General features: G+C 52.3%; 4 protein-coding genes, 3 long non-coding RNA genes and 1 pseudogene across 22 annotated transcripts in view; 5 read left to right on the top strand and 3 right to left on the bottom strand.

Annotated features, from left to right (window-relative positions):
- The first annotated feature begins 30,942 nt into the window (after positions 1–30,942).
- Positions 30,943–60,314, top strand: LOC144299277 (uncharacterized). Its single transcript, XR_013365985.1, has 4 exons — positions 30,943–31,123; positions 50,298–54,247; positions 54,414–54,725; positions 59,638–60,314. It is a non-coding gene; the product is annotated as an uncharacterized LOC144299277 (long non-coding RNA).
- Positions 53,610–80,728, bottom strand: LOC144299269 (uncharacterized). Of its 7 annotated transcripts, XM_077874779.1 has the most exons (10): positions 67,796–67,927; positions 65,962–66,092; positions 64,828–64,898; positions 62,598–62,806; positions 62,078–62,156; positions 59,330–59,383; positions 56,330–56,379; positions 56,044–56,136; positions 55,852–55,940; positions 53,610–54,747 (listed from the first exon to the last, which is right to left on the bottom strand). In XM_077874779.1, exons 5-10 carry the CDS (start codon positions 62,127–62,129, stop codon positions 54,615–54,617), a joined length of 471 nt encoding a protein of 156 aa, XP_077730905.1. In that variant the 5' UTR covers positions 62,130–62,156; positions 62,598–62,806; positions 64,828–64,898; positions 65,962–66,092; positions 67,796–67,927; the 3' UTR covers positions 53,610–54,614. The 7 variants fall into 7 exon arrangements, 4 of the variants coding, with proteins under 4 accessions (XP_077730905.1, XP_077730904.1, XP_077730903.1 ...); XM_077874778.1 differs by lacking the exons at positions 62,598–62,806; positions 67,796–67,927 and adding an exon at positions 80,457–80,728; XM_077874777.1 differs by lacking the exon at positions 62,598–62,806.
- On the top strand, positions 69,708–73,146 carry LOC144299266 (1-acyl-sn-glycerol-3-phosphate acyltransferase epsilon-like; annotated as a pseudogene).
- Positions 80,729–80,985: 257 nt separating the features above from the next.
- Positions 80,986–95,920, top strand: LOC144299263 (protein DGCR6). Of its 5 annotated transcripts, none has more exons than XR_013365972.1 (6): positions 80,986–81,175; positions 81,278–81,438; positions 85,300–85,400; positions 85,624–85,733; positions 86,211–86,351; positions 86,773–87,327. XR_013365972.1 is itself a non-coding variant. In XM_077874772.1 (5 exons), the coding sequence occupies exons 1-5, from the start codon at positions 81,066–81,068 to the stop codon at positions 86,854–86,856; spliced, it is 597 nt and encodes a 198-aa protein (XP_077730898.1). In that variant the 5' UTR covers positions 80,988–81,065; the 3' UTR covers positions 86,857–87,327. The 5 variants fall into 5 exon arrangements, 1 of the variants encoding a protein (XP_077730898.1); XR_013365970.1 differs by lacking the exon at positions 85,624–85,733 and adding an exon at positions 91,694–95,920 and having other exon boundaries at positions 80,988–81,175; positions 86,773–87,037; XR_013365969.1 differs by lacking the exon at positions 85,624–85,733 and adding an exon at positions 90,720–91,668 and having other exon boundaries at positions 80,988–81,175; positions 86,773–87,037.
- PRODH (proline dehydrogenase 1) lies at positions 87,780–109,280 on the bottom strand. 5 transcript variants are annotated; one of them, XM_077874769.1, is made up of 15 exons: positions 108,382–108,777; positions 104,215–104,423; positions 101,576–101,721; positions 99,312–99,346; positions 98,818–98,967; positions 97,249–97,313; positions 96,931–97,047; positions 96,452–96,531; positions 95,668–95,761; positions 94,227–94,319; positions 93,994–94,140; positions 93,044–93,219; positions 91,880–91,978; positions 88,449–88,537; positions 87,780–88,370 (listed from the first exon to the last, which is right to left on the bottom strand). In XM_077874769.1, the coding sequence occupies exons 3-15, from the start codon at positions 101,662–101,664 to the stop codon at positions 88,183–88,185; spliced, it is 1,422 nt and encodes a 473-aa protein (XP_077730895.1). In that variant the 5' UTR covers positions 101,665–101,721; positions 104,215–104,423; positions 108,382–108,777; the 3' UTR covers positions 87,780–88,182. The 5 variants fall into 5 exon arrangements, with proteins under 5 accessions (XP_077730895.1, XP_077730896.1, XP_077730897.1 ...); XM_077874770.1 differs by lacking the exons at positions 101,576–101,721; positions 108,382–108,777 and adding an exon at positions 109,125–109,280; XM_077874771.1 differs by lacking the exons at positions 101,576–101,721; positions 108,382–108,777 and adding an exon at positions 109,125–109,280 and having other exon boundaries at positions 95,668–95,749.
- A 5,525-nt stretch (positions 109,281–114,805) lies between these two features.
- Positions 114,806–120,191, top strand: LOC144299264 (uncharacterized). Of its 2 annotated transcripts, XR_013365975.1 has the most exons (4): positions 114,806–114,909; positions 118,552–118,707; positions 119,274–119,387; positions 120,009–120,191. It is a non-coding gene; the product is annotated as an uncharacterized LOC144299264 (long non-coding RNA). The 2 variants fall into 2 exon arrangements; XR_013365973.1 differs by having other exon boundaries at positions 119,274–120,191.
- LOC144299265 (uncharacterized) lies at positions 117,689–126,185 on the bottom strand. Its single transcript, XR_013365976.1, has 6 exons — positions 124,047–126,185; positions 122,281–122,702; positions 120,103–120,172; positions 118,573–118,653; positions 118,201–118,263; positions 117,689–118,040 (listed from the first exon to the last, which is right to left on the bottom strand). It is a non-coding gene; the product is annotated as an uncharacterized LOC144299265 (long non-coding RNA).
- A 12,625-nt stretch (positions 126,186–138,810) lies between these two features.
- RTN4R (reticulon 4 receptor) overlaps positions 138,811–140,171 on the top strand; it is a 25,222-nt gene continuing 23,861 nt past the window's right edge. The window contains exon 1 of the mRNA XM_077874765.1: positions 138,811–139,080. Within this exon, the coding sequence (XP_077730891.1) occupies positions 139,059–139,080 (22 nt within the window). The 5' untranslated portion in view covers positions 138,811–139,058. The remainder of the gene's footprint in view (positions 139,081–140,171) is intronic.

The raw sequence follows: 140,171 nt of genomic DNA, 5'->3' as shown, positions 1-140,171 counted from the left end.
GAGGCTCCTAGAATGGGACAGGGGAGAGCAGGACCCAAGAACACAGTAGGAGGCTTGAATCATGGGCAAGCTACAGAATGTGTCTTCGTTTGACACAAAGGCGAAAAGAAAAAAAAGGATAAAAGAAAGGGAGGGCTAAGGAGGTAAATATATTACTGGTTTTTTGAGCAGCAACCAAGATTGTTGCAGTAGGACAGTAGGACAATCCCCGATTTCTCTATGAAGTAAGCAGTAAAGGCATCTCTCAGCAGAGACCATAACATGCAAATAAAGCAGAAATAATGATAATGACTATTTTATGTCCAGGTATTGTACAGGGCTGCAGGCAAAAAGCAGAAGTCAGTCTTCACCTCAGTTCCTGATACTCCTGATCTTTGAAGAGCCAAGCGAGGGCAGAAGCTTCAGAGTCAGGCGAGATTCATAAGCAGAGCCTCACAAACCTGCAGCGCTGGCGTCACAGTGGGTGGTTATGTATACTTGCCCACTGCAGCCCAGCAACAGATTGTCACACTGGGTTGTCCTTGATGCAGCCTCGTGGCCCTTAACTTCAAGCAGTTCTCTTTGGGGCCATCATAACTGTGGCTGTGTTTTACCTAAGCAAGCAATACCACGTCTGTCTTTCTAAATCGTGTACAACTTTCGTCATTGGGTGGATGAACGGTCTGTGGACCGAACTGCTTGATTCCTTCTGTAGGACCCATCTATTGTTCGTGACCACTTTTATGCATTCAGACAAAATGGGGGGAGAATGTGTTGAGAGCTTTGTTAGAATCCTCTCATTCTTCCATCGGCATTCTTTATCACATGGATTTAGATCAGGCCACACTCAACAGTAAGGGTATTAGGTGACTCGGATGTGTGTGTATGTGTTTCCGAATGTGAAACAGAGGGAAACAAATGAAAAGAAATGCATATCATATGTGAAAACATCAGGACGAAAACAAGTAGACACTCCCATTTAAGGGTTAGAAGTGAATGAAAATGACTGAATACTAAATAACAAATGTTTTGTCTCTATAACATCTGATCCCTATTCTCTGATCATTTAGTATCTTTATGTTGAACTTGCCACCAAAGAGAGACCCCACCATCATGCTGGGAAACAGACCAAAGCCCTGAAACACGCTAAAGACGTAAAGGATATATGGTCAGTGAGGTAAGTTGGGAATTTGGCACCGAGGTACACTGGGTTAAAGAAAAATATCCTGGGGTGCCCGGGTGGCTCAAATGGATCGTGGAAACAACACCACTGAAACAACAAAAGGCACCAACAGTATCAGTCGGGCACGGGAGCCAAGAATGATGCTAAGAGATGCTAAAAGCCTGTTGTTTTTCTCATTGGTCCTCTCAGTTAGCAAAGCTAGGACCCCTTCTTATAATTCCTTGGTAGCATTTGCTAGGGACTCCTGAGAAGTCATTGCTATTTATCCATAAAGTCATGGTCTTGGAGTCAGCCAAACATGGTTTCAAATCCTGTTGTTGTCACCTGCCCACTATGACTCTATATGATTTACTTAATATCTCTGAGCCTCTGTTTTCTTATATGTGGACTATGGTTAAAAATCACGATAATTACTCAGCTATTAGAAATGACAAATACCCACCATTTGCTTCAACGTGGATGGAACTGGAGGGTATTATGCTGAGTGAAGTAAGTCAGTCGGAGAAGGACAAACATTATATGTTCTCATTCATTTGGGGAATATAAATAATAGTGAAAGGGAAAATAAGGGAAGGGAGAAGAAATGTGTGGGAAATATCAGAAAGGGAGACAGAACATAAAGACTGCTAACTCTGGGAAACGAACTAGGGGTGGTGGAAGGGGAGGAGGGCGGGGGGTGGGAGTGAATGGGTGACGGGCACTGGGTGTTATTCTGTATGTTAGTAAATTGAACACCAATAAAAAAAAAAATTAAATTAGGTGGAACAAGGTATCATATATAACATTCCTGGCACAGAGATGGGCTCTTAGTGGACACTCAGAAAAAGTTCGTTCCCTTTCTTCTCTTGACCACCTAAATCGTGAGAATGACACATTGGTTAGAATTAGGAGGGGACGGGCTTTCATCTCCCATACCACATGATCAAGGACGCAGCTGGCTTTTAATGATAATGAGATTACCTGTTGGTAAAGATCTGAAACTAGAGGAGCCTGGGTGGCTCCGGTCATAATATCATGGGTCATCAAGCCCTGAGTCAGGCTTCCTGCTCAGTGGGGAGTCTACTTCTCTCTCCCCCTCTGTGCTCAAGGTCTCTCTCTCTCTCTCTTGTTCTCTGTCTCAAACAAATAGTATCTTTAAAAACATATGAAATGAATCAGTTCAGGGTAGACAGTCCGTTCTTAGCAGCATATTTTTCAGAGCCCACCTACAGATGCACTACACCCATTACCAGAACTGGAATCCCTAGAGGACTGGCTGCACACTGGGACTTAAACTCGGACAAAAGACCAATCAACCTCTCATAACCCCTCAATTTAAGAATATACTGCTCTAGGCTTTCAAGGCATCTTAAAGTCATTAGAGTGATCTCTAAAGAGAAATGTGAATTGAAACAGCAGAATTGAAACAGTATCTCAGTTCCATAATTTTCATTTGGAGCTGAAAGGAGTCTGCTAGTTGGACTAGCACCTTGTCCCCTGACCCTGTGAGACATGTAGATCCCACCCCTGGTGTCTAGTGGCGTGAGATCCAGTGGGCTGAGCACATAGTGCTGGCATCTCCCGAAACATCCAAGGTAGTTAGCATGCTCTTCCCTAAATGTATAATGCGCACGTGTGCTGCTCAAAGCTGCACTGTACCAACACACCAAGGCACTGGTTCTCTATTGTTGGGGGCCAGGGGCAGACCATTTTGCTTCAAATAGAAGCTGAGAGAGTTGTATACTACCCTCAAAGTCCATCCCCTAGGATAATTTTAGTCTTCTTGTGACATCCCCAATCTTTATCACTTCAAGGATAATTTGAACGAGCCTTCTCTACATCACCCCTCTCTGGGGTGGTCACTAAGTGAAATTGGCCCCAGGGCTCCTTACACCCCAATGGACAGCCCGACCCTACTCCTAGTCCTCTCTCCTACCAGTACTGATAACTCTAACCTTCAAAATAGTCCAATGTAACAAGGATGGTATCTGGCATTGAGTTTGGCTTTTCTACGGTGTCTGTCCCCCCAAGTGGAGCTAAGCAACTTTATGGGATTATTCATGTGAAAACTAAAGTTACGATGTCAGAGAAAAGACCGCTTTAATTATGGGTTGGTTCAGCTACCCAAAAGACTTGAGGTTGAAAACCGACTGCTCAGAGAAGTACTCATCTTGTGTAAATGGGATTAATCTTCTGTGACATTCTTAAAGTTAAGAGATGTCATCTCTTGAAATACCACAAAGATCAAGATTATAAAATAAAATTTCAGGACTGCCTCATGGAGAAGGTATTTTGATACTTGGAGTTAGAAACTAAATCTTTGTCCTCTTTCCATGTACATTAATAAGTCTTTGGCTCCACAAGATTGTTTACTTTTTTTCTCCTCCCAATCAGCTTTTCGTTTGCTTGCTTGAGTTTTATCTATCTATTTATTTTAAGGGTTTTATTTTTTTTATTTTTTTCATAATAAATTTATTTTTTATTGGTGTTCAATTTGCCAACATACAGAATAACACGCAGTGCTCATCCCAAGTGCCCACCTCACTGACCGCCACCCAGTCACCCCCACCTGCCGCCTTTTTTTTTTTTTTGCAATTTGGGATATTCTTATTATTTAAAAGGCCTTACAAATAAAAGCAGAAACAATCACATTAATCAAGTGTATTAACTCATAGTTCTATTAATAATCATTAAAATTGTGTGAGGAATACATTAATAAACATTGAAAATGATAGTATTTTCCCTGCTGTGACATTGTCAAAGAAAATAAGGAAAGTAAGGGTGAGGAGTTACCCAAACTGTCAGAGACTCGGGACTTTCCAACGGGGGTGTGGGGTCAGACAAGACTTGTTGTCCAGCAGCTTCCACTGTATTGCACGCTCTTTTCCCAACCGATGAGTTAGCCAGTGATCTTTTTTACTAGTTGCCAAAATACCAGCTTGTATCGGGATAGGTAAGTGATGGTTATGAGAAGGATCCTGGGACAGCCTCTGGAATCAAGGCAGGCAGACATGTGTCCCAGACGGGAGGCGTTTAGTGGCCACCCTGCAAACAGGTTGGCCCTCGACCACGGGAGCCAGGCCGCCGCTCACTGCGAGGACAGGTCCCCCCAGGGGAGGACCGGAGAGCTGGAGGAGGAACAGCCCCTCCAGCAGACAGGCGGAAAGCCAGGAGGGCTGCTTGCTGAACGCAGTTCCAGGTGGCCAGTCTCACCCCAAAAATGCATGCCTGACAGCCTGTATCATTGCTTCCTTTTCAGAGTGTCCATCATCAGCAGTGATGAGGACCCCCCGCTCTGGGTGTGGTGTCCATCTCCGAGGGTCCCTTTGTCATGTCCTCTGGGATCCATTCTGCTTGTGAGAAACACAAAGGTCTTTTGTTGTGGAGGCCTGCCATGTCACGTCCAGGGGAACAGATCCTCCAGGCGTGTTTCTTCTCCTTCTGTCCAGGTGCATCCAGTTCACGCCTTTCCAGCCTCTGAGTCCCCACCGAAGCTGCATACCTAGGCCGAGGCATCTCGTGGCTCGCCGTCTCTGAGGACCTCAGGCGAATCTGGAGCTTCTGGGATGAGGTCAGACTGTCCTGCTGTGCTGCTGCGGGAAACATCAGGGGCAGTTGTAGGAGATGGGGTGCTGTGCTGTTTGGGGCAGCTCTACCTAGGAGTCTAGGGTTTCTTGTTGGACCTGCCTTCTGAGGATTTGGGGGTGGAGGTTGCCTGCAAGACGCATGTGTGGCATGAGCAAAGTGAAGCCTCCAGGCCCCCGGGGCTAAATGAAGGCTATATCCCCAGTGTCCCGGGGGCCCCTTCCCTGACTGTGGCCCACTGTGACTGCCGGGTCCTCCTCCTGCTTAGCTGTGCCTTTCCCACTGTCTCGGGGAGCCCTCAACCTGCCCATTTCGTGGAGGAGACTTTGTGCCCATGAGCATTGCAGGCAGCCTGGCAGGGATGATGTGCTCTGGTCTCGCACAGGAAGTGACTTTGCACGGTGCTCACACTGAGGGATGGACATGGGTGAAATTGGGAGTGGACGGCGGGTCCTTCACCCCGATGGCCGCCTGCAGATTGAGAACAATCGATAGAGCCTCACACTCACATGGTGAAATGGTGCATGAGGTTACCCCCCAACATCCTCCAAGGCTTCGCTGAGGCTCAGGAGACCCCGGGAGATGGGCAGCTCCCAATTGAGTGGCAATCCACATGTCCCTGCTTGATGCCCGGGTCTGCTCTGTGCCCCAGGGATGCACCCCTAGTCGAGTTGAGTTGTGCTGCTCGCATGGCCCTGGGGCTCTGTGTGATGTTCACTCATTCCTCAGACACCTGAAGTGTGGGATCAGGCCACCACCCCAACTAATGATGTTCTGGGGCAACCTGTCTGCTGCCATTAGCAGTAGGAAGGGCAGGGCTGGGTCCTGCACAACAAGGGGGTGCACAACTCTGGGGGCCCTCTGCTACAGGGGCGCAGTGCACAGACATTCTTGAGTCCTGTCCCTCCAGGTTCAGCAGCTTCTGCTGGTCATGGCTCAGCCCCCTCAGGGCCTCTATGGGTTGAGTCCCATTCCCTGTAAGATGTACTCAGGTCATCCTTCAGCGCCTGTAGGGATCATGGCCTTCCTCTTGTCTCCTCTTATTGCTCAGCCCAGAAGGGCAGCACCCAGGCTTTTTGGGTGGTTTTCCTGAGGTGCCAACAAGTAGGTCAGGGAGGTGATAGAGAACATGTGCCTGTGTTGCTTCCTCTATTTCTGCCAAACTCACCTTGTTCCTAGTTCCTCCTTTTCTTCCAACTTAAATATTTCTTCCCTCGCTGCTTCCCTGATGTCCGTGGAAGGGATGCTTCTTGAGAGCTGAAAGGGAGGCAGAATCGGGCATGACCACAGATAACCAAGCAGGGAGTGGGGACACTGAGTGGGGTCACCCAGCAGGTACCCTTCCCTAGGCTTCTCCTACAGGGTGGACTCCATCCTGCTGACCCCAGCCCCACTCCCTGCTGGGCTGTTCAGGTCTGATCCCCAGACTCAGTGGTGAAGGGTCAGTGTGATGCTGAAAGAGGGGTAAAGAGGGCTGTAGCATCATTCCATAGACGGAGCAGGTGCCAAGACCCAATGCCTGCAGCAGACAATGGTCTTCAGGGTGGGCATCATCAAGGTGGGAGCTGGGGAAGAGCTAGGAACAAGTGCTTATGAGCAGCAGAGCGAGGAGGTGAAAGAGAGAGTGGAGGAGAAGAATTAATTACAGGCACAGTGTTGCTCCTTTCACGTGAATCCCCGGTATCCGTGGAGGAGTTGTCTTCCAGTGCGCAGGGCAGCAATGAGGTTGGCATGGCCATGGGAAAGGAAATGGAAACTTAGCAGGGGTGAGAACCCATGGCTTGCTCCCCTTGGGATGAGGGACTCTGACCTCAAGATGATGGATCCTCAGCCCTGGGGCCTCCCTGCACTTAGTCCCTTCATGTCTACAGGGTGGAAGTGGGTCTCTCGTCTCCCAGCTGCGTGTCCCACCCGTAGGTTCTCTCCATGCCTAGGAATGATGTGTGTGTCATCCTGTCCCTCCTCTGGGAGGTACTGTCCCTGTGACAGTGTGACCAGGACATGACCTTTCTCTCTCCCTACTCCCCTTCCTCCTTTCCTAACAACTCTCCATTTCCTTCCCCTTTCCATCCTCCAACAATCATATTGTTCTTAAATATTGGTAGCCAAGGACTGGCAGGAGATATACTGGCACCCACTCAGTCAATCCCCTGAACCCTCTGTGTGAGGAGAAACTATCTTGGTCTGGGATGGCTGGGGAACTTGAATGAGACGGTGCCACACGTGTCCACATATCCAGTGTTTGCTCTTGGGACAAGATGGTCTTTCTTGGCACACGAGCCCGCCTTAAGCAACCTCATCTGTTCCCAGAAGTGTTATAGAGCAGAAGTGGAAATGAGAGGGTAGTCAATTTTCAAAATTCCCCCTGAATTTTCAAGTGAAGTGCTGGAAAATATCCAATAGGGTAGCCCACTGAACACATGGTGCCAGCCAGGCCTGGCGCTGAACCTTACAGGGAGGGTAGGGTGGTAGGGCCCTGGTGCAGGTCTGAGGACAGGTGACGGGGTGGGCATCAGGAGGGTGTAGGGGGACAAGGCCTATGCTGTGAGGCTGGAGAATTGGATGGTGAGAAGAACAGTGACCCTGTAGCCCTGCTAGCATATGTTCTGTCCTCAGCCTCGGCCGTTCTCGGTGACAGGTCCGAGGGATGCTTGGGAAAGACTGTGTGTGTGTGTGTGTGTGTGTGTGAGAGAGAGAGAGAGAGAGAGAGAGAGAGAGAGAGAGAGAAGCGGGCCCAGCCACACCTTCACACAGGCCGGTAGGTGCCTTGTGGCCAAGGAGCATCTCCAGGTCTTCAGTATGTGGCCTCTCACTCATGGAAGCATGTTTATGACAGACTGGTTTGTGTGGTGAAGCTGGCATGACCTAAGCAACCCAGGCATGTATGTAGTGACCGTAGGGGAGATGCCCCTTAACATCTCCAACTCTGGGAGTCGACTTTAAGGTATGGGAAATGGGTCAGGAGCATGAAGGTCCATTACACGTCATGTATCTTACACGGGACAGAGTTTCCTTCTCATCCACCTCTGAGCTCACATGACAACTTAGTTTCCTGGTTCTCAGATTTGGGAGAGGGTTGCTCTGGCACCCAGGTCATGTCCATCATAGGGCAATGACAAGAACGATACCCAATCTCTGCCACACGACTGCTGAGTGGTGCTGGGCAACAAAACCAAGCTTTGACGTTTGGCAGCAGAGAAGGGTGGGAAGTGCACATTGTATGGGATAGATCATAAGACAGCAAACCCAGGGAGGGGGATTAGAAATGCGGCACACACCGAAGGCCCCTGGACACAATTTCTGGTCCTATGACGTCAGTAAAATAGGAGATGAACGAATCAGATTGCTAGCCAGTATTTCCCTTTCATTTTTGATTTCTTGCCCACCCTCTGCATTCTCCAGAGTAGGAGATGCAACCCCAGGTTCCCAGGAGCCCTCTGCCACTGTTCCCTACCTGAGCCCTGTTCCCTACCTGCCGAGTCTTCCTCCCCACTGCTGGAGCCGTCTATGCTCTCCAGACACAAATCTGTAGGAACACAAGCATGAGCAATCCTGTTATTGGAGGGAGGGGCTCACCCATTCATCCTACTCTAGTTGAGTTCTCTGCGGGTCATGCGGCATCTACCTGGCTGACCTTTCTGGTGTGTTCTCAGATGTGCACTGTGCTTAGGGGAGTCAGAGACCTTCAACGGGGCAGAGATCACAGTTTCGAATTTTGCAGTGAGACCAAGCAGCTGTGGAATCCACTTCATCATGTCCATTCTACTCGCCCTTTACACTGTTCCCCTCCAAATGTGGCATGTGAAATTCCACCAGTTATGGAGACCCCTGACATGTGGCTAGGGTGAGTGAGCATTGGAGGGTTTATTTTCTGTAATCGTTTTCATGTAGTTATCGAGGTAATGATTGTGACAGATGGAGTATAGACAGACTCCCCTTGGACTGCAGAGCACTAGCGTCCAACAACGAGCAAGACATAACCCCTGCTCATTCCTCCTGCTTTAACTGCTGGCCCGTTAGCAACATCCACGTGTAGGTTGTCCTGGTCACACACACAGGTGCCAGGCACTATGTGAGCCCACTGAACACTAAAAGGCTGAGGTGAACACCTCGTTTCTAGGATAAATGGCCCCCAGAGGCGATGTCACAGCCTTCAGTCACAATGTCACGTTAAAAAAATGGAAAACCTGCTAAAATGCAAATGTGACCACAAAGGAACACAAATAGCCAAAACGTTGTTGAGAAACAAGAAGAAGGTGGTGGCTTGGTTATTGCAGATTTCAAAGTACCTGAGACAGCTGTACTAGGCAAGCAGCACGGTGCTGGCATAAAAGTAGGGACACACTGCAGCAGAATAGAGAGTTCCAGAATAAATTCACTCGTTCATGCCTTGTTAATCCTTGAGGAGACCACAGGATGGAGAAAGGATACCCTCTTCAACAGGGAACAGAATGAAAAGGCATCCCGAAAGTGAACCCCACAGCAATGCTCCTGAGGATGTAGATAATTTGAGGCTTTGTATGTTATTAGGCAGGGAGGTCATCAAGATGGACCGAGCTGATGCCAGGCGATCTTTGCTGGAGGAAGGAGGTCCGAGGAGAGGAGCAGGAAAGTGCGTAGAAACACTGCCTCTGACTCCTTCCTACAGGGAATCGAATCCTTATGAAATAGTCTGTCTGAAAGAGGGTACACCCCAAACGCACAGGGCCTGTTACGGACAGAGTCCTGTGAGCCCGGCGCCGCTTTGAAGTTCAGCAAAGCTCCACTGCGTTGCGGACCTCTTCAAGACCGTTGCTTTGCTCCGGTTCAACAGGCACCGTTCCTACCTGCATCTCAGCTCATCCATAAGATGGGAATTGATTCAAAGACACTTTGCTGCAGGCTCATTCAATCCAAGGAAACCTCCGCTGAGTTTTATAATTGTTCATTAATCATTCATCATAAGGAAAATTAAGTATATAAGCTTTCAACCAACCGACATCCCTGCATTTTAACAAGGCCTACATCCTATTTCTTTCCAGTCCTTTTCTCTGCAAAATGCCGGTGTCCTTCAGGTCACTGGGGATCCCTTCACTCAGGAGCCACCCAGCCAGTGGCAAGTGTGTGACTGGGTGTGGGGGCACCTGTCATGAGCACTGGCGTACTTTTACCTGGCCCTGGCCCAGGCCATGTAGGCGATTTGCAACAACTTGGTGTTGGGCACCAAGTTAATGACAAAGCTTTACTTTGAGCTCCTATTTGCCCCTCACACTTCAGTGTGGGCTTATAAGTTGAAAGCATTAGTTTTAAGGATAATGAAGCTCTTAGGAAATACTCTGAAATATCTTCCTGAATCTTCTCTGCTTGGACCCTGCATGAGACACATCCCCAGCTAGGACTGATGTTGTGCCCTTTGTTACTGACTCATCCCCCTCTGAGGAAAAGGAATACTAAGCAAACCTCCAGGTGCAGCTGTGGTGAGGGAGGAATGTGGCATCCTAAGCAGTGTGCCCGGTGGGGTGAGGTTTACTTTTGATCACTGGACACTAGGGTTGATTTGCATAATTGGGAAATGTCTCGTGAAGGAACACACACACTCAACGCACTGACCGGCACAGTCACGTCCCATCCACTCACATAGGACCAACCCCCAGCCGTCATACACACAAGCCACAATACCTAAATGACCTGCTTGCTTCCAGAGTCTGTAGAACATAGTCAACCTTTTTTTTTACTGGACAGTCATTTTTTTCCCACCACCCCACCCTCCATCGCAGTAGGAACCCAGGATCAGGGAGGCTCTCCAGGCCAAAGCAGAGGGGAAAGACCCACCTTGTGCATCAGTCACATTCCTCCTCGAGAAGTGTCTGATAAAGAAACCATCTTGGTCTCCCTCCTCCTGCAGTTAGTGAAAGGGAAACACTATGAGGATCACATCCCTCTGTGCACATCTGCACATGACTTTTGTTCTCTTGGTGACATTAGCAAGTGACTTGGAGTACAGTCCTCGAGTCAAAGATCACAAAAAAGTAGTAAATGTGACCTGCAGGAAAGGCTCCAAATTTGAATGTCAGATCTCATAGCTCCATTTTGTTCAGCAAACAAGCTATGTGACATGAAGGAAAAGCAACTCCTAGAAAATGCTTGATGCCATTTGTTGTGTAACCAATGGTGATGGTTCTAAAAGCCCCTCTAAATTTGGTATCAGTGGGTGATTGAAACTCGGGACTAACTGGCAGTGCCAAGGAAATTAATTCCTTGGAAATGGAAAGAAAGCATCAATTGCATTTCCTATGCAGAAAATGACTTTACCTGAGAGAGCTGAGGTTTCTTCTTCCGCCTCTGAGTTGGGAATTTCCTGAGTCAGGGACTCAACTGGAGCTAGGAGGACACAGAGCCAGCGTGAGGATGCTGGAGGGGCTGCCTGGGAACTTGTCAGGGAGTTTGGAAGGATGAGGACAGGAGTCAAGTGTGTGCATGTGGGTGGCTAGGAAGTACGGACTGCGCTCCCCTCTATGGGGCCTCACCCTGTCCAGGATCTGTGGGCTCTCCAGGAATATGTGGCCTTTCCTATATGCACTCAACACCAGTGACAGGCCCAAATCATTGATATGTACACCTATAGCTGCCCTTGTTTACATGACCATGGAGGCCTCTGGGTAATGTTGGGCCGTGTAGGGGGCTTTGGTAGAATCGGTGTTTTGAGAGAAGGACCCAGTTGCTGGATCTCCTTTGCTGCCTACTTTGAGAGCTAATGACACCATGACTGAGTGATTAGTGAGCATCAATAGCCCAGAGCCACATTCGGACCAACCCCTGGGTTCCCACCTTGGCTGTCAACGTGGGGGGGGTCAAGGGTTTGGGTCATTCATCTCTGCCCCATCTCCTTCTCAGGAAAGTAAATGGAAGCATCCTCCAGATATAGCTGTGGTGAGGGAGGGATGAGCATGTAAGGGGTGTCACAGTGATGAGATGACTTTGGAAAGCTGACCCCTCGATTGTGCTGCAAGTGTGGGAATACCTCCTGGGAAATCACACACTCACGTTCACATACCACATAGATACACAGACACACACATACTCGCTAGTGTGGACACAGACGCCCTTTGACACACATGCACACAAACCATCACCTCCTACATGCCATAGTTCCTCCAGGCCCTGTACAACATGGTCTCACAGCTTTAGTGGACAGTTTTCTCTCACCACACCCGGACCCTCATTCCCAGGAGGAATCCGGGATCAGAGGCCACACTTCTATTGACACGAGATTTCACTGCCAAAAATGTTACTTTAAAATACATACAGTTTTGGATAGTCTCAGCATCCACCTGCGATTGGAGAAAAGAGAAAAACAGTGAGGATCACACCATCATGTACCCTGTTTGCAGAGCTCTTTTGTTTGGTGAGAACTGAAGGAGACTGGGTGGAGCACAAAGGTTGGGTCAGTGTTCCCCCGCTCCGGTGAAAGAGGACCCTGTTAAAGATGCTTGAGCTTTCAATAACAGATCTCTGAAATCCAATCTGATCAACTGATCCAAAATTCTTTTTGAGAGGGAAGTACTTTCTGCTGTTGAGGGTGCTGTATGCCACAGAATTTGTAAGGCAGGCTGCCCTGTTATACCCCCCTTTTTGTGTCTGCTGTCATTGGCAATAGTCTTTCATTCACCATTCTCCCCACAAAGGAGACTGCTTGTCTCATCCCTCAGGTGTATTATCCAAATTTGGTCCTGTGTTCCTTGAAGTAGAAACCAATGAAGCAACCTTCCTTCTCAGAGAAAGAGAGGCAAGCTTACCTCAGGGAGAGATGAGGCACGTTCCTCTGCCTCGTCCGTGGGAAGGTCCTCGGCTGGTCCCTCCGTGGGATCTAAGGACACAGGGTATCTGTCAGGAAATAGGTTTTGCTGCCCAGGAATGGCCTAGGGAGTTTTGCTTGAGGTGAACACGGGGACACGGTGCTCAGGTGTGAACAGTGAGCAAGCAAGACCCGACCTGCTGTTGGGCTAACTTCCTCGATGGACAAAGAAATGAAGAGCAGATGAGCAAGAAGGAAAAGGAATCTGGACTTTGCTTTCAAGCTTAATGGATCTATATAGTGAGCAATTGTCAGTCTCAAAATGCAAAACATTCGATGCATTCTGCATTTCATGACTGTGTCCCCTGAGTCATCCTTCCCACTGTAAAGGCCAGCCACCTTCCCACTTCTTCACCTGTCAGAGGACCAGTTCAGCTTCCATGCCTTCACACATACTGCTACGTACGTGTCCTCTATTCCTTTGGATGGTTATTTTTGTGTGATGAAATAGACGTTGTTGATGCTATTATTCATAAGTAAGTAATGCTCCGCAGCCCTGTTTACAGTCATGGTGCTGTGTACTTAGCACTGCCATCTGATCTACATCCAAACCTTTCCATCCTAAGGAATCTCTGTCCCCATAAAGAGATGAATGTTCCTCCTCCCCTCACCTCCTGCCTCCAGCCATCCGAGTGTTGATTTTCTGGGTCTATGGGTTTGCCTACTGTAATTTGATCCCTTAAGTGGGGTCAAGTAATTTACTTCTTTCTCCCTATGCCTTCTTTCAAACAGCATATTGGTTATTCAAGATCTATCCGTTTTGTAGCATATTGAGCCATTTGGGGTTTTTTTATGGCTGAGTTACATTCTGTCCTGTGTGCATATCACATTTTAGGTGTCCTTTCATCCCATGCTGGATTGGGGGGTTGTGCCTATCTCTAGCTCTTAGGAAGACTGCTGTCGCGAACATGGGTGCCCAGATTACACTTGGAAATGCATGTTGACTTCCATGGTTATAGTAAGGTGATCGACTTGAAACAGTTAAATTTGTACATTTGAAGTCATGGAAAAATGTGTCACTGCATTTTGTACTGTTCTGCTATTTGTATGTCACTAGTGAAAGAATTATTCTTAAATCCACTTAATGAGTAAATTCTCACAATACCTTCTTCTGTGTCACTGATCGGGTATACCCGGTTGTGCAGAGAGAAGCGCACTTTCTTAAATCTCTTCTTTCTCGAAGTGGACTGGGCAGCTTCTGTCTCATCCTCCCCACAGGTTCCTGGGAAATGCATAGCAATAGAAAGCAGTGTTGGCATCTTGTGGGCAGAAGTCCATGGGGAATTAGTCCAAATTGACTCTTGTTTCAGCCTTCTATTCCCCCTACACAACTGTTGCCCCATGGAGTGTCATGCCTCCAACTTGGACTTAGGAAGACTTTGCATTGAGGTGTGCACTGAACCACCCCCATAGACAGGTTTTGTGGGCAAATACCCCGATTTATCAGAGACATTAAAGCAACGCAGCAGGGATCCCTGGGTGGCGCAGCGGTTTAGCGCCTGCCTTTGGCCCAGGGTGCGATCCTGGGGATCCAGGATCGAATCCCACGTCCGGCTTCCGGTGCATGGAGCCGGCTTCTCCCTCTGCCTGTGTCTCTGCCTCTCTGTGTGTGTGTGTGACTATCATAAATAAATAAAAGTTTAAAAAAACAAAAAAGCAACGCAGCAAAGCACCATGAGCAGGCCTTATGTCCTGGGTTCTCATCCTACTTAGAAGGTGCACGTACCTGACAGAGTTCCAGAAAGCCCAATGTGCCTCGGTTCCCTGTTCTGAGATGTGGAAGTGTCCATACCACCTACTCACTGGAGTGCTGTTAGGAGGCGAAATGGGATTGACTGCAAGTAGAGCCCTGGGCACAGTGAAGGTTGGATGCTTCACAATTGCTTTGTAGGTATGCAGCACTCAAATGGCTACAGAATGAGTTAGAGGTCTGGTCTTGGGTGGATCTAGACAGGGGACTCAGATGGCTCCACAGCATGGAAGGATGGAAGTTCCCTCTTTAGCCTTCATATGGAAATGACGCTCTAGAGCTCATGGAGGCCACGTGACAACCCGCTGCTGGAATGCCCATAGTAGCACCATCAGGAGGGGAAGCAGGGGGATAACTCATGGTTTACAATGTAGGCTTTGATAGATAGGGAAATGAGGGAACTTTCCAGAGTGGCCACACTGTTGTGTGATGGATCATGGACAGGAATTAAACTCATGATGCTGACTGTTCTGCATTTGATCTAAGGTATGGTCTAGGGACCTGGAATAAAGCCTGTCCAAGGGTAAATGTAGCTACCCTGGCTGGAGGGAGTGCCTCCCTGCTCCTTCCTTCTTCCCTCCTTCACACCTTCTCTCTACTCCCAGCTCTCTTCATCCTCTCTAGACCCTGTCAGGGCAGGGGACAGGCTCCTGTCTCCTCTTAGACAGTCCCCTGCCTATGCACGGCCTCGAGACTCCATCCCAGGACTCTCTTTGAGGACCATCCAACCATCCATGACTCGCCTACAGATGTTCACTCCACCTCCCCGATGGCCAGGTCCCTTCTCATTCACTCCAAGGCATTGCTCAGACAGCCACTGAAAGCATCCACATCAACCCCTGAAAATACCACAGGGAATCCCAGTTTCCTTCCATCTGAAGATGTCTGGATTTAGACTGCTCACATTTGCTTTCAGATTTTGACATCTACACTGAGAAGAGCTGACCTTTCCCCGTCATATGTTGCCAGGTGATCCATAAGAGCAGTGTGGTGTGTTTCCTGAGTGTGTTCTTTATAAGAATATGGACAAAGTTGACATATAGAAGTAGACATTCTTTTAAATGTAGAAGATATATAAGGAAGCCAGCTTCATCAAACAATCAAAATTAAGTAATGCAGGAAAACCAGAAAAATACATTCATCTTACAATGTGGACAAATGGGACGGTGGAAATGAAAATGCAAAAAAAAAAAAAAAAAAAAAGAAGAAGAAGAAGAGTTTCTGAACCAGTCAGCAAGCCAACTTGAGAGAACAGAATTCAGAAAATCAGAATGAACATACCTTTAAAACAGCATTTCAGATTTCCCATTGTAGGGAGCGTCTCACCTGCTACAAAACTGCACTTGATTGGCTCAGAGAGTGACAGTTGGAATTAAAGGTGAGCATCATCACATCACCGTGGTGATGGGTCATGATAGAACTTTCAGAGTGAAGGCAGGTCTGCACGTGCTGCTCCAGCTGCTGCTGTCTGGCCCAGTGGTATCCTCACAGACCAAGTGTGGCATTAAGAGGACATGTCTTTTCTCAAAAATGGAAGGTGGCCAACACCCTATTCCCTGTTTGTGAGAACAATGATAGCAGAGAAAGTGACCCACACTCTAATAGAGGTGACAGTAAAAACTTGCAAGGTCAAGAGGGATCAATCATATTAGGTATCAAAAGAGGTTCCTTTCTTGATTAGAAATCCTCCTTCCTCCCATATCTGCTATTCCTCAGTTATCAGACACTTTTAGAGACAACATTAACATTTGCTGTAAGAGCAATAGAGAACAGTAATTTGAATTGAGTTTTTAAAATCCTTTCCATTTGATGAGTCCTACGTGATAAATCTAAGTGATGAATCACTAAATTCTACAATTGAAAGCAATATTACACTATATATACATTAACTAACTAGAATTTAAAATAAATTTTGAGGGATCCCTGGGTGGCGCAGCGGTTTGGCGCCTGCCTTTGGCCCAGGGCACGATCCTGGAGACCCGGGATCGAATCCCACGTCGGGCTCCCGGTGCATGGAGCCTGCTTCTCCCTCTGCCTGTGTCTCTGCCTCTCTCTCTCTCTCTGTGACTATCATGAATAAATAAATAAAATCTTTAAAAAAAATAAAAATAAAAATAAAAAATAAAATAAATTTTGAATTATAAATCAATAAATGAATTTCAAAACCTAAAAAGCCATTTTCTCCCTCTCAACACATAATTATCAAATTAGATAAAGTCCCCTATTCTATTAAGTTTTATCCTTTTCCTTAGTATGCAACTTAACTTGTACACTTAGTTATCTCAATCGCTATGAATTGCTTGAGTATTTCCCTGGTGCTATGCCTATTGATGACCTACTATTCACTGAGCGAGTAAGAAAACGAGACTCCAAATAGCCTCACTGGAGGGTTCCATGAAAACACAGGGTCAGTCCTTTCTTTCATCGAAGCATGTTAGCTAACGAAACTCTAGGGTTATCTTTGTGTTCACACTCATCATGCATCAGAAAGTAACCCCATCCTCGTGTTGTGGTCACAAGTCCCCGCCATACAGATGTAAGTGACCAGTGCCCAAAAAATAGAAGAAGTGAACATTGCAGCATACACCGAGGGAGTTGCCATAATTTAAAATGAAGGAGATACACGACACTACAGAATGCTATGAGACAAATCTCTGACATTGCAGATTCATTCCAAGCATCTAGAACTAAGGAATCATTGGGTCATTTAGGAAGTACACAGAAAATTGCATTAGTACTCATGGCTCTCTATTTTCTCTAACAATTTCCTCATTGAGGGGTGATTGGGTGGGAAAGAGCAGGTAATAGGACATTGTTCTAAACATAGAATTTTATTTTTTTTCCATTCATCTTTCTATTTTTTTAATAAAATAATTTTTATTGGTGTTCAGTTTACCAACATACATAATAACACCCAGTGCTCAACCCGACAAGTGCCCCCCTCAGTGCCCGTCACACATTCACACCCACCCCCTGCCCTCCTCCCCTTCCACCACCCCTAGTTCATTTTCCAGAGTTAGGAGTCTTTATGATCTGTCTCCCTTTCTGATATTTCCCACACATTTCTTCTCCCTTCCCTTATAATCCTTTTCACTATTATTTATATTCCCCACATGAATGAGAACATACATTGTTTGTCCTTCTCTGATTGACTTACTTCACTCAGCATAATACCCTCTAGTTCCATCCACATTGAAGCAAATGGTGGGTATTTGTCATTTCTAATGGCTGAGGAATATTCCATTGTATACATAAACCACATCTTCTTTATCCATCCATCTTTCGATGGACACCGAGGCTCCTTCCACAGTTTGGCTATTGTGGACATTGCTGCTAGAAACATCGGGTGCAGGTGTCCCGGCGTTTCATTGCATCTGAATCTTTGGGGTAAATCCCCAACAGTTCAATTGCTGGGTCGTAGGACAGGTCTATTTTTAACTCTTTGAGGAACCACCACACAGTTTTCCAGAGTGGCGGCACAAGTTCCCTTTCCCACCAACAGTGCACCAGTTCACATTCCCACCAACAGTGTAAGAGGGTTCCCTTTTCTCCACATCCTCTCCAACATTTGTGGTTTCCTGCCTTGTTAATTTTCCCCATTCTCACTGGTGTGAGGTGGGATCTCATTGTGGTTTTGATTTGTATTTCCCTGATGGCAAGTGATGCAGAGCATTTTCTCATGTGCGTGTTGGCCATGTCTATGTCTTCCTCTGTGAGATTTCTCTTCATGTCTTTTGCCCATTTCATGATTGGATTGTTTGTTTCTTTGCTGTTGAGTTTAAGAAGTTCTTTATAGATCTTGGAAACTAGCCCTTTATCTGATACGTCATTTGCAAATATCTTCTCCCATTCTGTAGGTTGTCTTTTAGTTTTGTAGACTGTATCCTTTGCTGTGCAAAAGCTTCTTATCTTGATGAAGTCCCAATAGATCATTTTTGCTTTTGTTTCTTTTGCCTTCGTGGATGTATCTTGCAAGAAGTTAAGGTGGCCGAGCTCAAAAAGGGTGTTACCTGTGTTCTCCTCAAGGATTTTGATGGAATCTTGTCTCACATTTAGATCTTTCATCCATTTTGAGTTTATCTTTGTGTATGGTGCAAGGGAGTGGTCTAGTTTCATTCTTCTGCATGTGGATGTCCAATTTTCCCAGCACCATTTATTGAAGAGACTGTCTTTCTTCCAATGGATAGTCTTTCCTCCTTCGTCGTATATTAGTTCGCCATAAAGTTGAGGGTCCACTTCTGGGTTCTCTATTCTATTCCATTTATCTATGTGTCTGTTTTTGTGCCAGGACCACACTGTCTTGATGACCACAGCTTTGTAGTACAACTTGAAATCTGGCATTGTGATGCCCCCAGATACGGTTTTCTTTTTTAAAATTTGCAAGGGAGCTTCTCTGTACCTAATACCTGATGATGCCACGGCCTCAAGTCTTTTGATTTTTCCCCACCCATCCAACGGAGTGGCAGCATTGGGCAGTGCCTGGTCCCCAGCCAAAGAGCCAAGATGCATGGGCCGATATGAGCTTGAACTGACCTATTGTAGGAGACGTGGTTCTTCATAGCTGCCAGTAAGTCGCAAAATTGGTTCCAAATAGTATCCCATGTATGGCAGAAGGAATGCTGTGCTTACATTGTATTCCACATGAGGATAGTATGAATCACTCACTGAAAACCCATCTGCTAATGTGCCCTAGGCAGACCCTGTGCTGGTCTCTGGGAATGGAGTAAATGTGACACAAGAGCCAGAACAGGGGCAACAAACACACACACACAAACCACTCTTGTATCGGGGTGTCGATGGTAAAATCCACTGTGGCAGCCACATGTGGTAGGAGAATCCAGAATAGGGCATTTTTCTTTCTCCACAGGCAATCTGCCCAAGTTCCCATAGCTGGATTCGATATTGCAAGTGCCCTCTAAGGACGATCTCATGACAACTGAGCCAGGCATACGGATCTGAGTGAAGGACAAAGGGTGGCAGCGGGACACAGGAGTAAGGGCAAGCGCAGCCACACTGCCATCTGAAGTACTATCAGATGAGCAAACTTCCAGTTAGGTAATGCGAGGAATTAACTCAATTCCAATTGGTTATATCATGGAATATATATACTCTGCATCTATTATATGACTCATAGTGCTAGAATATTTTTAGGACTACCTGAAATTCTTTATAAATGACTGAAAAGATAAATGAATGAAAGAAAGGAATGAGGGAGTTTATATGATCTTCAGCTAGATCAAAAAGTGCGTGCCTGTGTAGAGAACTTGAGGGAATAAACGAAAATCAATTACAGGAAACTTAAGAAAGTGTAATCATCTGACCAGAGGAGCAGCATTAAAAGAGCAATGAAAAAATGTTCAGACTCTACTCTCATTTGGGGGGAACAGTCGCAATGAAGCAGAGGCTTTTAGGTAATACTTGTTGTGGTGTCATAGCTACTAATTTCTGAATTCATACATCTGGAGGGATGTCCAGAAGGGCAATGGTTGTTGCTTCCAGCAGGAGAACCTGGAAGGCAGCAGAGAGGAGCAGAAGGGAAACTGTGATGTCAGTGTATGGTCTATGATAGCATTTATATTTTCTAGATGTGTGTTATTTTTGTCGACCTTATTATAAAAAGTGTGCTTTAACGTATCCCCCCTTCCAATTGGTGGCATGAGACACCCACTTTACTCTGGTCATGGTGAGGAAATCAAACAGGGCATAGTTTGGGAATGCATGATTTCTGTTCTATGATTTGGGGGAGTCTCAGTAAGGAAGACTCTCTGGCTATGGGTTGGAATCCTCTGGAGGTGACTCCCTCCATGTCTGTCGTTGAGGCTGCATTTGGCTAGAAGGCCTACAGGAGCCCTGCCACTGTCAGGGCTTCTTCAGAGCAAGCCAACCTCTAACTTGATGGCTGAGGGCTCCTCAGGGCAGTGACCCAAGTGGCCAATGGAAACGATGAGCTTTTGCAGCATAAACTTGAATGTTACACCATGTTGTGTCCAGGGGACCTTGCAGTGGCAAGTAAGCGCCAATTTCCTCTTTGATTACAGCGAAGTGCGTATCCCCACCTCTCAATGGGAGGAACATCCAAGAAATCACAAGCCAGTATTTATCCTGCCTCATGGATATAAAGTCTTAAAGCTTCTCGCCAGCCATGCTAGCTCTCCAAAGTCTGTGGTGCAGGACATATAGCCCTTTGGATGAGGGCCTAGTGGAAGGCCAAGGTGGGTTGGACTCCTGCCTCTACTATTACGAGCTGTTGGTGAAGTGGACACATTTAGATCAGCCTTACAGAATGTTTATATCCCAATGTCTGCCTACGTTAACCGTTGGTCTGTGGAGAAACTGCTTTCTCCACTCGCGCATCAGGGTGTGTTATGTTCTCGCTCCTAAATATGTACATATTCAATGTGCAGCATTGGCACATACATTATTCTGCAGTGAAGCTAAAAACTAAAATCGCTAATAGAAAAGGCATCCATCAAACTTGTTGGATCCTGGTTCTCTCCCTCATGCTTAATTTCTGCCTTGAGCTACATGTTCTGAGACTTTGCCCTTGATATGTCTTGCCATTCTGTGAAATCTTTTATTTGGACATCATCGTTTAAATGTAAGGAAAAGTGTGATTCTCACTGCATAAAATATTTTCACTTTTAATTTCATTTCTTTAGTCATGATACTCTAATTAATGATGTTAGTCAGTAGTGAAGTTCTCAGATGCAGGTAAATTATGTAGATTTTCATTCCAGTGGTAAAGTCCTGTGAACAACTATAGGGTCTCAGTTGATTCTCTATATTTTTCTTCTGTTGTTAAGTATTTCTGACCTGAGTGCAGGTAGTACGTAAAATGTAAGCAATCTAGATTATGAAGCAATGAATCCAAAAAAACACTGATATATATGCAACATTTAAAGCAAAGTTAATGTCCCTGCTAATCCTGTTAGCTATATAAGCAGTTTTCTACAGGGTTGTTTTCAGTCTTTGTTTCCTTCAATCATTGTACCCCTATCTGACCATGTGTATGCCATCTTTACACAAATGAGATGCCATCATATTGTACTGTTTTGCAAGTTTGCATGTAGAAGAAAATATTAAGTGGCATATTTCAAAATCTGTAATGCACCAACCTCACTCATGTGAACAGAAGCTCAGTATTGCAATGGACTTCAGTAGAGGAAATACATAGTGAGCTAGTTTGTTCTCACAACTTTGCTGAGTGGGAATCCTCTACATATTTGTTTGTTTACCTCAAATACAGATATTCTGTAGGTGAAGTGGGAATGTGCAGTATGGTTCTTGAAAGAGACTAGATGCAGCAGTATCCTGGATGAAGGTGTAGCAGGGGTTGATGATCAAGGCTACAAGAGGGAATAACAGATGGTTGGCACATGGAATCCGTGGAATCCAGTGATGAAGGAGGCAGAGAGTTGACTGGAGAGCAAGACAGGTTTGAGGGAGAAGAGGGATCATGAAAGAGTTTGGAGCCAATGATACATGGGGAAATGAGGAGGAGGAAATGAATCAAAAGCTGACCAGGGCTGCGATTATTCTGGAGAGGTAACCAGCCAAGTGCCTGGAGTGTGGCAGGGAGGAAAAATAATTTTCAATTTGCCAACATATAGAATAACACCCAGTGCTCATCCCGTCAAGTGCCCAGTTCAGTGCCCGTCACCCAGTCACCCCCACCCCCTGCCCACCTCCCCTTCCACCACCCCTAGTTCGTTTCCCAGAGTTAGGAGTCTTTCATATTCTGTCTCCCTTTCTGATATTTCCCACTCATTTTTTCTCCTTTTTAAAAGATATTCCTAATATTCTTAAGTCTGTGATGACCTTTTCTTTTCCACATAAAAGAAGTCCCTTCGCATTTCTTGTAGTGCCATTTTAGGGGCGATAATCTCCTTTGAGTCCTGTTTGTCCGGGAAACTCTTCAATTCCATCAATTCTGAATGATCAACTTGTTGAGTGGAGTAGTCTCGGCTGTAGGATTTTTCCTTTGCTACTCTGTTCTGGGCTGCAAGGTTTCTCCTGAAAAATGCAACTGATGGCCTGAAGGCATTTCCCTTACATAGCACTTGTTGTTTTCTCTCTTGCTATTTCTAAGTCTATTTTATCCTTAACTTTTGACATTTTCATTATTTTGTCAGGTGTGGGTCTCTTTGGATTGCTTTTTTTGAGCTCTTCATTCTTCCTGAATCTGGATGTCTGTGAAAGAAGTTTTCATAGAATATTTCTTCAACTATGTTTTCTGCCCTGTCTCTCTTCTCCATCTGGGACCACAATAATGTGAAAGTTTCTTTGCTTCATGATGCCCAAGAAATCCCTTAATCTGAAATATGTGGGAAATATCACAAAGGGAGACAGAACATAGAGACTCCTAACTCTGGGAAATGAACTAGGGGTGGTGGAAGGGGAGGAGGGTGGGGGGGTGTGAATGGGTGATGGGCACTGAGGGGGGCACTTGAGGGGATGAGCACTGAGTGTTATGCTGTATGTTGGCAAAGTGAACACCAATAAAAAATAAATTTATTATAAAAAAAAGAAATCCCTTAATCTATTCTCATATTGTATACTTATTTTTTTCTTTTCACTGATCAGCTTCCAAGCTTTCCATCACTTGGTCTTCTAGACTGCCAATCTGTTCTTTGGAACCCACAAATCTAGTTTAGATTCTCTCCATTGTATTTTTTGTATCTGTTTGTATTCTTTAGCTCTTTTTTCATTTTTTTATATATTCGTATATTTTTATTGGAATTCAATATGCCAACATATTGCATATCACTCAGTGCTCATCCAGTCAAGTGCCCCCCTCAGTGCCCATCACTCAATGACCCCGTCCCCCCGCCCACCTGCCTTTCTGCCACCCCTTGTTCATTTCCCAGGGTTAGGTGTCTCTCATGTTTTGTCACCCTCACTGATACTTTCACTCATTTTCTCTCCTTTCCCTTTATTCCCTTTCACTAATTTTTATATTCTCCAAATGTATGAGTCCTTTTAATGTTTTTTTTTTAGTTTATACCTTCTCTTTGTTGAAGTTCTTACTGAGTTCTTCCACTTTCCTATCCAATCCAGTGATCATCTCTTATGATCATTAATTTACACTCTTTAACAGACCTATTGCTTATCTCTGTTTCATTTAGTTTCTTTTCTGAAGTTTATTGTTCCTTCATTTGAAGCATATTTCTTTCTCCTCATTTCGACTTCCTGTGTTGTCATTGTTGTTGTTGTTTTAAAAATTAGGCCTAGGGGATCCCTGGGTGGCGCAGTGGTTTACTGCCTGCCTTTGGCCCAGGGCGCGATGCTGGAGACCCGGGATCAAATCCCACATCAGGCTCCCAGTGCATAGAGCCTACTTCTCCCTCTGCCTGTGTCTCTGCCTCTCTCTCTCTCTCTCTATCATAAATTAGTTAATTAATTAATTAAAAATTAAAAAAAAAACAATTAGGCCTAAAATCTCCTTCTCAAAAAAAATAAATAAATAAATATAAAATCTTCTCCTAACTTGAAGGGATGGTCTTGTGTATGGTCATTCCCTGTGTAGACTGTGCACCTGGTGACTGATTGTCTGGATGGAGCTATGGATGGCATGTGCTGGGAGGCGTAGGGCATTTTGTACTGGGGCTGCCTAGAGGAATAGCTGGAACTGAAAGGGGTCTGAGCCAGGGTGGTCCCAGGTTTCTCTGTTCAGAGGGCACCCTAGTAAGGCAGCTGAAGGTGAACTGGCTGCAAACTGGTGTCTGTCAGTGCACTCAGCACCAGGGTCACCCTGGTGTGGGAATTCGGCTAGATTGGAAAGCCAGGGGGGGTCCTAGTGTGCTCCCCAGAGAAGAAACCCTAGTGGAGTGGCTGGGGTTGGGATTCATGCCAGGAAACTGAGGTGCTGGATGAAGAAAGCTTCCTGCCTGGATGGTTGAAGCCAAGCAGGCAGGAGCCAGGAAGTCTCAGGGCACTCCACACGAGGAGGGCCCAAGCAAGCCTTTTGGAGAGAAATCTCTGTGGACGTGGACTATTCTGAGGTTGTCTACACCTGTGGCACCTTGGCAAGACAGCCGGATATGTAGTGAGTGCTGATCAGGGCTTCTCAGTGTGTGCTGCTCTGAGGCTGCCTTCTTAGACAGGCAGGGACTGGTGTGGGCTGGGAGCCTGAGTCCGGGTTGGTAGGTGTGCTAGGACTTCCAGCTCATGCTCCTGTCTACATTGTCAAGTTGGGAGGGATATTGTAAACCACAGCACTTGCCAGCGCCTCCAACAAGGAGAGAGTCCCAGCCACCACCCTGCCATTTGTCAGGGTTGTAAGACAGTTTCCTTTATATTCTAGTTGCTCTTTTCAACTCCAGCTTTTCTTCTGTACCCCAGTGCTGACAAATCTGCTCATGGCCCCTCAGTACTATCCCTCCCCACTGTAGATTGTTGTATCAGGACTGGGGGTTCCCTTCATGAGCATGTGTCTGTCTCTCTTGCTGTTGGTAGAGATATGTGTCCACAGACAGGGTGAGTTCAGGTCTGTCTACATCACCATCTTGGATCAGCTGGATTTCTAGTTTAATCATGCTTCTAGTGGTTACCATAAAAATCCCAGGATGCTACTCTAAGCCTCCTGTAGCCCTGCAAAGTTATCTGCATCCATTTTGGCACCTCTGCTTTCATCAGAGTGAGAATCTTCCTGTGGTCCTTGGTTTTAAACATGGAGCTTGCATCTGACGGACTATCTCACCTGGATCACTCAGTTTTATCTCCCTGTAGACCTGAGCTCTCAGTAAACTTCACCTTATTCATAATACAGTGGGCATTATGCACGTGGATTAAGCCTTGCTCACATTGGTGTTTCCTTTTGCCTTTTGATACATGTATTTCTCATGATTGTGCTCCCATCCATGTGTCATCATTTAAAAATATTTTATTAATCTTTTATATATCTGTGTAGAAGAAAATAGGGTGTCTCCCAACATACCATCCCAGTTCCTGCCTGACAAGTCTCTTTCAGTTTGTACTGGCTGGATTTGGAGTAGTGGTCCTGACTAGAAAATGATGGTTAAAATTAAAGTGGTGGCTGTCGAGAGAAGCACCTGGACTTGAAATATATATTTTATAATTAATTTTATAAAATGTCTTGATTGCATGTGGGTGGTAATGTATTAGAGGGTTTTTTAAATGATTTTATTTATTGATTGATGAGAGACACACAGAGAGAGGCAGAGACATACGCAGAGGGAGAAGCAGGCTCCCTGTGGGGTGCCTGAAGTGGGCCTTCATCCCAGGATCCTGGGATCACTATCTGAACCAAAGACAGATGCTCAACCACTGATTCACCCAGGTGTCCTGATAAAAGAGCTTAAAAAAGAAGCTTTCAGTCCTCTGGTTTGATTACTGGATAACTTTTGAGTCATTTGCTGATGTAGGAGAGACTAGAAGAGAAACCTTGTTTATTAAGGGGTTGCAATTTAGTTTCCTTCTGACCACCCAGAGATGAAACATTTGGAGACCTAGAAGTGGACCTACCAACCTAGAAGGTGGATGGATATTTGAGAGGCTCAGTAGACAAATTCCTGATGGAGGCAAAATTAGAAGTTGTCAGCTTGAATGATGCTATTAAAAACCTGTTTCTCCAATAGTGAAAGGGAATATAAGGGAAGGGAGAAGAAATGTGGGGTGAAATATCAGAAAGGGAGACAGAACATAAAGACTCCTAACTCTGGGAAACGAACTAGGGGTGGTGGAAGGGGAGGAGGGTGGGGGGTGGGGGTGAATGGGTGACGGGCACTGAGGGGGGCACTTGACAGGTTGAGCACTGGGTGTTATTCTGTATGTTGGTAAATTGAACACCAATAAAAAATCAATTTATTTAAAAAAAAGATTGGTATAAGAAAAAAGAACTGTTTCTCCACTTTATGCCTTTTCCTTTAGGCAATTAGGTAGATTGTTCATAGGCACACGTGTTGTCCGATTCGGATCTGACTAATAATCCAACTTTCAGCTCTGTCTATTCAGATTTTGCAACTCCTCCTCCTTCAGGTCATCTGATGCCTGATTTTTCCAATAGAATTAATAACCAAATTAAAGAAACACACAGATAATGAAACCCTCATAGTAGAAGAGGTCAATACTCCACACTCAGCAAGGGACACACATGTCACCAAGCAGAAGATCACCAAGAAACAAGGGTTTGAATGACACACTGGACCAGATGGACTTCACAGATAGATACAGAACATTCCATCCTAATGCAGCACAGTGCACCTTCTTCTCAGCTGCACAGGCAACTTTCTCCAGAGTAGATCACATACTGGGTCATAAATCAGCGTTCATGAACTGATACAAGACTGTGACTTCTCCTTGTGTATTTTTCAAACCTCAGTGCTTTGAAACTTCAACTCCTTGCCAAGAGGACATTTGGGAGGAACACAAACACTTGGAGGTTAAAGAGCCTACTCCTTCAGAATGAATAGGTCCACCAGGAAATTTGAGAAGAATGTATAAGATTCATGCAAACTAATGAAAATGAAAGCACAATGGTTCAAAACCACTGGGATGCAGCAAGGGTGGTATTAGAGGGAGGACATATCAATAGAAGCCTCAAGAAATGAAAAATCTCAAGTACACAAGCTAACTGCACACTTATGGGAGCTGGAGAAAGAACAGCGATGGGAGCTAAAACCACGCAGCAGAAGAGAAATAACAATATTAGAGCAGAACTCTAGGAAATCGAAATTGGAAGAACAAATGATGTCGCGCTGAACACGGCCTGATGTTCTCGTATGCTTTTGTGTTCACTTTCTTTTTTTTTTTTAAAGATTTTATTTATTCATGATAGTCACAGAGAGAGAGAGAGGCAGGCTCCATGCACGGGGAGCCCGATGTGGGATTCGATCCCGGGTCTCCAGGATCGTGCCCTGGGCCAAAGGCAGGCGCCAAACCGCTGCGCCACCCAGGGATCCCTGTGTTCACTTTCTTTAATCATCAGTAGCATTTAAAATCTCTTCATACTTTGATAAGACTTGTTTTTTGGGGATCCCCTTTGGCCCAGGGCGCGATCCTGGAGACCCGGGATCAAATCCCACATCGGGCTCCCGGTGCATGGAGCCTGCTTCTCCCTCTGCCTATGTCTCTGCCTCTCTCTCTCTCTCTCTCTCTGTGTGTGTGTGTGTGTGTGTGTGTGTGTGTGTAACTATCATAAATAAAAAAATATTTTTAAAAAGAAAAAAGGAAATCACAAGGGGGTGAGATACCACAAAGGAAGTACAATGCTGTATGTCTTTGAACTAGCTGGGCGGCATATACAAACATTCCTTTCCAACCCCAGAGGACTAACCAAGACTGAAAGGAAACACATTAAAAAGGCAAGCTCATTTTTGATATGTGCTCCAATGTCTCAAGGTCTGCAATGGTGAAGAACACGGGGGTCCAAGGAACCAGAGGACTCCAGTGCTAGCTAACCCCTTCGCATGGCAAGAGGACATGTCTCTCACTCCACAAGATGATGTCAGGAGGCAGGGATGTGACAAAGGGAATGTGTGATCTGTTCTTGATGGAGAGCCCGTCTGACTGTCCATTAGCCAAGCAAGGAACCCTAGAGGCATAGTCAGAGGGGGGCACTGCCCCTCTGGGCTGAAAGCGAAGCCCAGGAAGGCAAAGGAGAGGCTCGGTTCCATCCTTTAGGTCATGATGTAACTTATGCCTAACGATGTAAACAGCTCTAATCTCCGTGACAGGGTCTGTACACAGTTTACCATAGGCCAGTGTTTCAGGGCCCTAAGGTGTACCCCTCAGGGCCCTGAGGTGTGCCCCTCATATGGTAAGTGGAAATTAAGCATTTCACAGAATGGCTCTACTGTTTCTTCCCCACTGTGGTCAACACACTTTGCAGACGCAGAGCAAGAGCTGAGCAAGAGGGTCACGACGTCTGAGAGGGGGCAGTGTCTCCACATTGGCATGGAGGAGAATGAAATTGTACCAGATGCTTTGGTACAAGATCCTAACTGTCCTTAAAAAAAAACAGTGATTGGCATGTAAGCATAGAGGCAGGTGGGACAGATTATAAATCACTTGGGAAAGACAAAGATCAATCCCACAGGAAGATGCTCACCAGTTCCAAATGTCTTTGCCTTCCCCCTCCTCTTTCCTGAGAATTTCACAGCCATGTCCAACAGGAGCCACTGTCCCTCTGAACCAGAGCAGGTGTCGACAGCCATTGGCGATGCCCACTTGCTGTGAGCTCTTCCCCAAGGCCCAGTGGTGATGAATCCACCGGGTCTTTCCACCTGTCCCCCCAGTGGCTGCAGGAGGGCACCTCGGTAATATTTGGATGACAGCTGCTTTCTATCCTGGGTGTTCATATTGTAACAAACTCAGGATGAAAAGTCTTCAGTACTTGAAAAAGTTTGTGTGGTTTTTTTTTTTTCATTTTAAAAATGAAGTGTGGGATCCCTGGTTGGCACAACAGTTTAGCGCCTGCCTTTGGCCCAGGGCGCGATCCTGGAGACCAGAGATTGAATCCCACGTCGGGCTCCCGGTGCATGGAGCCTGCTTCTCCCTCTGCCTAGGTCTCTGTCTCTCTCTCTCTCTCTCTCTCTCTCTCTCATTCTCTGTGACTATCATAAATAAGTTTTTTTTAAAATTTAAAAATAAATAAAAAATAAAAATGAAGTGTTATTGTTTTGAAATTTGACAAGACTGCAAAATTGTTACTGATTCTAAATGACTTGGATCCCTTTTTTCCCTTCTTATTCTATTTTTTTAATTGGAGTTCAATTTGCTAACATATAGCATAACACCCAGTGCATATCCCACCACGTGCCCCCCTTGGTGCCCATCACCCAGTTAACCCAACCACCCGCCCACCTCCCCTTCCACCACACCTTGTTTGTTTCCAAGTGTTAGGAGTGTCTCATGTTTTGTCACCCTCACTGATTCCCAGGAATTACACTGCTGGGGATTTACCCTAAAGATACAGATGCAATGAAATGTTGGAACACCTGCACCCCAATGTTTACAGATTATGTTCTGAATTGTGTGATTTGTGGCAGAAGGAAGCAGTAGGAGGTCTTTTCAGCAGCTCTCAAAACATCATCCAAAAGCAGCATTGTCTCCAAGGCCATCCCTGAAGATCTCTACCACACACAGTGACTTAGAGGACAGGTGGTTGGCAGCATTGTCAGCAGCACGCTGCCTCTGTACTGACCAGTGGGTTCCAGCTTGAGTAACAAAACAAGAAGAAGATAAACTTTTGGAGTGGGACAATTTAACAGATCAGAGGAAAAACTTCATAATCTTTTCACCTCCCGTGCTGGGGAGCCATCCAAGCCCGCTTTCTAGATCCACCCATGACCAGATGTCTAACTCCTTAACCAGTCATTCAATTGCTACACATCTACAGAGAAATTGTGAAGCACACATCCTTGCCTGGGCTCCAGGCCCTACTTGTAGCAAACCCCATTTAGCCTCCTTATAGCACACTAGTGAGTAGGCCAACACTGCTCCCTATTGCTGTGCATTTCCCAGGACGTGTGTTGGGGTGGAGACAGAAGTCACGCAGTCCTGCACAGCCACATCTCTCCCTTCCAGTTGGAAATTCAAGAAAATGCGCTTCTGTACACCCACCCGGGTACACCCCATAAACTGAAAGAGATGAAGGTACTGCGGAGGTTGACTCATCACTTCAAGGATAATTGCTATCGTTACATCAGTGCTGTATACTTCAGAGAAAGCTACCAAAACGCTGCCTCGTGTTTTCTATTTCAAAGAACAATTTTAAATGTATTAAGGGCATCATTAGTGCAATGACAGAAGTCAGGGTGCATTCTAACTCAACATCAGAAGAGCCCTCAGGTAGCAGGCAGTGGGTCAGGACTTCTGGGACAGTGGGGTGGACCATAGTCCTCTGCAGGCTGAGGAAGGTGGATAAGAAATCCCAAAGGTAGTGGAAATTTGTGCAGAACTCTGATTTTCTCCTGTCACGTTTCTGAATGCTGTAATTGTAAGAGGAACTGGATTCATGAGCTTGACTGTGCTATATTGGAGTCATCTTTTCTTGCTATTTGAAAATTATCGGTCTCAGCAGGTCTGCACTTCCCTCCCTCTGCCACTACCACATGTCCAAGTGGGGTTTGTTTGGTGAAGCTTCTTGGGACTTGTGCTGGGGAGACTGTAGGGCTTGTCACTGACCTACAGGGGACGTGACCTGAGGGCCACAGCCCCCCTCTCTTGTATGTGAGAACCCGGAGGCTGAGTTCTAGTGTGAGCCAGGAGATGGTGGAGAGGTAAACTCTCCCCTTTGTGATTTACAGGCCTTTGTGCAAAACTTCATGGATCTGTCCTGTTTGCTGGACCTGAAAGACGACTCCCAGAGTAGATGATGTTAACAAATATTTCCTCTGGTGTCACTACATAGGCTCCCCTGTCCCTTAGCTCATGCCAGCCTGCACACCCCTCCAGAGTCTGATGTGTGAACGTGTTTCCGTGGAAGAGAGGCCCCTGTGCAGCTGCCCTAGAGACCCTCCATGGACACAGGGGACCTCGAGGCCTGTGTGAAGGTGTGGATGGGCCTGCTTCACACACACGTGCCCTAGGCACCCTGATGACCTGCCTCCTCAGTCTTCCGGAGCTGCATGTTAATGGTTCTATCTTTGGTGTATTTTCCAGGATCATGACTCCTGTTATGAGAAGAAAAAGATCATAAAGAGTTGAAACACAGGAGTCACAGCATAACCACCTGCAGCCAATAAATTCTACTGGATTTCCCCATCAGTGGGTTCCACAGCACCCACAGGGGCATCTGGCCATCAACAAGGGAGAGCCACGAGTATCACTTCCACTGACTGCAGCTTTGAAGGTACTGTGGGGGTAAATCAGTATGTAGATTCGAGAGAAGTAACTAGTTTGTGCAGCAGAGCCTAGACGCTGGGATGAAAGAAGGAGCTGGGAAGGTGCCCACTCAGAGCTAGTGCAGCTACTTCCTGCACGAGGCCTTCTCACAAGGCCTGAGTCTAGGCTGTACAGATTTTAGTCTAGAAGACATGGGGGCTTGTAGACTTCAAGCAGTAAGCCACCGAACACCAGCCTGACCAGGAGCCCCTGTCCTCGTTCATTAATGGATTCACAATGAGGTTTGGTCAGTTGAAGATCCAAGCTAATTCTCTGGGGAACTGTCATGTGTGCAGTTGGTTTGGAATGTCCTGGGTTCTACGACAGTTGGGAGTCAGGAACACTACTGGTCATCCAGGGTGGTCACCCGAATCAGGAATTCTCAGAGCAGGGCTGCTGAGAGAATCAACTTGTGTGGGTGCAGAGTTAAGTGAGAAGGAGGTGGAGACATGTTTGGATTCCCCTCAGTCCACTAGGGGGTCTTCTTTGGGGGAAAGATATTGCATTTGTGTCAGGAATTGAAATGCAGAACCAAGAGATGGCTCGGGATCTGGGCCATTCTCTTGGGCAGCTGCAGTCCTTGCAACAGTGCTGGGCAGGAGGATGTGGACAAGGAAGTGAGGGCAGGGCTTGGTTTGGTGCACAGGGTATGAGCTCATATCCAGGTGACCAGGGAACCATCTGCTGCCCCCACCTCAGAACCCTCCCTCATCTGTGCTGCAACCCTGAGCAAGTCACTTCATCTCTCCAAGCTTCTGTGCCCTTCACCTTAAATTATGGCCCCCAGCCCCACACTCTGCCCACCCCATGGTGCCGATGTGAGCATAACAAGAAATAACAGTCTCTGAGTTGTCAGAAGTCAAGTATTGTAGCCTCCAAGCATTATGTTGAGGGGTCCGTACCTCTCTTCAATTCTATCCTTTCATGTCATGTATTTTGGAGCCTTCTCGTTAAGTGTGACACGTTCGTAATTCGTGAAGAGTGGCCACTTTTGTTACTATAAATCATCCTCCTTTCTGTAAAAAATGCCATAAGTTTTGTCTTATATTAACAAAGCTGGTCTAGTTCTTTGGGTTAATATCTGCTTGGTGCCCATTTTCCCATCATTAAGCCTCATCCTACTTGTGTCCTGGACGTAAAGGGGGACTCTGGACGATGGCAGAGAGATGACAGATTTTTATTCCCTCTTCCAGTCTCTGCCTCTTAATGGACTGTGTAAATTTACCTAATTACTTTTCAGGTAGCGTTGCATACTCTCATTTTTTCCGTCTGTTTTCTATGCATTATGTCTTTTTGTTCTCACATTCCTACATTATTGCTCTTCTTGGTGTTCTATTCTAGAGGAATTACTAAATCCCCATGTTGCTTTTCCCATGTGTTGTGGCTTATAGTTTTAGTAGCTTTCCTGGGCATTACAGTTAACTTCTTTATGTATGACAGTCTAATTGGCTTAAGACCAGGTTCATTTCCAAGGCATTCATCGACCTTAGCCAATTGATATCCCTTCCCTGTGCCATTATTGTCCTACACCCTACATTTTACCTTGTGTGCTGATCAACACCCATTTTTATTTACTTTATGTAGTGTTCTTGAAAATCAGAAGAATATATTTTTATATGTTTATTCCATATACATCTTACCCTCCTAGGCATTTATACTTGCTTGTATGTTTCCCTCTGTGACTATTTCTCTGTGGAGAATTGAGGTACTCTGTTGTCTTTTCCTTTCAGATTGAAGGACTCCCCCCTAACGTTTCTTGTAGAGCTGGTGACGGCAGAGGCTTCTCTCAGGTTTTATTTATCTGGGAAGGTCTTGACATGTCCTTCATTGCTGAAGGATATCTGTGCTAGATGCACATTTGTTGCTTGACAGATTTTCTCCTCCAGAACCTTTTTGTTTTTTTAAAAAGATTTATTTATTTATTTATTTATGATAGACAGAGAGAGGGGGGGGGGGCAGAGACACAGGCAGAGGGAGGAGCAGGCTCCATGCAGGGAGCCCGATGCAGGACTCAATCCCAGGACCCCAGGATCATGCCCTGGGCCAAAGGCAGGTTCCAAACTGCCAAGCCACCCAGGGATCCCCTCCAGAACCTTTTTGTGTCACCCTGATGCCTCTGGCCTCTGTAGTTTATGAAAATAAGTCATTCACCTTATTGAGGAGCCTCTACATGATGATGCTTTCCTTTTTCTTGCCACTTCCAGTGATTCAGCTTTTGTCTTTGGCCTTGAAACATTGTGCTAGGGGATGGATTTATCCTATCTTTGTTGAACTTCTTCAATGTTTAGATGACTGTTTTGCATGAAATGTGCTACGATTTGGGCTATTACTCCTTCATGTATTCTCAGTATCCCTTCCTGTCTTTTATTTTTCTGGGGACTGTCTCAGTGCCTGTGTTGGGATGCTTGATAGTAGTACCCAGGTCTCTGGGCTTTGGGACTCCACTCATTCTCTTCCCGTGCTCTTAGATTTTTTTTTTTTAATGTGCCATTTACCAGACTGGATGTCAAGTGACCTACCTTCAAATTTACTGGTTCTGTCTTCCTCCTGCTCAAGTCTGCTGTTCAGCCCTGCTATAGCTGTAATTGTGTCCTCCCCCACCCCCAAACCATATAGAAGAGTCAAAGCCCACAGTGCCTGTGAATGTGTTCTTATTTGGAAATAAGATCTTTGCAGATATAATCCAGTTGAGATACAGTTAACACTGGACTAGGGTGGGCCCTAATTGAATGGCTGTTGTCCTTACAGGTTGTCCAATGTAGGCTGTTGTAGGTTTGGAAACACAGACACGGAGACAAAGGGCATGGAATGTCAGAGATGGCAATACTGCAGCTTCAAGTCAAGGAAAGCCCTGAGTTTCCAGAAAACACCAAAAACTAGAAAAAGGCAAAGACAGATAATTCCCTAGCTCTTTCATTGGGAACAGAGCCCCTCCTACAACTGGACATAGCTGGCGGCCAACCTAAGAGCCAGGCCTGTGTAAGGAAGGCAATCTCAATCCTCTGTGCCAATGCTTTTCTACATAGAGCCAGAATTTGTATTTCCCTTCCAGATCTCTTGTTGTCCCAGAGGCAGGGAAGTATAGGCTGGGCTTTAAAATAATAGAACTTGCGGGATCCCTGGGTGGCTCAGTGGTTTGGTGCCTGCCTTCAGCCCAGGGTGTGATCCTGGAGTCCCAGGATCGAATCCCACATCCGGCTCCCTGCATGGAGCCTGCTTCTCCCTCTGCCTGTGTCTCTGCTCGTGTCACTGCTTCTCTCTCTCTCAGTGTCTCTCATGAATCAATAAATAAAATATTTAAAAAATAAATAAAATAATAAATAATAGAACTTGGAAACTCTTGGTATCAGACCTTATGCCTCCCCCGGAGTTGATGTTACTGCTTTTTGTCATTGCTGTCTAATAAGATATTAGTGTCTTTTCTAAACTAATTCTCCAAGCTGGCAAATTGCTCATGCGTGGCCACTGTAGGCCTGGCTTGAATGCTGGTGGTCAGTCGGTGACTGGGTAGGGTATGCATTAGCAGCCTCAAACAGAGGAGTGGCTCCATCTGTGCCAAGGGGCCTTTCATAGTGAGCCAACAGCTGAAAACTCTGCTGCAACCCTCACTTCTTGCTTGTGCACAGCATCAGGGTCAGCCAGAGGTGCCAGTGTAGGGGAGCTTGTCAGGTTTGCGGAGCATGCACACAGCCCTACAAGGTGCATGTTCTGGATTCCTGAGAAGTTGGAGCTTCTCAAAGCCCCTTAGTGCTCGCTTAAGGCTTTTGTTAGCCTATTGTTTGCTCAAATTGTTATCCATCACTTTAAGCAATCACAAGTTGAACAATTGCCCCTCTTCTTTTTCTCTTTTATGTCTTTTTTGACAGTTATGCCAGGGAAAGGCTTTTAATTCTGGGCACCTTCCCAGTCAGACTCAATGTGGACAGTTGAAGAGATTGGGTCTTACACAGTTTCCACCAGATTGGCCCATTTACTATAAATCTCCAGGAGGGAGGTGGTGAGGGGGCTCCAGGCCAGCTCTGCTCTCTCCAGTGGCTGCCATATGAATGACTTTCTTTTTAAAAAATTTTTTCAAATATTTTATGTATTTATGAGAGACAGAAAGAGAGAGAGAGAGAGAGAGAGAGAGAGAGGCAGACACAGGCAAGGGAGAAGCAGGCTCCATGCAGAGAGCCTGATGTGCGACTCCATCCTGGGACTCCAGGATCGCACTCTGAACCAACGCCAGAGGTTCAACTGCTGAGCCACCCAGGCATCCCACATTGCTGACTTGCACTGTGAACATTGCTGCTCATTTTTCTGAACTGTCATGAGACTGCAGGGGAGGGAATGGGATCTAAGCAAATGACAACAGCAGAAATCTCATGCGTCTTTCTGACTGTGGCTTAGCTGGGTTTTTTAAACTTTTGTTTCCTGGATTCAGTATTTCCCCTACTGCTGCAAGTTTTGTTTAATTGCCAGAATTCTGAAAATAATGATGGTGGCACTTGTTGCCAGTACGTTGATTGCTTTGTTGGAAGAGAGAGTTTTGGGAGGTCTCTAAGCTGCCATTTTCACCTTAGTCAGTGACCAAACCGTATTCATTTGAATATTCTCAGGCCATGGTCATGATCCCTGGGGTAAACAAAAATCATCTCAGGTGAAACGCCACATGCAGTCACATGATACTGTTAGGTCACATACATGACATTCATGGTAAAAATAGAGGTTAGTGTCATTTTTTAAATAAATTTATTTTTTTGTTTGTGTTCAACTTGCCAACATACAGAATAACAGCCAGTGCTCATCTCATCAAGTGCCCACCTCAGTGCCCGCCACCCAGTCACCCCCACCCCCTGCCCACCTCCCCTTCCACCACCCCTAGTTCGTTCCCAGAGTTAGGAGTCTTTATGTTCTGTCTCCTTTTCCAATATTTCCCACTTATTTTTTCTCCTTTCCCCTTTATTCCCTTTCACTGTTTTTTATATTCCCCAAGTGAATGAGACCATATAATGTTTGTCCTCCGATTGACTTATTTCGAGGTTAGTGTCTTTAAAAAAGAAATTGTGTTAAGAATTGTATACTGAATATTAGGACATAGCACCTCTGGCTGATATGGACAACAGCCTACTGTAAACATCCTGAGTTAGACACAGTTATGTTGAATTGTATTCCTCCTCCAACTTAAAAAAATTTAAACTTATTATAGGTACAATTTTTTAGTGGTGGATTTTGGTGTTTTGTTTATGTACAACTTCTTCCACAAAAAATTTATTTACTTACTTAAAAATAAATAAGTAAATACTTTTTTATTTAATTAATCTTCACAGAAAAGAGCTGTTTTGGATACAGTTAAAAAACTATTTTTGGTCATGGATGTTTCATCAAATACTATGTTGATAAGGCTTGCACTTGATGAAAAAGAAACAACACATGCAGAGATTCCATGATATGAGGTAAAGCTTCCAGTCATTGTAAAGCCATATTATATCTTTAAAATACATACAAATCATCCCCAGTTGCCCAAAGGCTCTCTCCAGCCATCAGGAGGATGTGGCTGATGTTTGTCTGGTTTTCCTGGAGACCATTGAAAACATCAATATCATTCAGCTGTGTGTGTGGCAAGTGGTCTTCATTGCCACCTCCTGATTCCATCCAAGTGCCATCTCCTCTGCAAGAGACATCGTCTCCCTTACTGCCTGGCCCAGCCATGACCTAGGCTATGCTCCAGGTACCCTGAATGTGTTCCTCCGATGGAGGCACTGTTTGCCCCCTCCCAGAAAGCCTCCCCCACCCCAAGATCTCCTTGAGCAGAGCTGTGCCCAGGTGATGTGTTTGATGGATCTCCTAGTGGGTGACTTTTTATCGTGTGGGTATATTATGTGTGTCTTCCTGAGAATGATTAGGATCAAAGATGGCAGATAATTTGAAGTTCTTACTCACCTGGTCATGCTGCACACACCTCCTTGCACCTGGTGAATAGGACAGATATTGACTGGTGACAAGGCAGTGGAGACAGCACTGCACAGTGGGGATGCTGCAGCGTCTGAATCTGTGTAGTCCGCTGCAAGCCCGGCTCTGCCCTTCACACCACGTGACCCAGGGTAGGATCAACAAACCTCTCTAGGAACCTGTTTCCTGGTGTCTAAAACAGGAACAGTGGAGGGAGGGGCAAGATGGCGGAAGAGGAGGGTCCCCAAATCACCTGTCTCCACCAAATTACCTAGAAAACCTTCAAATTCTCCTGAAAATCTATGAATTCGGCCTGAGATTTAAAGAGAGACCAGCTGGAATGCTATAGTGAGAAGAGTTTGCGCTTCTACCAAGGTAGGAAGACGGGGAAAAAGAAATAAAGAAACAAAGGCCTCCAAGGGGGAGGGGCCCCGCGAGGAGCCGGGCTGAGGCCGGGGGAGTGTCCCCAGGACAGGAGAGCCCCTTCCCGGAGAAGCAGGAGCTGCACCGACCTTCCCGGGGGAAAGGGGCTCGCAGGGAGTTGGAGCAGGACCCAGGAGGGCGGGGATGCCCTCGGGCTCCCCGGGACAGTAACAGAGCAACTGCGCGCCCAGGAGAGTGCGCCGAGCTCCCTAAGGGCTGCAGCGCGCACGGCGGGACCCGGCGGGACCCGGAGCAGCTCGGAGGGGTTCGGGCGGCGGCTCCGCGGAGGGGGTTGCGCGGCCCGGGAGCGCGAATCCAACAGCGCAGGCACCGGAGCACAGGGCGCCGGGACACAGCCCAGGATCCGGCCTCCCCCCGGGACAGGCAGAGGCCGGGAGGGCCCAGGACAGCAAGGACGCTCCTGCCCCGAGCTGAGCAGATCAGTGGCCCCGCCCCGGAGCCTCAGGCCCTGCAGACGCTTCGGAGTTCCTGCGGGGGCTGAATCCAGGTTTCCAGAGCTGCCCCGCCACTAGGGCTCTTGCTCCTGGGGCCTCACGGGGTAAACAACCCCCACTGAGCCCTGCACCAGGCAGGGGCAGAGCAGCTCCCCCAACTGCTAACACCTGAAAATCAGCACAGCAGGGTCCTCCCCCAGAAGACCAGCTAGACTGACAACTTCCAGGGGAAGCCAAGGGACTTAAAGTACACAGAATCAGAAGATACTCCCCCGTGGTTCTTTTTTTTTTTTTTTTTTTTTTGCTTTTTGATTTGTTTCCTTCCCCCACCCCCCTTTTTTCTCCTTTCTTTCTTTTTCTTTCTCTTTTTCTTCCCTTTTTTTTTTCTTTTTCGTTTCTTTTTCTTCCTTTTTTTTCTCTTTCTCTTTTCTTTCCTTCTTTCTCTCCTCTCTTTTCTCCTTTTCCCAATACAACTTGCTTTTGGCCACTCTGCACTGAGCAAAATGACTAGAAGGAAAACCTCACCTCAAAAGAAAGAATCAGAAACAGTCCTCTCTCCCACAGAGTTACAAAATCTGGATTACAATTCAATGTCAGAAAGCCAATTCAGAAGCACTATTATACAGCTACTGGTGGCTCTAGAAAAAAGCATAAAGGACTCAAGAGACTTCATGACTGCAGAATTTAGAGCTAATCAGGCAGAAATTAAAAATCAATTGAATGAGATGCAATCCAAACTAGAAGTCCTAACGACGAGGGTTAACGAGGTGGAAGAACGAGTGAGTGACCTAGAAGACAAGTTGATAGCAAAGAGGGAAACTGAGGAAAAAAGGGACAAACAATTAAAAGACCATGAAGATAGATTAAGGGAAATAAACGACAGCCTGAGGAAGAAAAACCTACGTTTAATTGGTGTTCCCGAGGGTGCCGAAAGGGACAGAGGGCCAGAATATGTATTTAAACAAATTCTAGCTGAAAACTTTCCTAATCTGGGAAGGGAAACAGGCATTCAGATCCAGGAAATAGAGAGATCCCCCCCTAAAATCAATAAAAACCATTCAACACCTCGACATTTAATAGTGAAGCTTGCAAATTCCAAAGATAAAGAGAAGATCCTTAAAGCAGCAAGAGACAAGAAATCCCTGACTTTTATGGGGAGGAGTATTAGGGTAACAGCAGACCTCTCCACAGACACCTGGCAGGCCAGAAAGGGCTGGCAGGATATATTCAGGGTCCTAAATGAGAAGAACATGCAACCAAGAAAACTTTATCCAGCAAGGCTCTCATTCAAAATGGAAGGAGAGATAAAGAGCTTCCAAGACAGGCAGCAACTAAAAGAATATGTGACCTCCAAACCAGCTCTGCAAGAAATTTTAAGGGGGACTCTTAAAATTCCCCTTTAAGAAGAAGTTCAGTGGAACATTCCACAAAAACAAGGACTGAATAGATATCATGATGACACTAAACTCATATCTCTCAATAGTAACTCTGAATGTGAACGGGCTTAATGACCCCATCAAAAGGCGCAGGGTTTCAGACTGGATAAAAAAGCAGGACCCATCTATCTGCTGTCTACAAGAGACTCATTTTAGACAGAAGGACACTTACAGCCTGAAAATAAAAGGTTGGAGAACCATTTACCATTCGAATGGTCCTCAAAAGAAAGCAGGGGTAGCCATCCTTATATCAGATAAACTAAGATTTACCCCAAAGACTGTAGTGAGAGATGAAGAGGGACACTATATCATACTTAAAGGATCTGTCCAAGAAGAGGACTTAACAATCCTCAATATATATGCCCCGAAAGTGGGAGCTGCCAAATATATAAATCAATTATTAACCAAAGTGAAGAAATACTTAGATAATAATACACTTATACTTGGTGACTTCAATCTAGCTCTTTCTATACTCGATAGGTCTTCTAAGCAAAACATCTCCAAAGAAACGAGAGCTTTAAATGATACACTGGACCAGATGGATTTCACAGATATCTACAGAACTTTACATCCAAACTCAACTGAATACACATTCTTCTCAAGTGCACATGGAACTTTCTCCAGAATAGACCACATATTGGGTCACAAATCGGGTCTGAACCGATACCAAAAGATTGGGATCGTCCCCTGCATATTCTCAGACCATAATGCCTTGAAATTAGAACTAAATCACAACAAGAAGTTTGGAAGGACCTCAAACACGTGGAGGTTAAGGACCATCCTGCTAAAAGATGAAAGGGTCAACCAGGAAATTAAGGAAGAATTAAAAAGATTCATGGAGGGGATCCCTGGGTCGCGCAGCGGTTTGGCGCCTGCCTTTGGCCCAGGGTGCGATCCTGGAGACCTGGGATCGAATCCCACGTCGGGCTCCCGGTGCATGGAGCCTGCTTCTCTCTCTGCCTATGTCTCTGCCTCTCTCTCTCTCTGTGTGACTATCATAAATAAATAAAAATTTTAAAAAATTAAAAAAAAAAGATTCATGGAAACTAATGAGAATGAAGATACAACCATCCAAAATCTTTGGGATGCAGCAAAAGCAGTCCTAAGGGGGAAATACATCACAATACAAGCATCCATTCAAAAACTGGAAAGAACTCAAATACAAAAGCTAACCTTACACATAAAGGAGCTAGAGAAAAAACAGCAAATAGATCCTACACCCAAGAGAAGAAGGGAGTTAATAAAGATTCGAGTAGAACTCAATGAAATCGAGACCAGAAGAACTGTGGTCTTCTGGTCAACAGATCAACAGAACCAGGAGTTGGTTCTTTGAAAGAATTAATAAGATAGATAAACCATTAGCCAGCCTTATTAAAAAGAAGAGAGAGAAGACTCAAATTAATAAAATCATGAATGAGAAAGGAGAGATCAATACCAACACCAAGGAAATACAAACGATTTTAAAAACTAATTATGAACAGCTATACGCCAATAAATTAGGCAATCTAAGAGAAATGGATGCATTCCTGGAAAGCCACAAACTACCAAAACTGGAACAGGAAGAAATAGAAAACCTAAACAGGCCAATAACCAGGGAGGAAATTGAAGCAGTCATCAAAAACCTCCCAAGACACAAAAGTCCAGGGCCAGATGGCTTCCCAGGGGAATTTTATCAAACGTTTAAAGAAGAAACCATACCTATTCTCCTAAAGCTGTTTGGAAAGATAGAAAGAAGAAAGAGATGGAGTACTTCCAAATTCGTTCTATGAGGCCAGCATCACCTTAATTCCAAAACCAGACAAAGACCCCGCCAAAAAGGAGAATTACAGACCAATATCCCTGATGAACATGGATGCAAAAATTCTCAACAAGATACTGGCCAATAGGATCCAACAATACATTAAGAAAATTATCACCATGACCAAGTAGGATTTATCCCTGGGACACAAGGCTGGTTCAACACCTGTAAAACAATCAATGTGATTCATCATATCAGCAAGAGAAAAACCAAGAACCATATGATCCTCTCATTAGATGCAGAGAAAGCATTTGACAAAATACAGCATCCATTTCTGATCAAAACTCTTCAGAGTGTAGGGATAGAGGGAACATTCCTCGACATCTTAAAAGCCATCTATGAAAAGCCCACAGCAAATATCATTCTCAATGGGGAAGCAGTGGGAGCCTTTCCCCTAAAATCAGGAACAAGACAGGGATGTCCACTCTTACCACTGCTGTTCAACATAGTACTGGAAGTCCTAGCCTCAGCAGTCAGACAACAAAAAGACAGAAAAAGCATTCAAATTGGCAAAGAAGAAGTCAAACTCTCCCTCTTCGCCGATGACATGATACTCTACATAGAAAACCCAAAAGTCTCCACCCCAAGATTGCTAGAACTCATACAGCAATTCGGTAGCGTGGCAGGATACAAAATCAGTGCCCAGAAATCAGTGGCATTTCTATACACTAACAATGAGACTGAAGAAAGAGAAATTAAGGAGTCAATCCCATTTACAATTGCACCCAAAAGCATAAGATACCTAGGAATAAACCTAACCAAAGATGTAAAGGATCTATACCCTCAAAACTATAGAACACTTCTAAAAGAAATTGAGGAAGACACAAAGAGATGGAAAAATATTCCATGCTCATGGATTGGCAGAATTAATATTGTGAAAATGTCCATGTTACCCCGGGCAATATACACGTTTAATGCAATCCCTATCAAAATACCATGGACTTTCTTCAGAGAGTTAGAACAAATTATTTTAAGATTTGTGTGGAATCAGAAAAGACCCCGAATAGCCAGGGGAATTTTAAAAAAGAAAACCATATCTGGGGGCATCACAATGCCAGATTTCAGGTTGTACTACAAAGCTGTGGTCATCAAGACAGTGTGGTACTGGCACAAAAACAGACACATAGATCAGTGGAACAGAATAGAGAATCCAGAAGTGGACCCTGAACTTTATGGTCAACTAATATTCGGTAAAGGAGGAAAGACTATCCATTGGAAGAAAGACAGTCTCTTCAATAAATGGTGCTGGGAAAATTGGACATCCACATGCAGAAGAATGAAACTAGACCACTGTCTTGCACCATACACAAAGATAAACTCAAAATGGATGAAAGATATAAATGTGAGACAAGATTCCATCAAAATCCTAGAGAAGAACACAGGCAACACCCTTTTTGAACTCGGCCATAGTAACTTCTTGCAAGATACATCCACGAAGGCAAAAGAAACAAAAGCAAAAATGAACTATTGGGACTTCATCAAGATAAGAAGCTTTTGCACAGCAAAGGATACAGTCAACAAAACTCAAAGACAACCTACAGAATGGGAGAAGATATTTGCAAATGACATATCAGATAAAGGGCTAGTTTCCAAGATCTATAAAGAACTTCTTAAACTCAACACCAAAGAAACAAACAATCCAATCATGAAATGGGCAAAAGACATGAACAGAAATCTCACAGAGGAAGACATAGACATGGCCAACATGCACATGAGAAAATGCTCTGCATCACTTGCCATCAGGGAAATACAAATCAAAACCACAATGAGATACCACCTCACACCAGCGAGAATGGGGCAAATTAACAAGGCAGGAAACAACAAATGTTGGAGAGGATGGGGAGAAAAGGGAACCCTCTTACACTGTTGGTGGGAATGTGAACTGGTGCAGCCACTCTGGAAAACTGTGTGGAGGTTCCTCAAACAGGTAAAAATAGACCTGCCCTACGACCCAGCAATTGCACTGTTGGGGATTTACCCCAAAGATACAAATGCAATGAAATGCCAGGACACCTGCACCCCGATGTTTATAGCAGCAATGGCCACGATAGCCAAACTGTGGAAGGAGCCTCGGTGTCCAACGAAAGATGAATGGATAAAGAAGATGTGGTTTGTGTATACAATGGACTATTACTCAGCTATTAGAAATGACAAATACCCACCATTTGCTTCAACGTGGATGGAACTGGAGGGTATTATGCTGAGTGAAGTAAGTCAGTCGGAGAAGGACAACAAACATTATATGTTCTCATTCATTTGGGGAATATAAATACTAGTGAAAGGGAATATAAGGGAAGGGAGAAGAAATGTGTGGGAAATATCAGAAAGGGAGACAGAACATAAAGACTGCTAACTCTGGGAAACGAACTAGGGGTGGTAGAAGGGGAGAAGGGCGGGGGGTGGGAGTGAATGGGTGACAGGCACTGGGGGTTATTCTGTATGTTAGTAAATTGAACACCAATAAAAAATAAATTTAAAAAAATTGTAAAATTGTGAGAAGATGGAGGTGTTAATCAGCCTTATTGTGGTAATCATTTTGATAAATAGATGTAATTTCAACATCTATATCATTTTGATATATGTATTACGACATTGTATACCTTAAACTTATAGTCAATAATAAAACTGGAAAAAAAAATAAAATAAAATAAAACAGGAACAGTAATTGCAGCACCACCTAGGGATGCTTACAAGGACAGAGCTATTTGTTATTCATGGAATGTCCTTGGAAGGTATTTCTCATTTGAGTATTCACTAAACTTTGCATAGTGGCATGCCAGTGGCCTGACCCCACGGTACTGGGTCGCATCTTCTGTGCAAATCTGCTCACCCAGAAGGCATGAGCCTCTGTGCAGCTGTGAGATCCTTGCCATGGCCACTCTAATTACACTGTCTCCCCCATTGTCACAGCCAAGCCCAGTCAACCTGTCATGGGCATTCTCTCCTTATTTCTGTGTTGTGTGCCTACATTTTTGCTCCAAACACATGTGGCTGCAGAGTGATGTATCTCCTGGAATCTGGGCATTGGAGGAGACAAGGCTTGAGGTGGTGTCATTGCCATCCTGTCCAGGTTCATTGTATAGCCTCTTGGGTTATACAGTGACCCACCCTCCACATTTGCCCACGTATCCCAAACACGTACCTGGCAATTGCTCATTTAACCTAAATTTTAGATGATTTAGTCACTTCTGCATGCAGCCGGCCTGCGGAAGAGTTACGTTCTTTGTCTGAGTCCAGGCAGGAAAGCATGGCTAATCCTATAGTCACTGAACACATGGGATGAGTCATCAAGGTAACTTCCCAGGGAACAGATCTCTCCCGTGAATCCTTAGAGGGTAATGAGAGATGTGAAGCGGAAGAGGATTCCATGTGCTCTGGTGGGTGGCATATGGGGGAGGGGTGGGCATGAAGTAAGGTGGTGTAAGCTGAGACTGGGCTGTAGCTGGCTGGCAGCCAGCAGGAAAGAAGAGCCTCTGACAACCACAAAAAAAAAAATGAAAGAAAGGCTTCTGCCACAACCATGTGCCCTTGGAAGAGGAACCCAAGCCTCTAGATGAGCCCATGGCTTGTCTGACATTTTATTTTTTTTTATATTTTTTTTTATTGGTGTTCAATTTACTAACATACAGAATAACACCCAGTGCCCGTCACCCATTCACTCCCAACCCCCGCCCTCCTCCCCTTCTACCACCCCTAGTTCGTTTCTGACATTTTAATCTCTGCCTTGTAAGGCCCTGAGAGCCATGGAGTGCCAGACATCTAATGCACACAGAACCGTGCAGGAACATGTGAGGGTTGTCTTGAGCTGCCATATTTGCCATACTTTGTTAGGCAGCAATAGAAAGATGATACAGAGCCTTCCACAAACATGTTTTTGGAACATAACTGAATGTCAGGAGAACAGGTGGCTAACAATATCTTGTCCATGGGGCTCATCAACACAGCACAAGAAGCATTCTTTAGCAACCTACTGAGACAAATAATTAGGATCCCGGTTTACCCCTGAGCAACAAAGTTTGGGAGTTAGAGGAACTGCCCCATTCACAGGCAGCAGAGTAGGGTTTTTTCCAACATTTCTTGGGCCTTGAGCACTGAAGAAAATCCCTCCCTGCTTGGCTGGTTTCTGACTGTGCTCAGAAAATCAGCAATATGGCCATTCTTGTTACTTTTTAACATGGTAGTACTTAAGGAAGATTTTGGCACACATCCTTGATCATATTAGGGAATCTGTTTCTCATTCTAGACAGGTTCTTTCCACATAAAAGGGTGTGGACATTGTTCAAATATATTATCTGCATATTTATGTACAGTTTTTTTTTATTCACTGCACCAACAGTTAATTGGTTGTACTTTTCTAAAAACTACATTTTGAATCCTCAGATTCAGTGCCACCCTCTAGCCCATGGCTTCCACTACTATTTCTGTAATCTCCAGTGAATCTGCAGTCGTAAACTCTTCTTGTTTCTAATGATGTTGAGCCTTTTACTTTTTTCCTTCATTCTTGGCAATGTCAAACTTTCATATTTTCATCTGTAGAATTATTCATTGTTCTCTATTTAGTTTCTACTTTTCATTGTTTATTTTACTATTTAAGTTCACCCTGTTTTAGTGCATTAAAATGCAGGGTTCATTGTCATTCATTCATCAATGGCTGCAGGTCCCTTGTTACCAGTTTGCTGTTTCACAGTTTGAGGCATACATACCACTGGATTCTCTCTGTTCTATAGCTGTTTCTTTTAATTTCCATCGATGCTAATCTCTCTACTACACTTGTTCCTTAAAAATGATTTTGTGGTTTTGAGTGTATGTGGTTTAATGATTTCTAATTATAATGGACTTTGGTCAGTGTCTGTGGTTGATAAGATTCCAATCCTTCATTTTTTGCCTAGGATTTGTCTAAGTCCATTCGGATCACTTAGTGACAAAGACAAAATGAATTTACAGATGTGCTTTTTATTTATTTATTTTTGTATATTTTTCCACTTTTTTATTTTTATTTTTTTAATTTTTTTTAATTTTTATTTTTATTTATGATAGTCACACAGAGAGAGAGAGGGGGGCAGAGACACAGGCAGAGGGAGAAGCAGGCTCCATGCACCAGGAGCCCAACGTGGGATTCGATCCTGGGTCTCCAGGATCGCGCCCTGGGCCAAAGGCAGGCGCTAAACCACTGCGCCACCCAGGGTTCCCTATTTTTATTTTTTTAATTTGAGTTCAATTTGCCAACATATAGTAGAACACCTAGTGCTTATCCTGTCAAGTGCCCCCCTCAGTGCCCATCACCCAGTCACCCGATCCCCCTGCCCACCTCCCCTTCTACTACCCCTTGTTCCTTTCTCAGAGTTAGGAGTCTCTCATGTGCTGTCACCCTCTCTGATATTTCCCACTCATTTTTTCTCCTTTTCCCTATAATCCCTTTCACTTATTTTTATAATCCTTGTATGAGTGAAAACATATAATGTTTGTCCTTCTCCAATTGACTTACTTCACTCAGCATAATACCCTCCAGCTCCATCTGTGTTGAAGCAAATGGTCGGTATTCATCATTTCTCGTGGCTGAGTAATATTCCATTGTATATACAGACCACATCTTCTTTATCCATTCATCTTTTGATGGACACCAAGACTCCTTCCCCAGTTTGGCTATTGTGGTTATTGCTGCAATCCAATCATGAAATGGGCAAAAGATATGAACAGAAATTGCACCAAAGAAGATCTACACATGGCTAACAAGCACATGAGAAAATGCTCCGCATCACTTGCCATCAGGGAAATACAAATCAAAACTCCAATGAGATACCACCCCACACCAGTGAGAATGGTGAAAATTAACAAGACAGGAAACAACAAATGTTGGAGAGGATGTGGAGAAAGGGGAACCCTCTTGAACTGTTGGTGGGAATGTGAACTGGTAAGCCACTCTGGAAAACTGTGTGGTGTGGAGCTTCCTGACAGTGTTAAAAACAGATGTGCTTTTTAAAGTATCTAATCTTTTTGATGTACATCACACACCCACCCACCCACCACCACCACCACCACCACCACCACACAGGTCAAGCTTTTAAATAGGAGTTTAAAATTTTCTAGGTTCTAACTTTTTAATCTAATGATTCTGAAGTTTCCTGAGAGTGGCCAGCTAACACTGTCTCCTGAAATTTCAGCTTCTGGGAGAGCATGAACCTGTCTCCTCCTGAGAAGAGGTAGTCAGGCTAATGAGAATATAGGGGGGTGCCTGTTTAAGGCTTAGCCAGTTTATCCAGGCAATAAACAGTAATAGCATTAAAATAGGAGACAAGTGGGAATCCAGACAGATCGTCCCAGCAATTGGGGCTTCTTTCTGCCAAGGTGTCTGCCCACTCCAGTAAACATAGCTGAGTGGCTCGGGGCTACAAATGTACTGATAGCCTCACAGAGGGAGACGGATAGAAATTGAAGACAAGGTCATGCCAAGGAAAGGGTACTAGAGTGAATACTGAGTGTCTACCAGTCACAGCTAAAGAGATGAGGTCTCTAACAGTAAGTCTTAAGACCATAAGCTGCAAGAATGCTTGAGCTGATGGTGGGCATTTGCATTGCGGCAGCTATCTTACAAAACTGATGAGTAGCATCTAATGACATGGAACGTTCTATTCCCAGGTAAATCCTCAACAAAAATTCATACATATGTTCACAAAAGACATCTACCAAAGGATACAGAAGAGTCCTCTAAGTATTGGTGAAAGTAGAAACATCTGAAATGTTTTCAGACTTTTCAAAAAGTTCCCTTTTGAACTTAGGGAAAGTTCAAAAACTGGCAACACAAAGTTCTAGTGACAGCAGTCCAGGGTCAGGTGATGGTAGTTGCATTAGGAGGGAGGATGGTTAGTCATGTGCAGGAGACAGAGTCAGCATCAGGTGAGGGTAAACTATTATCATCCATAAATAAGTACCCACGAGTCCACATTTACATAAGTCAAGTCATACAGACGTTCACAGAGAAGAATGAGAAGTTCTTCCTTCCAGTAGAAAATGAACTAATATACAAAGAAGGAGCACTGAAAGCACAGAAGGAGCACTGTTTGGTGAGCATCATAGTAAGAGTGTTTCGGGCAAGAATCAGTGGATACTAAAATTGGTGAGTAGAACTTGAGTGAGGAAGAGTAAATTTGAGTAATCTCAAGGTGTCTTCCTCCAGCAAGTTTATCAATTACCAAAGAAAAAAGCAGTCACTTTAGAATGGTGAAATCAAATCTATCAGACTTCATCTTAACTAAACAATCAAAAATAAAATTACCAGGTAATATCACATGTTCCCCAACATGATAAACTGAGAAAAACACGGTGTTATATCTGTTGTAAATCTACAAGAGCCCCTGCCTTGAATCCAGGTGTGAGGAAACAGGCAAACCTGTACTAAGGATTATTCTGTAACTGGCCAGTGCTCCTCAAGAATATTAAGGCTAATTAGAAACGACAAATACCCACCATTTGCTTCAACGTGGATGGAACTGGAGGGTATCATGCTGAGTGAAGTAAGTCAATCGGAGGACAAATATTATATGTTCTCATTCATTTGGGGAATATAAATAATAGTGAAAGGGAATATAAGGGAAGGGAGAAGAAGTGTGTGGGAAATATCAGAAAGGGAGACAGAACATAAAGACTCCTAACTCTGGGAAACGAACTAGGGGTGGTGGAAGGGGAGGAGGGCGGGGGGTGGGGGAGAGTGGGTGACGGGCACTGAGAGGAACACTTGATGGGATGAGCACTGGGTGTTATTCTGTATGTTGGTAAATTGAACACCAATAAAAAATTATTTTATTAAAAAAAATGAAGTGTGTCTGAGCCAGGGTGGTGTCCCAGGGATCTCTGTTCAGAGGGAATCCTAATAAGGCAGCTTAATGTGAACTGGGTACAAATTGGGGTCTCAGTATGCTCAGCACCAGCTGAAACCTGGGGTGGCAATTGGAGCCAGGATTGAAGTGGGATTGGGGGTCCTAGTGTGTTCCCAGAGAGGATGCCCTGGTGGGGTGCCTGGAGTTGAGGTGGGTGTCATGCCAGGAAGCTGAGGTGCTGGATGAAGGAAGTGCCCTGCCTGGGGGGCTGAAGCCAAAGTAGGCATGAGCCAGGAGGCCCCAGAGCACTCCACACCACGGGTGACCTAGCAATCCTTCTGGAGTTAAATTTCTATGGACATGGAGTATTATGAGGTTATCTATGCCTATGACACCTCGGCAAGACAGGTGTAGTGTAGTGAGTGCTGTCCAGGGATCTCAGTGTCTGCTGCTCTGGGGCTGCCTTCTTGGAATGGCAGGCACTGGTGTGGGCTGGGGGCCTGAGTCTGAGTTGATAGGTATATGAGGACTTCCAGCTCCTGCTCCTTTCTACCTTGTCAAGTTGGGGGGATATTGTAAATCATGGCTCTTGCCAGCCCCTACAACCAGTCAAGAGTCCTGGCCACTACCCTGCCTTTTGTCAGGTTTATAAGACAGTTTCCTTTATATTCTAGTTGCTCTTTTCAACCCCAGCTTTTCTTCTGTGCCCCAGTGCCAATAAATCTGCTCATGGACCCTCAGTACTATCCCTCCCCACTGTATTTTGCCATGTCAGGAGTGGGGATTCCCCTCATCACCATTGTCTCTGTCTGTCTTGCTGTTGGTAGAGATAGGATATGTCCACAGACAGGGTGAATTCAGGGTCTTTCTACATCACCATCTTGGATCAGCTGGATTTCTATTTTTAATCATGTTTCTAGTGGTTATCATAAAAATCCCAGGATGCTACTCTAAGCCTTCTGTAGCCCTGCAAAGTTATCTGCATCCATTTTGGCATCTCTGCTTTCATGAAATTGAGAATCCTCCTGTGGCCCCTGGTTTTAAACACTGAATTTGCCTCTGACTATCTCACCTGGATTACTCAGTTTCTATTTCCCCATGGACCTGAGATCTCAGGTACCTTCACCTTATTCATAACACAGTGGTCATTATGCACATGTTTAAGCCTTGCTCATGTTGGTGTTTCCTTATGCCTTCTGATGCTTGATTTTACTATGATTGTGCTCCCATCCATGTGTTTTCATTTAAGATATATTTTGTTAATGATTTCTGTATCTCTGTACAGGGAGAAGAGGGTGTGTCACAAGATACTTTTGGAATTCCTGTCTGACTCATATTTCTCGCTCAGGTTCTACGGTCCGGATTTTGGAGTGGTCATCTGGACTACATGAGGATGGCTAAGATTAAAGTGGTAGCAGTGGACTGAAGCACCTCAACCTAAAATATATATTTTGTAATGAAATTTACAAGATTCTTGACTGAATGTGGGTGGCGAGGTATTAGAATTTTGGGGGTTTTAGTTTTTTAAATAATTTGTTGTTTCAGGAGAACACAGAAAGTCAAAGAAATAGGTAGACAGAGAAGTAGGCTCCCTGTGGGGAACCTGATGCCAGCCCAATCCCAGGACCCTGGGACTTCATTCTTTTATGCCTTATTAATATTCCATTGTATCTCTATACCACATCTTTTTTATCCATTTATCTATGGAAGGATACTTGGGTACTTACACAATTTGGCTATTATAAATATCACTGCCATAAGCATAGGAGTGCATATATCTTCCTCACTGAGTGTTTTCATATTCTTTGCATAGATACCCGGTATGAGGAATTCCATATGGTTATGGTTATTGTTTTATCTTTTTCTGAGAAACTTCCATACAGTGGCCGCACCAGTTTGCATTTCCATCAACAGCGCACGAGGTGGCCTTTTGTCCACATCCACATGAATACTTGTTGTTTCTTGTGATTTTGGTTTTAGCCATTATTACAAGTGTGAGGTGATATCTCGGAGCATGTTTGATTATTTGCATATCCCTGATGAAGAGTGCTGTTGAGCATCCTTCTGTGTACCTGTTGGCCATCTGTATGTCCTTTTGGAGAAATATCTGTTCATATCTTGTATCCATTTTTAAATTTGATTCTTTAGGGGTTTTTTTGGTGTGGTTCCCTAATTTCTTTATATATTTGGAGACTAATTCTTCATCAGATATGTCATTTGCAAATATCTCCTTCCATTCAGTAGGTTGTATGTTAGTATGTGATGGTTTCTTTTGCTCTGCAGAAGCTTTTTATTTTGTTTTAGTCCTAAAAGTTTATTCTTCCTTTAGCGCCTCTTGCTTTAGGAGACCTAGCCAGAGAAATGTGACAGTTGAAGTCAGCAAAATGACCCCCTCTGTTCTCTTCTAGGATTTTTAAGGCTTCGGGTCTCACATCTAGGTCTTTAATCCATTTTGAATTTACTTCTGTGTGTGGCATTAGAAAGGGTTCCAGGTTCATTCTTTTGCCCATAACTGTCCAGCATTCTGACATCATAAATTGACATCATCTTTTTCGACTGGATGTTCTTGTCTCCTTTTCATAAATTAGTTGACTATCCATTGTGGGTTTATTTCTGTGCTGTTTGTTCTGTGTGTCTACTTTTGTGCCTGTACCATAGTGTTTTGATCACTACAGGTTTGCAACATGCCATGAGAACTGGAATTTTGGTAGTTCTAGCTTTCTTCTTCTTTCTCAGAATTGCTTTGGCTGCTCACATTGGTAGTTATTTTTGAAGATTTTATTCATTTATTTATTTCAGAGAGAGAGCATGAGAGAGATGGAGACAGAAAAAGAGAGAGAGAGAGAATGAGTAGGAGGAGCAACAGTCAGAGGGAGAGGGAGATGCAGGCTCCCCACTAATCAGGAAGCAGCCCTATGTGGGGCTCCATCCCAGGACCCTGGGATCATGACCTGAGCTGAAGGTAGATGCTTAACTGACTGAGTCACCCAGGTGACCCTGTCCAGGGTCCTTGGTGTTTTCATACTTATTTGGATATTTTTGTTCTTGTTTTGTGAGATAGCCTGCTAGTATTTTCATAGGAAATGTGTTGAATATGTAGGTGCTTTGGGTACTATGGACATTTTAACAAGATTGATTTCTTCCAATTCATGTGATATCTCCATTTGTGTGTGTCATCTTCAATTACTTTCATTGGTGCTTTATAGTTTTTGGACCACAGGACTTTTGCCTTTTTGATTAGGTTTATTCCTATATATTTTATTCCTTTTGTGCAATTTTGAATACAGTTGTGTTTTTAATTCTTCTTTCTACTTTATTACTGCCTAGAAACACTACCAATTTCTGGGTATTAATTTTGCATCCTACAACTTTACTAAATTCACTTATTTCCAAATATCTTTTTGGTGGAGCCTTTAGAGTTTTCTGTATAAAGTATCATGTTATCTTCACATAGTGGCCATTTAACTTCTTTACTAATATGGATGCCTCTTGTTTTCCTTGTTCAATTGCTCTGGCTGGGTTTTCCAGTAATATGTTGAACTAAAGTGGTGAGAGTGGACTTTCTTGTCCTGTTCCTAATCTTAACAGAAGAGTTCTCAGTGTTTCATCATTGGGTATGATATTGGCTGTGTATTTTTCATATATGGCTCTTAGTATGTTGAGGTATGTTCTTACTAAACCTACTTTGTCGAGCGTTTATCATGCATGGGTGTCAAATTTTGATAATCATTTTCCTTCATCTATTGATAGGACACATGATTTTTATCCTGTGTTTGTGGTGTTGTGTATCATGGTGACTCACTTGTAGATACTGAACCTTGCCTACAGTCTTTCTGATGCAGTCTAAACAGTTGGAAATGAACAATATCACAGAGACTGACTCTTAAGTCCAAAAGTGTCTTAAGGCATAAATGGAAATAGCCAGAGGCCAGAAATAGAGGGGAATTCATGTATGTGAGCTGGGGTGAAGCCATGGGGCTGGCTTTCATATTTCAAAGCCAGGTGGCATAGGTTGCAGGGGCCACAGCCGTGCTGCACAAGATAAGTAATCAAATGCGATAAGAAGACATCAAACCACATGTTTATGGTATATCTAAAATAAAATAACTTCGCAAATCTGCAGTGTGGTTTCATTGTAACACTACCATTAATTCAAAGTTTTCATAGAGGTTGGGAGCATATTCTCCTTATGTTGTATGTAGATAATAGCTTCTAGAGCACTGTTTTAAACAAGCCATGATGAGGAAGCACACATTTCTTTGACTAATAAAGAATTAAATTCCCACAAGCGTGTGAGCTGGTGAAGTAAGGCAAAAGTAGAGAAATAAAAGTATTTTGAAGCTATAAGGGTTTCTTCTTTGTTATTTAGTTAGTTCCTTTGCTTTTTTACAGAAGCAAAAATAAGTCTAGCACCATGCTAATGATTCAAGACTAAGAGAATACAAATGAAATACAGTTACCTCAACCTGATATTCATTACCTGCTCCTGAAAATCAGACATTTACAGTAAACATGACAACCGGGCACACAGTCCCCACTATTTTAAATAGAGGAACTTATAGTTTTTCTTTTTCAACAATGATTGCACTTGAATCCATTTTTTTTATAATTTATTTTTTATTGGTGTTCAATTTGCCAACATACAGAATAACACCCAGTGCTCATCCCGTCAAGTGCCCCCCTCAGTGAGGTCCCAGCCTGCAGGGGTGTTGTTGGAAGAGCTGGAAGAGCCTGCAGAAATGAGTGGCAGGCTTACAGAGGGAGGTTCAGCAGGAACCTGGTGGGAGCGGAGCTGTGCTAGGGCAAGACGGGAGACCATGGGGACATCACGTGGGGGTTCCATGAGGGTTGTATGGCGGTAGCAGGAAAGGCGGAACCGGCATCTGCCTTTAACATGGGAGAGGAAAGGGACTGTAGAGTTTGGGAGCTGGCCTTCCGAGGGTGGGGCTTCTCCTGCAGACTCCCTGCCTGGTGTGGGCCAGAGGGCAGAGGCAGTTGCTTGGGGACCCAATGATTAGTCCAGCCTGATACTGGGGAGTAAGCAGGGGTGAGCTGGGTGGAAGGGGCTGAGGAGAGTGAATATGAGGACGTAACTGGAAGGGGCTCTGACAGGGAGAGTGGGGCCCCAGGTGAGCCGTGTGTCCTGTTCCAGAAAGGATGCAGCCAGCCTGCCCCTCCAGCACATTCCAGGGTGGCCTTGGGGTCCTGGCAGTCCTGCTTCTTCCTGCACCTCTGGTAAGCTGTATTTCTGCTGGTGAGTGGGGGGAGAACTGGAAGAGGAGCATCCCCTCCAGCAGACAGGGGGAAAGCCAGGAGGGCTGCTTGCTGAACGCAGTCCCAGGTGGCCAGTCTCACCCCAAAAATGCATGCCTGACAGCCTGTATCATTGCTTCCTTTTCAGTGTGTCCATAATCAGCAGTCATGAGGAACCCCCACTCTGGGTGTGGTGTCCATCACAGAGGATCCTTTTGTCATGTCCTCTGGCATCCATTCTGCTTGTGAGAAGCACAAAGGTCTTTTGTTGGGGAGGCCTGCCATGTCACGTGCGGGGGAACAGATCCTCCAGGCGTGTTGCTTCTCCTCGTGTCCAGGTGCATCCAGTTCATGCCTTTCCATCCTCTGAGTCCCCACCGAAGCTGCAGACCAAGGCCGAGGCATCTCGTGGCTCACCGTCTCTGAGGACCTCAGGAGAATCTGGAGCTTCTGGGACGAGGTCAGACTGTCCTGCTGTGCCGCTGCGGAAAACATCAGAGGCAGTTGTAGGAGATGGAGCGCTGTGCTGTTTGGGGGCAGCTCTAACTAGGAGTCTAGGGTTTCTTGTTGGACCTGCCTTCTGAGGCTTTGGGGTGGAGGTTGCCCGCAGGATGCATGTGTGGCATGAGCAAAGTGAAGCCTCCAGGCCCCCGGGGCTAAATGAAGGCTATATCCCCAGTGTCCCGGGGGCCCCTTCCCTGACTGTGGCCCACTCTGGGAGCCCTCAACCTGCCCTATTCTGTGGAGGAAACTTTGTGGCCATGGGCATTGCAGGCAGCCTGGCAGGGATGATGTGCTCTGGTCTCGCACAGGAAGTGACTTTGCATGACACTCACACTGAGGGATGGACATGGGTAAGTTGGGAGCAGATGGCGCGGCCTACCCCCTGATGGCCTGGCCTGCAGATTGAGCAGAACAGTAGAGCCTCACACTCACACCAAGAAATGTGCCATGAGGTGACCACCCCACCATGTCCCACAGGCTTCATTGAGGCTCAGGGGACCCCAGGAGATGGGAAACTCCCAATTGAGGGACAATCCATGTGTCCCGATGGTGCCGGGGTCTGCTCTGTGCCCCAGGGATGCACCACTGGATGAGGTGAGCTGTGCTGCTCGCATGGGCCTCGGGGTCTGTATGATGTCACTCATTCCTCAGACATCTAAAGTGGAGGTTCAGGCCACCTCCCCAACTGATAATGTTCTGGGGTGAGATGTCAGCTTCCATCAGTAGTTAGGAGGGCAGGGCTGGGTCCTGCAGAGCGAGGGGGTGCACAACTCCAGGGGCCCTCTGCCAGAGGAGTACAGTGCACAGGCCTTCTCTGGTCCCCTCCCTCTACATTCATCAGCAGCTGGAGGACATACAATAGCCCCCTCAGGGCCTCCTATGGGTTTGGGTCCTGTTCCCTGTGAGATGTACTCAGGGCATCCTTCAGGACCTGTAGGGATCATGACCTTCCTCTTGCGTCCTCAGCCCTGAAGAGCAGCACCCCAGCTTTTTGGTTGGTTTTCCTGTGCTGCCAACAAGTATGTCAGGGAGGTGTGGAGAACATGTGTCTGTGTTGCTTCCTCTCTTTCTGCCAAACTCACCTTCTTCCTAGTTCCTCTTTTTCTCCTGAGTGACCGATTTCTTCTGTTGCTTCCTCCCTTATATCAGTAGAAGCAATGCTTCTTGAGAGCTGAAAGGAAGAGCAAAATCAGGCATGACTACAGATACCAAACCAGGGAGTGGGGGCACTTGCTGGGGTCACACAGCAGGTCCCCTTCCTGATTCCTACCCACCTGGGTGGGCTCCGCCCTGCTGACCCCAGGCCCACTCCCTCCTTGGCTGTTCAGAGCTGATCCCAGACTCAGTGGTGACGGGTGAGGGTGATGCTGAAAGAGGGGGGAAGAGGTCTGTAGAGTGATTCCATAGACACTGCAGGTGCCAAGACTAAGTGCCTGCAGGAGCCAAAGGTCTTCAGTGGGGACATCGTAGAGGATGGATCTGGGGAATATCTAGGAAGAGGTGCTTATGGGTAGCAGAGAGAGGAAGTACAAGAGACAGAGGAGGAAATGAATTAATTACAGGCACAATGTTGCTCCTTTCATCTGAATCCCTGCTATCCGTGGAGTCATCTTCCAGTGGGCAGGGCAGCAATGAGGTTGGCGTGGCCATGAGAAAGGAAATGGAAAGTTAGCGGGGGTGAGAACCCATGGCTTGCTCCTCTTGGGATGAGGGACTCTGACCTCAAGATGATGGGTCCTCAGCTCTGGGGCCTCTCTGCCCTTAGTCCCTTCATCTCTACAGGGTGGAAGTGGGTCTCTCATCTCCCAGCTGCCTGTCCCACCCTTGGGTTCTCTCCATACCTAGGAATGATGTCTGTGTCATCGTGTCCCTCCTCTGGGTGGTCACTGTCCCTGGGAGGTCACTGTCCCTGTGACTGTGTGACCAGGACTTGACTTTTCTCTCTCCCTACTCCCCTTCCTCCTCTCCTAACAACTCTCCATTTCCTTCCCCTTTCCATCCTCCATCAATCATATTGTTCTTAAATATTGGATAGCCAAGGACTGGCAGGAGATATACTGGCACCCACTCAGTCAATCCCCTGAACCCTCTGTGTGAGGAGAAGCTATCCTGGTCTGGGATGGCTGGGGAACTTGAATGAGACGGTGCCACACATGTCCACATATCCAGTGTTTGCTCTTGGGACGAGATGATCTTCCTTGGCACACGAGCCCGCCTTAAGCAACCTCATCTGTTTCCAGAAGTGTTACGGAGCAGAAGTGGAAATGAGAGGGTAGTCAGTCAATTGTCCAAATTCCCCCTGAATTTTCAAGTGAAGTACTGGAAAATATCAAACAGGGTAGCCCATTGAATACATGGTGCCTGCCAGGGCTGGTGCTGAACCTTACAGGGAGGGCAGGGTGGTAGGGCCCTGGGCAGGTCTGAGGACAGGTGACGGGGTGGGCATAAGTAGGGTGTAGGGGGACAAGGCCTATGCTGTGAGGCTGGAGAATTGGATTGTGAAAGGAACAGTGACCCTGTAGCCCTGCTAGCAGATGTTCTGCCCTAGGTCTAGGCCATGCCTGGTGACAGGTCCACTGGATGCTTGGTCAAAAGTTGTGTGTGTGTGTGTGTGTGTGTGTGTATGTGTGTGTGTGTGTGTGAAGCAGGCCCAGCCACACCTTCACACAGGTCTCTAGGTCCCCTGTGGCCAAGGAGCGTCTCCAGGTCTTCAGTATGTGGCCTCTCGCTCATGGAAGCATGTTTATGACAGACTGGTTTGTGTGGTGAAGCTGGCATGACCTAAGTGACCACAGAGGAGATGTCCCTTAACATCCCCAACGCTGGGAGTTGACTTAAAGGTGTGGGAAATGGGTCAGGAGCCTGAAAGTCCATTACACGTCATGTATCTTACGCTGGACAGAGTTTCCTTCTCTTTTATTTTTTGCCATTTTATTTTTTTAATAATAAACTTATTTTAATTGGTGTTCAATTTGCCAACATACAGAATAACACCCAGTGCCCATCCCGTCAAGTGCCCCCCTCAGTGCCTGTCACCCATTCACCCCCACCTCCTGCCCTCCTCCCCTTCCACCACCCCTAGTTCGTTTCCCAGAGTTAGGAGTCTTCATGTTCTGTCTCCCTTTCTGATATATCCTACCCATTTCTTCTCCCTTCCCTTCTATTCCCTTTCACTATTATTTATATTCCCTAAATGAATGAGACCATATAATGTTTGTCCTTCTCCGGTTGACTTACTTCACTCAGCATAATACCCTCCAGTTCCATCCACCTTGAAGAAAATGGTGGGTATTTGTCACTTCTAATGGCTGAGGAATATTCCATTGCATACATAGACCACATCTTCTTTATCCATCCATCTTTCGATGGACACCGAGGCTCCTTCCACAGTTTGGCTATTGTGGACATTGCTGCTAGAAACATTGGGGTGCAGGTGTCCCAGCATTTCATTGCATCAGCATCTTTGGGGTAAATCCCCAGCAGTGCAATTGCTGGGTCATAGGGCAGATCTATTTTTAACTCTTTGCGGAACCTCCATACAGTTTTCCAGAGTGGCTGCACCATTTCACATTCCCACCAACAGTGCAAGAGGGTTCCCTTTTCTCTGCATCCTCTCCAACATTTGTGGTTTCCTGCCTTGTTAATTTTCCCCATTCTCACTGGTGTGAGGTAGTATCTCATTGTGGTTTCAGAGTTTCCTTCTCATCCACCTCCCAGCTCACATGACAACTTAGTTTCCTGGTTCTCAGATTTGGGAGAGGGTTGCTCTGGCACCCAGGTCATGTCCATCATAGGGCAATGACAAGAACGATACCCAATCTCTGCCACACGACTGCTGAGTGGTGCTGGGCAACAAAACCAAGCTTTGATGTTTGGCAGCAGAGAAGGGTAGGAAGTGCACATTGTATGGGCTAGATCATTAAAACAGCAAACCCATATAATGTTTGTCCTTCTCCGATTGACTTATTTCACTCAGCGTGATACCCTCCAGTTCCATCCATGTCGAAGCAAATGGTGGGTATTTGTCATTTCTAATGGCTGAGGAATATTCCATTGTATACATAAACCACATCTTCTTTAAGGGAATAGAAGGGAAGAGAGAAGAAATGGGTAGGAAATATCAGAAAAGGAGATAGAACATGAAGACTCCTAACATTGGGAAAGGAACTAGGGGTGGTGGAAGGGGAGGAGGGCGGGGGTTGGGGGTGAATGGGTGACAGGCACTGAGGGGGGCACTTGACGGGATGAGCACTGGGTGTTATTCTGTATGTTGGCAAATTGAACACCAATAAAAATAAATTTATTATTAAAAAAATAATAATAAAACAGCAAACCCAGGGAGGGGGATTAGAAATGTGGCGCACACAGAAGGCGCCTGGACACAATTTCTGGTCCTATGACGTCAGTAAAATAGGAGATGAATGCATCAGATTGCTAGCCAGTATTTCCCTTTCATTTTTTATTTCTTGCCCACCTTCTCCATTCTCCGGAGTAGGAGATGCACCCCCAGGGTCCCAGGAGCCCTCTGCCACTGTTCCCTACCTGAGCCCTGTTCCCTACCTGCCGAGACTTCCTCCCCACCACTGGAGTCGTCTATGCTCTCCACACACAAATCTGTAGGAACACAAGCATGAGCAATCCTGTTATTGGAGGGAGGGTCTCACCCATTCATCCTACTCTAGTTGAGTTCTCTGTGGGTCGTGAGGCATCTACCTGCCTGACCTTTCTGGTGTGTTCTCAGATGTGCACTGGACTTGGGGGAGTCAGAGACCTTCAACATGACAGGGATCACAGTTTCAAACCTTCTAGTGAGACCGAGATGCTATAGGAATCCACTTCATCATGTCCATTCTACTCGCCCTTTACAGTGTTCCTCTCCAAATGTGGCATGTGAAATTCCAGCAGTTATGGAGACCCTTACATGTGGCTAATGTGAGTGAGCAATTGGAGGGTTTATTTTCTTTTATGATTTTAGTGTAATTATCGAGTTAATGATTGTGTCAAATGGACTATAGACAGACTCTCCTTGGACTGCAGAGCACTAGCGTCCAACAATGAGCAAGACATAACCCCTGCTCATTCCTATTACATTAATTGCTGGCCTGATATGACCATTCACATGTAGGTTGTTCCTGGGATCACCCACACATGCCAGGCACTATTGGAGGCCTTTGCACACTAAGAGAATGAGGTGAACACCCCGTTCTTGGATAAATGGCCACAGGGTCAATGTAGCAGCTCTTCAATCACAATGTCATATTATAGAAATCTAAAAGCTGTTAAAATACAGATGGAACCACAAAGGAATACAGGTACCAAAACATTGTTGAGAATGAAGAACAAGGTGATGGCTCGGTAGTTGCTGACTTCCAAGTACATTAGACAGCCACACTAGGCAAGCAGCGTGTGCTGGCATAAAAGTAAGGACACACTGCAGCAGAATAGAGAGCCCCAAAATAAATGCACTCATTCATGCCATATTGATCCTTGAGGAGACCACATGATGGGAAAAGTTTACCCTCTTCAATAATGAGCAGAATGAAAAGGCATCCTACATATTGGAGAAGATATTTGCAACCCTTATATCAGAAAAGGTGTTCCTTTTCAAAATGGAAAAAAAAAACAATAAAAAGACACTTATACCAAATTGGAGAACAATAAGAAGGCTTGAGTAGACATTGCCCTAAGGGAAAAAAATCAGTGGCCAACAGACCTACGAAAAGCACAACATAACACATCATGAGGGGAAATGCAAGTCCAAAGGACGATGAGTATCATTTCATCTGTTAGAACGGTGAGGACTCAATCCCAAAACCCAAACCTACTACTAATGTTGCTGAGGATGTGGATAATTTGGGTCTTTGTATGTTATTAGGTGGGTAGGCAATCAGTATGGACCGATTGCCAGGCCTGGCCATCCTTGCTGGATGAAGGAAGGTCAAGGAGAGGAGCAGGAAAGTACATAGAAACACTGCCTCTGACGCTTTCCTACAGGGAATCGAATCCATATGAAATAGTCAATCTAAATGAGGCTAAACCCTAAAATGCATGCTACCTGTTACTGACAGTCTGGTGAGCCCTACTGACACTTTGAAGTTCACCAAAGCTGCCACTGCATTGTGGACATCTTCAAGACTCAGGATAAACAGGCACTGCTCCAACCTGTGTCTCATCTCTTTCAAGAACACTGTGCTGCAGGCTGATTCAATTCTAGAAAAACTATCCTATGGTTTTATAATTGTTCACTAATCATCATAAGTAAAATGCTATTAACAAGATTTCAACATACTGATGTCCCTGCATTTCAACAAGGCCACCATCAACAAAGTGCTATTTCTTTCCATCCATCCTTTTCTGTGCAATGTGTGGGTGTCTGTCACATCAGTGGGGACCCATTCTCCCAGGAGCCCACCAGCAAGTGGCAAGTTCTGGACTTGGAGGGGGGCGCCTTATGTGAGCACTGACACTGTTTAACCTGGCCCCGGCCCTGGTCGTGTAGGGTGGTGGGCACCAAGCTAATGGCAAAGCTTTACTTTGAGCTGCTTTGACACTCGCTCTTCAGTGTGTGCTTACAAATGTTGAGTATTATTTTTTTTTTATTGGAGTTCAATTTGCCAACATAGAGCGTAACACTCAGTGCTCATCCCGCCAAGTGCCCCCCTCAGTGCCCATCACCCAGTCACCCCCACCCCCTGCCCACCTCCCTTTCCACTATCCCTTGTTCATTTCCCAGAGTTAGGTGTCTCTTATGTTTTGTCACCCTCACTGATATTTTCACTCATTATTTTTTTTCTCACTCATTATTTTTAAGGCTAATGATGCTGCTATGAAATAGATGGAAATATCCTCCTGATTCTTCTCTGCTTTGACCCTGCATGAGACACATCCCCAGCCAGGACAGATGTCTGATCTTGATTTCTGCCCCAACCCTGTCTGTGGAAAGTGAATACTAAGCAAACCTCCAGGTGCAGCTGTGGTGAGAGAGGAATGTGGGGTCCTAAGCGGTGTGCCCGGTGGGGGTGAAGTTTACTTTTAGAAATTTGACACTTGCATTGATTTGCCTAAGTGAGAATGTCTTCTGATGGAACACACACACTCAACGCACCCACTCATACAATCACATCACATCCAGTCACACAGGAACAAACCCAGCCTCCTATAGACAACCTGTATCTCCTAAATGACCTACTTGCTTCCAGAGTCTGTAGAGCTGGACAATCATTTTTTCTCACAACCACACCCTCCATTCCCAGTAGGAACCCAGGATCAGGGAAGCTCTCCAGAGCAAAGCAGAGGGGAAAGACCCACCTTGTTCATAAGCTAGATTGTTCCTTGAGAAGTGACAGATGTTGGAATACATAAAGCCACCATCTTGGGCTGCTTCCTGCTGCAGTTAGAGAGAGGGAAACACTATAAGGATCACATCACCCTGTGCACATCATCTGCACATATCCTTTGTTCTCTTGGTGACATTAGTAAGGCAGCAGAGATATAGTCATTGAGTCAGTGATCACAAAAAAAAAAAAAGCTCAATGTGACCTGCAGAAACTTTAAATGTCAGATCTCACAGGTCCAGTTTGATCAGCAAACACAAAACTATGGAGGAAGATTATTTCCTGGAAAATGCTTGCTACCATTTGTTGTGTAACCAGTGTTCTTAAAGCCCCTCTAAATATGGTGTCAGTTAGTGATTGAAACTCAGGGCCACTGTCAGCACCAAGGAAATTGTATATACCTTCTGGGATGCACATGCTTGGAAGTTCATGTCTTAAATCCATGAATATGAAAATAAAGCATCAGTTGCATTTAACACAGAAAATGACTTTACCTGAGGGAGGGCTGGGGTTTCTTTCTCCGCCTTGAACTGAGAAGTTCTTGAGTCAGGCCCTTGAGGGGAGCTACGAGGACACAGCGCCACTGTGAGGATGCTGGTGGGGCTGCCCGGGAACTCATCAGGGAGTTTAGATGGATGAGGACATGAGTTGAGTGTGTATTGGCGGTTGGCTAGGAAGTTACAGACTGCTGCTGGGCATCCTCCTTGGTGGACAGAGGAAGGAATGAGAGAGGAGCAGGAAATAAATGAGAACAGGGGCTGTCTTTGTAGCTAAGTGAGACTGATCAAGGTGAAATAGTCCATGGAAAGTGTTTAAACACTAAAGTGGCTTATATGTGATGACCCGGTCCCATAACCTCTCTTGACTGAAGTTTTGCTAAGCCGTCCCTCTCTTCTTCTTTGGAAATCAGTTCTTGCCCCAGGATCCCCATATACTGCTACTGTATTCATCATGTCTTTGTAAGATTTTGTGCTTGATGAAAAGCAGCCTTAATTGTGGGGCTGAATTCAACCCTAGGGAAAGTATCCTCATATGATTCTTTTTTTTTTTTTCCTCATATGATTCTTTACTAATCATCTGTCCTAAGGAAACAAGACCTGAAACTACTGCCGTCGTATCTTTTCAAAATAACCAGTCAGCTTGATACATTCCTTCCACCTTTCTTGGGCTCTATGTGTGTGTATCCATTGAGTCAGGCTAGCCTGGGGCCATCAGACAAATGGGAAGTTCCTTACACAGAGGAGGCCTGGGGTGAGAGCTGGCACTCTCTAACCCAGCCGTGCCTGAGATTTGCAATGGGAGTGTTGGGCACAAAGCTAACAACCAAGTTTAACATTCAGTTCCTATGTGATCAAGTGGACTAAATTACCTCCTTGTTTCTTATCTGCTATTGGTCATGTATACACAATAACCTCAGCCATGACAGATGTTGCTCTGCGCTATCCTCGATGGGGACTCACATTTTCAGAATCTGTGGGCTGATCAGGAATACATGGCCTTTCCTATGTGCACTTCACACCAGTGACAGGACAAAATCATTGATATGTGCACCTATAGCTGCCCTGGTTTACGTGACCGTGGAGGCCACTGTGTAATGTTGGGCCATGTAGGGGACTTTGGTAGAATCTAGTATATTAAGGTATGGACCCAGATGCTGGCTCTGCTTTGCTGACTAGCTATTTGTAGATAATGACCCCATGACTGAGCGATTAGTGCAGGTCAAGAACCTATAGCTACATTCGAACCGACACCTGGGTTCACACCTTGGCTGTCCATGTAGGGGGTCAAGGGTTTGGGTCATTCATCTCTGCACCATTGCCTTCTAATGAAAGGAAATGGAAACATCCTCCAGGTACAGCTGTGGTGAGGGAAGGATGAGCAGGTAATGGGTGTCACAATGATGAGATGACTTTGGAAAGGTGACACCTTTATTGTGCTGCAAGTGTGGGAATACCTCCTGGGAAATACACACATCGACATTCACATTCACAACACACACACACACACACACACACACACGCTCGAGTGGGTGCAGGTGCTCTTCGACCCACATGCACACACACCAACACCTCCTTCTTGCCATAGTGCCTCCAGGCCTTGTATAACAAACTCTCAGTGCTTTAGTGGACAATCTCTTCTCACTATACCCCACCCCTCATTCCCAGGTGGAACCAAGAATCATGTGGTAGACATCTTTTTACCCTAGATTGCAACATCATGGATATTACTCTTAAATACATACAGTTTTTGTTGGTCCCAGCAGCCACTGCGATTGGAGAAAAGAAAACACAGTCTGGGTCACACCATCCTGTATACTGTTTGTACAGCTCTTTTGTTTGGTGAGGCCTTCAGGAAACTGGATGGAGTACAGGGGTTGAGTCAATGTTCCCCCACTCCAGTGAAAGAGGACGCTTTTAAAGATGCATGAGCTTTTCATGGCGGATCTCTGAAGTCCATTCGGATCAACAGATCCAAAATTCTTTTTGAACGACAAATATGTTCTCCTGGCGAAGGTGTTGGATCCCACACACTTTTTAAGTGAGGCTGCCCTGTTACGTCCCCCTTTTTGTGTCCACTGTCATTGGTAACAAACTTTCATTCCCCCCACAAAGGAGACTACTTGTGTCATCCCTAAGGTGTATTATCAGAATTTTGTTCTGCATTCATTGGAGAAGAAACCAGTGAAGCAACATCTCTATCTCAGAGAAAGAGAGGCGAGCTTACCTCAGGCAGAGATGAGGTGCCTTCCTCTGCCCAGTCCCTGGAAAGGTCCTCAGCTGGTCCCTCCATGGGATCTAAGAAGATAGAGTAGCTGTCAGGACATTGGTTGGTTGCCCAGGAATTACTTGGGGAGTTTTGCTTGATGTGGACACGGGGACACAGTGCACGGGTGTGAACAGTGAGCAAGCTGCTGAGCCAACCTCCTTGGTGGACAAAGAAATACAAAGGAGAGGAGCAGGAAGGAAAAGGAATCAGGGCCTTTGCTTTCAAGCTAAAGGGATCCAATCAGTGGGAAATCATCAGTCTCAAAATGGGAAAAATTCAATGCACCTTGCATTTCATGACTGAGTCCCCTGAATTGTCCTGCCCATTGTAAAGGCCAGCCACATTCCCACTTCTTCAGCTGTTACAGGACCAGTTCAGCTTCCATGCCTTCATACATGCTGCTGTGTATGTGTCCTCTATTCCTTCAGATTGTTAGGTTTTTATGGCTTCATGCTTTTATTAATAAGTAAGTATATGCTCAGCGGCCCTGTTTACATTCATTATGCTGTGTACTTATCACTGCCATCTACATCCAAACCTTTTCATCCTAAGGAATCTCTGTACCCATGAAGAGATGACTGTTCCTCCTCCCCCGACCCCCTGCCTCCAGCCATCCAAGTGTCTACTTTCTGGCTCTATGAATTTGCCTACTCTAATTTCCTCCTATGAGTGGAATTGAAGAATTTATATCTTTCTGTGCATGCCTTCTTTCAAAAAACTATTGGTTATTCAAGGTCTATCCATTCTGCAGCATATTGAAACATTTGGGTTCTTCTTATGGCTGAGTAACATTCCATCCAATGTGCATATCACATTTTACATGTCCTTTCATCACATGCTGGATTTGGGGGTTGTATCTATCTCTAGCTCTTAGGAAGACTGCTGTCACGAACATGGGGGCACAGATGTCAGTTAGAAATGCATCTTGACTTCCATAGTTATACTATGGTGATGGACTTGATACATTTAAATTTGTACATTTGAAATAATAGAAAAATGTGTCGCAGCATTTTTATGCTCTTCTGCTATGTCTATGTCACTGAATGAAAGAATTATTCTTAAATCAACTTAATGAGTAAATTCCCACAGTACCTTCATCTGTGTCACTGATCAGGTGTACACGGTTGGGCAGACAGAAGCGCACTTTCTTAAATTTCTTCCAGAGATGAGTGATGTGGTTGTGCAGGGCTGCATAATTTCAGTCTCAACCTCAATACAAGGTCCTGGGAAATACATAGCAATAGAGAGTAGTATTGGCATCTTGTGGGCAGAAGGCCATGGGGGATTAGTCCTAATTGACTCAGAGTTTGGCCTTCTGTTCCCCCTCCCTACTCACCAGCTGCCCTGCGAGTGCCCTGGCTCAGAGTTGGACTTAGGAAGAGATTGCAATGTGGTGTGCACTGAAACTCCCCAAAGACATGTTTTGTGGGCAAATACTCTGATTTAGCAGAGAAACACAGCAAAGCACCATGACCACACCTTATGGCCTGGGTTCTCATCCCACTTAGAACCCACACATACCTGAGAGAGTTCTGGAGGGCCCTCTGTGCCTTATTTTCTTTTTCTGAGATGTGGAAATGTCCATACTGCCTACACACTAATGTGCTGTTAGGAGGCTAAATGGGATTTACTACACTTAGAGTCTGGAGCACAGTCAAGGGTGAGTGCTTCACAATTGCTCTGTAGGTGTACACTACACTACACTACTGAAGGGGTTAGATCACTACTGAAGGGGTTAGATATCTGGTCATGGGTGGATCTAGACAGGGGGCTTGGCTGGCTCCCCAGCATGGGAGGATGGAAGCTCCTTTTTTAGCCTTCATGTGGGAACAGCACTTTACAGCTCATGGAGAATGCATAGCATCCCACTGTTGGAATCCCCACAGCAGCACCATCAGGAGGGGAAGCAGGGGCTGTAACCCATGCTTTACAGTGTGGACATTGATAGGTAGATGAGGCAACTTCCCAGAGTGGCCACACTGATATGTGATGGATTCTGGACAGGAATGTAATTGGTTCCCTGGTGAGAGAGATCCCTGAGCTCCCAAGACCTGCCCAGAACCCCTGAGAAAATGTTCTGGACTCTAGCACCAACAGCTGTCCTCACGTTCTCAAATCCACCTGTGCCAATGTGTCTTTCTTTCTTTTTATTCTTTAAAGATTTATTTATGTGACAGAGAGTGAGAGCCCGCACATGGGCCCATGTGTACACAAGCAGGGGGAGAGGGAGAGGAAGAGGGAGAAGCAGGCTCCCTGCTGAGCAGGGACCTGGATGCAGGCAGAGACCCAGATGCAGGGCTGGACCCCAGGACCCTGGGATCTCGACCTGAGCTGAAGGCAGATGCTCAATCGACTGTACCTCCCAGGCGCCCGTGTGCACATGTCTCTTTGAGCGAGAGTGGGTGCCCTGTGCAATGTGTCTGTGCCATGAAATTATTCTCGGTCCTAACTCAGCCCTGTGTTTGAGTCGCTGACAGAAAATACGATGCAGTTTTTTCCAAATCAAGCCCCAGGAAAGGACCAGGGTAGTGCAGCTTTGGCCACCTTCCCCCAGCTCTCAGCAATGTCACCTCAGTCACCCAGAGCCTTCTCACTGGCCACCTACTGTGACAGGTGGTCCTCTTGCCTCCCAAGCTGATTCAAAATCCAGGCCATCCAAACCAATGGTCACACTACCACCCTGCCAAGAATTAGCTTGCCTTCAACTGACAGACCCATCCTGATGAGTGGTTAATGGGAATTAACGTGAAAGTAGCATCTGGGCTGGGGCTTACTGGTTTAAGCAATTAAACCTACAATGCTGAATGTCTTACTATTTTTTAATAATAAATTTATTTTTTATTGGTGTTCAATTTGCCAACATACAGAATAACACCCAGTGCTCATCCCATCAAGTGTCCCCCTCAGTGCCTGTAGAAAATCATACCTGTAGAAAATCAGTATGAACATACTGTAGAACAGCAATTCAGATTTCCCATCATGGGGAGCTTCTCACTTGCTACCAAACTGCACTTGATCGGCTCAGAGAGTGACAGTTGGAATGGAATGAAAGATGTGCATCATCACATCGGTGATTGGTCATCATAGAACTTTCAGAGTGAGGGCAGCTCTGCACACTGTGGGTCCAGCTGCTGCTGTCTGGCCCACTGGTGTCCTCACAGGCAACTGTGGCATTAAGAGGAAATGTCTTTTCTCAAAAATGGAAGCTGGCCCACACCTTATTCTTCTCTGTTTATGAAAACAAGTTCTAGCAGAGAAAATGGCCCACCCTCTAATAGAGGTGACAGTGGAAAATTTCAGGGTGAAAAGGGATCAATCGAACATGGTAAGAAAAAAGGTTTCTTTCTTGATTAGAAATCCCATCTCCTGTGGGCACTTGATGGAATGAGCACTGGGTATTATTCTATATGTTGGCAAATTGAACACCAATAAAAAATAAATTTATAAAAAAATCCATTGAAATAAACTGGGAGTTTAAAGCAAAAAAGAAAAAAAAATCCCATCTCCTCCCATTTCTGCTATTCCTTGGTTATCAGACACTTTTATTTTTTAAGATTCTATTTATTTATTTGTGAGAGACACAGAGACAGGCAGAGACATAGGCAGAGGGAGAAGCAGACTCCATGCAGGGAGCCTGATGCAGGACTCGATCCTAGGATCCTGAGATCACGACCTGAGCCGAAGGCAGACACTCAACCACTGAGCCACCTACATGCCCCTTGAATTTAAATTTAAAAAAAAAAATAGGGATCCTTGGGTGGCGCAGCGGTTTAGCGCCTGTCTTTGGCCCAGGGCGTGATCCTGGAGACCCAGGATCGAATCCCACATCCGGGTCCTGGTGCATGGAGCCTGCTTCCGGTGCATGGAGCCTGCTTCTCCCTCTGCCTGTGTCTTTGCCTCTCTCTCTCTCTGTGACTATCATAAATAAATAAAAATTTAAAAAAAAATATTCTCCCGCTGTTCACCTAGTAACCCTATCCAACATTTGCATTTCTATACCCTGTCACTGCCCATGTCATAATCAATCCATTACCCTCTCCTATCCATTCTTCCTCTGATATGTGTCGGTAGACACTTCTCTCCATTTCCACAACTACCCAGGCACCCACTCCTTCACCCAACTATTTAATATTTCACTTCTTGACATTCCTCTCTATTGTTTCCAGTTTGAGAGCTGTGATGAACAGAGATGCTAAAAACATTCATGTCTGGGCACCTCGGTGGCTGAGTCGGTGAGCATCTCTCTTAGGCTCAGGTCATGATCTTGGAAACCTGAGATCAAGCCCCACATCGGACTCCTTGCTCAGTGAGGAGTCTGCTTCTCCCTCTCCCTCTGCTCCTTCCCACTGCTCATTCTCTCTCTCATAAATAAATAAAAATAGGGATCCCTGGGTGGCGCAGCGGTTTGGCGCCTGCCTTTGGCCCAGGGCGCAATCCTGGAGACCCAGGATCGAATCCCACGTCGGGCTTCCGGTGCATGGAGCCTGCTTCTCCCTCTGCCTGTGTCTCTGCCTCTCTCTCTCTCTCTGTGTGTGTGTGTGTGTGTGTGTGTGACTATCATAAATAAAAATAAAGGGCCGGGGCGCTGGGTGACGGGCGAGGGTCATGGGGTGTGAGCGCTGCTGAGCTCGGGAGCGTCGGCGGCCGCGGCCTCCCCTGCGCCTGCGCCCGCGCCCGGCCCCGCACTCGCGGCCCGCGTGTCGTCCGGCGGCGGCGAGGCCCATGCGGCTGGGGGCGTCGCGGGGGCGGCGGGCGGCCCGGGGAGCAGCGGGGGCGGCGGCGGGGCCCGGGGAGCAGCGGGGGCGGCGGCGGGGCCCGGGCCGGCCCGGTGATTGGCGGCGGCGGCGGGGAGCGGGGAGCGGGCGGCGGGGAGCGGGCGGCGGGGTCCGCGCGGCCGGGAGGATGCTGCTGTCCCTGGTGCTCCACATGTACTCGATGCGCTGCGTGCTGCCGGCCGCCGTGCTCCTGGGCTCGGCCCCCACCTACGTGCTGGCCTGGGGCGCCTGGCGGCTGCTGTCCGCCTTCCTGCCCGCGCGCCTCTACCAGGCGGTGGACGACCGGCTCTACTGCGTCTATCAGAGCATGGTGCTCTTCTTCTTCGAGAACTACACCGGCGTGCAGATCCAATAAAACATTCAAACACTGCCAAAATATTTTGAGAAAATTAAAGGTCCCTCTGCCTACACACACGTCTCCCAGATATTGCTATATGGAGATTTGCCAAAAAATAAAGAAAATATAATATATTTAGCAAATCATCAAAGCACAGTTGACTGGATTATTGCTGATATTCTAGCCGTGAGGCAGAATGCTCTTGGACATGTACGCTACGTCCTGAAAGACGGGTTAAAGTGGCTCCCACTGTATGGGTGTTATTTTTCTCAGCACGGAGGGATCTATGTAAAGCGAAGTGCCAAATTTAATGAAAAGGAAATGAGAAGCAAGCTGCAGAGCTACATGAATGCAGGAACTCCAATGTATCTTGTGATTTTTCCAGAGGGAACAAGGTATAATCCAGAACTAACAAAAGTCATTTCAGCTAGTCAAACATTTGCTGCTCAAGAAGGCTTTGCAGTATTAAAACATGTGCTGACACCAAGAATAAAGGCAACTCATGTTGCTTTTGATTCTATGAAGAATTATTTAGATGCAATTTATGATGTGACAGTGGCTTTTGAAGGGACTGTTGATGATAAGGGGCAGCGGAAAGAAGCGCCATCCATGGCTGGTTGCTTATTGAATTTTATGATTCACTGGATCCAGAAAGAAGAAACAAATTTCCTGGGGAAAGTGTTAATTCTAAATTAAGTCTCAAGAAGACTTTACCATCGTTGTTGATCTTAAGTGGCTTGACTGCTGGAATGCTCATGACCGAGGCTGGAAGGAAACTCTATGTGAGAACGTGGATTTATGGAACCTTAATTGGCTGCTTGTGGGTTAGTATAAAGGCGTGAACAGGTAGCAGCCGTCTGCAGGCAGTGGGATGCGCTGCATGGTTTAGTATTGGCAGCCACACCTTACATCAGATTGTTTCCCGAATTTAATAAGAAGTGTAAATAAAGCCTTGTTGATTGAACATTGGATAAAATAGAATTTCTGATTAAAGCCAATACGCAGTTGGTCTTGGGCAAACATAACGTGGTTTCACGACTTTAGAACAGAAGCTGCTGGAAAGGGAAAAGCTAAGCAGTGTATGCTATCACTTGGCATCTCCTGTGAACTAACGTCATCTACAGAAGATTAATAGGATTGTATGATTATTGTTTTGTAATTCAAATAGCTGCATTCATGAACATTAATTTGCAGTATATTTTACTGTATTTGTAATTTTTTACAACTTGACTAATCCAGCCTTTCTCGCTACGGTATTTAGTATCTTGGAGCTCTGTGATATTTTGCTGTTTGCTTAATTTCTCCAAGTGAGTGAAAGAAATTGTATTTAAATATAAGAGGGATACAAGGTAAAGGGCGAGGAGTTGTCCGTGGGGAGGAAGCTCTGGGTAGCGCATGCTTTTAGTGGACTGCATCGTTAGCTGATTTTACTTTATATTTGCAGAGTAATTAACATTTCTAATATTTATTGAAACAGCTTAATTTGCACACCCTGTATTGTATACAAAAGAATAATGTATAAAATATGAGAATTAAGTTTAAGTTAGAATTGTGACCCTGATTCTTTGTGGCAGAACTTTCCATTGCCCGGCTTTCTGAAGAGTTCAGCGAAGCTCTTAGTGCTTCCCGACATCTGTGCCATAACTACTTGAAAACCTGCAGGTTTCCTATCATTTTTTATATCAAAATAATCAGTGTGAACCGTTGTTGGACCTGAGTCCGCAGATATTTGAGGTGATGGGAGCCTCCAGACGTCTGACTAGATTCACTAGCATGTGCCTTTTGCCTGTAACTCTTGAGTTTAGCAAAACCTTTAATTCAGAAGTCACTTTTTTAATGTCATCACGGTCGATTCCCACCGTGTTTGGATTCTTTTCCTTTGGATTCCCGGCAGCGTGCTGCTCGGTGCCTGGCACGGGACACACGCCGGGGAGAGGAGTGCCTGCTGCGGCAGAGGCCCTTCCTCCACGCTCTCGGGGCCGGCCTCGCTGGCTGCGGCAGACGGTTTGCGGTTGTCGCACGTCAAGAAGGTCACCTTCCACGAGCCGGGGAGACTGCATCCGTCAGGCCTGGACGGATGTGTTTAGTTGTCATGAGTCCCCGTGGGGCTACACCACCGTCCACGTCACCTCCACACAAGAGCTGTTTCAGGAACCAAATCACGCGATTGGGTTTTCAGTCTCAAAATAATAAAATCTGTCCTGTGCGGGAGGACGGCCTTTGTGGATCTGCTCTGTTTTTATGTCACAACTTAAACGTGATTGCCTACTAGTCCCTTAAGATAACATTTCTGCTTAATGGATTTTTGTTGTAAAATTATATCCGTGTCCCCAGATGAAACACACCAGCTGAATCATGATGAACAAAATGAAAATAATAAATAAGGGAGATTTCGTCTGACGGGTTCTCCAGACCCAGAGAGGAGGCCGTGTCGGCACCTTTGCGGAGCCGGGTGGCGGGAATTGTACATACGTTAGTTAGTGTGTGTGTGCACACATCCCCACGGGATACGGCTGGCCTGGTTAAGTGTGGTGGGGTCGGTAAAACTGAAAAGTGTTCTCATGCCAATTGTCGTTTTCTCTTACTTGTAAGGTGAAATTTAAATCAATCCCGTGTCTCTGTTAATACTTTTTTTTTTTTTAAACAACCCTAAAGTTAGAACCTATTTCTAATTAGACCAAAGTAAATGCAAGTTGCATAACTTACTTTGAATATCATGGATATGCTCTAAATTTAAATTTTAAGAAGAAATACCATTGGAATTATGTTGATTATAACTGATTTTAAGGAGTCACAGTGAACTGCATAAGATCACTTTGAACATCATGTTTCTTAAAAACATACTTATATTCTCACAAAAGTTCTATAAAATATATTTGTTAGTTTAAAAATTTTGTATCAAAATATTTGGAAAATTAGAAGCTTCTTTTTAACATGTGTTGATATGACTTGAATTATTATTTTCTAAAATTAAGAGCCCTGTATCTACCTGTACATCTTTTCACATATCATTTAAGCCTTTGTCTTACTATTATTGTTGATTTGCAGCTTAGTTATTACTTAGTTTTTCTTTATAAGAATGCCATCAATGTGCATGCTTTTACGTTTTCCAGAAAAGGGTGTGTTTGGATGAAAGCAAAAGAAAAAATAAAATCTTTCACTGTCTCTCAAAAAAATAAATAAATAAATAAATAAATAAATAAATAAATAAATAAAAATAAAATAAAATAAATAAAATAAAATAAAATAAAATAAAATAAAATAAAATAAACATTCATGTCCAGGATCTCGCATTCATATAAGTTGTTGGGCCTGAGGGTGGAGTCCTCCAGACCACCCTCCAGGTAGATGCATCACCCTCTAGAAAGACTCACAGGACTCTCACAGGACTCCATGAAGCTGACTTCCTGGAGGTCAGAATGATTCTGCATGGCCCAAGTCCTCCCCACTATAAATCACTTTGTTGGCTTACACTATCCAAGGCCCCAACTAAACAAAGACACTCTTTCCAGGGAAGACATTCAAAGGTCTTAGAGCTTTTCTCCCAGGAGCCAGGTGAGGTCAAGACCTTTCTTTGGAATGTGCAAGCTGTAAAACATGCCAGACCTACTGAGTCAACCCTTGACTGCACTGAATCCATTTTCATTCCTCTGGAATAGATGCCTGGGGCTGAGTTTCTGGGCCAGACAGGACTTGCATGTTTTTATCGTTGTGTTTGCTTATTTGTAGTGCAAACAGGTGGAGGTGGAGGTGGAGGGCCTGCCACACCATTTTCCAGAGTGGCTATACCATCTTACACTAGTACCAGCGCTGTGTGAGTGGCCAGGTTTTCCACACCCTCACCAGCATCTGGAACTGTTTTCCCACATCTCGTCTAGGGCATTCTGATAGATATGTCATGATATATTACTGTGATTTTAATTTTTTCATGTGCTTCTTTATCATCTGCATATCCTCTTCAGTGAAGTGCCTCTTCGTGTCTTTTGCCTATTTTGTAATCAGACCGTTTGTTTCTCACCAGCACATTTTGAGAGTTGTTGTTTTTTTTTAAATTTAGACACCTGCCTTTGGTTGGAAGTGTGATTTATAAATATTTCCCTTCAGTATGTACTTTGTTGCTTCATCTTCTTAAAAGGGTTTTTCACAGAACCTTGGTTTTAACTTCTAATAAATTTTAATTTATCCATTTCTTTTTATGGGTCACACTTGTGTTGTCAAGTCTAAAATCTCTTTGCCAACCCTAGATCCCCGGTTTTTCTCATAGACTTTTTTCTTCTAATGTTTTACATTTTATAAATAAGTGTGTGATCCACTTGGAGTTAATGTTTGATGTGGTGTGAGGTTTGGGGGTTTAGTGTAGTTTAGCTTGCCTGTGGATGGTTGCTTGCCCTACTTCCGTTTGACAGACGGACCATCTTTCAGCCCAGGAATTACTTACGCATGTTTGCCAAAAATCAGTTGCACATCTTTGTTTGGGTTTCTATTCTGTTCCATTGATCAACATGTCTAGTCTATCCCTCTGCCAATACCACACAGAATTTATTAACTATGTAATAACTGTTAAAATAGGAGAGAGCTTTTCCTTGCTTTTCAAAATCGCTTTAGCTATTCTAATTCCTTTGCCTTTCCATGTAATTTTTTTTAATTGTATCTGTTTATTTGAGAGAGAGAGAAAGAGCACACAAGTGCAGGGAGGACTGGAGAAGTAGGGAGAAAGAGAAAGAATCTGAAGGGGATTATGGACTGAGCACAGAGCCACAAGCAGGGCTCAACCCACAACTCAGGAGATGATGACCTGTGCCCAAACCAAGAGCAGCTGCTTAACCAACTGAGCTACTCAGGTGCCCCACTCCCTTGTAAGTATTTTTTTTAAGTGCATGTTTTTCAAGAGAAGTTCTACCATTTGCTGTTTTCATTTAGCAGGTCATCAACATCTTCTCATGTTAGTAACTATAGATCTGCCTCTTCTAAAAAGTGAAAAAAAAATAAAGTAAAACACAAATTCATAGTATTGATGTGCTGGAATTTATCTTACAGCTAATTTTTTCCCTCGGTTATAATAAGTAATGCTGGGATGCCTGGGTGGCTCAGCGGTTAAGCATCTGCCTTTGGCCCAGTGCGTGATCCTGGAGACCCGGGGATCGAGTCCGCATCCGGCTCCCCGCATGGAGCCTGCTTCTCCCTCTGCCTGTGTCTCTGCCTCTCTCTCTCTCTGTGTCTCTCAGGAATGAATAAATAAAATCTTTAAATAATAATAATAATAATAATAATAAGTAATACTGAAATCAGTATTGTAGTCTACATGTATTTGCATAAATGTTCCCCACCCCTGTTGTCATTTGACTTTGCTTTTGCTACGCGCAAAGATCTGTCTTATTCAAACTTTGTGAGGTGAGGTTTAGGGCTTCTGGACTGTGTCATGCTTTAGAAAGACCTTCCCCACTGCATAATGATAAATAACAATGATTTATCCGTGTTCTCTCGGAGTACTTCCAACGTGTCCCTTGCCCAGTCCCTGCCCCCTGAGCCTCCATAGAAGTGACCAAGTGCCCCAGAGTCGGGGAGCCCCCGGGGCTGCTCATTGAAACCCAGGCAGCGCGCCCCGGCCTGCCGGCCTCTCAGGAAAATATCCCAGTGCTTCTCGCGCTCCGGGGTCTCGCCTCGGGGAGAAGGAGCCCCAGGAGCACCGTCATGCACGCGCGGCACCCGGCACCCTGCACCCGGCACCCAGGAGCACAGCTATGAACGCGCGCAGCACCCTGCACCCGGGACCCTGCACCCAGGAGCACGGCCATGCACGCGCGGCACCCAGCACCCTGTACCCTGCACCTGGGACCCTGCACCCGGGACCCTGCACCCGGGACCCTGCACCCAGGAGCACGGCCATGCACGCGCGGCACCCAGCACCCTGTACCCTGCACCTGGGACCCTGCACCCGGGACCTTGCACCCGGCACCCTGCACCCAGGAGCATGGCCATGCACGCGCGACACCCGGCACGGGCTTCGCGGAGAGACGCGGTCGGGTGCCTGGAGGCTGCTGCGCCACCGGGTGGCGGTGTGTGGCCTCGCCGCGGGCCATCTGGTGCCAATGCTCAGACGTGAAGCACGGCTGCCGGGCGCCACCTGGCCGCCGCTTTGATATGGTTTCCCCGGACCCAGGAGAACCAGGCCCGGGACCCTCCGCAAGGCCGCGGCACCCGCGGGGGTTTCCCGGTCCTGCTGCCAGTCGTGCCTGGGCGCACCGGCCATGCGCTGCCGAGTAGATACGCAGGGACCGGGCAGAGCCGCTGCGGGGTGACAGGGACAGCGCTCCGCGCCCACGCCGACCGGCCAGGGGCCTTCGGTGCTCTCGGCCGTGTCCCGCCCCGCCAGTGGCATCAGGGCCCTCAGCCATGTCCGCCCCGGCCAGGTGGGGGACCCGGCCTTCTGGGGAGGCCCGCATGCCCCTCGCAGGCTCAGCCAACAGCCCGCAGAGATCCCAGCTGTCAGAGGCACCTGCTGCCCATTTCCCAAGCCCCATTCCTGGTGGTCCAGCAGTGGGAGCGGGTTGCAGGGGCACAGAACAGGGCTCCTGAGGTCCGGTGCCCAGAGGTGCCTCCAAGCCTCCCTCAGTTCCACTCCAGAGACCCCAGCTGGCCCTAACCACACAGGTGGCCTGGGCAGGTGGGCCTGCATGGATCCCCGTGGCCGGACTCTCCCATCAGCTTTTCTGAGTCCCACCCTGGAGGTGGAGGCCAGCTGGAGCCCCATAGGTGAGTCTAGGTCGGGGGCTCCATCCATTGTGCAGGCCTCTGTGGGACCCAATCTTTGAACACCCCCAAATACTCCAAGTCCTTCTCCAGAGCTGTGGCCTGGCCAGTATGGCCGATGCAAAGAGGCCTGCGTAGGGCTTTACTGGGTCTCCCCGTCTTCCTTCTCATCATCTCGTCATTGGGGGCCTGGACAAGGCCAGGCCCAACAGGCAGGCAGGGCACCCTACTGGTTGCAGGGACCCAGATCCACCCCAGTGCAGTCCTTCTTGGTGGTGCTGCCAGCCTAGCGGCCCCTTTCACAGTTTAGTTCCAGAGCGCGGACTCAAATGGGCATGGGATCTGTCCCTGCCCCCCTGCCCGAGGCCAAGCCCCAAGATGCCATCCAAGAGGGCGGGATCACTCAAGTGGGCTCCAAGAGCTGACCCGGGGTGACCCGGGGAGCAGCCTGCAGCTTGGGGGAGGCGCACCGGCCTGGGCTGAAGGATGGCCCAGCACAGGACGAGCCCCTTCAGCGCGCCGTCCACCGGCCCGCCACGTCCTGCCTGGGCTCCAGTCGTGCAGGTGCCCTCAGAAAATACTCCAAGACCTCGTTCACAGGGCGGCCTGGAGCACTGAGAAGGGAACCCCAGGGGGGCAGCTGTCCCTCTGGAAGCTGGTTCTTCTGAGGCACCTTGTGGGGGACATTTCCAAGTAACCATGGGAGGCCAGGAGGGAATATAGGCTATGAAGGTAGGCAATTGAAGGAAGTTACTAAAATAGAGAATGGAAGTCCTGAGATTTATAGGAAGAATGATTGTTACTATTAACATTCCTATTACTCATCATTATCGTAATTGTTACTGTTTTTTTCTGGTTAATCGTAGTTGTAAAAACACTGAAGTTTCTTTATCCAAGAAGAGCATATGATTGACTTGAAATGATGAAGCATGGGTTTCAGTCCACAAAATTTTTTAGAAATTGAAATAGAATTGACATAACATTGCATATTAGTTTCAGCTATACAACGTGATGATTTGATATTTGTATATCCAGGCATGAGATGAGAACTTTCAAGATCCACTCTTCTGGATACTTTCAAATATGCAAGATGTTATTAACTATTGTCACCATGCTGTGCGGTGCATCCCCATGACATTCCTTTAGAACTGGAACCTTGTACCTTCTGACTCCCTTCACACACCCACCCCCCTCGAGCCTCCCATTCCTTCCTCTAGATTGGCAACCACCAATCTGTCCTCTATAGCCATGAGCTTGTTTTTGTTTTGTTTTGCTTTGTTTTTCTAGATTGCACATATAGTGAGATCATACAGTATTTATCGGCTTCTGTCTGACTTATTTCACTTAGCATAATGCCCTCAAGTTCCATCCATGTTGTTGCAAAGGCAAAATTTTGTTCTTTTTTATGGCTGAGTAATATTCTATGTGGTTAACAGAATTTTCTAAATCCGCTCAGGAGCCCAGGAGCCTGCCTTCTCCAACTACCTGCAGCTCCCAGCCTGGAAGGTCAGACCACAGTCTTTGCAACAACTGGCCGGGAGCAGTCAGGACTTGATCAATAGCTGGCAGTTTCCCTCAATTTTGTCCTGGCTTCCAACACAGCAAATGGGAGAACGCCAGATTTGCTCCCCCTCACAAATCATGCCCCTCTTCTCGTCATCCTGATCCTCTCATTGGGACATGCCTTCCTTTTTTTTCCCACCAGAAAACTTCCCCACTCCTCTGCCTGCCTTGGAATCCCTGCAAGTGCTAGTGGCTGAGCCCCTCACCACATAGAGCAAGTTCTGAATACATGGTGCTTTTTTTAAAAAAAATTTATGATAGTCACAGAGAGAGAGGGGCAGAGACACAGGCAGAGGGAGAAGCAGGCTCCATGCACTGGGAGCCCGATGTGGGATTCAATCCCAGGTCTCCAGGATATTAAAAATTGAGATATAATTCATATACCATAAGATTCACCCTCTTAAAAATGAACAATTCAGTGATTTATAATCTATTCACAAAGCTGTGCAGCTGTCACCACTACTCGATTCCAAAGCATTTCATCACCCCAAAAGAAACTCCCTCCTGCTAAATGATTACTTTCCATCCCACACTTTCCCCAGGCTCTGACAACCACCAATCTGATTTTTTTTTTTTTTCTGCATCTCTGGATCTGCCTGGGTATTTCATGAAAATGAAACCACGCTATTCAGGCCTTTTTATTTTTTTAAGATTTTATTTATTTATTCACGAAGAGGACACAGAGAGAGGCACAGGCAGAGGGAAAAGCAGGCTCCATGAAGGGAGCCCGATGCGGGACTTGATCCCGGGTCTCCAGGATCACGGCCTGGGCCAAAGGCAGCACTAAACTGCTGAGCCACCCGGGCTGCCCTATTCATATCCTTTATGCCTGACTTCTTACACTCAGCATCATGCTTTTGAGACACATCCATGCTTTATCATATATCAGTGATTCATTCCTTTGACCTAATAATTTTACACTCTAAGCCACTATTTTTCCCCAAATGCTAGCACAAAAAAATGTGGCAAAATGCACACCGCACTACATTGACTTCTGTCACCATTCTTCAGCTCGTGCCACAGAGGCATTACGTACTGCCCTTCTCCCCAGGCCCAACCTGCCCCACACACCTTGAGCCACCAGCCTGCCCAGATGACACCAATCCAGCCCAGTCACTCTGACTCAGAATACTCCACGGAACCCATCCACCTGCACTAGGACTTCAGGGGTGGGCTTTCCCAAGAGTATCCAAAAGGAGTGCTCTTAAAGGGGACGGACACAGAGGGCAGCTCCCCCAACGGAAGGTAGCCATGGCTGGGCTGGCCAGGACAAGAAGTCTATGCCTCGAGGCCAGGAGTCGCTGGTGCTTGAAGCATCAATGGTGGAGAGTGCTGTCGGCAGCCTTCGGTAGGCCCCTCTTGGTGAACTGCAGTGCAGGCCTTCAGGATTTGGGAGTAAGGCCTGCCATGATCCGCAGACAATTACACTCCTTTTGAGAACTAGCTCTTGGCCTGCTATTGGATTTTCATAGAGACTGAGCACTTGAGTATGGCCATCAAGTTACCATGCCACCCAAGCTGCCCCTCATGAACTGGATGCTATCTGATCCACCAAACCATAACACTGGGCATGCACAGCAGCACTTCACCATCCAGTGGAAGTGTACAGGTGTCATTGGGCCCGAGCAGACCTTAAACACACGTATGTTACATGAAGAAGTGGCCCAAATGCCCATGGTCCCCACTCCTGCTGCACTGCCTTCTCTCCCAGCCTGCACCTATGGCCTACGCAGGGAGTTTCCTATGCTGATGATGGGGGCCTGGTTTACAGGTGGCTCTGAATGATACTCAGGAAATGGATAGCAACAGCATTAGGGCCCCTCTCCTGTAGCATCCTCGGAGGACAGTGGTGCAGGGAGTCCCTTCCAGGGGGCAGGACTTCCAGCCATGCACCTGCGGGTGGTGCACTCTGCTTGAAAGTAGAAATGACCAGATGTGCCATTGCCAAGGCGTGGGCTATGGCCAATGGCCTGGCGGGACGGTCAGGGACTTGGAAGGAACAGGACTGGGGACCAGCTTGGGGAAAGAGGTGTGTGGACAGACCTTTATTGAGTAGGAAGAGAGAAAAAAAGAGAGACGTATGAACACGGTGAATGCGCGGCCAAGGGTGACATCGGCAGAGGGGGACTCCAGGCATGGAGGGGACGGAATGATCCACTCACCGGACACCAGGCAGCCTCTCTGCCCAACCAACCGGTCACTGTCATTGCTCGGTGGGCTGGGGAACAAAGGGGCCGCGGTGCAGGGATGCAGGATCTGTGCAGAGTCCGCAGAACCGACTCCCACTCTGCAAGGCTGCCCTGGGTACGAGCACCACGGAGCACCACGGAGCGCCCGGTCGCCAGCAGCCGACACCAACGCGACCCCTCGCACCCCCGCGTCCACCCCGGCACGCGGCCGGGGGGCGGGGCCGCGCTCCGAGCCGGCCAGGGCGGCAGAGCGCGCTTCTCTGAAATCTCGCGATATGGAGGCTGCGCGGTGACGCCTCTGAAGTCGCTTGGGGAAAAGGGCGCGGCAAGAGGCGGCGACCCAGAGGGACCCCGCCCCGCACCGCCGCGGAGGGGCGGAGCCAGCCTCGTGCCGGCGGGCGCAGGGGGCGGGCGCGCCGCGCCCAACTGTCGTAAAAGGGGGCAGCGCCGGACGTGCCTGTCGCAAAAGGGGCGGGGCGCGCCGCGTTCAAGACGGACGTAACGTGGGCGGGGCGCGCCTCCCTCGGGACGGACGCAGAGGACGCGCGTCGCCCTGGCCGCGGCTGGCGGGGTTCGGGCGCCATGGAGCGCTACCCGGGCGCCTTGGACGAGGCTGTGGATGGGGCCCGGCAGCAGGAGCGGCACTACCAGCTGCTGTCCGCGCTGCAGAGCCTAGTGAAAGAGCTGCCCAGGTGCGCGGCCGCGGGGCGGGCCGGGCCGGGCCGGGCCGGGGCGGGGCGGGCGGCGGAGGCGGCCCCGGGCCCCGCCCGCGCTCACCGCCCCTCTGCCCGCAGCTCGTTCCAGCAGCGCCTGTCCTACACGACGCTCAGCGACCTGGCCCTGGCGCTCCTGGACGGGACCGTGTTCGAGATCGTGCAGGGGCTGCTGGAGATCCAGCACCTCACCGAGAAGAGCCTGTACAACCAGCGCCTGCGGCTGCAGAACGAGCACCGAGGTGCGCCCCGCCCCCCCCCCTCGGCCTGCGCGCCAGGCCGAGCCCCCTCCCTGGGGTCGCCCCGGTGGCGCCCCGTAACGTGACCAGGTCAAGGGTCAGGAGACTGCCAGCGCTCTGGTGGTGATGGAGGCGTCGGCAGTTCAGTCTTTTCAGCCGCACGGTCCCTCCGGGCCGCCCCCCGCCCGGTGCCGGGACTTGCCCGCGCGCCCGCTCAGTCCCCCGGCAGGCCCCGGGGTGGCGGTCGGCGGTACGGCTGGAGCCCTGACGGTCAGACCCCCTCCTGCAGCGCGGAGCGCACGCCACCCGCACAGAGAGCCGTAGAGCCCCCTGCAGGATGCCCGCTGCCACCCTGGGGACCCGGAAACGTCCTCACTTTAGCCGAAGCCTCGTGAGCCGCGGCCCCTCGCAGGCGCCCCCACTGAGGGGTCTCGGGGAGCCCTGCAAGGTATGCTGCGCAGCTCTGCCCCATCACGTTTTCCCACCTTTGTTGTTTTTCCCCAGCTTACTTATTAAGGAAAAAAAAAAAAAGTTAGAACATTTAGTACAGGGTAATGTTAGGGTATCCTCTCCAGCTAGATTCAGGAATCAACATTTTGCCAAAGCTCTTGACACCCCTGAACATAAGCAACACCAAGGGCTTCACCGAGAGGCTTCAGCGTCCCTCTAGCCTGGGGTTTTCAGCGCAGCGCTGCCTTTTGTGGCTTGAACAAGTCTTAATGGTAAGACAGTATGTTGTTGTGTGTTGCAAGATGTTGAGCAGCATCCCAGGCTTCCGCCCGTGAGAGGATGGTGGTACGTTCCCACAGTGACAGTCAGAAACGTCCCCAGACATCCTTGGGGGTCAGCCTCGGCTCGGGACTGAGAACCATGCTCCAAAGCAAGAAGGCTCCAGCGTGAGCGCAGGGGAGGCATCCTGGAAACTTACTCATCTCAGGGGGTCTTCTGAGCTTCAGTCCACAGTCGCATTATCCAGCCGGTCGCCAATCGTGGCTTTGTGAGGCCAGCCTGGGTTTATGCATTGCGGTTGGTTACTTTGGCCTCTTCCGCTTCTGGGAAATAGCCCCACGTACCCTGGTATTGACTTTGGGAAGGGTTCTACCCGTAGGATGTCACCCTTCTGGACCTGTCGGGTTGCTTCCTCCTGCTGTCGTGGAACCGTCTCTCCATCCTCTGTGTTCCCTGTAAACTGGACAGTAGGTCTAGGCATGATGATAGGCAGCTTAAGCTTTTGTGGCCAAAACTAGTGTGTGTCTCAGGAGTGGACATGGGGTTGTGTTGAATCCCTTTTTCTGCATCTGTGGAGATGATCATGTGGCTTTTTGGTCACTACGGTGAGTTACACTCATTTCTTTCATTCCTGGGATAAACCGCATTCCTGGGATAAATCCCATTTGGTCAGGATGTATTACCCTTTTTGCTTGTGTTGGATTTGATTTGCTAAAATCTTGTGAAGAATCTTTGCCTCTGTGTTCATAATGGACATTGTAGTTTCTTATAACGTCTTTGGATGGGGTATTAGGGTAAGGCTGGCTTCATAGAATGCATTGGGTCACTGTTGTCTTTCATTTTCTAGAACAACTTTTATGGAATTGGTATGACCTTTTCCCCATTGTTGGAGTGACTGTCTTTGCAAACATCCCTGTTGGGTGTAAGATGCATACGGTCACAAATCCAAGGTACATAGCTCATTATTCTTTGTAATGCTCAAATTGTGCCACGTTTGGTCGGTGGGAGAGCCCTGAGGCTGGCTCCCCTGTACTTTTGATGTGTCCCCATCATTCTTGGAGCATTTACCTGCTTTCTGGCACAGGAAGGTGTTTTCTCATTCTTTCCCTGCCTCGGCTCACCTCCAGCTTCTGCAGCAGCCTCCCATCAGGATGAACCTTCCCCTTTGACCACCATAAAGCTTTCCCACCTCTCCTGCCTGTGCTTGAGTCTCTGCCAAATACAGGCAGTGGTGGCCTCTTAATCTTTGCTGTCAGTAAGTAATTCCTGTTCTCCTTTGGGTGATCTATGTTTATCTCCACAGAGGTTAGTAGTTCAGAGAGTGAATAAGCACTCAGATTAATAAAAGTGGAAGGTGGGCAGCAATTCTTCCACAAAATCCTGGCTCCTTTTAGTGGGTCATTTTTGATAACCCTCTAGACACTTTGCTACTTGTTCTTTGGAAGTTTCAGGTGGGTTTTAATGCCACCAGCAGTGGGTGAGCACCCTGTGGCTTTGGCTGTCTGCTTTTCCTTCCCCCCTTGACTGAGCAGGTGGTAGCGATTGGCTCCTATTGCTTTCCTTAGTCATTGCTAAAGCCAGGCCCCTTCTGCCTGGGCAGTGGCCACAGCTCTCTTCTCACCTATGGTTGCCCACCCAGTGGAATTTGGGATTTGCAGCAATGTTTGATAAATGGAGTAAAGGAGATGCTATATCCCAGGTGGGATGGGAGGAAACAGATAAGGCAGGGATATGTGCTCTCCTTATAAACATTAACCAGGGAGCATCTTGCTTGCCTTGTCTCAGAAGACCCCCTGAGATGTCTTAAGTGTGGATCTTGGTTTTAAACTCATTTAAAGTGATAAATGCCGTTGTTGAAGGTTCATCCTGATGGGATGCTGATGGGATGCACAGGATGCCAAGAAACAGGAGATTGGGAAGTTTCTGGGCACAGGAGGTGCCAAACCCCTGATGAAGACATAGCGTTTTGTTTGTGTTTCCTTATAGGAGAGATCTGGCCACTTGATACCGGTCTAGGATTTGGGCCACGTAGTTTGGATTCTGTTGTTGGGTTTTGGTTTTGGTTTTGGCCGTTGTTTTGAGAGAGAAAAAGCGGGGGTGGGGGGGTGCAGAGGGAGAGAGCATCTTAAGCAGACTCCATGCCCAGTGCAGAGCCCAACCCAGAGCTCGAACTGTCGACTCATGTCGAGATCATGAACTGAGCCAAAATCAAGAGTTGGATGCTTAACTGACTGAGCCACCCAGATGCCCCTAGGCTGTGTAGTTTATTCTATTTTGTAATTGGTTTCTTTTCATTCCATGATATCTTTCTTCTCTGACCAGTCCTAATAGAGTGGACGGTTTTGCTTATATTTATGGTGTGATTTAACGATGACCGTGGGAGCTGTCCTCAGTGGTCTCGGTGAGCCCCTCTCCAAGCAACACAGATTCCCCAGCACAGGGCCTCTAACGGCTCATCCCATGCTTGGGTCTCTCAGAGTTTGTACCTGCCCTACTCCCTCAAGGCACTAGGAATGAGATGGGACAGCTCTGCCCACCCTGAAGGGCAACACTGAGGGACTGACACTACCATGCCTCCATGAGCAGAGGCCATGCCATGCTTGGGCACAGTGACTCCTCTCCTTGCTGCCCTCCTTTTCCGGAGGTTGCCTGGGTGGTGTCCTGGACATCTCAGTGAACACCCCCTGGGTGATGGGCAGCTCACACCCAGGACTACTGGCCTGTGGCCATCCAAGCCCAGAAGCCTCCAGACTACAGTCTCCTACTCTTCTTGGTCTTCTGAGCACTGGCTGCAGCTGTGGCCCCACCCCCCATGCCAGCCTGTCCTGTCTCACCCTCCCGTGTTGCCTTGTACCCTCCAGAGTCCCCTAGATCCTCGCTGCTGGAGAAAGGCTCTGCCCTGAGTATGGGCAAGACTGGGTGGGCTAGGGTACTAGACATCCCCTAGAACTTCACCCAGCTTCTAGTGCAGGGCTTCAGGTGGGCTGGGTCATCAGGCAGGGCTTCATGTCTGCCCCTTGGCCTGGCTGCCCCATGGTGGGACAGCCAGGATAGGTGCCAAGGCAAGAAGTGTTCCCTGCCCCCCTCCATCTTGCCCATCACCACCTACTGGACTTCTCTGGTCTCCTCTCCTAGTGCTCAGGCAGGCGCTGCGACAGAAGCACCAGGAAGCCCAGCAGGCCTGCCGACCCCACAACTTGCCCGTGCTCCAGGCAGCTCAGCAGCGTGAGCTGGAGGTGAGGGTGTGGGCTGGGTGGGTACCACTTGGGCTCTGCTGACTAGGCTGCGGTGAAGAGGGCTTAGGGCGCTTTGGGAGCTGCTGGTTGCTCTGGGCCTCAGCTTGGGTGGGTCATTGGAAGCCTGAAGAGTCCCCAAATGTGGCTCTTTACTGTGGGATTTGGGATGTGGCAGGACCAAGTGGAGAGTGTGTGACCCCCCCGCCCCCCCCTTGCTTCCCAGGACTGTAGCTCCTCAAAGGGCTGGGCCTGTTCAGGGCAATGGTGGGATGAGGGGACCAGCCAGCAGAGGTCCATCCTGTTCCCAGGATGCTCAGGACCACCAGGAGACCCGTATGTAACCAAGAAGCCATGGGTGGTGGGGGGTGCATGGAAAGACTTCTGCAGGGTCCCAAGCAGCCCAGGGCCAGGGTGCACAAGGAAGAGGTACTTAGCTGGGATCAGCTGGCAGCTCCAGGGGGAGGGAATATATACAAAGGCCCAGAGACGGTTGGCAACTTGATAGTAAACGGAAGTAGACCTGGCATCTGGCCAGCTCATGTGGCCCCAAGCAGTCCTTTCTGGGCAAGGTCTGGACAGCAAAGGGAGGACACCTGGCTGGAGGTCCAGATGGGAGAGCATCCCCATGGGGCAGCTGAGGCTTTCTGCAGGGCTCAGTGTGGCAGAGAAGGGAGCAGTCTGGGTGCAGTAAGGGCACCGTCAGTGATCTTGGAATGGGGACCAGGCTGGAGGAAGTGGCAGCCCACCAATGTGTGTGAGGCAGTGTGTGATGAGCAGGGGGCTGAGCCCTGAGCCGCCCTCCCCGTACAGGCTGTGGAGCACCGAATCCGTGAGGAGCAGCGGGCAATGGACCAGAAGATTGTCCTAGAGCTGGACCGGAAGGTAGCAGACCAGCAGAGCACACTGGAGAAGGCAGGGGTTGCTGGCTTCTATGTGACCACCAACCCACAGGTCAGTGCCTCAGTCCTGCCCTGGCACAGCCCAGGGGATGCTGGTTCCCAAAGGCCCAATTCCCTTTGGGGTTTTATCCATGAGGGGGGACCGCGCGGGGGGAGGAATTAGTAAGGCAGGTCCCACTGCCTCCGCCCACAGGAGGGCGAGCCAGCTGGCTGTGGGAGCATCGTTCACTTTCTCCAGGCCTGCTGCTCACAGGGCCCTCACTGGTCCTCCCTGTGCGCTGAGCCAGGGCAGTGGCAGGCCTTGGTGCGGGGTGATGTCCCTGCTTCTGTCCCTTTCTGGCCAGCTGTGGCCAGGATTCACTGGAAGTCAGTCCCATGGGTTCCTTGCCTGGCACTCTCGGGAAACGGGGCTCCTGCCAGGACAGGAGAGACCGGTGTCATTCTGGTCTCACAGCAGCCCTTCTGCATTCCAGGAGCTGACACTGCAGATGAACCTGTTGGAACTCATCAGGAAGCTGCAACAGAGGGGCTGCCAGGCGGGCAAGACAGCCTTGTGATCAGCTGGGGTCTCTGCCAGTTACCCGCTGCCCGTCACACCTGAGAGACACCTCTGTCTCTCTGTCACCGCAAGCAGCAGGAAGCTGAGTGGAACTTGTCCTCCTGACACCTGGCCACCACCTTCCCAGCTGCCTGCAGGAGAGGTCGACCCTCTGCGGAGAGGCCAAGTGGACCCTGGCGGTCAGTACCTGCCACCCACCTTTGTCTGAAGCTAGGATGGTGGTAAAGGGAAGAGCGGGTCTGCTCTGCTGGCTGTCCACCTCAGACCTCAGGGGACAGTGGAGTTGGAGGTCCTAGCACCTTCTCACTCCACTGGGCACATCCTCACCTCTGCCATGCCCCAGATTTCATGCTTGTTCTGGTGTCAGCCCCTCCCTTGGCAGGTGCAGCCCCCTAAATAAGTGGGAGACAGTCCAAGGCCCAAGGCCTGTGTGGCCCAGAGAAATAAAGGTACCTCAGTGTAGCCTGCATGTGGCTTGTGTGATAGCTCTGTGGTACCTGCCATGACAGGGCCCTCACCTGGTAGCTCCACGGCCTACGGAGGAACCAGCAGATGTCCCCAGGCACTAGGACCACATCTAGGCCGCTCGGGGAGCCTGGAAGTGCGTGGGCAGCCAGGAGTCTGCTCCTGTCAGAGCAGCAGAAAGGCTCTGGGGTGGAGAAGCGCCAGGCCCACCCCTAGGAACATCCTGCACTGGTCTGAGCCCAGGGACCCTGCTGTCATCCTGGGGTGCGAGTTTCCAGCACCCCGCGTAGCCTAATCTGTGATACAGCCTGAAGGGAGGTATGGGTGGGTCTGCCCCACCCATGGTGGGCCAGGCCCCAGGGACACATGGTGCCAGAGGGGCAGAGCCATCAGGGCCACTCCATCTTTGATGCTGATCCCACGGGAAGGCACGAGAGAGCACTGCAGGCATGAAGCTGAGGGCTGCAGCAGTACTGGTTTATTGACCTGGTCAGCTTCCTAGCCTGGCAGCTGCCCACCTGTGGGGCTTAGGGTGTGGGCTGGGTGAACCCTGGCTTACAGGGTGGTCCTTGGGGTCCAGGTTCATGGGAGCAGGCAGAGAGAAGGGTCATGCTCACTGTGGAAAGGCACTCCTTCCTGACAGTTCGCAGTAGCTCTGGCAGGCACCAGAACCCCCCTGCGTGCCCACATCCCGAGCAAGAGCATGGAGGCCACTTCCAGCAGGTCTCACAGTCTTGGGCATAAAAAGGTGAATCCACGTGAGGCTGGGGTTGGGCTAAGGCTATGGCATTGGGCTGGGGGCCCTGGGAAGGGCTGGAGGTCAAGTCTGAAGGTGGGTGACGCCAGTTGCCCACGAACGCTAGGCTGGACGGTGGAAGAGGCTGCCTGTGCGGATCCTCCGCTTGAGCTCCTGCCACAGCAGCTGCCGCTCCCGCCAGGCGCCCTTCATGACGCTGCTGTTCTCCAGGGCACGCCGGGATAGGTAGGGCAGCACATCCATCACAGGGCCATAAGGCACATACTTGTACACAGGAAACCCGGCCTGGCCTGGACACAGGCAGGAGCAGTGAGTCCCAGCCCTGGACACCCCCACCCTGTTCCCTGTTCCCCAGAGGCCTGGCTCACCTAGTGGGAAGCTGATCTGGTCACACATGCCCAGTAGCTGTCCAAAGTACACCTGGCGATCGGCAGGGTACAGGCCAAGCTCCTCCATCCTATAGACAGATGAGGTGGCAGGTGAGCCCCTGCCCCAGTGCCACTCCCAGATTCTCAAGCATACAATTTAACCTCCATCCCTTGCTGTCTGGGGCACAGGTGTAGGCTCTGTGCCGCCCAAACCCCTGCCCTGCTGGTTCCCACCTCAGCCTGTGGCCACCAAGTTCTCCTCCCCCTCCCTCCTCTCCACCCTGACCTCTGTTCTGGTGCCCTGCCCAGCAAGGCAAGCCTACCCCAAGGTGTGGCCTGGGGAGGCTCTCAGAGGGCCCCCCCCCCCCCCGGCCCTTCCTGAGCCCCTCTGCTTCAGGGACACATCCCCAGTGTCTCCCTCCCACCGGGTCTCTTGTCCTCCCCTTGCTGGCTGCTCCGCCCTGTAGAGCAGCACCAGCCCCTGGAGGCTATGGATTCTTTACAATAGTCAGCTGGTCTACACTGAGATGGGCTGCAGGTACTGAACACACATGGAATTTTGAATTCCATATCAAACTGGAAAAAAGAATGCATTTTTCCGAAATACTGAATACAGGTAATATTTTGGGTGTTCTTTGTGTGGCTAATGGAACATTGCTATAGTGCTCAGATGTTGGGGTGGGTGGCCCACCCAACTCTGTCGGGCATCCTTTCCTGTCCTCATACCTCCCCACTCACAGGATCTTACCAAAATTCCCAGGGTTTGAAATGTCTACTGGCTGAGGATTCCCACATTTTTACCTCCAGCTTCCTATATCCACGTGTCTGCACCAGCGCTCTGAAACCTCCCCTTGTCCTTCCACCTCCAGGCATGTTCAGCCTGAGTCCTTCTCATCCCTACGCAGGCTGCCGGCCCAGGAGTGTGCACCCCTGGCTCTCAGAGCATTGAGGACACCTCGCCCTGGCATGAGGGTCATCCCACTGGCCCTTTCCCTCCTTCCCTCAGAGTCTGGCTCCAATGTGGGGGCCACACAGTCTAAAGCAGGCCACAGTCTCTACCATGTTGCTCTGGTCTCCAGTATCTCCGTCCCCCGCTGGAACACGAACCCTATTAAAGCAGGGCTGCCACACTACTGCTGCCCTTCTGACCTCTGGTGGTGGGACATTCCAGTGGCTCCTGCAATGACCGCTGCTGACCACTCTCCACACCCTCTGCCCTGTGACTGCAACTTTGTCCAGCACATGGGGCCCTCCACCTGCCATCTGGGCTAGGCCTCCGGACTTCTTTGGCCATAAGGACAAGAGCAAATATGATGTGGGCAGAGGCTTGCCCTCTCCAGGGCTTCTGGAAGCCCGAGACCACCATGTGGCAAAGCCCGGCCTGTCAGAAATTGGACATGTGATGCGGTCCCCTTTGCTGCCCCTGCCAATGAATGAAGCCATTTAGGGCCAGTCAGGCTTTAGCTGACCACAGATGCAAGACAAACCCACAGAATATACTGCGGTTCAGGTCTCTGAGTTGTGAGTTGGTTTGCCACTCGGCCAAAGCTGACATAGGCTATCAGACTGAGATCCCTGGTGTGGCGTTAGAGACCCGTGCTGCTTCCTCGGGGAAGGCGAGCCCCAGCCGCTGCGGGCTCCCCGGCCCCCTGAGCAGGAGCAGGGAGCTGTGCGGGCTGAGCCTTTGCTGTGACATCCGTGGAGCGGTACTTGGGAGCCTGGCACGGCCCCCGGGGGCGATGAGAGCGCTCGGCTGGCACTCGAGCCGGGGGAAAGCTGTGTCCAGGGCTGGGGGCCGCCCCTGCTAAGATGGTGAAGATACACAGCTCTTGGTGGGAAGGTTCAGAAGACAGGAGAAAGGAAGCCCTTCTGAGGGCAGGTTCTGACTTAGTTGCACTGCTCTCCGCGTGACTGGTGTCTGAGTGGACTACCTGTGATCCCCGCTGGCGGCCCACCGAAGCTGCTGAGTTCGTAACTGAGACCCGGGAAGTGGGCACCGTCCACACCGCTGACCCCCACGGGGGCCTGCACTGTGCAGGGGCGCAGCTTCCCAGCTGCTCTGCCAGGGGCAGGGGAGGCTCTTGGTGTACACCGTCTAGTGGTAGTGGAGGACCCTGGTGCCCGAGGGGTTCAAGCTTTGATCAAATCTCCATCACAGAGTAGTATTTTTAAGTCTAAGGGAAAACCAGGTTTTAGGATTTGCAACTTAATCAGGTATCTGTTTTAAAAGTCAGGCTACAACTAATTTTTTTGTTTCTGCACTGAACACAGAAGGTGCTCCTGACCCTGTGACATCCGGTGACAAGGACAGGGCATCCGAGGCAGGAAATGAGCACCTGGGAAGTCCCTAGGGATGGAGGAAAACAGAACAGTCCTGTCCAGCTGGGATGCCACTCGGCCCCCCAGCCGTCCCAGGGAAACAGCCACACCACCCTGGCGGGGACTCTTGCAAGGGAGCCTCGCCAGTCTGCATTCGGCCTAGGTGGCACTGGTGGCCTTGGTGCTCCTGTCCTCACCCTGATGGCCGTGGCCACTGTGCATTAGAAATCATGCTTGTCAGCTATAGTTTCAGGCTGTGAAAAAGCTGTGCGGTCACAAGTGGAGAGTAAGTGCCGCGTCCCCGAACAAGTGTGGAGCGACCAGTGTCAGCTCATCAGGAGGCACCCTGAAGGCACCCAGTCTGGCTGCGCCCCGCTCCGGCTGCACCCTGCCCCGGCTGCTCCATCGCCCCTTCCCGAAGCCTGGCTCAGCCCCAAGCCTTGAGCACCCTGCTCTGCTCCTGGGAGAGGCAAGGGCCGGGAAGGCCGCTGCCGCTATGCTGGGGGCTTCAAGCCCAGGAAGGTGGCAACCGGGGTAGACAGAATTGCCCCCACGTGGTGCTGCCTGGGTTAGGACAGAAAACACAACAGGGGGATGACACTGAGGTATTCGTGAATTTACCTCACCTTATTCCTCTATCTGACTTGTCTGGATTCTACCAAAGTTTTGCTCCACAGGGCAGGCATTTAAAGAGAAAACAGACTATATTAAATTCTAAATGCAGTTTAAAGCATTGAAAGAAATTCTTATGAGTCAGGTGACGTGCCAGCCACCTCCTGAGGGTGGCCCACATTACGCTGCACTTGGGCATGGCAGTAAGCTATTTAAATCACCTAATGAAACCTGGTTTTCGAATTCACAACTTCAATAAAGCAGGTACTAATTTTAAAAACCAAAGTAACTGCCGGCAGCCTTTTCTACTGCAGCGCCAAGGCCACTCGGGCCTGGGAGGCAGGGGCCCGCAGGACACCAAAGCTGCCGCTCCAGGTCGCCGCCCAAGGTTACCCTGCGAATACCACCACGTCTGGCAGGTCGCGGCACGTGCTTCCACGGCACTCATCCCGAGCCCCTCCCCGGCTGGAGAGCACCAGACTGCTAGAGGGGGTGCCTACCTGCGCAGCGTGAAGTGAACCGTGTCTTCATTGTGGGAGGCCACCATCACTTTGGCCTTGCTGTTGTGCTTCAGCTCCTCCAGGACATAGTTGAGGCACCTGAGGAGAGTGCCACATAAGCCCCCACCTGCAGAGGCCACAGACAGGCCCAGGGCCATCCAGCAGGCCCATTCCTCCCAAGCATGGCCACAGCGGTGGGACCAGGACTACACCTGTCACTCCTCAGCACCTCTTAGACAGGAAAGCAAACAGCAGCTCCTGGGCTAGATGTGCAGCAGGGGACCAGCTGGGGCAAGTCCCAGTGCCCCAGGCACCCGTGACTCCTGCGACTTCACTTCTGGGAAGCGGTCCCCAAGGAAGTAAAAGGCCTGGGGGGCGGTGTGAGGATGCTACCGTTTGGCAGTGACGGTGTATGTCCTCGGACCCAGCGACTCCGCGGCCCGGAACGTGCCACAACTGTGTCCTTGCCCGTGAGTGCACGGGGGCAAGGTAGGTGCCGAGCCACTGCTAGAATGACCTGACGGCGAACCACCCAGAGCTCACAGAGATGGGCACCCTGCTGGCTGTTGGGTTCACGCCTCAGGCCTGCACGTGACACAGGAGAATCCAGATGGGTGTCACGTGGAGAAGGGCACAAGGGGTGCATGATGCCAGGGCTGGCGTGAGTACACACCTGGCACACCGGGGAGCTCTGGGAAAGCAGCAGGGCGCTGCCGGCAGGGGGCAGGAGCCAGGGCGGGCAGACACCCACGGCCTCCTGGAGAGAAAGCACGGGCTCTGCATGTGCTGCTGCACGAGCGTCAGCAAGGCCAACAGACCAGAAGCAGGTGCACAAGAGCTGACGACTGTACCACGAAAGGCAGGAGGGCTGCTCGGGGCATGTCCCTGGTCCTGGGTGTGCACGGGAGCTGGCGGGGGACCTGGGCCAGTTTAGATTTATTCAGTAGACTTTTCTGTACTAAAAATGCACCTTAATAGTTCTGGGAAAGGGTAGACCAAAAGCAGAGGAGATCATCAGTTCCGGCCCCAAGCATTATGTTGGTCCTACGGAGGCTTCTGACTCGCAGGGCTGCCCCGTCTTCAGATGGGGGTCACATGGGGTGGGTTCCAGCAGCCCTGCCCAGGAAGCCACGAAGCCCTGAGGGCCCAGGAGGGCTGGCGCACCTGTGGTACATGGCATTAGTGGCCTCGTACGTAGGGTTGATGGGGTCCTCGTAGCCGATCTCTGCGGCACGGGTACGTTCCTGGGCCATGTAGGCACCACGCACTAGCTTGGCCCCAAAGCACCAGCCTTCACGGCGAGCCAGCTCCACGTCCAGGGTGACGTTGTCATAGGCGTCCTGTGGGACCAGGGCCGCAAGTTGACGATGACCAGGATGATGCCCCCCCTGGCCTGTGTCCCCTAAGACCCAGGTGCCCCCAGGGTACAGTCAACCGTGAGACCCCAGGGCCAGCAGGAGCTGCCTAGCCTGCAGGGGCTTAGCGGGGCTGAGAGACAAGCACAGGTAAGGAAGGCCTGTTGACCTGTCTCTAAGAAACGAGGATTCCTCTGTGTGGCCTGGGACAACCTGGGGACAACCTGCCAGGGGCCAGTCTAGGTTGCCAGCAGCCACGGCAGGCTCCAGGGTCTCCTCAGACTGACTGGGGGGCAGGGGTCCTGCATGCTCGGGACACCGGCCCGGATACACGCCGTGTCCTCCAAATACCTGCCTGATCCCGGAACAGCCCAGCCCAGGTCTGTGCTCGCCAATCCCACCCTGAAGGACCCCAGGCTCCCTGAGGTACATGCCAAATTCTGAGCAAGTCTTTGGGGGGGGGGTACCAGTGCATTCATCGGATCCTCAGAGGGACCCGAATTAAAAAGTGGCTGGAAAAACCCGTGACCTGTGAGGCCTTCGGCATGCGGGGATTACAGCACATGCAGCGGACTGTACAAAGGCCCCCCCGCCTCCCTCCTACCCCTTCTACACCCCAGCTGGGACCGGAGGCCCACAGAAGGGGCCGGCACACAGCTGGTGACAGGGTCCTGGGCCTTTCTTCCTGCTCGAGGCCTCCTCCCCAGCACCAGCAGGCCTCGGGGGAGGCCGGCAGCAGGCAGCAGGCAGGGCCGGTACCTTGAGGTAGCACTGGTACGTGTTGAATATGAGCGGCTTCTCCACGTTGAACTTGCGCTGCATTTCCAGCGTCAGGCGGCTGATGGCCGGCTGGAAGTACGTCTGCTCGGCGTCCACCATCAGCCGCACGCCCATCTCGGCAGCTTTCTAAGAGGTGCAGGGGGGGACGGGGGTTCGACTGGGGTCCGGTAAGCCAGGCACCCCCCTCTCTGGGCACGCTCAGGGTCCTCGACCTTGGCCAGGATGTCCATCCTCTGCAGCATCCTCGTCATCTGCAGCTCTTCCTCCTCAGTAAACCGTGACAGCAGAGGCTCCAGCTGTCCTGTCTGGGGCGGCGTGTGGTCAGGCTGCAGCCGGGCTTCAAGACCGTACCTGCCCGAAGGGCAGCCCCCTGCCCCGTGTGCAGGGCCCACCAACACCCAGGGCATGGTCCCCAGGACCAGCAAGGCCACCTCATCCCCACCGCCCCCCTTCCCTGTTTTTTAGTAAAGATCAGTGCCCTGCCCCGAGGCCACATGGTACCCCAGAACGTCACTGCCAGCCACCACCCTCTGACTCACAGGGCTAGCCGCCGCAGGTCAGGCCTGCACCGAGGTTTCTGCTCCCACAGCCTCCCCAGGACCCTTGCAGGACATCCCCCTCCTGCCCCCAGACAATGGTAAGGAAGTAACCCTTGACCCGTCCAATCACCCAGGACTCAGCTCCCAGCAAGGAGAGGGCTCAGAGGAAGAACTGCGTCTACAGGCAGGTGGGGACAGCTCGCAGCAGGGACAGAGGCACCATCCCCAGACGGTGGCCTTCCCCTGAAGGCTCGTACAGCACCGGGCCCCATGCCCATGCTAGCGCCACATGCCCACTAACACCTGCCCAGGGCATTCCTGGAGGGGCCTTAAGCTTGCCCCTCTGCTGGCCCTGTGTCTCAGTTGGGGGATGGGCCCTCAGTCCACTGGGGCCAGATGCTTGTGGAAGGCACGGTTGGCGGGATGTTTCCCCAAGGTGCTTCTGCTGCTGCTTTACAGCCCAGCCTGAGGGGGGTTTTCAAACAGGGTGCAGAGTCCTGGCACCTCCCACAGGCAAGAGGGGCAGCGGGGAGGGGGCTCATTCCTCTCCCCTTGAACACAGGCTGGCCTGGCGATTTGCTTTTCACACACACAACTGGGCCCAGGTGACGCTATGGGACACGTGAGGCTAGGCTGGAAAAGGTGCTTCCGCCTGGCTTGGGCGGGGTGGGCACGACACTCACCCTGGGAACCCAGGCGCCGCATGGTGAGGAAGCCCTGCCCCACAGTCAGCACCACCCGCCGGCTGTGTAAGCAGGGCCCCTGCACAATGACCCTAGGCCCCGCCACCCTCCGAGAACCGCAAGGGAACCAGAGCTACCACCACCAGCTGGGCCCCGGCAGTCCCGAACCGCGCCGGCGATAATAGGATTACTGCCATTTCAGGCCACCGAGGTTTGGGATGGCCCAGCATGCACAGGTAGATGACATGGGTCTCTGTGCCCCTCTGTGGGGCACTCGGGGATCTGTCCTCTTCCCCCCGGACCATAGGGTGCTGTGCGGCCAGGAAGGACAGTGCTCCCTGCCAGCCGTGGCCCCAGGGTAAGGGACAGGGAACATTCCCTTCTCAGCCCTGCACCCCGATGAGACAGGGCTCAGGGGCGAGGGGTGCCACCTGCATGTTAGGAACCACCAGGTGCTTGGAGAGCTCGGTCCTGCTGTCGATGAGGCTGTTCCAGTCCAGCAGGTCCAGGGTGCTGCGGGAGAAGCTGCATGAGCACAGGGGCGCTAGGGTCTATGGAGGGGGGCAGTCCCCACACCAGCCCACACCTTAAAAGGGCACCCCAAGCCCAACTCCCACAGAGCCCGCCTCGGTGTTCAGTTCCGAAAAACAAATAAAATGTTCACGTTGTCCTCTGTTTACAAAATGGAAATCTAAACCACAACATTCTTGCAGTGGGGTGGCGGGGGCTGTTACAAACCCAGGGTAAACAGCAAGAACAGCGTGGGCCATGGCAGGCCTGGGAAAGAGCCAAACGTGGGAGGCCCCGCGTGTGAAGGGGCAGCTTCTGCAGCCCAGGGGCCCTGGTGACCTCAGTCCCCTCGGGACCTCAGCTGCCATGACCCTCCTGCCTGCCACACGGGTCCCAGGAAGGGCTGAGTGTGGCACACTTACTCCAGGACCCAAATAATTCTGTGAGCAGCGCTGCCAGCCCAGGGGCGCTCCCACCCAGCTGTAGTCCTGCCTGGCCCTGGCCTAGCCGCAGCCCCGGCCGTGCAGACCCCGGCACCCTGTCAACTCCCGCTGTGTGTCAGGGAAAAGGCCCTTCGGCACTGTCACCCCAGGCCCATGCTCTCCAGGAGGGCACCCAGGACTGGGAGAAGCCCGGGGGCTCTGCAGGAACCAGAGCTGAATCGGGGTAGATGCTCCTGAATTCCCAGCTCGGGGCCACGCTTACCCAGACACGCCCAGGGTCTCCGCAGTGAACCAGTTCTCAATCTCCGTCCTGGAGGCGATGCCCATCTTTGCCACACTTTCCTTGAGAAGTGAGAAGGTGCCAGTCCTGGGGACCTGCCCTAGTCCCGTTCACTAACACTCCCTGTTCCCCCGGAACGTCCGTGTTGCTCTTTTGGCCTTATTACAGCATTAGGGCGAACGGGATACAGTTCGGGTTTGTGTTTCTGCTTCACAGACAGGTCTATTCCTTCCTGTCCCTAATGCCGCTTCCCAGACCCAGAGCTCTGCAGCACCCTGTCACCTGCAGGGCAAGCCTTCCCCTTCCCCAACCCCCCCCCAGCGTGTCCTTCCCAACGGACCCCAGCCGCCACAGGGGGTGCTGGGAGCCTCTGGGAACCCACCCCAAACACTACCTGGCCAGTCCTCCCCGAGCCCCTCGGTGCCCACCCACTCACACCCACCGGGGCAAGGCTGTCCCACCTGTAGCACAGCCACCTCCAACTTGGTATCCATGGCAGCCAGACCAGTCTTCCCTTGCTCTGCAGCCATTTGGTGAAAGAATCGTCTCCACTTGGTCAGCACGTCTGAGAACTGCAGCTGCAAGTGCAGGCCTGAGCCACCGTCTGGTGCGTGCCCAGCTTCCCACCCCTGCAGAGACTCTGGGGCCCCCCCGGGTCCACCTAGTACCCAGCTCCCAACACCAAGGTGCCAACACAGGAGCTTTCACTTCATGCTCACTGCATGAGGCTCAGCCAAGTTCTTACAAACTCTCTGCAGGCAGAAGGTTCTGGCACTTACCAGAAACTGAGGTCTCCCCAGCGCAGTGAGCTTGATGGCTGAGAAGCCATCATCACTGGCTCCGCCTGTCGGAAGCCACAGGAAGAACCATTAGGGCTCCAGACGGGAACGGGGAGGACCAGGAGCCTGTGCCCAGAATCTGTACTCGAGGCAGACACGTCTCGCCAGATGTGGGACGGACTGCAAAGGGCCGGCAGGGACCCTCTTCTACCGATGGCCGACAGCACACAAGGTCCCAGCTCTTCCTTTCAGATGGGCCCGAGCCCTCCGGGGAGCCCTGAATGACCCGCTGCCACCTGCTGCCGTATCTCCTCCCTTCCCCACCGGCCCTCCCAGGGGCCGCAGGGGCGCTACCCCCCACCCCCACCCCCACCCCCGCAGGCCTTCTGCTCCCAGCTCCCTCCCTCCCTGGGGGCAGCTCTAAGTGGCAGCTCGCAATCTCGGGCTCAGGTGGGTGGCCCCAGGAGCCCCTGCCAGCTCCCCCGCCGCCCGCCCTGAACAGGAGGGGAGAGCCCACCAAGGAGCCATATATCCTGGCCGGTGGCTAACCACAGCGTCCCTCCTACGGAGCCCATAAGCACACACGCTCAGGGCGGCTTGGGACACCCCAAGGGGCGGGAACAGGCAGCTTGGCGGGGCTCGTTAGCATGGATCCAGGAGGGTGGTGGCCAGAGAAGCCGACGGACGGCCCTTCTATCCCTGCCTCGTGTCCTTTCCCATGCCACCCACCAGCACCCCAGGCTGCCCAAGGCGAGGGCAGGGGCGGGGGGATAGGGCTCACAGAACACAGAGACTCCCAACACGGCAGAAGGTGGAGCACAGAAGGCCCCAACCGCCCCCCGCTCCTCCCCCCCAGAAACCCACGACCTGTCTTCAGGTCTGTGACCTTCACTCCGGGCACAGCAGGCCCGGAGGCGGGGAGGCGGCCCTTTCTCTGGCCCCCCAAGGCCAAGTGTCCCCCTGACCACCTGCTGTCTCCCCAGCACGGCTCTCAGAAGGCAGCTTCTGAGCACCACCCACTCCCACCCCTTCCAGGGTTCAGAAGGTACAAAGTTCCCTATTGGAAGGCTGCTGGGGCCCCATGGGGAGGGGTGGGGGCTGCACTGTGGCTGGGGAGGCCCCGGAGACTCCAGGGCACAGAGGCCCACCTGAGTCGCCTCCCCCGGCGGGCACTCCACCCGGAGGCAGCTGGGTGGGGAGGCCTCCGTGGCACCGGCTCCCGGAGCGGCACAGCCACGGGCAAGGCGAGGGCCCAGCGTGGCTAGGCTCGAGCCCCGGATCCTGGCGGGGGGCCGCTCAGCCTGCGGACGGCCTTCCTGAGGTTCACGTCTGGGCACTGGTGTCCAGGAGGAGGCGCCCGGCTCCTTCGGCAGGGACTGGACTCAGGCGTGACCCCGGGGTGACCCGAGCCCACGTGTGGCTCCGCGTCACTCGCGGTCAACCCCATGGCTGTCTGGGCCACCCGGAGAGCCTGGACTCACTTCCGCCGTGAGCACGTCTGCGCACAGGGCTCAGCCCCCACCCCAGCCCCGCCGGCAGGCGCACAGCCAGCAAGGAGCCGGGCCCCACCTGAGGCCTCGATGCAGCGCAGGAACGTCTCCATGTGGCTGTCACACTTGGCTTCACTGGCATAGAAGTAGGTGCGGGCACTGATGACACCGTCCCTGCGGTCTCCGAAGGCCGGGTGGGCCTGGTACTGCCTCTCCCTCTTACTCGTACCTAGAGGCGCAGGCACGTGGCCTGAGCACGCAGGCTCCCGCCCAACGCTGGGCAAGCGCGGGGCCTCCCGGGCGGCAGCGGGCCTGCTCCCGCCCCGTGCTGCCCACCGCTCCCCGCCCTCCCCTGGCTGAGCCCTCGTCACAGGCCGGGCCCACGAGGGCCAGGGCACCAGGCCCCCGACAGGGCCCCGCGGATGCCAGCCGACCTGGAGCAACGGCCTGGAGGCTTCCAGGGAGAAGCCATGTGGGCACAAGTCTGGGCCCCCGAACCCGGGTCTCCCTGAGCAGGGGTGGGGGGACGAGCGCAGAGAGCGTTCGTTCCCGGGGGGCCTCCTCTTAACTCACCACTGCCCTCCCTCTCGACAGCCGATGTACAGGACCTGCAGGAAGGAAGGAACGGTGACGGCCTGCAGGTGACAGGCAGGTGACAGGCAGGTTCCCTCTCGCAGTCAGGGGCGGAGGAAGCCAGGGGCTGAGCCTGAGGGCCGGCCAGGGTGCCTCCCGCGCCCCCTCCCTCGGCACCCACCCCGCCTGCAGGGTCACCGCCCCTCACACCCCACCTGGCCCAGCGGCCCTGGCCCCCAGGCCCGGGGGGAGCGCGAGGAGTGAGTCCACCCAGGCGGCAGCCCCAGGCACGGAGCAGGTGCCCCTTCCGAGGGGAAGTCGGAGCCCGGGCCAGGCGGGGCCCACAAGGCGAGGACCCGGGCGGCCACACGCACAAAATGCCCAGAGTTGAGGAGCAAGGGCCCTGCCCTGTTCTGTGCCCCCTACATGCAGGCGCCTCCCACCGCCAGGAGCCCCAGGTCGGGCTCCGGGCTCCTGCCAGGTGCAGCTAGCTCCACCCCTAGCCACCGCCCCCAGCGTCAGGCCCCATTCCTACCCCAGAGGCGAATCTTCCAAGAAACAACCAGCATTTTTCTTTAAAATGCAAGCTCAAAAAAAAATAAAAAAAATAAAAAAAAAAATAAAAAAAATAAAATAAAATGCAAGCTCCCCCTCCCCGCCCCGCCCGGTCTCCCATTACACCGAAATAATAGCCTCCCAAGCCTCAGGAGAAGCCGGTGAGGCCGCCTGAGGCCACGGTGGCCTCTGCCCCGCCCTCAGGCTCAGCCCAGCCACCCCCGCCTCCCCGCAGTCCCCCGGCTGGGCCCTCGCCACCTGCCGCCCCGCCACCCGGACCTGCTAGAATCGCAGCAGCCCCCACCCCCGAGTGCGCCTGCCGTCTAGGACAGCACCCTATCACGCACCCTATCACGGCTAAGCCTGCCCAGACGAAGGGCCCTGGCCACACTCCCCGGCCTGGGGGTGGCAGTCCAGCGGCTTCCCGACCCAGCTACCACAGAAAGAGCTCAGCCAAAGCCCCACAGCTATCCTGTGAGCTCCCAAACGCTTGGGCCCCTTGGGGCTCCTGAGGCTCCACTCACATTTCGCAAAAGGACAGCAATTTCCCCAACCCCCCCACCCCCCAGGGCGCCTGAGGCAGAGATGAAGCCGGTGACACTGCTGGGAGGTAACCCCACCTGGTGGCCTCAAGCCGAGTCAAAGAGCCACACCGGCTTTCATCCCCGGCTCCTCCAACAAGTCTGGGGCTGCGGGCCACCCTCCAGGAGTCCCTCCTTTGGGCCCTAGCTCTTGTGCCACCCCAGGGCCTGTATCTGGCAACTCTGAGCCAGGATGCCCAGGTCAGGACCTGGACGGCCCAGTAGTCAGGCCAGTCCACAGAGGCTGGGGCTCCATCCACATAGTGCTGCCCAGCCCACAAGGCCCCATCCTGGGGACAGGGGACAGGAGCCACGTCATGGCCACTAGACATGTGTGCTCGATGTACAGAAGAGGGTGTCACAGTGCGACAATATCTGACTCTGTAACATGAAGGAGGGGTTAGCCCTACACACGGCGTCCCCACTGGGAACCAGGAGCTGCCTCAGGCTGGGGCCCAGGTACAACCAGGCAAAAGCAACACTCAGGCCTCACCATCCGCAACAAGGTGCCGATGAGACCCCTCGGTCACCTGCAGCCCACCTCTCATCGGCAAGGAGAGTGGCTCCTGGGGACTCGGGCCTGCCTTGTAACCACACAGCCGTGGCTCAGAGTGACAGAGTATCCACCTCCAAGGTGCCCGCCGTCCGGGCAGGCCGCATTCCATTCACAGGGGAAATCATTATCTAAAAGGCCCCCTGGGGCCCAGCACGGTGTAAGGTGGCTCAACATTTCCACGGCCGGCCTGTCCACCCTGTCCACCCTCCGGGCCCCAGCTGGGCTCCACAGGTGAAGGCAGCACAGGCCACCCCTTCCTGGCTGCCAGCAGGCCCAGCGGCAGGACGCAGGGGCTGTGGCTACTTCCATCCCTGAGCCTCCTGGGCACAGAGCAGACAGGAGCCCTGTAGCAGTGACTAAGCGGAGGAACCGGGTGGGCCGCGCCGCCGCGTGCTCAGGGCCCAGCGGCCTCCAAGCAGACGGCAGCACGAGGGCCGAGGCTCACACTCAACCAGGCCTGGCGGGTGGGTCACGAGAGACAAAGACGGCAGCTGCCAGGTGCAGTGGAGCAGCGTCATCGGTGGGGAAAGGAAGGGAGTGCCCTGTGCGCACACACGTGCACAGCCCCGGACCTGGAAGGGCGAAGAGAGTGTGCCCCGGGGGCAGAGGGCAGAAGCACGTGAGCACTAGGGCTGCCGAGGCGGCAGGAAGCCCCAACCATCCCCTAGGCCGCCTCCAAACTCAGCTCGCTGCTCCGGAGGATGTGTTGACTGGACGCCTTTTAGGAAAAAGCAGAAAGTGAGGGGAGCCCTGGCCGGCCCTGCCCTGGGGGCAATGCGGGAAGCCCAGTGGAGCTCACTCCCATCTGCACACCCACCTCCCTGGCGCCCCAGGCAGCACCCGGCCGGCTGCCAGCACCCCGGGCTCCACCTCCAGCCGTCCCTGTGTCTGCATAGTCGAGACACCTACCTGCCGTACGCACTGTCCCTGGGTGTTCTCATCACAGCCCACCATTGGGAGGTGCCCTAGCCCCCTATCTCACAGCTCTCAGACTGCTGGGGAGACCCCATTGGGCTCCTCTCCTAGAAGCCCCAGCTTCTGCCTTCCATCAGGTATTGCGGGACACACGGTCCCACCCAGCCCTCTCCCTCCAGCACCTATAGCCTCCCATCTCCTGCTTGCTACCCCAGGGAACCCTTCCTGGGCCCCCTCCTCAGACCCTTGGGAGGCCTGCTGGCAGCCCCGTGCATTCGGACGTCTCCATCCTTTCTGTCCTCATATGGTTATGCCAGGGCAGGCTCGGCACTACCTGTACCCTCCCTTGCCCAACTCGTGTGACCTTAGGGGCAGTGGCCCCTGTACCACTCCCCAGAGCAGGGTCCGTGGGCCTCGTGACAAGATTAGCGAGACAGACTTCTGCCCCCTGCCCCCAGGACGCAGAAGCAGTCTCTGCAGGGCGGTGGGGTGCGTGGGGGCTGCATATTGGAGCCTTCCCTGAGCAAGAACACCCGGTAAGCCGGGCAGGCAATTTGACAGCGTAGATGTTCAACCAGCACCTGCAAGCCTGGCTCTGCCCCCTCAGCCCAGGCCTCTCCAAAGGCACTGGGCCACGGGGCAGCAGAGCCAGCCACGAGGCTTTGACACCTGCCACTGACATCGGCTGGAGTCCCCATGTTAGGATGGGAGGGACCACCACTCACATGCCAAAGCCCACCAAGCAGAGCTCCTCACAGCATCAGGGTGGCCCTGGGGCACGGCTCCTCGGCACCAGGCACCATGCCCGGGCAAGGCCGGCCCACCTCCCAGGGTTCCCCCTGCAGGACAGGCGGGAAGCCAGCCAGATCACCCTGGGAAAGGAATCTTCCTGCCAGAGGGAGAAAATCTCATTGTGAAACCACTCAGCCCTCAACCCAGCAGGGCCACAGAGCCCATTAGTCATTCAACAGGCAGCCCCACTGAGGGCCGCCCCACGAGGACTACACAGAGGGGTGCCAAGCTGGAGGACCCCGCCTTTCAGACAGCAAATGGCCGGGCAGGGGCTGGGCTCCGCAGGCCAATCCGCTGCTGCTGCTGCTGCTGCTGCTTGGCTTGGACATTCCGTTCCCAAGGCAGGAGCCTCGGGTCATGCCTTTCCTCCTCCCCTCCCCTCCCCTCTCGTTGGCAGGCCAGAGCAAACACCCCAGTCTCAGACAGGGCGGGCTACTCAGCAGGCCTGTCCCCACTAAGGGTCCCAGATGCAAGCAAGGGTGCAGCTACCAGCGTGAGAACGAGGCATTCTGCACAGAAAGGGCTGGTGTTGCCTGCATCTCCTGTGCGGTTACCTCCCCAGGAAGCAGAGGGTGACCTTGTTGTCTAATTTTGTTCCATGGCCCAGAAGGGTGAGTCAGGGAGGTGCCCATCTGTCCCAGAGAACAGGCCCTGCAGCAAGTTGGTGACCTCGGGAGGAGACCCCAGGCCAGCCTGCCACACTGACCCCTGGACTCACCAGAGCCCACCTGCTGATTTGAAAACCCTCCCAGAAGGGGTAGCTGTTGGGTCGGCGTCTGTCTGCGGCTCAGGTCATGACCCCGGGGTCCTGGGATTGAGCCCCCTCATCGGGCTCCCTGCTCAGCGGGGCATCTGCTTCTCCCTCTCCCTCGGTCCCTCCCCCACCCTGCTCATTCTCTCTCTCTCTCTCTCTCTCTAATAAAGTCTTTTTTAAAAAAAGAAGAGAAAACCTTCCAGGAGCGAGGCAAGGTGGGGCAGGTTAGCGATCCCCCAGATGAGATGCTCTGGAACAGGAAGCCAGAGCACCTCCTACACCAGGCGCAGCAAACATTGTTCGTGGACACTCAGGTAGCATCATCGGCCTCCAGCTTCGTGGCCCGTACGGCACCTGCCGTAGCTGTCAACTCTGCCCCCCCCAACCCCGAGCAAAAAGTGATTTGACTTTCACGTACTTTTCCGTGTCACACAGTATCATTCTCGTTTTGTTTCAACCAGTTATAAAAAAGTCCCAGCCACTCTCAGCCTGCAGAGCACACAAAACCTGGCAGGCGGGCCACACTGGGCTGTGGACCACAGTGGCCATCCCCGATCCCGGCCCCTCCTCCGGCCTGGCGCACACAGGGAGCCCGGACGTGCCCTTCGCACAGAGCAAAAGTGCAAGCACCCCAGAGAGAGCCCGGGGAGCAGGCTGACCAAGCTCCCCCAGCCCGGGGCCTCGGCCCAGCCCCGCCCCGCTGGCCCAGGACGCTCTGGGGTTCCGGGCAGATGCCCAGGGAGGCCTTACTCCATCTCCTTGCGCTCGGCCTCCTCGGGGCTCAGATCCTCCTCCACCCCATAGTCCAAGATGGAGCCCACTCCGAATGCCCTGTTGTGCTGGATCACGGGCCGGATGGACTCCTGGTCCTCGCCGGCCACAAACTGCCCGTAGAAGGTCATCTTCATCAGCTTTTCAAACAGCCTTTGCCCCAGAAGCCTCCTGGTGAGATGGAGCAGCTGAAAGGCAGAAGGAAAGGGTTGTCCCGGCCACCCCGGCTCCCCTGTCCCCAGCAGGACACCCCTGCTCCCCCGCCCCCTTCGCTCCAACCGTAGAGCCTTGACACTGTCCCCAGGGCCAACCCCGACTCTGGCCTTGGTTTACCAGTGGGCACCACCAGCAGCAGCTGGTTTCTCAGCTCGTAGCTACTGTGACTCCACTCCTCACGTAGGGCAGAGGTCCACAGAGGTCCCAGTGCCCCCATTGCCCCCCTGCCCCCAACACCACTCACCTCCCTGCCCTGCATGCTCACGGGTGACCCCAGAGGCACAGAGCGGGTGCCTGACCACCACTCGGTGGATACAGAAATGAACAGCAAGTCTCTCTGGGAACAGCAGCGGGTGAGTTCATCGTAACATTCTCTGTATCCATACTTGCTGGGTTATGCCAGGTAGGAGGAGGATTTGGTACAACTTTCTAGCAGGCGAGCACCCAGATTTTTCAATGTTTTGTTCACTGCTTATTCCAAGTCCCTAAAACAGTGCCTGGCAAGGGGCCGGCCCTCCAGTGGTTGCCGAGCAGATGAACACACGCGGAAATTCAGATGGAGTCTGACTTCAGCTACAGTAAACCTTAGGCTAACAATAAGCCAGGTGACCATCTTCAAGGTCTGGGAGATGAGAGCCCATCGTGGGACCAGTGGATTTAGGACAGTCCATCCGGGGCCTTAGCAGACCTACAGCTCAAGTGGACGTGCCCCTGAGGAAGACAGCTGCCTATAAACCACTCAGCTTTCTCCTCCAACCACACTGCCACATACCCAATTTCTGCCATCATTCGTCCCCAAAGTCCTGAGCCTCTGCTTTGGGCCTGGTACAATTCTAGGATAAGAACGAGTTCACAGCTGGGGATCCCTGGGTGGCTCAGCGGTTTAGCTTCTGCCTTTGGCCCAGCGCGTGATCCTGGGGTCCCGGGATCGAGTCCCACATCGGGGTCCCTGCAGGAAGCCTGCTTCTCCCTCTGCCTGTGTCTCTGCCCCTCTCTCTCTCTCTCTGTGTCTCTCAGGAATAAATCAATAAAATCTTAAAAAAAAAAAAAAAAGAAGGAGTTCACATCCTATAGGGGAGACCTCGAAGGAGCAAGCCACCTCCATGGAGTGGTTCAGAACAGGGTGAGGGAGTGACAGGTGGGAGATGTTTGCTAACTCAGATCCAGAGAGGGGGGCTTGCCAGGGCATGGGGGTGGCACAGAGCTCCTGCAGCAGGAAAGGCCAGGCCAGGAAGGAATGAGGACAGCAGAGTCCCCTGGGGCTGCAAGGGATGGCTGCTGGGGGGGCACATCTGCCATCTGTGTAGGAATTCCTGTGTCCACTGTCCCCGGCACTCAGCTCCAAGACAGAAAAAGCCTGAGGTCTGTCAAGCCTAATGGATAACAGAACCCTTTTCTGAGGAACATCTCTTGGGATCAGGCCTTCAGGGAACAATCCCTAGTCTAAGCAGAAGTATGAGCAAATCAAACACCTGCATCCCCAAACCAACCCTGAGCAGCCCCACACTGGCCTAAAGGCAGACCCGCCCATAATCGCAGGCTGGGACTTGGCAGAGATGCCTCAGGAGCCCACCTGAGGTCACCGGGGGGCATCCCAAGGCCACGGGTCTCCGGGCCATCCCCTCTGCCTTGCCACTGCCTCTCTGCAGCACCTGGCTTCATGGCATCTCACTGTTTTTATAAAGTGGATGAGAAATGGAAAATAAAAGGCCAACTCAGGAGAACGGGACAGGCTGCCTTGGCCCTACGCAGCCCAGGCCAGAAGTCAGGGAATCCATGGGCCAGAGCACCCCTGCCAGAGGAAAAGCTGGATCTTGATTATATCAAAGATTTCAGGGATCCCTGGGTGGTGCAGCGGTTTTAGCGCCTGCCTTTGGCCCAGGGCGCGATCCTGGAGACCCAGGATCAAATCCCACGTCAGGCTTCCAGTGCATGGAGCCTGCTTCTCCCTCTGCCTGTGTCTCTGCCTCTCTCTCTCTCACTGTGTGCCTATCATAAATAAATAAGAATTAAAAAAAAATTTAAAAAAAAAAAAAAAAGATTTCACCCCACTGGTAGGTGGAGCAGAATCGGACTCCTGAAAACCATTATCTGGCTCTGGACAACCCCTGCCGTCGTACATGTCAGTTCTGGGAACTCAGAAATCCCCACATGTGGAAACAGGCCCGTCATCTACTCTCGGGCCAGCAAATTTTCCTGTGCAGGGCCACATGGTAAATCATGCAGGCTGTGTGGGCCACACGGTCGCAGTCGTAACCACTCAACCTGCTGGTGAAGCATGAAAGCAGCCACAGCCAATGCTAATCAAAGAAGCAGGAGCAAGGCAAACACTGGAATTTGGCCCAGGGCATCCCTGGGCTGGTAACCTCCAGTACACCCGGCATTTCACAGGAACCACCTCCCCAAGGAGAGGCGGGGCTCGGAGGGAATGGCAGGGAAGGCCACTCAGGTCACCGAGCCAGTCACTCACCCTCTCACTCTGGCAAAGGGAAGCCAGCCCATCAAGAGGGCTATGGAAGCACATGGGGCAGGGCTGGCCGATCTGAAGCTAACTGCAGAGCAAAGCCACCCCTTGAAAAACACCCCTGGCATCAGGTGTACCCCTGGGTGGCACAGCCTGAAATGAGGGCAGGCCCCACTCTGCCCCAGGTGGGGGCATTCTCAGTGGGTTTGGAAACTTGCACCAGGAACACATATACTGGTTTTCACTGTAAAAGACTCAAACAGATGTGTGCAGAGCAAGGAGGGGTGAGGCCAGTTCCCTGTCCTCCCTGTCCCCCAAGGTCACCATCCTGTCCCCGTCCTCATTACCCCCTTCTGCACTGGCTTACACCCAAGCACAGAAGCCTTTCTCGTGGAACACGTGGGCTTCCTAAACCCTTGTCTTCTGGCAAGGAAGGGATCCCACTGGGTCCCAAACCAGTACAGCAGCTCAAACAGGACTGCTTCAGGCGGACACTCCCTAGGAACAGGTTTGACGATCGCCGCTGCCACCAGGTGCTGCTCAGACCCGCACTGTTGAGCAGAAGGAATTTTCACAACAGGCCAGAGAACAAAGTGAGTAAGTACTGGTCCTGCTGAGCAGCCCACAGCCCTGCAGCCTGGCCTCCGCCCCGTCTCCTCCAGGGCCAGGCACTGAGGCCCCTGACCCCAGTGTAACCACTAGTAATGCTGTGGCCTAACAAGCCCCACAGGGAGCACACGTCAGTGGGCTCCTGGCGGCATCCCCGGGGCCAAGCCTCCCCACACCTCCAGGTACCCACGGTGGTCCCCGCACTGCAGTGCTTTCTGGCATTGGGCAGTGGTCACCTACAGGACCCCACGGTCCCCAGGTCTGCTGGCTCCTCCCCTGGCTTTGCTCTCAGGGCTGAGACCAGACAAACATGGCCTGGATGGCTCCAAGCCTTCACTCCTCCCTTCCAGCCGCATGGCTGCACCAGTCCTGCCCTGACATCCCAGTCCCACACAGCCGACCCGTGAGGCCCCAGCTGCCCGAGCCAGGACCCTGTCCGTGTCCTCCACAGAGACCTTGCGGCAGCTACTCCCTCCTGGGTCATCCCCATGCCCCAGCTGGCTCCTCCCTCCTGACCCCTGCTCCTCCAGGATGTGCTGCTCCTTTCAGGCTGCCCCTCAGACACTGGTGCTTCCCAGCCTTCACCCCCCACCAGGTGCCCTGACCCCTGAGGGTCCCTTTCCACCGTCCTCTCCAGTTGGCCTGGGCGCTCCAGAGCCACAAATTTACCACAGGGCATCCGCGTCTACCACAAACACAGATGGCTTCCCAGAAGCTTCCACATCGCCAGCTCTGCCCCTCCTCCTCCTCATTTCCTTTTCACTCCTGCCACTATCAGTGCCAGGGTGCATCTGAGTAGAACCCGTGGAGAGAGCCCCCGTGCAACACTCCGCTGGCCTCACAGTGCCCTCACTCACCGAGTCCGGCCTGGTGGGCCTGCACCCTCAGCTGCCAGCACCGTGGTCTCGCCTTCACCTAGGGCTGCAGGTGCCTTGGTCCAGCCCCCCAGCCCCCCAGCTCCCCCAGCGCCCAAGGGAGGCGGCACCACCCGCTCAGCGCAGTCTCACTCGAGCAATGAACACCTCCGGCATGAAAAGCCTTCCAGACCCTCAGCACCAGCAGCTGCACCCTGCAAGCTGTTCCCAGGATCACCCCGAAACAGCCGTCTTCTCTGTACGTCCAGACTGACACTGGCTAAGACACTGTTCTGCTTTTTACTTCCCCAGAGCCCTCAAGGCGTTTCACAAGTTACTATGTTGGACTAATACAAGTAACTCGCGTGGCTTCCCATTTTCCCCAACATCCAGGGGCCGTGCCCAGCGAGCTCCCTCCTAAGCCGCCACTTCGGAGAACTCCGGGTTCCCAGGCCATGACCCTCCAACACCTCCAAGGCATCCCTCCAGGCAGCACTGGGAAGCGCTCCGTTTAGACTTCAGGTGACAACGTCGCATGGCTGCGGGCGGCCGTAGCTTAAACATTCAGAAGCCGGTCTTGATCTTTAGTCGGCCACGCCCCGGCTGCAAGCGATGCTCAAGTGGCCCCCGCTTTCCAGTAACGCTTCCCGGAGCCCACGGAGCCCACGGAGGGGCCCACGGAGGGGCCCGCGCCCCGCCCCGCCGCGCCCCCGCCCCCCGCCGCCCGCCGCCCGCCGCCCGCACACCTGCTCGTGGTGCGCCAGCAGCCAGGGCGAGGCGCACAGGCGCAGCACCAGCCAGCCGCGCACCAGCTCCCCGCTGCGCCGGCTGCGGTACGCCTCCCGGGGGCTCCCGAAGTCCACGACCGGCCGCGGCGGCCGCGCGGCCTCGGCCGCCCCGCAGCCCGGCGCCGGACGCCGCTCCGCCGCCGCCCAAGTACCCGCCGCGCGCCCCGCCCCGGGACGCGCCCCCAGGGCTCCCGCCCCCCGACGCCCCGCCCCGCCGCGCCCCTCCTCGGGAGCCCCGCCCCGGGACGCGCCCCCAACGGCTCCCGCCCCCCGAGGCCCCGCCCCGCCCCACCCCGCCCCGCCGCGCCCCGGGACGCGCCCCCAGGGCTCCCGCCCCCCGACGCCCCGCCCCGCCGCGCCCCTCCTCGGGAGCCCCGCCCCGGGACGCGCCCCCAACGGCTCCCGCCCCCCGAGGCCCCGCCCCGCCGCGCCCCGCCCCCTCCTCGGGAGCCCCCCCACCGCCCCAGGGCGCGCGCCCCCAGCGGTCCCCTCCCTCCCCGCCAGCGGCTCCCTCCCTTCCCCCGAGGCCCCGCCCCGCCCCTCCCCTCCTCGGGAATCCCCCGCCCCGGGACGCGCTCCCCCAGCGGCCCCCTCCCTCCCCTCCAGCGGCCCCTCCCTCACCCCGAGGCCCCGCCCCGCCCCTCCCCTCCTCGGGAGCCCCCCGCCCCAGGACACGCGCCCCCAGCGGCCCCCTCCCTCCCCTCCAGCGGCCCCTCCCTCACCCCGAGGCCCCGCCCCGCCCCTCCCCTCCTCGGGAGCCCCCCGCTCCAGGACACGCGCCCCCAGCGGCCCCCTCCCTCCCCCAGCGACCTCCTCCCTCCCCCCCGAGGCCCCGCCCCACCGCGCCCCCCCCCCAGGAGGCCCGACCCCTGCGAGTCCCTGAAGGGGGCGCTTCTGCCGCGAACCCCCGAGCCTGTGCCTGTCCCCGGAGAGACCGTGCGGCCGAGGCTGCCTGGCCCCAGGCCCACCTTCCCTCCCGGGGCCGATCGACAGCCCCCCCACCCGTGCATGCCCCCCCCAGCCCCCCCCCCGGTCTCCCAGGCCCCAGGCTGGCCCCGTGGGTGCCGCGGTCCCTCCTCGTCCCTAGGCCTACGGCGCGAGCCTGGGAGGGAGACTCCTGAGGGGCTTTTGCCCAATTCTGTTCGGTCTTCCGGGTCCCACCGCCCACCCAGGGGACAGGCACGGACCTCAGGCCCCCAGTGCGCTGCCCTCTGCTTTGCCACCTCCCTCGGGCTTCCCTTCCCACCCTCTGCCCCTCTGCCCCTGAGGCCCTTCCTGGCCTGCCGGGAGCCCCAGGTATCCTCCCCTGGGAGGGACCTGCCTTGACTGCCCACCAGGGCACCCTCTTCCCCATCACTCACCCCTCGGCCCCTCCTCCGCCCCGCGGGGACCTTCAGGCCCCCCTGCGGGTGGCAGCCTCCCTCAGCCTCACTCACCTGGCTGGCCTGGCTCACTGATGTGCTTCGGTGTTGGAGCTTCGGAGGCCCTGTTCCAGGCCCGTTGGGCGCTGTTGACAGTAGGGGCTGAGTAAATTCTCTGTCGTGGGGCAGATCTGTGCATTGGAAGATGTTTCGCAGCCTCCTTGACCGCTGCCCACCCCGCGCCTGTAGCATCCTCCCCCCAGACCTTACTCATGTCCCCGGGGGACGCCATCGCCTCTGCCTTGCATCGAGGGAGCCTTCCCGAAGCAGTCACGTATTTCTGTCTGCTTTTGCTCTTGCTGGGGTTGAAGAGAAAAAAGAAACAAGAGACAGGTGAGTCAAGGCCTAGAGCCAGGAACTCAGGGGCCCCTTCAGCCGCTTGAAACTTAGCTCACCAAGGGCAGGTCGGTTCCATGAATGATCTTCCCTCCTCCTGAAAACCCTTCAGGGCTCCCTGGTGCCATCATGACAAAGCTGCATGGCTCAGTCTGGCTCATCCACCATCAGCCGCCGGCCCCTGCCCACACAGGGGCACCCACCCTACCTCCCTCACCCGTGCGGCTCATTTGCCAGCCCTCGCTCTGCCCTCCGGCCCGCTGCTACCGTCCCTCCAGTACCTGTCCATCCCCCTGCACCCCACACCCCTTCCTTCTACTCCTCAGGGTCAGCTTGGCAGACATGTCCCTGGCTGGGCACCAACTTGGCCACGACTCCTTCTTCCACTTGTTGCTGGCTTTGCTTTGAGCCTCAAAAATAAAGGTTTCAGGGGCACCTGGGTGGTTCGGTGGTTGAGCATCTACCTTTGGCTCAGGTGGTGATCCCGGGGTCCTGGGATCAAGTCCCGCATCGAGCTCCCCACAGGGAGCCTGCTTCTCCCTCTGCCTGTGTCTCGGCCTCTCTCTACGTGTCTCTCATGAATAAATAAGATCTTAAATTAAATAAATACCTAAAGCTTTCAGTTATTTCACCAACAAAAATGGGTTTATTCGGAAATAGCAGAGAACTGCAATTCGGGACAGGGGAGATGTAGCAAAACCATAGGGCAAGTCTGGGGAACGAAGGAAAGGGAATGCTCCTTTACAGAGGTGAGGGGGGGATTTGGAAGGAATGGTTATAAACGAAAAGGTCCATTGGAGTAAACAGGGAATCCTAAGTAGAGTGGCTTTTCATTGGCTGCGTTGTGACGGTCTCATTAGCTGGGCCCTTGCTGGAGGAGGAGAAAAAAACTTTCTCCTGCCTGGGTAGTAGAGCAGCAGCAGGATGGACTTGCTGCGAGCTGCTCTTCCTGTAGGGCGAGAGCGCTCCCCCTGCCGGCTCCCTGACTCCACGTTAAACCACTTCCCTTTTTATGAATTTTCACTCTGCAGAGTCCCAGCCACCCACCGTGTTCCCCCCACTGCCCCCTTACTGTGTCTTTATTAAATGAAGGAGGAAAGGAGCATGTGTGATGTGGGAACTTTGACCCCAGGCTCTAGGCTGCAGGCTGTGGCTTTAAGACTTGCCTTCTGGGCCCTGCCCTGACCCCTGAGTCACCTTGGATCACACCCAGCCCTTGCCTAGCATCCTGGCTCCTGCTTTTTGTGCAGATGCCCCTTTGATGCCACATCCTGTCCTCTGTTGTGCACACCAACTGCCCAGGTTGCAGTGTCCCCCAAGGGCATCTGGGCCAGATACCACTATTGGACCCAGGTTCCCAGCACTCAGCCTCCCCAGGCATTGTGCGTCAGGAGAAACAGTCTCACCTCCTGGGCAGGTGCACCCACCATCAACACCAGCAAACACAGGGCTAGAGACCCTAACCCTAACCCTCCCCACCGGGAGCCCATACTGTGCTCAGCTGGGGGATAATCCTGTTGATTTTATATGCTGCTGCCCGGTGACCTCCCTCTAATACACTCATACGAGAGGCAGGGAGAGGGAAGTCCCTTGGCACCACTGGCTGTGTCACCTGTCACCACTCTGATAATGGAGAAGGTTCTTAGCTATCCATATCACATAGACTTTTGGCAAAATGATGGGGCACATGAAATGCCAGGTCAGCCCACAGTCCAACAGTCTCGTGCGCCTCTCCCCCAACATGCCAGGCACCTCCATTCCTGCTCTAACTCGGAAATACCAGAGTGCAGTCTAAGCCAAAACACAGCTGACAAGGTCAAGGCTAGGTCCAGGTAAAGCTCACGGAGGAGGTGGTCACGCGGTGGTCAGTGACGGGGCCCGTCCTGGCACCAGCACCCAGGCACCCGGGACAGTCCGTGGAGCTACTCAGTCCAGCCTCATGCAGGTGGAAGGTCACTTTGGGTTTACCACTGCACGTCTTACAGCAAAACATTCACTGTAGCCTGTGGCTCAAAGGCAAAGGATTCGAGGATGGTGGCAGTGGACACAGAGGAGTAGGAAGCTGCAGGAAGTCATCTCACCACGGAATGAACAACTGAACTGTGTTAGGCAACTATTCCCGGACTCTGGAGCCTAGTAGACCATGCAGTCTCCAGGGGAAGCTGGATGAAGAAACTCCAGTCCATTTTAGTCCATTTAGCCCCCACCAAATAGTGGGGATGTTTGCTCAACCTTGCAAATTATATTAATAAACCATTCAGTTGTGCCCTCGAAATGGGTGAGTCGTACAGTGTGCGAATTGTATCCCAATAAGCTGTCACGTTATCAAAAGCAAAGGGTTCACAGTCAGGGCATCTGCTTTAGGGCAGCGTATGACCTGGGCGGGGGGTGGGGGGGGACAGAGAAGCAGGGCCACACAGTGTTCGCTGAGATGGTCCGCTCACCTCCAGACTGAGGCAGCGTCACAGGCCACCAGGTCCCCAGCGACCATGATCTACCTGGGAGCGTCCCCGCAGAGACCAGGCCGGCCTGCAAGAAGTCTGCTGAATAGGAACATAAATAAAACAAGTGACTTTTTCACCGGTGCTGGGTCAATGCTACGAAGCCGGTTCTGCTGGGAATGGCTGCTGGCACATTTTGAAAGAAGGACGGGCCCGGGGCCAGAGATCATGGTAGGAGTTTGTGGAGGGGCGGGGGTCCCCAGGAGGTGAGCGCAGGGGGCAGAGGGCTGGGCCCCTGTCCTCCAGCTCAGAAGGCTGAGGTCGACCCAAGGGGGCCACGCCTCAGTGGGTTCGGTCACGCGGCAGTCACCTGCTGGTCACCCCGGCCCCACAAGGTCGGGCGGGTCAGCAGGGCCAGGCGTTCCCAAGAGAAGCAGGGGACAGGCCTCAGCAGGCAGCCTGCCCTGCCATCTCAGGGCCCCGAGAGACCCCTCTCGCTGTGGTCACATGCCCCGGCTCTTCCCAGCCGGCCCTCCCTCCGAGTCCCTCCCGTGTCCTGTCTCATCCGGACACTCGGTGAAATATTTGTTTGCACTCCAGCCATGAACTTGACATTGGAACTCGGTCAAAGTTATTATTTTGCTGTGTGTCTCTTAGCCATATTTCCCGAAATATCTGTCTACCTGAATCATAGCCGCCACCGCCCCCGCCCCCCACCCCCCACGCGAGGATTCATTCTGATTTATTGCATTTTTGCCACTTGCTCTGTACCCATTTTTACTGATATATTTGTTCTGGCTGCTTGCAGAGGAATCCATTCACATTTGTTTAATTCGAGGCTTGTTTTCCGTTATCGGCCTGCACCAAACACCAGCCAGTATTTGCTCCCCTGTCATGTAAATTCCCGCATGGGCACATCATCCCCTTAGCCACGCCACGCCAGCATTCACAGATTCCGCTCGAGCTCTATTTAGCTAAGGGATGTTATTCATTGTTTTCAGAGCTGGTAAAACATGATTGTGTTTCCTGAAGGTAAGATTGTCCACTAGATCCTTTGTACCATGTTTACGTGGGGACAGTCACACTGTGCCACACCAGCCACTCTGTATGGTCACGTTCCACTCATGTGAGAGAAAAGGCGCTCAGACCCCTCTCCCCACCAGGTTCCTCCTAAAATCAGGGTGCACTCCGTATGCTGAGTGTGGCAATCACCACCTTCCCCTACAGGAGCTACAGTGACTGCCCCGTTTTATGCGGGGCGAACCGAGGTTCACAGAGCAGGGGCCACATGCCCTAGGGCCCACAGCTGGACTGGAAGCTGTGGTGGCTGTCCCCAGAGCCTTCTTCCACCTTTTCCACCTGTCAGGTGTGCGCTAGGTCCACAGAGCCCGCCTCCTCCCACCAGATCCCTGGCCGGGGGTGGCTTGGGGAAGCAGAAACGCGGGAGCCCAGCACAGGCACAGGTTGGAGGGACCTTCAGCCCCTGGCAACAGTAAGGAAGGAAAGACGACAGGGTTAAGCTGGCTAAACGTGTGCGTCTTCGTGGTGAGTGAATTGGACTTCCATACGGTGAAGAGGATGGGGCGCTCGGGGCTCAAGATGCCTTTTTTTTTTTTAATTTTATTTATTTATGATAGTCATCATAGAGAGAGAGAGAGAGAGGCAGAGACACAGGCAGAGGGAGAACCAGGCTCCATGCACCGGGAGCCCGACGTGGGATTCGATCCCGGGTCTCCAGGATCGCGCCCTGGGCCAAAGGCAGGCACCAAACCGCTGCGCCACCCAGGGATCCCAAGATGCCTTTAATAGGATCAAGAGGGTGGGTGCCAGTGAAGACTGGGATAACACAATTATGCCAGTGGCCACTCTCCTTCCCATCATGTCCTGGGCACGGCCCTGTACCAGGAGCAAGTGGAAGGCAGAGCCAGGCCGCAGACAGCCGTGTAGGACCAGAGAGAGTCTGGGACTTCTATGGAGAAGCGAGAAGGGTAACAATACCCATCCCATGGGGTCATTGCCAAGGTTCAACCGGCCCCAGAGGGGTTTAGTGCAGGCCTGGCACCCACCAAGCACCTGATGAAGCAAAGCTGTGCCTTTGCCACCTGTGTGGGGTGCCCGAGAGGTACAGGGAGGCCTCAGGAGACAGAGTCCCCCAGAAGCTGGGCGGAGCTCAGGAGAAGGCTGGCTGCTGTCTTGGAGAGGTCAAGGCAGGGCTTGAAGATGAGCAGGCCACAGACTGGGGGCCCCCGCATGGAAGGATAGTCCTGAGGGTACAGATGTGGTGGTGCCCCCACAGCTTTTCTGTATGGTGGCTGGTGGACTGAGGGGTGCTGGTAGGTCACCAAGGACACAGACCTTTGCAGGGCTGACAGGTGCTGGGCCAAGTCTTGGAGACAAAGCCATCCCGAGAAGCTTGACTTTGGCCTCCCCACAGCCCTTTCTGAGGGGCCCCACGCAGAGAGAGAGACCTCAGATCTGGGCAGGATGTCACAGACATGCACCTGGGGCCTGCAGGGTTGACCAGGAGCCAGGATGTTTGGTGATGCTGGGCCAGCCACACCCTCTCTGCTCCAGCCTGGTGATGGTGACCCCAGCCTGAGTGGGGACGTCCCCAGAGAGCAGAGTCCAGGGGACTCACCAGGGGATTCAGGCCTCTCCCCAGAGCTATGGAGCAGGACACAGGAAGACGCCTGCGACAAGCTGCTCTGATGGCCTCAGCACATGCCGCAGGCCCCGTAGGGTCTCCTGGGTAGAGCATGGGAGGGCAGAAACAGCCACTTGTGACTTTACACGACTCAGTCTATTTTTTTAAATATTTTTTAGATTTTATTTATTTATTTATTTATTTATTTATTTATTTATTTATTCATGAAAGACACACACAGAGAGAAAGACACAGGCAGAGGGAGAAGCAGGCTCCATGCAGGGAGCCCGACATGGGACTCGATCCTGGGACTCCAGGGTTGCACCCCGGGCTGCAGGCAGCACTAAACCACTGCATCACCAGGGCTGCCCAACTCTGTCTACTTTGAGCTTTTTTATCCCAACAAGCAAATGTGACTTTTGTGATAAAATACATATATTATATATATACATTTTAAGTGCTTAAATAACAGCCATAGAAAAGACAAAGCAGTGGCTTCTGGTTCAAGTACTAGACACTTGTGACCAGCCTTTCATAGCTTTGGACACTAGTGGAAATGGCCCTCGTCCAGCCAGCTGCCTTGTATAAGTAGACCCTCCTGCCCCCTGTCCTCCTGCCCCCTGTACTCCCAAGGCAGGTGGCCCTGGTGTACAGGGGATATGCTTGTCCAGTGTCCCCAGGGCTCAGTCTGGCTGTGTGTGCCAAACTGGCTGGCAGCAAGGGCCTCAGGCCTGGCTGTGTTTCTTGGGTACCCATGCAGGGACTGGAGGGCTTCCCAGAGGAAGTGACAGCTGAATTATGACAAGGAGGACTCAGGCTTGGTGAGGAAGAGCTGGGGCCTCAGGGGGTCACAGTGAAACTCAGAGATGGAGAAGCTGGTGCCCCTCCTCCATCAGCCAAACTCAACTTGAGCTGCCCCTCTAGCCAGCAGAGTGCCCTGGGGGTGGCTCACAGTCTCTGCTTCTGATTTCTGACCCTATGCCGTGGGACCCCATGCCTTCAATTCCCTCCAGCCAGGCAGGGTGAACCCACCCCCAGCAGTCATCGCTGGTCCCGGCTCCCAAACCACAGCCGCTCATGGTGCTTCAGGCATAGGGAGAGGTTGGGGGCTCCCTACTCTGCCTCTCCCCAGTAGACACATCAGAACTTTCACCAAAGTCACTGATGTGGGCCCCCCGGCTAGAGCAGGGATGGAAAGGAGCTGCACCCAGCATGGCTGAGTGCCTCCCAGGGGCCTCATGCCTCCTTGGGCTGCACGGGAGGCATTTCAGCCCAGATCTTCTGGGTCTGAGGGTCACTCAGAGGCAGGGGCAGAGCTGGTCTGGCCCACTGGTTCCAGGGGGCGGTGGGGGTCTTGGACTGTGATCTCTCCCTGTACCCCCTGATAAAGATGGTTCAGGACATCCTTAAATGTCACCACTGGGGCTGACGGACTGGGAGTACCGTGGGCATCCTCATGATGATAACGTGAGCCTCTGTTTAAGTGTTAGCCACGTGGGTGTGAATCACTGATACACAAGGAAGGGAACCCCCTTGGAGGTGAAGTCGTGTGCCCACAAGGGCAGGGGGAAGGGGGCAAGAACCCACGAACAAAGGCAGGCAAGGCTAGGGATGACCCTGTTTTCTATGATAATGTTTGTATTGATTGCTTTTTTTTTTTTAAGATTTTATTTATCCACTCATAGACAGAGAGAGAGGCAGAGACACAGGCAGAGGGAGAAGCAGGCTCCATGCAGGGAGCCTGATGTGGGACTTGATCCCGGGTCTCCAGGATCATGCCCTGGACTGCAGGCGGCGCTAAACCGCTGTGCCACCGGGGCTGCCCTGATTGCTTTTTATTTTTTATTTATTTTTTATTTTTAAAGATTTATTTATTTATTTATTCAGGGAGAGTGAAAGAGAGGCTGAGACACAGGCAGAGGGAGAAGCAGGCTCCATGCAGGATGTGGGACTCGATCTTGGGTCTCCAGGATCACGCTCCGGGCTGCAGGCGGCGCTAAACCTCTGCGCCACTGGGGCTGCCCCCTGATTGCTTTTTAAAAAAGAATAACATGTTTTACAAAAGTAATAACACCATAAAATAACCCTGCGGCTTTGGTTTTTAATGTGTGATCATTTGGACAGGATGGAGACGTGAGGCACCAGGCTGACCCCTAGCCGGTGCCCTTCAACCCAGGCTCTCCGGAACTTACCTAGTGATGGGCTGGCACCGTCCAGGGTGTCCATGGGCGCTGTTCAGGGCCTCTGGCTCCTGTCTGGGAAACGCCCCAGTGCACGGTCAGCACTTCTGCTCCATGTGGCCCAGGAGCCTGGCCCCCCTCCAGGCTGTTCCCTGGCTGCCCTTCCGCAGGTGCCAGGGTAGGTGGAAAGCTTCTCAGGGCACGTGGAGCCAGCTGGTCTAGAGCCCCCTCCCCCCGCCCCTCCCCATCCCCCTCCCTCCCGGCTCCGCCCCTGCACCCGGCCTCTGAAGGCTTGGGAGTCTCAGCCCAACATTGATTTTCACTCCGGCCACGCTTTGATGTTGGTACACACTGTGCCTCCAGGTGCGGGGGGATGATGCTGACCTTGGCCTCCTTGGCCTCCTTGGCCTGGGCAGAGCACACGGCTGACGTCCACCTGTGCATCCCGCCACTCTCCTAAAGGGGCTGCAACCAGCACCAAGGCCGTGTTAGACTCTGTTATCACAGAAAGCAGTGCAGGTGGGCCTCCCCCTCCTCTGATTAATGTTTAAACACACATGGGGTGGGGGGAGGCAGCAGGGCCGGGGCGGGGGGGGGGGGGATTGTGTCCCCTGCCAGCCCAGAGGCTGCCAGCTGGTGAGGCCGAGGGGAAGTAGGAAACCACGGACACGGGGGTCCTGTGTCCTCTTGAGAGGCTGAGCCTGGGGGGTGACGGTCCCACCCCAAGGAAGCCCCAGGGGCGGGGGGGGGATGCCTTTGGCAGAGTGGGGCTGTGAGGCACGGTGGGAAGTCCCACCTCGGGGCCATAGGAGGTCAGCCAGGAGCAGCCCTGGCAGGGACTGGCAGCCCAGAGGTGCTGGGGTAGCTGGTAGAGAAATGAAACACACGAACTCGGGGTTGGAAGTCAGAGCCCTGCGGGGTCCCCCCACCCTCTGTGCCACCCCGCTTCTGCCTGAATCTCCATCCCAGTTTCCAGGAACCTGGCTCTGGGTCACCCAGGCCTCACTCTCAGACTCTCAGAGGCCTTGGCTTGCTTTGAACACCGCCTGATGTTTTGGAAAAGCTCATTTCCTTTCTGATTATAGAGCCGGCAGGTAGCTCTTTGTAGACGTCTTGATAAATACACGGAAAGGCGGTGAACACCACAGCGTCATCTGAGATCCCAGGACCCGGGCTGGGAAGCCAGAGCTGAAATTCAGGTATAGCTCTCGCCAGGCTCTTTTCTTTGCAGGTGTGACACGCATGTGTGCACGCACGGATAGATCCATGCACACCCGCTCATGTGCCCACTCAGCATGCTCGCCCCCTACCATGCATGAGTTCGTGTGTGCACGCACACCTTCTTTTCTGGGACTTCCCGCCCTTCCTGAGTCCCAGCTCCTGTGCTCCTGGAGCTTTCACGGCATCCTTGTCCTCACGGGGGCCTGTCTGCTGTCCAGGACGAGCCATATGGGAGGGCTGCCTCAGGGTGAGTTCTCAAGAGACCAGACGACCCTGTGCCAGCTCATGGTAGCTTGGTGGGTGCAGAGGCCCCAGGAGACTTGAGAGACCCTTTCAGCGGTGCCCTCCTCTGCAGCCTCCTGGAGAAGTGGTCTGCACCCAACAAGGGTGGATGGGGTCGGGAGCAGTGGCAATGGGGGACCTATGGCACACCACCTCTCAAAGTGCAGGGTGATGTCCTAGAAGAGCAGGAGCCTTGGGGGCGCCAAGGGAGGTTGGGAGGGGGGGGTCCTGAGGCACCAAGAGCTTCTCAACAAATGGGTTCTGAGTCACGGAGCTTTCACCCGGAGCCCATCATGAGCCCAGCACCGTGCTCCCAGCCTCAGCTCAGCCCCTGCTGCCGAGAGCCAGCACGCCCCACAGACACAGGTGGACAACAGTGGCGGCTACCTTGGGACAGCAGCTTCCACTTACTGAGTGTGCACTAGATCTGGGCACGGGCGTCAGCATCGAAGCCACTGCACATCTGGAACAGCCTGCAGGCCTTTTAAAACCATGAGCCAGCCACCATTAAGATTGACAGGACTCCTTGTGTCATACGTAGAGCCCCGGGCATGTAGAGGGAGGGCCACCATACAGGTACACTCCCCCCCCCCATATCCTGCGCTTCGCACAGTGGGTCTGGCTGGTGACCCCTGCGGTAGGAGGGGGCTGGAGGGGCTGGGCCCCAGTCCAGGGTGCAAATTGGGGGCAGAAGGTAGAAGGCCCTGACCTTAGCCTCCCTTAGACACCCCAGCTCGAGGGCCAAGAATGGGGAGCAGTAGTGCAGGGCACACGAGGTGATGTTTCCTGTCATCGCCCCCACCACCTGGGCTGTGGCCCCAAAGAGGCCCTCCTGCTGCTGCCCCTCTTCGGAGGCCACGTGCCAGGCTGACCCCTGCTGTCCGCCAGAGAGAATCCAGCAGGAGCTCTGCGGGGGGGGCTGGGTGCAGAGCTTAGCACGGGCTCCCAGCCCCTCAGACCTCATGGGTGGGACCCTACACCCGCACCCGCACCGCCAGGCCCTGGTCTGGGATCCCAGGATGCGGGCCCACGGCGACAGAGCTGGCCAGCAGAGGGCAGCAGAGGGCTACCGAGCCTCCCTGATGGAGCCCGCCCCTGCCCCCGCCCCTGGGACCTTGTCCCTCCTCCAGGACCCTGAGACCCTGACCCGTGGCTGCAGGGGATGTCAAGGCTCACCCTTCCCTCTCCCCGCCCCGAAGAGCTGCTAGCCTGAGGAGTGCCTGCCCTTTAGGCCCTTCTGCGGGCCCCAACACAGGGCCCCTGGCATCCCTCCCCGTCTCACACACACACACACACACACACACACACACACACACGCACACATCACCCTCCTGGACACTGTCCTGGCCAAACCTGGAGCCTCCCTCAGGGTCTCCCTCCTGCACTCCTGAGCCCCCAGAGGCTGGGGTGAGGCTCTAGAGTGTTCCAGGTTGTGCTCATGATGAACACACCCCAGGGCCCCTACAGCACACCGATGTCGCCACTGCACCACACCTCCTGGAGAAGGTAACTTCTGGAAGCACAGAGACCTCTGCTTGGCAGGTGGGCCGGGGGCAGGGTCCTGCTCCGCAGGCAGGGGAGCAACTTCACGGAGCAAGACAGCCTCCATGGTCCTATCCCTAGCCTGGCCGCTCGAAGGGCCCAGCCCTGGGCCCAGTCGGCCCCACACCTGACTCTTCTCGCACATGCCCTGGCCCTGTCCTCCCCAGACACTACACAGCACTCCTGGCCCTAGAGATACTGCCCCTATTCTCCTCCAATCGCCCCCTCTCCTACCCCCTCCCCCTCTGTCCTCACCCCACTTGCTTGGCCTCTGTTCTGGACAGAAGCTTCTAACTGCCCTCCTGCCCCACCGATGCCTGAGAAACCATCCAGGGCCACCTCCTGCGCTTAGACTGAACCTCGGCTGCCCCATCCCCACATCAGCACCTCTCCTACCCTGCCTACGGCAGTTGGGACATGACTGGGACTGACCCTTTCCTGCTGTGAGGACGAGGGCCTGGCTGACTCAGCTCATCAGAACAGGCTTGTCCCTGCCACAGCGGCTGGTCCGAATCAGCCTAGGCTGGTCCCAGGCTAGCCCAGTCACTGTGTCCTGCCCGGGATATGGTGACGGTCCAGGTTGGTGATGGCAGTGGGGCCCAGGTGGCTACTGGATGGCTAGCTGAGATGAACAGACCGTGAGCTACTGAGATGGCAAGTTGGGCCCGCAGAGCCACACTGCTGAGGGAACCCCAAGGAGCAGAGCTGAGCCCTGATCAAGCATCACCTGAAGCCTACCCTGCTGCAAATCCTCCCAGTTACATAAACCCGCAAGTTCCTTTCACCATCCCACTCAGTTTGCAGTGAGTTATCTGTTCCTTGAAGCCAAAGGCTCACTGTGGGTGTATCACCCCCATCCACCTCCACCTCACTTCACCCCCGGCCAAAGCTTCTTCCCTCTGCGGCGTGCCACGTGAGCTCCAACAGCAATATCTTTACCCTTATTGCCTCCATCTGGACTGGTCCCAAAGACCCAACAGGCTCCATGCCCCCTCTCCCCCCTACTCTGACCAGGTCTTTGCAGAGCGCTGGTCACTCATTACTTACCTCTGACACCCGTCTCAAGTCCGAAGTGACTGGATTTGCCCTGGGAGAGCCATGCCCCCTAGGAGGTAGAGCGAAGCGAGGCCCTGCACCCCCAGCCTGAAGCCCCGGGGGTTTGCAGTCAGAGGTAGTTGCCCTACCCATGCTGGGGTTCACCATGCTGGTCTCTCTTCTTGGGGGCAGGGGGGTGTTGTGACAATCCAGGGGAGTCACGTCAGGGGCAGGGGATGAAGGTTCCACCTGTTGTAGTAGGAAACTCGTGTTTTGGTTTTTCCCTTTCTGCTTCCCAGTTAGGAGTGAGGCGGCCTAGGAGGAGAGTGGCTGGTGGCCCCACGGTCTGCGGAATGAAATGCAAATATCCTCTCCACAGATGACAGGCTGTTCTAGGCCACGGTGAGCTCTGGTTCAAGGGCCGCTGTGGTTCTCTGAGAAAGAACAGAGGCTTCTGGGAGGTAGAAAGGGGTGTGGGGGTACCAACTTCAGTTCCAGGGTCCCCAGGCATCTCCTCTGCCACACCTCAGTCACCAGGAAAATGCCACCTCCCTAGGGCCACAGCGGTACCCCAGGGCTCCCAATTAGCCGTGGGCACAGCCAGCCACTGAGTCCCCGAGTCCCGGTTGGGGAGGACGCACCCCTGCGCTCCGTGCTGCGGGCCCGCCTCGTTGAAAGCCTGTCTTCCCAATTATCTGCAGCCGGCTTGCCTCGGGGATAATTGGCTCCCTGCAGCTCTTTGCAAGGTCCTCCGCCTCCAGGGAAAGCAGGCGAGGGGCAGGCGGGTGGTGCCCACCCCAAAAAACAATCCCATTGGCCCACAGCAAGCCCCAGAGGTGCCCCTTGGCCCCCAAGGGCCCAGCGCCAACCAACAGGGATGTCCATCTGGAAGTCATTGCATAGAAGAGGAGAATGCCCTCAACCCAGACTCTGGAGGGACCCCCTACCGCCCCCCGATCCTGCTCCATCCCCCAGGGAAGGCTGCCCCTCCATGCCCCCTGGCCCTGCCCACTGCCCCACCTGGGTCCACACCTCGTCCTCAGGGGCCCGCAGCCCCACAGCATGCTTTGTCCACCCTCCTGCACCCACACCAGGCGTCTGCAGCCCCCTATCCCACATGGGGAGCACCAGGAAGACAGGCCAGGCCTGATGTGTCCTGCGTGTGACGCCGGGTCTGTGGCAGGGCAGGTGGCCAGAGCAGTGGCCTTGGCTGGGTCTCTGATGAGCTTGAGAAGCTGGCAAAACCTGTGCGCTCCCTCTAGGAATGGGTACGAACTCCGAAGCCTGCCTCCCCTCCCAGGGTGTGGGGCGGTTACCCACCCAGGGCACCCGCGTGGGGCCCCTCGGCACACGTGTGCAGACCAAGCGGCAGCCCGAATTGGCAAGTGAGCCCTGAGGGGCAGCTCGGGCCCAGCCCAGGCCCCTGATGCTGGTGACGCGGGGCCTTCCGTGAGCCCCGTACAGTGAGGGCTCGGCCCGGCGGCCGCTCAAGCCTTCTCCACGGGGAACGGACCGAACCCGGCTTCCCTGGCTCCTTCCAAAGCGCAATATTTTCAAGGACAAGGGCATTTTGTAATGAAAGGGTTTGATGAGTAACAGAAACAACTTCCCACTTACAAAAAACTGCGGAGAGCCACTGCTACAGGCTCTGCACGCAAACGGAGGCCTCCTACCCGGCTCTGCTCCCGACAGGCGGAAGGTCACCCTGCTGTCCCCTCTGCCCCTGGTGCCAGCCTTGGGCCTCTTACCCCGTCCCTGGCCCCAGCAGTGGCCCTCACCAGGTCCCTCACTTCGCCCCTGCCGAGGACTCTAGCTGGTGCAGCCTCGTGCCTCCTCCCATCGAGGTGCGGGGCGGTGGCCACAGTCTCCCAGCAGTTGACAGTGTCTCCAGGCAGGTGGCTTCAGGCGGCTGGGGAGAAGGCAGGACCGGCCACCCTGGCGGCCGTGAGCAGCACCACAGGGAGAGGAGGTCTGTGGGGGCCTGTGGCTGTCCGAGGGAGAGTCCGGCCACACAGAGCCAGCCAGGGTGTGGCAGTGACGCTTCCCACCATACCTGGGGATGGGCAGGGTCCCAGGCACATCGCAGGCTGGGCAAGGGGAGGCCCTCAGTGGGGATCAGAGAAGGGTGGAGGGGAACTGGGGACAAGCACTTGGTAGCCGCAAGCCTTTCTTTTTTTTTCTGAGCATCCAGCAGAGTCGGGCTCGTCTGGCCTGGAGCCCTGCGGCGGTGGGCTGTGGCTAGAGCTCAGACACGATAGTTGCTGCCAGTGTGGTTTGGGGAACGTCCTCCAGGCTCCCAGGGCGGGAGGGTCCCATCTTTGGAACGGAGGGGCCGGGGGTGCTCTTCCAGACACAGCACCCGTGGGGAGAACAGGCTCTGGGTTGGCTGCCCACCGCACTTTGGCCACCTTCCCCCCACTGTGTGCTCGCCGAGCCCGTGTCCCCTGGCCTGTCTGCTAGCTTGTCCCCTCCCTCCCCATCCTGGCTGGTCCCCTGGAGCTCTCCCTCCCAGCCTCATGGTTCAGATCCCAAAGTCCAGCGCATGAGAGACCACACCGACCCACAGGAAGGGAGGCACCTCGCTCAGGGCAGAGGTGGGAGTGGGAGCTGCTGTCTGCAGAGGTGACAGGAGGAACCAGCTCCGAGTGCCCCAACCAGCCCTGGGGCCCGCGGGGCCACGCTCTGGGCTCCCCAAAGGCCTTGCAGCTTCCTAAGAGCCCTGAGGCCAGGTCCCAGCTGGAAGGGGCGCAGCCTTTCCTACAAGCCCCTCGTAAGCCGCAGGATTTGGCTTCTCGGGCAACTCTGAAGACCACGAGGGTGGGCGCCCCGCTACCTCCCTCGCTCGGCTCAAACCAGAAAACGTGCGCTGGCCACTGTACGGTTGGTTCTGAATTCCCAGTGCGGTTCCTCCAGTTTCACAAAATACTGCCCCAGTCTAGACATCGACAAGGAAAGGAGGTGGGGCTGTGGCGGGTGGGTATGGGGGAGCAACCACGGACACTCATCGCTCGCCCTCTCCCTCTCCCTCTTGCTCACTCGCTTTCTCTCTCTGTCTTCAATCTGGCTCCGATATTTTTTTAAGTAAAAATCTCTGCTCCACGGTGGTGGCTCCTGCACTGCGGCCCCGGGGCCTCTGGGGTCAGAATTCCCCCTCGTGGCACCCCATGCGCAGTTTCCTGCACTTGGGGGGCTCAGAAGAACTGTGGAGAAGGTGGGGCTGGGACCTCGACACCGGGAGTGGGTGGCAGGTGCACACGAAGTAGTCAGACCCAAGGCGCCCGGCGCCCAGGGCCTCTACTGCCCGAGGCGTGGAGCCTGCGGCCCGGTGTGGGGGAAGGACGGCTCGGGGGGGGGGGGGGGGGGGTGCGGATCTGCCCTTCTCGCCCCTGGCTTTCCTGCCGGTCCTCATCCCCCCGCAGCTGTCCTGAGGCAGGACCCTTGCACTACTGGTTCTTTTGCTCTTGTCTGGCTCCTTCTGATCTCCTCTTCTGAGACACCCTTCTTCAGGACCTAGTAAGGCAGCCCCTGGCCCCACCCCAAGTTCTGTTTCTGCAGCACCCCATTGTGTTGTACCTCCTCACTGCCTGCACCCGCCCTGGCACGTGTGCCCTAAGGAGACCGGGGTGCAGTGGAGAACGGGGCTGCCATGGCCCCCGGGGGACCCTCTGGGGTCATTTCTCAGGTTGGGCGCACGCTGGCTCTTGCCCCGGCTCTGCCCTCCATCCACCTTCCATCCTCTCCTACCAGGCCGGGCATCTCGGTGCCAGGAGGGCGTCGGGACAGGGGCCTGGCTATGGGGCCGAAAGCACAGCCTCAAGATCTTGGCCTGGCTACGGGTGTGGGCGCAGCCCGGCTCCCCGACGCTCCCTCCCCATAAATAAAAGATTCCCTTCCTCCTCCCGCTTTGCGCAGCCGCTGCCTGCTTGTTGGCCCAGCCCTTTGTGCCCACGCGTTGCCATGGAGACAGCGATTCAAAGGCCTGGCACTTCAAGGCTCCCCTCCTCTGGGGCGGGTGGGGCGAGGGAGCTGGGCTGGTGCACAGGCTGCTGCCCTCTTGCCGCCTAGAGGCGCGGCCCTGACCGTCCAGGCCCCGCCACCTCTCGCTCTAGTGCCGTGGCGACCGTGGTGACCGGCCCCCCCAGAACCGCTGTGCTCTTACAGGCACCTTGTTCAAAGTTGGCCGTAATGGGGCCCCTGAAGCATGCTGAGCCCTGGTGAGACCTTGCTCCCCTCCGTCTCTCTGCGGCTCGGCCTCGTGCTTGGCGCAAGGAGGGGACGGCGGCGTGGGATCTGGATGCACCCCGCCACCCCCACCCCCAGCCCAATTTACCATCTGTCTGCCTGGACTCCTGAAGAGTCCCCAAGGCTGTGGGACACAGGCCTGGGGAGAGGCTGGCCCTCCCTCCCTGCCCCCAGCACAGGCCTGGGGCCAGCAGGGGGGCTAGCCCCATGGGGCCCCTGATCCAGGACCAAGGCCGCCCCTCCGCGCCTCCACGTTCCCTGTGTGAAGCCTGTCTCTGAGTCACCCCATCGAGAGCACAGCAGGGTCTTTGAGGCTCTCTCACTTTCTCCTCGTCTTGTGCATCACTCACACTTTTTATCTCCCCTCAATCCACCTTTAATCATCTCCTCTGACTCCTGCAACTAGAAAAATCTACAGCAGAATTTGCTGGTTGCAGCCACTCCCTCCCACCCACTCTGGTGTGGCAGACAGAGAGGCGGCCATTCGGGATTCAGTGCCACTCGGTGCAGCATTCAGGCACGTCTGGGACCACTTCAAGCCTCAGTTTCCTCTCCTGCAGATGGAAGTGGCCATCTAGCCTTTAACAAATACCCACAGATGTGCGGGGCCAGGAACAGGATGCCCCATTTATTTGGGGAGACTCTGGCCCTTTGCTCCAATCCTGGAACTCTGGCGACGGTGGCCAGTCACAGACCTTCCCCTTGCCCCCATCCCCAGGCAGACCAGACCAAGCTGGCCCTTCCCTGGGAGTTCACAGATGGAGAGAAGGAAGTCAGAGAAAAGCAGGAGAGCTGGCTGCACCCTGGGCTAGCTCCCCCGGGCTTGGGCTTTGCACCCACCTTCCTTGACAAAGGGTGTGGACACCAACAAACCTGATTGTGCAGGTTTGTGACAGGAGACAGCAGAAGCCGGGCAGCTTTGCTGGGTGCTGTCCCAGCACAGCAGCCAGGTGACCCTCCATGGTTTACCTTAACCTCCTGGGAGCAAGTTCTCACTTCTGGAAGGAACTGGGGATAGTCAGATGTCCACTGTCAGTACAGAGTTCCCTCATGACCAGTGTCCAAAACGCAAGCTCAAGGTGTCCAATGACACCACTGAGCCCAATCCTAGCAGACAGAGGACCACAGCAGCCTCCAAGCACTGCCTGCTAGTGTCTCGGGTCCAAACATCGGCGTTTGAGTGGACACATGTGCCTCAGGGCAGGCGTGCCCCAGCTGAGGCCTCCAGGCTTCATAAAGAGAAAGAACGTGTCAGTGGCCCCACTTCGCGACCTGAGGCTGAGTCAGCTGGGCTGACTGATGCTTGGAGCCCCTGCCCATCAGGCTCTGCTGCAGCCTGGATGTGTACCCTCCAGATTCATATGTTGAGATCTTTTTTAAAAAAGATTTTATTTATTTATTCATGAGAGACACATTGAGAGAGAGAGAGAGAGAGAGAGAGAGGCAGAGGGAGAAGCAGGCTCCATGAAGGGAGCCCAATGTGGGACTCGATCCCGGGACTCCAGGATCACGCCCTGGGTCGAAGGCAGGTGCTAAACTGCTGAGCCACCCAGGCGTCGACATATGTCGAAATCTTAACCCGAAAGACGATGGTACCAGGAGGTGGGGCCCCTGGGGGTGCTTAAGCAGAGGGTGGAGCCCCCATAGTTGGGATTAGTGACCTTATAAAAGAAACTCCAGAGAGGGCTCTTGTGCCTTCTGCCCTCTGAGGACACAAGAAGCCTATGACCCAGAAGAGGGCCCTCACCCGACAGTGCTAGCACCTGACTGGAGACTCCAGCCTCCAGAACTGGGATCAATAACTTTATGCTGTTTATAAACCACCCAGCTGGTGGTATCTTGTTATAGGAGCCCTGACAAACTGAGACACCGCATGAGCCTCCGGTGGGCCTGACCTGGGCCCCAGGATGTGCCTGGAAGGGAGGAGGCTCGGCCTGACTCTAGGGGCCTCTCCAGCATGGTCTTTCCTCAGGCCTGGAACAGAGCAGATCACTAAGAGAGCTGGGCCCTTCCCCAGGCCCAGCCCTGATTGCTCAGGCGCCCCCATATATGAGCTCACACATATCACCAGGGCTAATGGGGGCTCCTGGGCCCAATGAGCAGAACCCCTCCTGGCCCCTCCTTGGGTAGGCACAGTTGGCTGGGCACCATGAGCCTCCTCCCCTAATGCTTCAAGAGAGCTAAATGGCGCCTGTTCTGCCAAGGTCACCCAGCCAGGAACGGGTAAGGCTCTAGTGTGGAGTTTTGAAGCCAGCCTGTCTGACCCTCAGGCCTGGGGGTCCCCCTACACATGCTACTTTCCATAGAAGAAATGGAAGGAGGCCGGACAGGCTGTGAGACACCACACAGCCTCGCAGGGGAGAGCCCCGCTGGGTCTGAGCCCACTGCCCCCACCTCCTGGGAGCTCAGATGGGGCCACCCCCTCCTTCTGCCATCTGCACATGGGGTCACTCACAGAGGAGGGGCTGACCTCAGCCCACCGGAAAAGGGGCCTGGGCAGGGTCCTAGGTACAGAGATACCCTCTGCAGAGTAAGAGCCAGACTAAAATACTAACTCAGAACTCAGCCCCACATCCAGCAGTGTGCAATGGATGGATGGATGGATGGATGGATGGATTGTACCCAGGGGCCTCCACTGCCAGGAAGAGAAATCCAGAGCATGTTCCGGGCGGGGCAGGTGTCAGTGAGGGGAACAGAGGAGGGTGCTGTGGGACTAGGCCCCAGAGGGTGAAAACTGGGCACATGCAAACCGCCTGAGCCAGAGTCTGGGTCACCACTGGAGGGAGTGTGATCCCAGTGCTCAATTCTGTATATCCCAGATTTTTGCTAACAGACCTATCTTTTTATTTTTTTTTATAAACTTTTTATTTTAGAACGGCTTTATATTTATAGAAAAATCGAGACGATCGTACGGGAGTTCCCATATATCACACACCCAGTTCACATCTCACGTTAGGATCTGCAGCTGATGGACCCATGTTCATATATGATTATCAGCCAAAGCCCACACTTTATTCCTATTTCCTTAGCTCTTACCTGATGTCCTTTTTCTGCACCAGGATCTGATTTTTAGTCACTGAAACCCCCCAAGCACAAAGGAACATAGAAGAGTGGTTGGCTGGCTGAGCCTCCAGCGGCTGCGTCCCCCAGCACCGTGAGGGCCCGGGCTCAGGCATCTCGGGGGCTTCCTCAGGAGGCAGGCCTGGGCAGAGGAGACAAAGGGACCCACCACACATCTGGCTTCTTGCTCTTCCCCACTCCTTGCTCCCAGCGAGACCTTCCTGGGCCTCAGTTTCTTCATCTGTGACATGGGCCCAGGCTGCTGCCTCATCCACACCCCTGCTCAGGCATGTAGCCGAGCCTTCCTCCTGATTTCAGTTGTGGCCAGATGCTTTTGGTGGCCGGACCCCCTGCTCCCAGAAGTCTGGGCCCCCCAGACAGGGTGTCCCTGTCCTGGGGCCTGGGGGGAGGAGGGAGCACACAGCCTGTGGTTTCCTGACCTGGCAAGTGGAGTCACTCATGGACATGCCTCCCCGGTTCTTACTCCCCACAACTGGTGCTGCCATCCTCCCACCTCCAGCTCCGCCTCCACTGAAAAGGTGACCTTTTCCCCAGAAAGCTCTGCCAGGACAAGACAAGCTGGTGAGTTATGGGGCAGGGGAGAGCCACATGCTCTGCTTCACTGAGAGCTGCTCTCAAATCAGTCTGGTCCCTGAAGCTCAGCCCGAGGACTGCCCAGAGCACCAGCTTGTCAGGCATCCCCTCCTCGGACATGAGTAGATGAGGTCCGGGCAGGCAGAGGTAGGCAGGTGAGTCCCTGCACAAAGGGCACTCAGCCTTGGCCACCCTGACTCAGCACCTAGGAAGCAGCAATCTGGCTCCTCCAGGCAGCCCTCCTGGATCACTTTTCCCTTCTCCCAACTGACCGGCTCTCTGCACCTCCCAGACCATTGTCCCTAGGTAGGCCCTGAAAACTCAGGGATCCTTGACCTGTCCTGGGATCCCTCTCAGGGGTGCTGTTCCCCCTACATTCCACTCCTCTTGTCCTCCCTGTTCCTGTTAATTCTCCCTCCTGTGCAGTAGATCTCACCCCATTTTGCCATCAGGCAAACTGAGGCTGGGAGTTCCAGCGTGTGGGAAGCCTGGGATTTGCTGGCCACCTGTGACACGTGGGGACGGCTGGGGCTGATAATGTGACATGGGTGAAGCTGACTAGACACAATGAGGAGGGGCACGGAGGGCTGGGAGCCCGCCAGGGCAGTCCCGCTTGCATCTGGCACGGCTCCCCAGATGCAAGAGGAGAGACTAAAGAAAGCAGGCCTCGGCCAGCAGGGTGCCAAATGAAGACAAAGGGGGAGCAGGTGCTTACAGGTGCTCTTCTGCAGCTCCACACAGGTGGGACAGCCCGGCGAGCCCCCACCTGCCGCCTTGTCTGTGGTGGCAGGCTGGATGAGAAGGTGTCATTTGCTTTATTTTAAAATAATGCTTTATTTCCTATTTTGGATCTCCCAGCCTGTAATGTGGAATAAAAAGGGGCACGAAGAATCGTCTCCCTCCCTCCCCATCTCCAGCCACTTGACACCCTCAGACTATCTTCAGGTATCCCCTCCCCCCCCAAGCAATACATGTGGGTGTCCCCCTCATCACTCCCCAAGCCCTACCTACAGATGTCCCCTCCCTCACTCCCCACAGCCATACCTGGGGATGCCCCCTGCCCTCACCCCCAGACACACATGCAGTTGTCTCTCCCCCCCCCCCCCAGTAACTGCAGGTGCCTCCTCTCTCACCAAAGCGAGTCCCCTACCTTGATGAGCTCTGCTGCCTCATGGGGGGTGGGGGGCTGGGGGAGCTGCATTTCACTGTAATTTAAATGTACATCTTTCTCATTTCAAGCGAAGTTGAACCTGTTTTTATGGGTTCACTTCAGGTCTTGGTCCATTTTTCTCTTGGGTTGTAGGTCTTTTTCTTAGGTCTATTCTTTGTAAGAATTACTTGCGTTATAACAAGCAGCGGCCCTCTGTGAAATGAGTCACCTATATTCCTGGTTTCTTATTTATCTTTTTACTCTGTGCCCCCCACCATGCATCTGCCTTTTATTTTCATGAGAGTGAATATATCCACCCTTTGTTTTATGGCTTCTAGGTTTTGTGTAATTCTTAGAATGATTCAAAATTACAGATTTTTTTTTTATCCTTCCTAGTAGTTTTACAGTTTCGTCTTTCCTTTTTAAAGCTTTGATCCATTTGGAACTTATTTTGGTGTCAAGGAGTGAGGTAGGTATCCAAACGTTTCCTCCAAATGTCTGTTTAGTTGTCCCAAGACCGTATATTTATTCCATATTTTGAATTACTTATTGAAAAATCCATTTATCCCTCCTGGACTTCACCTGCTCGCTTCTCCTACTTGCACTGGAGTCTTTTGCTGGATTTTCCTTCCCGTCATCTGACTGTCCATGGGCTGTGTTAATTATTGTGGTTCTAGAACATATTTTAGGATCCCACATGGCTGGTCTACCTCGGTTAGCTTATTTTTAAAATTTTTTCCTGGGTTTCTTTGCTCACATATTCTTTCATGTGAACTTCAGAATTGCTTTGGCAGGGCCTCTCGATTTATTCAGAGAACAAGCAGTTAGAACTTCAGCAGGGCCAGAGAAGACGCAGCGCCGGGGCGGGGTTGGGTTCTTCTAGGTGCCCTGGGCGCCCCCCACCCCCCCCCCGCCCCCGCCCCCACCCCCAAGGAGTGCGCAGGCGCAGTGCTGTCCAGGGTGCTGGGCTGGGGCCTGGCCCCGGCCTTGGAAGGACAGTGTCTCCAGGGACTGGAGGAGGGAGAGGACCTACCATCTGGGTGTCCTCACTTGCCTGCGGAAAGGGAGGCAGCCATGGGGTTCTTTGGGCCCAAATGTGGGTCGTTCTATCACATGCCCCTGAGCAGAGCGAGCCTGGCCCAGTGGCCAGAGCAGCACTGGGCAGGGATGTCAGGCAGAGGATCCAGGCCCTGGGAAGGCGGCTGTGGTCACTGTGCCGGGCGCGCATTCCAGAAACTGCCTACGGGCAGGCGGAAGGCAGCAGCCAGTAGACCTTGTGCGTGCTCAGCCCAAAGCCTGGGGCCTGGGGCCTGGGAGCTGATTGGAACCTTCAAGAAACCTGACCCCCCAGGCTGCCCAAGAGTGGTGGCTGAGAGACTCGCACCCAGGATATGGGCTGCCCATGATTCTGCGCCCAGGCCTCCCTTGCCCGGTGGCACCCCTGGAGCCCAGGCCCAGCTTCCACGGTGGCTGACCCGAGAGAGCTTTACCTGGAGAAACCAGCCACTTGGGTGGGCTGGTAAGGCAAGGGTACTGAGGAGAGGGGCCAGGCTGAGGTGGGCAGACCCCAGATGTCCTGATGCAGGCTGGGAGAAGCGCCTCTGTGGCTGGCAACAAACCTCGGCCAGCCTGGACCGTCAGCAGGAATCCTGGCTAAAAATACCCCACTCTCAGAGGCCCGCCTGCTGCCACTGTCTCAGAGCCCCTCCTCACACCAGGCACCAAAATCGTGCCCTTCAACTCCCGTGCAAGGCACTGGGTGACAGCCCATTGAACAGATGAGAAAACTTGGGTCCTGTGCACAGGGAGTCCCAGCCCGGGGCCCCAGTCTCCAAGACCAGCCAGAGAGAACTCTGTCTCACCTCAAGACCATGTCTTAGCCACCGCCCTTCTCCTTGCCTGTGATCCTGGGCAGAGGTCAGGGAAAAGCTCAGTCCAGAATAGGCCAGGGCATGGGGTGAAAGCTCTGCTATCCTTACCCAGAACAACTCTCTGTCCTGTGGCTCTTGAGGTGCAGAGCCACTTGATGGGGGCCAAAGCCCGGAGAGCTTGAGCTGAGTCACCCAGCAGAATGTGGGGTGCCAGGGACACTCTGTCCCAATTGCCTACTCCATTGGTGCATCAGTCCCTGTGGGCTTCTGGGTGACCAAGCAGCATAGATATACCCTTTATTTTGAGCTTACTAGCTGAGTGATCCAGGACAAAGCTGTGCCCCCTGGGGCTCAGTTTCCCTCACTGGATATGGTGAGATACAGTGGGAGGAATAGGAATCTAGCTGAGCTATGAGGGTATCTGGGATTGGCCTCCCGGCATGTTTGCTCAATGACTAAAATGACTGAGCAAGAGAGCAGATGAAGGCACTGAAGGGAAGAAGGCGAAGGGGTCCTCCACAGTGTCCTTTGGGTGGGAGCTCTGAGCTCCAAGCAGGGTGGGGGGCTGGCCCTTCTCTGCCCTCAACCTCTCCCTCTGGGAAATGGAGCACATTTGCATCCCTGTGGTCATGGCAGCCCAGAGGAGGGGCTCAGGGGCCCAGGGAGCCGTAGGTAGAGCAAGACTGGACACTGAGTCGGAGCCCAGTGGAAGACCCCTCACTGTGGCCCCAGAATGGGCCTGTGATTTCTGCCCTGCCCTCCACTCACGTCCACTCCAGCAGCTGTGGCCATGCCTACTCCTGCCTTCCCTAGCCCATTGGGTGCTCCCAGGTCCCCTCACCAGGTGCCTCCCCGACCCGGTTTTGACTGCCCTCTGGGCTCCTAGTGTGAACAGCGCATCCCAATTTAGCTGTCACTGCTGGGTGGGTGGCTCTAGAAGGATGCACATTCCTTGCAGGGGTGGAGGAGGGGCAAGAATCAAGCGCTGACGCCTTGGGCACAGCCTGGGGACCCCACCTTCCAGAGCTCTGCCCCTGTACCAGATTTTGGGCCCTGAGGGACCAGAAGTATCTTACTCATCCCTAGCTGAGAGACCACCAACCTACTGCACCTACTAGAAGACTCTGAGCTCCCCCCTCGGTGACCACCAGGGAGCCCTGGGGTCTCATGCCTCTCTTTGGAAGCCTGGAGAAGGGGCAGATCTAACCTTGGGGACCAGGTGCCAGCAATGCATGTCCCACTCAGCCTGCGTCTCCTCCCCTCTCCAGGCTCAGGCTGTCATCCTGGGGCCTGTCACAGGGGCTCCAGGTCAGCAGCAAGGGGGCTGGGGAGAAGGGAAAGGCGGTGCGGCGAGAGCCACCGCTGTGCAATGGATATGCTTCATCCACGGTCCTCAGCAGCCTCTTGGAGGTGGAAGGTGCACATGGCCTGAAGGACACATCTAGCATTCCAGGATCCGGGGCTCTGTCCTGTGGGAGGAGGCCCCTGTTCAGTGCAGAGGTCGGAGGCATTTGGAGATGAGCAGACCGGTGGGATTCCTCAGGATGCAGCCAGGGGTCAGCCTTCCCTGTAATGGTTCCAGTTGCTGCTGTGTGTGGCTTTAATAAATAAGAGATGAGGAAGCTGATGAATTATGGCTTAATATGCACCAAAGTTGGGCAGAAGGACTCCTGGGGGGGGGGGGTGTAAGGCTGATGACACAAGACCAAGACGCCCTCTGAAGCCGTGAGATCGGGGATGATGAGAGGCTTGTAGGGGAAGCAGTGGCTGTGGGCAGAGGTGGCCCTCAGATGGGCTTCTAAGAGGTGGGTGGGTCCACCTCTGTTTTCCCGTCTGTAAAATGGGTAGTGGTGGCGGTGTCTACACCACAGGACAGAATGGAACGATGCACTCAGCACGCCTGGCACAGAGTCGTCGCAGGCCTCGGGCAGGCAGCCACCCTCTGCGGTGTGGGCAGATGGCAGGCCGGCGCCCCCCAGCTCCCTGGCACTAGGACCACATTCCCTGCCACCCACTCAGAGGGCTGGGGAAGGGTCACATTGGAGCAGCGCCTGGGTGGCAGGCGAAGGTTTGCCGCAGGAACTTTGAGCTTCCTTCCAGGTCTCTCCTTGCACTGCCCTGGAGGGGTCCAGAATGTATGCAACAGAGACCATTCTCTTGCTTCCCCACACCTCCCCGGGAAGGCCCTGGGGCTACTGCATGCCTGTGGGTACCCCTCTGGGCTGCCCAAGCAAAGCCACCACAAGCCTGTCTCTCCAGGACAGGAGCCCGCGCAAGCAGCGGCTTTCTAAGGAGGTTGAGCTGTGTCCCTATCAGCCCAGGACCAGCCACAGCAGAAGGGTCCCCTTAGTTAAACGTGGAGGGTTTTTTTTTAATTAATTAATTAATTTATTCATGATAGACACAGAGAGAGAGAGAGAGGCAGAGACACAGGTGGAGGGAGAAGCAGGCTCCAGGCCAGGACTCGATCCCGGGACTCCAGGATCGCGCCCTGGGCCGAAGGCAGGCGCTAAACCGCTGAGCCACCCAGGGATCCCCTAAACGTGGAGGTTTGAGTGAAAATTCCACCCTGCCCGTGAGGGCCCCGACTGGCCCTCTCAAGGGATAGGAGAGGTGGACAAAGGAGAAACAGTGACCAGCTGACCTAGCCCAGGAATCATCAGCATCTGGCTTGTCTACAGGCTGCACTGAGCCCAGAGAGGCCAAGGGGCTGGGCCAAGGTCACGCAGCTGGGAGAGCCTTCTCATGCCTGACATGCTGACTGTGAGCGCTGGTCCCCAGGGTGGGGGTGAGGGTGGGGGTGAGGCAGCCCCGCAGCGGTGCCATCCCTGGAGGAGCGTGGTGGGCTGCCTGAGCTCGAAGAAGGCCATATCCTATGAGTGGCGTGTCTGAGGAGGGCGATGCAAGCAGAAGCCAGCCCGGGGGTGCGGTGAGGGGGTGACAGATCTGTTTAGCCTCGAGAGCAGACCATGCCTACTCTCCATCTCCAGAAAGCCTGAGGGAGCTCAGATCAGTGGGGCTCAAATGGCCTATCCTGTCTGCACCCCTGCTGGGCCCCCCGGAACTGGCTGGTGGAGAGCATGAGAGGAGGACAGTGTGTGACCAAGCTCTTCCCACATGGTCTCTGGCTTCCCCCCCAGAGGTCGGCCCCCAGGGCTGGCTGCCCTCCCCACTGACCCCTCACCAACTGTCATGAGCCCTCCCTCTCTCACCCTTTGGGCCCTGGGTGGAAATGGCTCATACCTGCCCTCCTGGGAGACGCACTGTCCCGCACACTGTCCCGCACACTGTCCTGCACCTGCCCACATCCTGATAAATGTGCCTCACCAAACCCCCTGTCTCCAGCCTGAGGAGTGAGCCGCATCCTGCTGGGCGGACCCGCCTGCCGCTTAGCCCCAGTCTCCGCCTGTCCTGAGCCCCCTCAGCCCTGGCCCACCCCGCCCCGCCCCAGCCAACGCCCGGAGCCGTCCCACAGGCTGGGTGGCCCACGAGGAGGGTGCTGGCCCAGGTACTGACTGGGAGCGCACGTATCCTGCCTGTGGCCCAGAGCGGGGGGGCTCTCAACGCCCAAACCTGTGGGCAGGTGGGAGGCCCAGGTGCCAGCCCAGAGCAGCCAGAAACATCCGAGCTGGCAGCTGGAGAGGATCCTGGCGCCAGAATCCTCCACATGGCAATACCAGCTCCCTGTTCCCTCCTATGTGCATTTGTGCCCCAGAATGACTGTCCCCAACTGCCCTCAGGAGGGGACTTTGATCCTACAGGAAAATGGGGTCACAATCGTCAGCAGGTTGGTCAGCCTGCTGTCCCGGATCATTATAGCCACCCAGGAGCATGAGATCCTAGCTCAGACCTCAGACCAATGGCCAGTGCCACATGACTCGCCGTTTGATGTGAGGTGGCCCTGTGGAGGGAACTCTTCCTGGTCTGGGAGCTGCTGCATGCAAGGACTCTGGAGGAAGGGTGCGAGCATGGTGACGAGCCTCAGCCCCTGCTGGCTCTCAGTCTGGCCTCAGGTTCCCCACTTGTACAATGGAGGACACACCTCCTGTGTCGCTGTGGCAAGGATTCACCGGTGGCACTCAGCAAGCAGCACCCACTGGAGAGGTGCCTGCGGGCATGTGGCTGGGGGCAGGAGCAAGTGCACAGGTACCGGAGTGCTCTGGGCTCCACCTCACCTCTGTGTGTCTGGGAATTAAATGTACTCTGCTGTGACCTGGTAACGCAAGGCTGGGATGAAAGCAACGGGGCCAGAGCGGGCAAAGTTGTGGTCAGGGCCACAGTGCAGCCTGAGGGATCGGGCATTGCAGCCCCTACACCCGGCCGGAGGGCCAGCCCCCCATGGGCGCCACCGTTGGCTTCCACCCCCCGGGGCTGCCTGCAGCCGGGCTCAGAGAGCTCCTTGCTTTCCCTTGGTGAGGCTGGCGGGCCACAAACCCTGTGCTCTGCTGACCTCTCCCAGCGCCCCCTCTGTGGTTGGGAGGTGTGGTCTGGGGGGGGATGCAGAGTGCACCAGGCTTTCTAGTGACCAGGTCCCTCAGATTCGTATCACCAGGTGACACCGGCTAGGGCTCCCAGGGGGACCACTGAGCCCTTGGCCAGAATGACGATGTAGTCACAAGGAAGGGTCCAGAGCCTGCCCTGGGCACAGGGTCCTACAGATTGGAACCAACTTGGCCAGCCAGGCTCTCATCCCTCTGATCCTGTTACCTGCAGGGTGGGCTCAGGAGGCCCAGGCCAGGCTGATCAGCGTCCAGGGCGCCTCTGGGTGTGGGGGGCAGCAGCAGGGATGCTGGCCTGGCAGCTGGCTGAGGACTCGGATGCCCCCAGGAGCTAATCTGGGGGGCCAGATAGACCCCCCTCCCCCCAGGAGAGGGACAGAGGGCCGTCTGTGCAGGTGTGTGTGGGAAGGGGCAGGGTCAGTGGCTTCTCCCGCCCTTGAGCCTAGGCTGGCTTTGCGGAGGGGGGGGGCATGGGCAGGGAATCTCCTGGGCCTCCCCGTTCCAAAGGAGGGAACCGGTGGGTGCACCCGTGGGTCGGGGCAGGGCTGGGACCGCGGCCCGTCCCTGCGCTGGTGCGGAGGGGGCCACAAGGACGGTCTGGGGGCGTCAGAAACCTGTCCAGCTTGGAGCCTCGGTTTTCTAACTGGCAGACGGAGCGGTCCTGCCCCAGCGGAGGGCTGCTGCGAGCGGGGGCTCCGGGATCTAGGGGGTCGAGTGGGCCGGGCGGAAGCGCCCCCCCTCGGGGCTCCGCACGAGGTCTCCCGGGCGGCTGGACCCCTCGGGGGACCCCCCAAGCCCGGCCCGCCCCGGCCGCCACGCCCTGGGGCCCGCGCCCCCGCCGCTCCCGTGCGCGCCGCCGTCCCCGCCGCCGCCTGCAGGGGCCGCCGCCGCCCCAGCAACGCGCCGCCTTTGTCCGGGGCCGCGCGGCGCCGCTGCACCCGCCGGGCCGCTCCCTCCTGCCGCCGCCCCGCGCCCCGCGCCCCGCGCCCCCCCGCCCGGCCCGCGCAGGTGAGCGCCCCGCCCGCCGCCAGGCCCCGCCCCGCCCCGCCCCCGCCCCGCCCCGGCCCGGCCGGCGGGGGGACCGGGCGGATTCCTCGCGCGGCGAACCACATGATCCCATAAAACATTCATCGGCTCCGGCCCGCGCCGCCAGCGCCCCGCCGCCCGCCGCCCGCCGCCCGCCGCCCGCGCCCCGCGCCCCGCGCCCGCGCCCCCCCGCCCGGCGCAGCGCCCCGAGCGCAACCAGCCTCGTCCCGCGGCCGGGCCGGGGCCGGGCCGGAGCGGCGGCGCCTGGATGCGGACCCGGCCGCGGGGACACGGGCGCCGGCCCCCCAGCGACTTTCGGTCCTCGTCGCGCCCCGCCCGACCCCGACGATGAAGAGGGCGTCCGCCGGAGGTGAGTGCGGGCCGGGCCGGCGGGGCGGGGGCGGGGGCGGGCGCGGGGCGCGGGGGGCGCGGGCGGGGGGCGCCGCAGTGCCGCGCCGGGAGGGGGCCCCGGGCGCCCCGGCCCCGGGAGGGCGGAGCCCGCGGCAGCAGGAAAAGTTGCGGCTTCCCGGGAAAGTTGGCGGCGGCGGCGGGGCCGGGGGCGGCGGGGCCGGGGGCGGCGGGGCCGGGGGCCGGGGTGGGGTCTGCGGGCCGGAAGGGCGCGGCCCGGCCTCGGAGCGCCCCGGCCCCGAAGGGGTTAACGAGCAGGGCTGCAGGAACGCGGGCAGCGAGCAGGCGAGCAGGGGCGAGGGGGCCGGGGCGCCGCCACCCTTGCCCCAGGACTCGGCTCAGGGCGCCCGGCGGCCCGGGGTCAGGCCGCAGCGGGACGAACGGGGGCGTTGGCGGCCGTGGAGGGCGTGGGGGGCGGGGCTGGCCCAGAGCTGCCCCCAGGAGGCTGACGAGGGGAGAAGGCGGGCTCAGACCCCCCACACCCGCAGCCTGAAGGCCCTGGGCGGGGGTGGGGGGCTGGGGGTGCTCAGCTAAGAGGCCCCAGAAGTGGTGGGGCTCACGGCATCCGAGCGGATGCTGGCAGCCCTCATGGGACCCTGGGCTACCCTGGGTGAGGTCCCGAGAGAGGGGTCTGGGGGGGTGACCTCGGGCGAGGCGAGTCGGCACGCCCTGCCTGGAGGGTGCTCCCTTGGCGCCCACCCGGGCTGCCCTGCTGATGTCCGTGGTGCCGCAGGCTGCACACACGTTTCCTTGCACGTGCACGTGTCTACAAGGGCTGCACACTTGTACACCGCGTGTGCCCGTGCATGCCAGGCTGCCCCAGTGTGCACGCACACACACGCCGTGGATGCACATCCATGTCCTCGCCCCCGCCTGCACGCCCACGGCCACACATGCATGCACATAGCATGCCTGCTGTGGTCTCCACGCTTGGCACATGCTGGGGCCCCTTAGTGGGACCTGCTGCCTTGCCTACGTGCACATGTGTTGAGGGGGAGGCTCTGGGCAGCCAGAGCTCACAGATGGAGGGGCGAGAAACGGCTGCAGGACACG

Source organism: Canis aureus, chromosome 27 (assembly GCF_053574225.1).
Source record: "Canis aureus isolate CA01 chromosome 27, VMU_Caureus_v.1.0, whole genome shotgun sequence".
NCBI lineage: Eukaryota > Metazoa > Chordata > Mammalia > Carnivora > Canidae > Canis > Canis aureus.
This window is presented reverse-complemented; position numbering and strand designations above follow the sequence as displayed.

Bases quoted from the DNA above. Each gene is read 5' to 3' on its own strand.
- LOC144299263 (XM_077874772.1), top strand. From the start codon at position 81,066: ATGGAGCGCTACCCGGGCGCCTTGGACGAGGCTGTGGATGGGGCCCGG. The intron at 85,401-86,210 runs GTGAGGGTGTGG...CTCCCCGTACAG, and splicing joins CTCAGCAGCGTGAGCTGGAG to GCTGTGGAGCACCGAATCCG. The intron at 86,352-86,772 runs GTCAGTGCCTCA...TCTGCATTCCAG, and splicing joins ATGTGACCACCAACCCACAG to GAGCTGACACTGCAGATGAA.
- PRODH (XM_077874767.1), bottom strand. The intron at 97,314-98,817 runs GTGGGGCCCGGC...GGCTTCCGACAG, and splicing joins GCGCTGCATCGAGGCCTCAG to GCGGAGCCAGTGATGATGGC. The intron at 96,532-96,930 runs GTGGGACAGCCT...TCACTTCTCAAG, and splicing joins TGGAGGTGGCTGTGCTACAG to GAAAGTGTGGCAAAGATGGG.
- LOC144299269 (XM_077874778.1), bottom strand. From the start codon at position 64,893: ATGGAGGGACCAGCTGAGGACCTTTCCAGGGACTGGGCAGAGGAAGGC. The intron at 62,157-64,827 runs GTAAGCTCGCCT...CTCTAACTGCAG, and splicing joins GCACCTCATCTCTGCCTGAG to CAGGAAGCAGCCCAAGATGG. The intron at 54,748-55,851 runs GTGAGTTTGGCA...TGTTTTCCGCAG, and splicing joins AAAGAGGAACTAGGAAGAAG to CGGCACAGCAGGACAGTCTG.